General features: G+C 39.2%; 1 protein-coding gene, 1 long non-coding RNA gene and 1 pseudogene across 3 annotated transcripts; 1 reads left to right on the forward strand and 2 right to left on the reverse strand.

Moving 5' to 3' along the window:
* Positions 1-18,498: 18,498 nt before the first annotated feature.
* On the reverse strand, positions 18,499-43,584 carry lingo1a (leucine rich repeat and Ig domain containing 1a). The gene is made up of 2 exons (XM_027004029.2): positions 43,326-43,584; positions 18,499-22,521 (listed from the first exon to the last, which is right to left on the reverse strand). Exon 2 carries the CDS (start codon positions 22,507-22,509, stop codon positions 20,662-20,664), a length of 1,848 nt encoding a protein of 615 aa, XP_026859830.2. The 5' UTR covers positions 22,510-22,521; positions 43,326-43,584; the 3' UTR covers positions 18,499-20,661.
* Positions 43,585-52,254: 8,670 nt separating this feature from the next.
* Positions 52,255-107,900, reverse strand: LOC113573671. Of its 2 annotated transcripts, XR_003410227.2 has the most exons (4): positions 107,518-107,900; positions 64,936-65,077; positions 62,966-63,123; positions 61,032-61,547 (listed from the first exon to the last, which is right to left on the reverse strand). It is a non-coding gene; the product is annotated as an uncharacterized LOC113573671 (long non-coding RNA). The 2 variants fall into 2 exon arrangements; XR_003410228.2 differs by lacking the exons at positions 61,032-61,547; positions 62,966-63,123 and adding an exon at positions 52,255-52,370 and having other exon boundaries at positions 107,518-107,889.
* On the forward strand, positions 94,661-94,762 carry LOC113573677 (annotated as a pseudogene).
* Positions 107,901-144,179: the final 36,279 nt, after the last annotated feature.

Genomic DNA, 144,179 nt, shown 5'->3' on the forward strand with positions numbered 1-144,179 from the left:
ACACACATTGTATTTTGTTGAATTTCTATATGTTGCTCTGAGATTTTGGTTTTGGGGTACATAAACATATCATTCTTCTGACATAGACCATCAGAACAGTTGTTCTAAAAACGGCATCATTTATATGTGTTTATGTGTTTGTTTGTTTGCATATCGTCCTCAGGACACAGTTAGTAAGTCTTGACATCCATCCTTCCTAGACCTGCCTGACATATTCTGGTCCACTTTGTCTTCTTAGTGGCCTGAATTCTATGATTCCCTCATGGACCTGCCTAATATAATAGTTACCCACTGCTATGAACGGCATTCACATGCAAATTAGCAAACTAACCCTAACTGGATATCGCAGACTATAATTACTCTAATTGGACTACAATAATTTGCAGAGTTGCTGCATCTCTCTTTCTATCTGTTATGATTCATGTGTTTATGAACACTAGCTACTATCCAGTGTCACCTAGAGGAGGGATTTTTCAAACCCAGGCCAGTATCCCTTGGCCACAACACCACTCCCTGTTCCAGGGTGATTAACTTTAATTTATTTTCTTATTTATGTTTATGTATTTATTTCTTATCATTGAGTTTACAATCCATTCTTTGTGGTACAAACATAATATGTGATGAGCTACCGGTAGTAGTGAAGCTGTGAGCCCAGACAACCCCCCACCCTACCCACACAACTCACACAAATGAAGCACAAGAGGACAAACTGACACACCCACAATGTGTACAGCTCAGAGACAGGGCAAATAAGATGTACAACTCTGTACACACAGGCTACACAAACTGAACCATGTAACACGTATGTATGTAATGTGTATATATGTAAAGTGTATGTATGTAATGTGTACGCATGTAACGTGTATGTATTAGTTGTTTTCCTTTAAGCTTTTTTTTTGTGCACACTGTGTCCATAAAGTGGACAATTGTCCATTTTTGAATATGTATTTTGAATATTTTCAAATATGTAGAACATGAATTACGGTGTTTTATGTAGTCTGGCCCCCTCCAGGGTTTCTCTTTTAAGGGAGTCTGTCTTTGCCACTGCTGCCTTTGTTTTGTTCATTAGGGATTTAGACCAGCATTCTTGGAAAGCTGCTTTCACACAATATCTGTTATTAAAAGAGTTTAACTATATTAAATTAAACCATGTACACAACAAATATTTACAAGCCTAACATCCTTTAGTAGGAACGCTTTCTGTGCCACGATCCTTTTCCTAATAATGACAATTTTACATATAGCCTATTGGTTTATTCAAACAGATACTAACCACAGTAGTAGGTATGCTCCACTACTGAAGTCTAGGGTACATGAGTGATTGGGGCTTGTCTCTTACTAGGCTCCTTATATATTCAAAAGGGAGCAAGGAGCATCTTGATAACCTCTGGTCCCCTGTAAGCACTCTTTAAGACCAAGTGGGAACTGGGCTAACAGAGCTGCTAATGCAGACATATGTAATACATCTTTCAAGTGCATGTATTTAGACATCATTCTCACTTGCCTTTGCTACCATACACTCAAAAGATTCAATCAAAATGCTAATCAATACAACTACTGATATATTGAGTGATTCAGGTCACCCTCTTTATACAGGGAGTCTATTTACATATTAAGGCAGCTCTGCTGTGCATTCAGGGTCTGCTTGGTGGCCTGGCTGGCTGCTTGCTCTGCGTGTGGTATAGGTAACCAGGAGAGAAGACAAGCCTTATGTAATGGTAGGCCAAAAATTAATAGTGTAATAACAGCAAAAGGGTTAGTTAATGCTGAGGCATGTATTAATATATATATATATATATATATATATATATATATATATATATATATATATATATATATATATATATATATATATATATAATTTTTAAGCTGTTAGACTCGGAAGATATAAACTCCTGAAGTGGACTTCCCAGTAAGGGACAGAAAATTAGTTTTTGCTCACTTTTGTTTACTGTATTTTTTCATGCTTTGGTTGTTCTTTCCTCACACATGTTTTTGGTGATTGACAATTCTTATTTGTAGCATGTGAACCATGTTAATGTGAACCATGTTAATGTGAAAACTAGAGGAATTGCTCAACTGGAAATATATGCCTCAATTTGAAACCGAAGCTTACTTTAGCAATATCCTTCTAAAATGTGGAGAGCTTGCTGTTCACCTCTTAATTTAAACCTGCAGTGATTCCAACTTTTCAGGTTTTTTAAGGATTACTTTTCTTTCCCCCGGTTCATGCACAAAAAGATAAGCCTAATCTACATATGGCAGAATATCAGATGTTTCTCCAGTTTCTGTAGGGCCTTCATTTACAGGAAGAGAGCTGCTTTCAGCATTGTGATATATAATGTTTTAATGAAGCTGAATGGCAAGAGATTACAGTGATACCCTACACATAACTCAGTTCCATATATAACAGTGTGCATAATGAAGTGGCAGTGGTATTTATGGATGTCTGTTTCTGTGTGTGTTCTTTGTTTGTTTGTACATCAACATTGCCTGAATGCCTCAAAGCTCATCGTGCTTCTGCATTCCACATGGAGCTAATGAACAGCTGACCCAGGCTGGTGCGACACCCACCCTGGCCATTTATCTTCCCTTGTCCCAGGTCTTGGTCCGCTCTCTCCCTCTCCACTGCCCTCTCTTTGCTCTGCACGCAACCACATGTTCACTCTATTTCATGCATGTATACTCATGTGGCATGCATACATCTCTATTCAGAGAATTGAGAATATAACATGCATTAACATAAGGATTTCTTCCATGGACACAACAAAGCACTATTGGAAAAATTGGAAGTTGCACTGGACAGTAAAGGCTAAATGCGATAAATGAAAATGTAAATGTATCACACACACTTGCCCATTTAGAGATTCAAGAATGATGAAAAATGATCCTTGAAACTAACCAGCACTATATGTATAGGTGATACTGTGATGACTAAACACTGGTCCCTCTACTGAGTGGGAGAGGTCTGCTCCCTCTTGTTACTCAAGTCTTATTTATACAGTTTATTTATTTGATCATTTTCATTTGGCAAATTGTTTTGCGGAGTCTTGGAATGTTCATGCATCACACAGTGCTGATGCTGGGGACCAGTGAATAGCATCCCATCCATAGCAACATGTAAAGCAGTTTTAATGAGATTATTTTTATTTTATGCAAACAGATTAAGCCTTTCTAAAATTCAGTTCTCTTCATCTTACATCTTGGATATTTATTTTCTGTGCTTTTTATGACGGTAGAACACTGTACAAAGGTGCTGAGCAAATAAAATGATAGTTAGCAATGACAAAAATGGAGTGCCTCAGATGCAGAATCTGAAGGCTGTCTCACTTTAGGAGTAGGTTATCCAGCAGTGGTGCAGTGTAGCAGTAAAAAACATGATTAAAATATTTGTGTCTGTGTGTGTTTAGATGCCTGACCATATAGAGATTCACATATTCAAGGACTTGCTTTCATATGGTTTCACAAGGTGAGTTTTAAGTGCTGAGCAGTGTAAGCACAGATACACACCCTCCCATTAGGCAGCCAGCCATCCTCCGGCCCGGGATATTTAGAGATAATTATCATTATAAATATATCGTCCAATTTTGCTAATTATACAGAGGGGATTAAAGGGGAAAACAGGAGGTGTTAAACCTTGTGTATTTTTGACAGAATGTCCCTTTCTATTCATTCACCTGGACCCTGAAGTGAAATTTTGAATCTAGCAGAAAGAGAAAGGACCCAGCTTTATTAGAAATGATCCTAATTCCAGTATAACTGATGTTAACATGGTGTTATTGGCCCAAGGCTTTTGACTACATTTATCAGCTGTTAGCTCCATTAATGTAACGCAAAACCATGACTATGGTGTAACAAAGCAGAAATTTTATTCTCTCTTTAATATTAATAAATGGTCTACGAGGACACAAAGTCAGAAAAAATAAGATTCTCAGTACTTGATACTTCATTTCCAAAAGGGGAGAATATATCCATTCATACAGTCGAGAAAGCATTAAGTGAGTAATCCAAGCATGAAGGATACAACTTCCCTGACGCTTCTCTTTCACAGAAAAGGCAGAGGGAGCTGGGTTTTGTCCTCACTGTCAGCCCATGAAAGAGCTCTTCGAAGCCCGACAGAGATCACGACTATCCAGTCCTTACCCTCTGAGAGCATGGCACAGGCTCTGGACCTCAGCGGTAAACTGCAGCACAGCCTCAAGTTTAAAAACAAATAGAAATCAGGAAATTATAATAAACAATTCAAATCCAGTTTTTCAGTTTCCTCTTCAGGAAAAGAAGGGCTTGCAGTGGGCCTGTAACCCTGTAAGCCTGATATTGATATTGATATGCATGAAAACAATTTGCTATTATTGTTTGTTGTGCAGTTTTCTCGTGATTGCTGTTGTACAGTGAAGCCATGGTCAATTAACAACAGCAAAATAAACACCTAAGCAGAAGGTATACATTGAGTGTGTGTCTGTGTGTGTGTATGTGTGCGTGCATACCATCATGTGCAGTTAATTTGCTGGATGGTTTGTATTATCTGCTAGTTGTTGTATCTGGATGCACACAGTCTTGGTGAGAACAGTTTCCATGGAGACGATTAGAGCGTAAACTCTATATCTGGATCTAGTTTGAGGTATTACTGTAACGTACACACACCAAGACAGGGACACTAGAGACATATGCTTGTGATAGTGTGCACATTACAAGGAATTATGTGTATAAATATTTTTAAAGATGTTTGCTGTATTCAGCTAGGCTTGTAACAGTGCATTATTACATTGCAAGCCTGTTACTGTATATTCTAGTATTTGGCACATTTGAAAGGCACATTTAGCACAGGGGAGACAGCTGTCTATGCCACAGAGCACTGTGTACTAGGCCAGGAAGCCCACTGCTACAGAGGAAACCCTTTGCATGTGGCAGCCTGTAAACACTCAATAATCCTGTCTCCTCCATCGGTTGCACATGGTCCTGCAAATCCCTCTCCGTGTTTAAAAGAGTATCATCTCGAGTCTGTGTGTGTGACTATCTACCCATTCAGTTACTTTTGGGATCAAATGTCTGTGTGAGAAAGGAAGTTCCTCTAAGGCTCCAGCTCCATCTCATGTGTGGTCTTCTCTTTTTGACATTCAGATGAGCTGCAGAGGCATGCAGACCTCAGCTTCAGAGGCAGAAAGAGCATAATGATACAAATGAGATTCAAATCTGAATGATACTGTAAAACCTCAGCTGAAGAATGTGCACTCTCTCTCTCTCTCTCTCTCTCTCTCTCTCTCTCTCTCTCTCTCTCTCTCTCTCTCTCTCTCTCTCTCCTTCCCTCCCTTCCTGTCTCCCTAATTAAAAAGACAGAGGTCACTGTGGAAAATGGAGTAAAAAAGAAGGGTGCTGTTTACATTTTGTTGTGCTGTCTTTCCATCTCCTCCTTCATGTTCTATTAAATCAGAGAACACATGAGCTCTGTACTCTACGCCCCATGCAACACTTTCATTATCCTTTTATTACATTTCTCATACTTTTGTCTTAATACAAATTTATACAACTGAGGCAGGACTGACCCAACAAATTCTCTCATGTTCTCAATAGCTCTTCCAAGTGCACACATTCATGAGAACTGTTAGGATATTAAGATATTTAACTCTCGAAAAATAACATAAAGCAAAGCATCCTGCTCAGTTTTTCCAGTAGTGTCATTTATAAAAATGCAAGGATAAAAAGAATGCAAGAATGCAAGGGTAAAACTTTCAAGAGATCAGTAATTGAAAGCATCTGTAACATTAACAGTGAAATTATTATTATTAGTTGCATTTATATAGCACCTTTCTCAAACTCAAGGTTGTTGTTGTTGTTTTTTTTTTGTTTTTTGTTTTTTTTTACACATCCACACCTGATGAGAAGCAGCTGCCAATTTGTGCACAGCGTACACTCGAGCAGAAACCACAGCCCCCTGGGGGACTGCCCTGGGTGCAGGGGAAGGGGAGGAGGGTAAAACCAGGACAAAGCACCAACCATCACTGGACATACATGCACACATTATATACACTGCCTGGGCAAAAAAAAGGTCACCACCTGGATTTAACTAAGCAAATAGGTAAGAGCCTCCTATTGGATAATTACTGCATGGGTGATTATGTTTCAGCTGGAAACAAGTTATTTAACCCTAACTGATGCAGCAATGAGTAGCTTCTCATTTGTTAAACAACCATGTCGAAAGACACATCCTATGGTCGGGGAAAAGATGTTAATCTGTTTCAGAAGGGTCAAATTATTGGCATGCATCAAGCAGAGAAAACATCTAAGGAGATTGCTGAAACTACTAAAATTTGGTTAAGAACTGTCCAACGCATGATTAAAAACTGGAAGGACAATGGGGAAACATCATCTTCGAGGAACTTGGTTGGAAAAAAATCTTGAATGATCGTGATCGGCAATCACTTAAACGTGTGGTGAAATCAAATCATAGAAAAACAACAGTAGAACTCAGGGATATGTTTAATAGTGAAAGTAAGAGCATTTTCACATGCACAATGCGACAGGAACTCAAGGGATTGGGACTAAACAGCTGTGTAGCCTTAAGAAAACCACTTGTCAGTGAGGCTAACCGGCAAAAACGGCTTCAATTTGCTATGGAGCATAAAGAATCTGGAGCAATGGAAGAAGGTTATGTGGTCTGATGATTCCAGATTTACCCTGTTCCAGAGTGATGGGCACATCGAGGTAAGAAGAGAGGTGGCTGAAGTGATGCACCCATCATGCCTAGTGCCTAGGCATGCGGGGGCAATGCTATGATCTGGGGTTGCTGCAGTTGGTCTAGGTTTAGCAACGTTATGTGCCCAAAGAATGAGGTCAACTGACTACCTGTACCAATACTGAATGACCAGGTTATTCCATCAATGGATTTTTTCTTCCCTGATGGCATGGGCATATTCCAAGATGACAATGCCAGGATTAATCGGGCTCAATTTGTGAAAGAGTGGTTCAGGGAGCATAAGACATCATTTTCACACATGGATTGGCCACCACAGAGTCCAGACCTGAACCCCATTGAGAATCTTTGGGGTGTGCTGGAGAAGATTTTGTGCAGTGGTCCAAATCTCCCATCATCAATACAAGATCTTGGGGAAAAGTTAATGCAACTCTGGACAGAAATAAATGTCGTGACATTGCAGTAGCTTGTGGAAACAATGCCACAGCGAATGCATGCCATAATCAAAGCTAAAGGTGGTCCAAAAAAAAGGTGCGCCTTTTTTTTCTGGCCAGGCAGTGTATATATACACACACGACAATCAGCCTAACCTCCATGTTTTTGGACTGTGGAAGGAAACCCATGCAGAGACAACATGGAAACTCCACCCAGATAGAGACTTGAACCCAAGCCCCTACTGCTGAGAGACAAACAGGCTACCCACCAAGCCACCCATTAGGAATAGTTAGGAGTTAATAAAGCTGAGACAATGGTAGCAGCAATAAATTGTTGTTCATGTTCTGATATAAATATATGACATGGTTTGACATGATTTAAATCAAGTTTATAAAAATGTCTTTCCAGATTGAGGCAGTACATTACTAAAATGGCAGGAGGTCAAGGGGGAAGGAAGACAAGAAATTACATGTCATGACAGGTGACATTGCACACTGTCGGGCTTTGCAGTTCAGGATATGGCCCTGGACAGAGACTGTCAGTATTAACATCATGAAATGTTAAATGATCTAAATGAATATTAATCAAAGGCTAATTTGTCACTTTTTAAAAGTTCATGGGCATGGCCATGTGCAGAAATATGGCAAATCAGGCCTTGTGTAACAAGCAGAAAATTTGTAAATCAGTTATTATTTAGAGTAAATTCAGTAATAACCAGTTCACTGAATTGGTTCGGCAATATTGGAACCATGATCCTAGTGGAGGGACCCTTGACAGAACTGGAACCTCAGAAGGCTGGTAGATCTGGGAGCTCGCAGGACAGTGGGTCAAGGAAGGTTTGACTGCCTTCTCCAGAATTAGGTGTTGTGAGCTTCTTGCCCCATGCTGAAGCTTCATGGAGGAGCATCAGGGAGCAAGAGCAGCTGTCACTATGAAGCCATTGGTCCTGTGCAGGAGTGGGGTGAGGACTCATTATCTACAAGGGAGCTGGAGGCATACAGTCATCTCTACAAAAATAAAAAAATAATTCATGAATGTGTTACAGGGTTGAAGGAGGCACCACCAGAGAAGAGGTGTGAGCAGCAATGAGCAGAGAGACAGATTGCTGGGTGGTTGTTGCTGAATGCACCATGTAGCCAGTACACCCTATGTGGGAGGCAGTAGTCAGGTTTGGAGACAACCCCCCCCCCAAAAAAAAATTCCTTTGGTTGATTACCCAGTGGATTGACCGTCATATCTTTTAAATGTTCAGTAAAATGAAATTGAACCACACATTTTCTAGTGGCATTCTTAAACTGCACATACATAAGATAATGAATATATTCTAATCATTAGTATATGATTTCTCAAACAACTACAGAGTTTCGGTAGATTCCCTTGACTTCCACGGGTCTGCGATCCTCCTTTCATTGATTTGAAAGACACATGATAATTGGCATTTTTATAGAGAAAATAATCACCATAGAACAAAAAATGGGGGTTAGGGACCAGGCAAACATATGAACAAAGGGGCAATGAAGAATGGAATTGGGGAAAAAACCCTCAAACCTGAAACTGGAAAAAAGGCTCAGACTTGATGAATGCGGAAAACAAAATGACAAGACAAATTTGTGCAAAGACCGAGAACGCAGCTAGCAGTAAAACACAAACTAATGAGTGACTAATAAAATACAGCTGAAGAATATTAGAGCCTGAGTGCATAAAACTGGAGAAAGGGTAAAAACCAAAACAAAATAAAGAACACATGGCACAGGTACTGTGAACCATGACGCTAAAGGGATAACCCTGATAACTTCACATAAATGACTATTTTCACACTTTAAATTTCTGTGATGGAGCAAAAAATTTAAAACATTCATTACTAGTGTCAGAAAGGATAATTCCAATGTGATTATTAATTAAGTTTCATTTTTATATTATACTTACATTTATTCAAGAAAAAGATAGCTAACGGTGACTCCACATAAGTTTGTTCCCTTGGAGAACAGCTGTACAAGGCAGATCTGGATCAGTCGCACATTTGTTTTCTGCTTAAGAGAAATTTCAAAGAACGTTGAAAGGCTCACAGGTCCCACGCCTCCATAATTAGTGTTTGTGTTGAGCTGTTCATTCCTTGCCTGCAGAAATGCAGGACTCCTAAAGAGCTGTAAATTGCACCACAAGGATACTGTAAGTAAAAGGGACTGTTAAAGACCTGAATGAAACAGCTTAGTCAGGCAGTTTCATCAAGTCTTTCAGGAGAATATTTAAGGGAGACTCCAGTTAACTGGTGGAAAGGCAGTCATACCAAGCTTATGGATCTCATGGATGAGTAGACATTTAATCAAATTGATACTGTCTGCTAAGGCTGATATATGGTTTCTCCTTTAAAATGTAGGAGTGTAACATATTAAATTAAGCTATTCATTTTGTTTAATAATAACTAGGTTACAGTGTCAACCCCCCCCGAACAACGACAACAACCTGGCACCACAATATTGAGTTGTATCTTGTTTACCAAGATTCCTGTAAATGATTTATTGACAATGGTTCCACTTGGCTGTTTCATTTTGTTTATTTGTCTTTTTTGTTTTGTTTTCTTGAGTCTAAGTTCAAATATTAATTTATAAACTGAAAGTATGTGGTCTGTTCTAGTATATTCAACTAGTCTATTCAAAAGTGCCACATTTTTCAGAGCAACTATAAAACTATAAAGCTATATTTTAGAGCAGCCTGTAAAAATAAAAGTAAAGCAAAGTAATAAAACATCACAAGGATTCACATCTGTTTTTACAGTACCTTTGCAAGTCTGCCCCCTACCTCTATCCTCTGGCTGTTTAACAAACACAAATAAAAGGGGTAAGCATCTGACCCTGTCTTACTTGTCATATCAGAATACTGGGCTTGGTAGCTCCTGTGGCCATGAACATTTTTCAGTATATCCCTTGCTGAGTGCACTGCTTCAAATAATCTATAACTGTCCCAGTTCCAAACAAATAACCGGCTGACAGCCACAGACCTGTTGCGCTCACATCAATGTTAATAAAAACACTTAAAATTCACCTATATCAGCTATGTCAACATCAATCACCTCAGGTCCTTACAGTTTTCTTTGCACCTTCATACATCTTTTCCTTCTGGCCATTCATCCATCATTTTAGAATTACCTATGATAAACACTGTTCACCAGTGTGTTTGCATCCTGCCTCAACTCATTACATGTTAAAAGATCTGTGGGCAATGCCTTGAACTTGGGCTTTCACTGCCACCTCAAACATGTGGAGTCACACAGTGCAGCATGTAAGTAGTTGGACAGTGATGCAGTTTTTGATGTTTTTACTCTGATAATCTAAATAGCTACAGTATCCATTTATTGGATCTGTTTAGGCCTGAGGCGCTTTAATGCTGCACATGACCACACTGCCCATTCCCTTTAGACAAATTGATAAATTAGCCTTCATTAAAAATTAATTTACATCTTTTAACACTTTGCTATATTGATATTGATAGTCTCTTTCTGGGGGAACATCCTTGGGGGATAGAGCAACTTGATAGAGCAACATCACCTCTCATGTCACAATTTCTCTCATCCATCTTTTCCCTTGATGCCCTCCCATTGTAATCATATATCCCCTTGTTTGTTTGTTATTTTATATTAAACCATATCATGTCATATCTGCGATGCTGACAGGTAGTACAGACCTTAAGTGACAGTGTGAACAACATGAGTAATTTGTTTCCCCTTGTCACATGTATACTGAACTTGACACAGTTAAACAAGCTGACTTCACAATAGTGAAGTCCAAAATAAAATAAGGAATAAGTTAACAATACAAACATGCCCTTGCAAATGGCACCATGACTTTCTTGTGATGCAAAAAGCAGAATGTCTGTTATGGATGGTTCATGGAAGGTCCACTGTGTCTGTGAAACATGCTGGTATGGGCATGTGGGGTTGCTGTGTGTAATAGCAGCAGACACACCTGCTCCATTCCAGCAAATATCTACAAACCAAGTGGATAGGCACCTTTTTAGAACAATGTCCTGAAGCATATTATTAAAGGAAAAAAGAGAAGCAAAATGTGGATTTCTGCTTGTCCGCAGCGGTAGCCCATTACAGAGCACTGAGAAAGACATTAGCTGCAATGCTGCATATGTAGACCCATTTGACTTCAGAGCAAGATGTGTAATAAGACTGTCATAGAAATGTGCCTGTTATAACCATTAAAATCAGAAGCATCAGTCACTTGTGTGGTTTCTTGCACAGAGCTGTCTCCTGTATTCAGTTTCCTAAACAGCCAGTGTCATCACAACACCTCTTTAATCCATCAAAACGACACACTAGGAATATCATAAATACTGTACTTACACATTTCCTAAACATAGCTATTATAAGTATATGTACTATTACATTATACTACTCCCAAGACTATTACTTTATTCTGTAAGATTTATCTTAAATGACTGAAATATTGCATTTGCTTGCTGCATGTTCGTTGGTCTCTCTGTGTGTATCATCTCTTTCCTAACATTGTGACATCTATTTGTAAATGCCTCATCTCTTTACTCTTATTTCTTATGTTCTATGGTGAACAGCAGTGGATGTACAAAATCCACATATGTTACACATAATAGTGGGTAAAAGTGATTGTGCCTCTGACTCTCTTTCCCTCAGGGACTAATGAGGACACAAGACAGAGTCAGAAAAGGCCAGTAAATAAACAAACACAACACCGCCCTCCTCTCTCTCTCTCTCTCTCTCTCTCTCTCTCTCTCTCTCTCTCTCTCTCTCTCTCTCTCTCTCTCTCTCTCTCTCTCTCTCTCTCTCTCTCTCTCTCTCCCACTTATTGAGTCTGGCTGGTACAGTGGGCAACATTATTGTGCACAAAAACCAATGGACTGAGACTAGATAAGACTGAATGGATTGCCCTTTTTTTAAAATTTATTTATTTATTTATTTATTTATTTATTTATTTTTACTGTGGGCTATTTAACATTTGGGATTAGATGAATATAACAAACTAGAAACAACATTCAACCTTTTTGAACCATTGGCTAAAGGGGTACACTTGGGTGTCACAGGCTGTATGCTATGGAAACTGCGAAATTGTCACACTTATGTGTATGTGACTGGTCCAGATGTACAGCTGAAGCTTTTCAACTAAGCCAAGGTCAACTCACTTAATCAACATTGTTATTGGAAGGAGTGACATGGGAGGAATGACCTTTGTTATAGGACTATTGGAATATGGGAGTAATGACTCTATGAGACTATTGGAATAGAAGCATAGTGCCCATTAGGGATGATCTTTTTCCAGGTTTTGGAGTTACTTCTAAAGGACATGCCAGGGACTATCGTTAGATCTACACAGACTGCAAAGTGTAAAACTCCACATGGTGACTACAAAAGTTTTGTATATATGTTTGAAAGTACTGAATAACTTGTTATTGCATGGGTAGGTTGACACAGCATGGAGGGAGAAGTTTCATGTGGGCAGGCAAAACTCAGTTTGGAGAGGACTATACAATCTTCCACTAAACAAATGGTCTTGTGATCTCTTATGGAGAAATTTACATGGTGCTGTAGTTGTGAGTGCATTTGTATCAGTGATTAATTGAAATGTCAGTGATGTGTGTGTATTGTGGACTATGAAAATTTTTAGAATGACTGACTTAAGTCAGTCTTTGATTTATTCAGTATCTTGTTCCCAAAGTGTGTTGAGGATTCTATACATCAAAAAGTTTTATGTTTGGTATTGATTATAGTTGCAGAGAAAGTACAAAATGGCAGTTGCTTAATTTTCAGGCAAATCTAAGTGTAAGCAAACAGGAATATAGATCTGGTTATGAAATTTTTACCATTATAAACAGCTCTCATTTTAGATGTTTTATAAGAATATATATAATATACAAAAAGTATAAATTAAAGTTGTGATATAATGACATTCATTGTACTGCAGTGAACGGGAAGTTGAACATTGATTTTGGGATGGAAAATTATGTATGTGTGAAAAACAACAATGGTTTAATGGCTTTGTCAGTTGAATAAAGGCCCATATTAAAAATGTTTATTTGACTCAGACACACACAGACATTCATCTTTAATTGCCAGTCATGGAGAAAATGCATATTTACCTCAAGAATCTACTGATACTGATGTTTTCTTCACTATATTTAAAAAATTGAATAGTAGCAAAATCAGTGTGATTCAGAGTCTTTTGTAAATACAATAACTTGAAGGTACATAACATATGTCAAAAGGAAGAGCACAGGCAGCCCTCACCATGATGCTAATTAGGGCTTTTTCTGTGCTTGTAAAGTTTAATAATGAAATAATCATCATAAATGAGTTATTAAAATGGAGGGAACAAAGAAAATATTTTTAATTGACTTGAAACAGAGAGAGCGATAGGCATCAGAAAGATCTGAGCTCATGTCCATCAGTCTGGTGGTAACAACTGAAACCCAAAACAGTCATTTTCCATTCATCTGCCATTCATCTCCATTCATCTCATTACGTGAGACAGAGAGCGTTCTCCAGAGCCCATCTTTCTAATGCTCATAACAACAGAAGAGTTTTTCTCAGCCAGTAGCACTCGCTTTCACTCCTCTCTAAAGATCTGAGAGGCCACCAAGACTGAACGGTTCTCGAAGCCTTTCTGTGAGAAAATGTCCCTCTAAATACCTGATTCTCTTTTCTTGAAGAATCCCCCAGTGCTTATGGTTGTAATAACCAGCATGAAGGTGGTGTTGAGCCATTGTATTACTTTTCCACAGGACTTTGGCTGGAAAGGTTGCGAGATTGACTGATAATACTAACCTCAAATCTCAACCTTCTTCTCTTTGTCATGCCTGCAGTTCCAAATCACTCTTTAATACCTGTGAAACATTTCTCTACTGTATGTTTTGATGATTAGTGAAAAAGTGTTTTACTTATTCATTAACTTAGTTACTACATTTAAGTACAGTTGTAAATATTTAACTTAGGAAATGTGGACCAGACCATCTGTCTGATCTTTAATTTCACCACACTGTGTAAATAATACCTCCATCAGGCGCTGGCAAACAGACAGACTCAAAACTCCATACTAACAAACCCAGTGGGACTGTAAATAAATCAACATTGTGGCCAGTTTATATCAATCCTTCCACATGAAAAACTGAGATTGCTTGGTTAGTTACATGACTCTAGGGAGCACCTTACAACAAGTGTTTCAGTCTGACTGTGTCCAACTCAGTCAGAAACATATTTTACTGCTGGTATTTAGACCTCAAAAAGAATTTTATAATCACCGGTAGTTAATTTATATAATAAAACAAGTATTATATTCAAGTCACTGTCCTCAAGGTTCAATTAGTACAGATTTTTACCCCAGCTTCATCTAGGAGTCAGATGTGATGACACAGTGGCCAGTCAGTCACATTAAGTCATTAAGTGTTCAGTCAACCACCAATGATTACAAACTCAAGGACCAGAGAATGATAATTAAGGGCCAGACCTGACTACCTCTGCTGTAATTGATGGGTGAAAAAGGTGTTGGCTTCACTGCTAGCACTGGATTTTCAGAAATGGATGACCAAAGCAAGTGTCACATCACTCATACAATGGCCTGTGGACATGGAAAATATTTTGAGAAAGTGATAGATGTAGCAGGCAGGACGAGGCTGTTTCAGTGTGGCTGATTATAGATCACAGGTGGAATAAAGCACGACACTCCACAGCCATCCATACACAGCTCCGGCAACGTGGTATCCTTGAGTGCAGGGGCCTGCAGCCAAATAATTTACACAGCGCCAGTATCCACCAAGGTTAAACAGCTTCACTCTGAATTATTTCACACACACACACACACACACACACACACAATACTGGACCCTCCATAAAGTAACTGGAAGAAGGCATCAAGCTGGCCTTTTCTCAGTATTATCTGTAGCTACACTTACAGCATACAGGCGTGAGAGGCATGAAGAGGAGAGGAAAGAGATGGCTGTATTCACATTCTCCACTAAATGCATAATCTGCTGTTTAGATCCAGACTTGGACCCAGACTGAGCTGCAGCTCTCTTTCATGGGTCTTGTAATATTCCAGTGATGCTGAAAGAAAGGGAGCGAGACGCAAGTGCGAATAAGGAATTTCTTTATTGGGCATTGCAACAAAGAAGACATGACTGTGGTGATCTGGCTAGTATAACGATAGTAAGAGTAATCACTGGCAAAACAACTCTGAGCTCCAAGACGCGGCAGAGCAGCAGAGAGTCTCACTGTGCGACAGACGAGTAATGTGCAGCACTGGAGGAGAGTGCCTGTGGGATTTTAATAGGGGAAAGATACAAAGAAGGCAGAACAAGGCACAGGTGAATATGATCAGTGATCTGGTGATTGGGAGTGGTACAGGTGCGGGGTGTGTGTGTGTGTGTGTGTGTGTGTGTGTGTGTGTGTGTGTGTGTGTGTGTGTGTGTGTGTGTGTGTGTGTGTGTGTGTGTGTGTGTAGTAATGGGTATGTCCCTATGGTAGGGTGCCTGACAGACTGTGACAATTCCTTCCTTTAGATCACAAATCTCATGGTAAATATTTTTGCAAAAATATCACAAATAGCATCGCTGCAAATAATAAAAACAAAACATTACTTAGGATTGTTATGTAGCTGACGAAAAGAAAATTCTTGAAAAAGATGTTTAATCTATGAATAGGCCTATTTTCATGTCTTAACAGGAACCTTATAACAAATTCTAAAGTTACTTTTCAATTAATTTCTGTATTTATGTGAATAACTTTGTTATTTCTATAATTGTTCCCAGTGGATAATTCAGGCTCACTCTTCACAGGAGATAAATCCCCAGAGAACACAGCAGAAGTGCTTCTGGTCTTGGAGTAAAGGTTTAGACTCAGAATCCCTGCTTGGACAGCTCTTAGTCAAGAGACTTGGACAAAAGACCTAGAAACATCTTATCTTAAAAGATGGACCCAAGAACCTACCAGATACAAGTTTCCAAACTATTGTGCAGTTAATAAATAATTGAACCTTCAAACATTTTTGTTGTTTTGAAAATTAGATTTGAAGTTGAACAATGGCTATTTGTTTTATTAAGGTATTTACATACAAGTTACAAGTCTGAACACAAGCAGCAATTCTCCAGACAGGAAAATTAGACAGCGCTTTACTAAATAAAACTTAATTTTAAATAAAACGAATGTTCAGTATTTGTGGTTTCTATTCATTGATGACTTCCTGGAGTGTATGATCCATAGACATCACCCATGGGGATCTTTCATTGTGATTATCTACTTGGTCTAGAAATGCAACCATTATTACTTCTTGTCTGTTATGGGGGCTTTTGTCTTATTTGAAATCCATATCCAGAGTTTAGGTCAATTGACTGACTTGGCCAGGTGAAAATATTCTACCTTTCTGATTCTGAATACTCCATAGCTGCTCCAGCAGTAATGTTTTGTGTCATTGGCCTGTTGCAAAGTAAAATGCATTCCAGCTTTGAGACATTTTGGTGGATCTCTCCTCTTTCCTCCTACCGGAACTCTAGTTCAGATTCATCTTTGTCTCAACATCTATGGGATGCACTATATGTTGATATATTACTCAAACTATAACCTGGATCTTCCGTTGTTGGGGATTGCCAGTGCTTTGCATGTTTCAGTGAACTCTCTGAGGTTGTGTTGGTATAGGTTTATCTCTTTGGGGGAATTTTCTATCATATCTATGCCTTTATTGTGATTTAAAAAAAAATCCATAGTCATTTTTCTTCGTATCTGCACATATTCTTTGGTCATCCTTTTTTGTAATACCTGTGCCACTAATGTTTTTTTTCATACTGTCATTTTGAGCCTCATAAGTAAAGCTTCCAGCTCGATGTAAGTAAGATGTTTTTGGTCCTTACATTAAGAGACAGCAGCAACAGATGAAAGCTGCTACATTTAGAATCCACTGTATACCTTTTGTTAGTTCCACTGTACATGCAAAAACACAGCTGTCCAAGAATCATCAGAGTAAGCAGTTATTTATAATGTTGTCCATCTGTTGGCTTGCATAATTTTTCAGTCACCCTCTACTCTGTTTGTCACTGATCTGCTTCTGACCACTGGACCACTGCTGACCTGATATTATTTGAGTGGCAGACTATTGTCAACATAGCAGATACACTGTTCTAGTGGACAACTGTGTGTATTAGGTACAGTATTTATGTAGAGCTTACCTGTGTAAGTGTCACTGCTACATTGCTCTATCATGTAAAAATATCCAGCCAACAGCAAAAACTGATCACTGAGGAACAGATAGAAGACACATAAAAATGTGATTGGCAAAAGATGGATTATAGTTTCTAACTGTATACCTTTTATATTCTAATAAAGTAGATGGTGCATTTATATGAAAGCATTTTAGGGTAGAAATAAGTGTTTTATGCAGAACACTGGGTAGCTGCTGTTTTTACCACAAAAACAGAAATGAGAACCATAACCTTGCTTCTACCTTAAATGAAGGAATATTTCTAAGCATAGTCTGACCAGCGTTGACTGGTCATGAATTAGAATTTATCCTGAACTCACATGACTGGATGAGCTCAGGCAATGGCTGAGACATGGCTTTTTAGTCTGTCGTGACAAGGCATCTGGTGGGTGTGTGATTCTAACGCCTCTCTCTCACCCGCCTGTGAACGTTAAAGGTACTCAGTGCAACCATGGGAAAGCTCATAGTGTTTATCATCCCACAGGAAGCCATGTTGTATAACTGGACATTCCTTCCAGCACACAATATTTTAAATCAAACTCATGGTAGTAGCCAAATTAATAAACAAATGTAATTCTTTCTTTTAAAAAAATCTTCAAAATTGGAAATGGGATATAATTCTGTCAAAATTAATTTTCAATTGAGAGGATCTATGGTTTTTGATTCTAGCCACTAAAGAGACCTGTTAGTTTCTCTGGACTCAGTCCCTGAAGAGCATAATGTTCAGAATAATAAAGTTTCCAGAAGTTACTTTCACAAAGTATGGGGGGCTTATAGGGATCAGAGACAACCATAAATGCTTAATGAAAAAAGTAGCCAAACTGATTTCACATTCTGAGGGGAAAAGGTGTTTATACAGTTTCTTGTAAATCTCACTTCAGTGAATATGTTGAATTTAATCAGTTATCATATTATTAAGTGTATCTGTGTTAGACTGTCATATGAGTATTGGTCACTTAGAAAATTATGACATTTTACTTAAAATGTTATTGTATGACCGTTTAGCATGCTCCATATCTGTCTAAAAGTGATTTTCCTCTCAGTAATTAAAATTAGCTGAAAAGTTAAATCAAGATACACTTTTTTATATTTTATAAAAATCTCCATAGATTGTTTAATACAACATACCATATTTTCAACAATTCAACATCAAGAAAATTGTGTTAATATAAAAAGGAATCTGCATATTACTTTTATTGCACAGAACAAATTAAACATATTTTTCAGTGTGCTTGAACTTTTTTCCCCCAGTAAAACAGAAGGTCATGGAGTACGTTATTTGACATAGTCCTGGCATGAATGGAAATAAGAAAATTGATTTTTTCCCCCCCTTGGAACTGAGAGAGGCTGTGGGAGAAGCATATTTGCAGGTTTGGAGCTTTCACATAAAAAACTAATGTGTAGGAGGAAACATTAGGAGGAGAGCCTTGCTTCTGTGGCTGAGGGTGGAGCTACACTAAAAGCAGTTTGGTAGTCAGCAAACCATCTGGGCTTCCCCATGTCCTACACCCTGTCAGCACTATAGAACAATCAGTGCATACACTAACACTTGACTCAGCATTAGCCTTAATACAATGGCCTCTCTTTATCCACCCGAATTCCACAATGTCCCCGCACCCATAAACAAAGGACTTCAGTAAGGTAAAGATGTCACACAAATATACCATCCTGTAAAATCACAAGCACACAGTCATTTAACCACACTCTTCAACCACAATCATTAACCACACTCTTCAACCAGTTGTGTGACTTAACATTAACATAGTAAAGAACTTTTTTTACGAGTCAGATGAAATGAAATTGTTTAAAATTGTTGGGAATGTTTATTTGGATAGCGATAGAGGGAGATTTGAACATTATTCAAATAAAAACATTTTTTCACCATTTTGAGAATTATTAAAGGCAGCGTTTGAACATGTCAGGGTTGTCAAGCACGTTAACATTTCCCCCCCCCTATTTGTCTTTACATATGCATTAACTAACACAATTGCTACAAGGACAAGTCAATGTGTACAAAGGCATATTTTAACCTTTTAAAGAACTTGTAAAACATTTAATCCTATGGTTGATTGTTACATAAACATATAATGGCATTAACAAATCACACAATGCAGCTGCAGTTATTCTGTTTTTCACAATTCCACATTCTGATCACACTGAGATGATGTCACCTCTAAATCAAACATAGCATTGATAGACTCTACACCCTTAGGAATTAAGATCAGCCATAAACATCCAACATATTTGCTGGTTAATATATTAAGATTCTAAATCTCAAAGTTGCTGTTATAGTGAACTGTAATATAATAAGCACTACAGAACAATGTGGCTCTTTTGAATAGCTCTTTCCTGATCATAATATGCAGCAACTTATGATTTAGAATCAGCATGAAAGGTTTACTTTTTAGACCAGTTCCAGAAATGCAATGAGACAAACAATGATAATGCTGGAAAATGCTTTAGTTTGATGTATCCATAGCCAGAACTTCAGTGAAACCACTCACTGAAATAAAAAGTAAAAAGCACTACACTGTGTTTTGAGCCATTTGCTGTGTTTACACAAACCATGAGCATTAAAGGCTGCGTTTTTTCACTTGTTTTTTGTGGTTTTATCTGCACTGAATTTCAGAATGAAAATGAGAAAAGAGACTGTAACTACAATTTCAACAAAAGCCTAGTACAACACAATGGCTCTGTCTTGAAAAGTGCTGTTTATATGGTACTATCACTTAATTTAATGTGGCATTACTGTGTTTTACTTGGTTATCAAGAATATTCAAGGAGTATGTGGGGCCATGGATAAGTCAAATGTATGGCAAAAACACAGTATTTTTGATATAACATTGCACTAGTTAATGTGCTTATCAACCCTGAAATGTCTCCTGTTGCTGTTTGATAAAACTATTTAAGTTTAGATATTAAAAAGAAATTATACAAAAACATATAATGCAGGCAAAAGGACATCAAAGGAGGATGATGGTCTTTCTTTTGTATTTTGGAGATTGACACAAACATTGAGAAGGGTTGAGTCATTTATATATTTCCTTTTGCCCATAAAAATCCACTGTAACGTCAATGTCTTACAACAAAATTCTCTTTCAAAGAAATGGTCCCTGAAGGCCAAGAAAAAAATGCCACTTCTCCCCTCTTACTTTCAACATCAAACAAAAACAAAGAATGTATGTGCCACATATCCATTTTTAGGACAGGGAGGAATAAAACACGCACTTCCTCTGTGAGAAAGTCCCAGGATCCAAAAGTCAGTCACAGAGGGGTCCATATTTTTGTCACTGTTTTTCAGTGTCCCTGGCTCGGTTAAATCATTTTCATGTTAAACTTGCGAGGAGCTTCGCCAGTACCACTGCTTAGCCCTGCATCTGATTTCCGTGGCACATACTCAATCTCAATGTTGTGTTTGGTGTTACCTTTACCCCTGCTCCACAGAAACAGCAATACCAGACAGAACAGTACCACACCAAGGAAGGAGATGAATCCCATGGTGGTGGCAATTATAAGGGTCTTGATGTCAAAGGGAAAAGGGACGGTGGCTCTCGTCTCATTGGCTCCACTTTCACTGGGCTGGTTGGAGATGAAAGCGAACGTTTTGTTGGGCTGGTTAGGCCAGTCAGGGGAGTAGCTGTGAACGTGGAGATGAGCCAAAGTGGTGTCGTTTCCACCTGCATTGCTTGCGATGCACACGTAGGTCCCGTTGTCATGGATCTGAGCGTACCGCACCTCTAGAGTTCCATCAGGGAACACAGTAAGCCTTCCTATAGTTTTCATGGTAATGAAGTGTTTCTGTGGGGAAAGCCACATAATGACTGGAGCTGGATCTCCATCTGCCTGGCACACAAAGTTAACCGTAGTTCCTTCATCCACATACTTATGCTGTGCTTTGCGGTCCCGGATCCTTGACTTACGACATGTGAAATAATTCGGCTGTAAGATGTCAGGGAAGTCCTTGAACTCTTTGCCCTGGACGAATTCGGGCGAAGCACATGTGGGCTGCTGGCGGTTGAAGTTGAGTCTCCAGCGTCTGCGGAACACCCAGAGAAGCCTGCAGTCACATGCCAGAGGGTTATCATACAGCACAAGGGTCTCCAGATTTCCAACTGAATGGAATGCGGATTCCTCCAGAGTGGTCAGAGCATTACCGGACACATTCAAGATCTTCAGGTAATTAAGACCTCTGAAAGCATATGGTTCGATCATAGACAGCCTACCACCCACCAGGTGGAATTCTTGCAGTCTGAGCAGGTCATGGAGCTTGTTTCCCTCAATGATGGAGATCGGGTTGTAGGACATATTCAGAAATCGTAAGTAAACCAGATGTCGAAGGGCCACATAAGGGATTGAAGTCAGGTTTGCGCTGGTGATCGTCAGGGAGGTAAGATTCAGCCCATATAAGCAGTGGGTTGTCATGGTGTCGAGATAGGGCCAATTGGCGATCTCCAGAACTTTGAGACGGTACAGGCGTTTAAAGGAATAATCTCTGATACTGTTGATGTTTAGGTTGCGAAGACGCAAAGTGTTGAGGCTGTGCAAGTGGGTGAAAGCCTCCGTAGGAACGGAGGTCAGGTTGCACTTCTCTAGGGTCAGGTGTTCCAGGCTGTTGAGGCCGTGGAAAGCTCGGTGGGATATGAACACCAGGTCATTATCACCGACTTCCAGAGAGTGCAGGTTATACAGATCCTGGAACATGTAGTCCAGCAGGATGACAATCTTATTCTCACTGATGTCCAGCCGGGTGAGGTTACTGAGACCCGTGAACACACCCAGCTGGATGAGCTTCAGCTTGTTGCTGCGCAGTCCAAGAGTCCGTAAGCCATACAGGTTGTTAAAGGCTCCAGGCTCAATGGTGGAGATGGTGTTTTCGTTCAGCTCCAGCTCTTCCAAGTTGGGGAAGGCAGAGAACTCCTCTGGGTTGATGGTCTTGATGCGGTTCTTGCTGAGGTCCAGCATTCGGGTCTCAGACGGAATGCCCTCAGGGACAGACATCAGCTTTTTGCGGTGGCACATGACGGAGCGTTCCTGGGCATTGCACTCACAGCGAGACGGGCACCCTGTGGTCGAGCCAGACAACACAGTGCCCAGCATTAAAATGAGGATGGGCTGCCAGCACGCCACCAGGTAGCTGTGCCCACTTGCTTCTCCTGCCACCATCCTACCGGTTACCTGTGCAGACAGAGAGAGAGACAGAAAAAGAAAGACTACCAGTGAGGAGGATTTCATCTTAATCCAGACAAGAAACCTAAATAGCAAAATAACAAGATCTTTTTTATTGTTTATAAAAGCAGGCATTTATTACACATTATTTTTTAGAATATCCCAATATCCAGACAACAAAATGTCAGATGATGCAAGGTGCATGAAATAAATTCTAGACCCAGCTAAAATGTACAACTATGAACATTTGCTGCAAAATTAATGAAGGCTGAACAGACAGGAAGAAAAGGGGGGAGACCACTTGCAGCAGAAAGGTGTGTGTTCACTTGCATAATAGTGAGAGCTGACATATTTGGATTCTGTTTTGTGTCCCTGCTAAGCTTAACTTCAAACCTTCTGCAGGCGAAAGCTCCAGTTTGCAGATGGAGGAGAGATTGTGGCAAGAAAGAAAATATTGCATCACACCATTGTAGCATATTCATGACAGATCTAAAGCTGAGGTGTAGTCGACCTGCTGAGCAGAGGATTATGGGCTTTTACTAGTGTTGTATTGCGTTGTCAGTCTGGTGTCCTCGGCGTACACCATACTCCAGCTTTATCTCTAAAGCCAGAGCACTGCTCAGCATTAATCACTGCATGCACATTTGCCAATATGAAATGACGGCATTGTAGAATGGGACAGGTGCTAATGCCATTATCAGCATTTCTCAGAGAGTAATCCAATTTGTGCAGTGTCAGGCGACATGTATGGACTATGGATGCCATCTGCATCAGCTAAGTCCTGACAGAAGAAAGAGCAAAGTAGTGAAAAAGACAGAGACTGCATGAGGGAGAGTCGACTTGATTACAAAGTCAGAAAGTGCTAGTGGTGATACATATATCACTGTTAGCAGGAGAAAACTCTTACTACCATTGCTAGCTGGCCGTAGAGATACTTCATAGATAGAGGGACTAATCTCACCAATGTAGGGGATCATTTCACAACATGACCTGAATTGGGCTATTACTGGAATTAAGGTGATGGCATAAATTTTAATGATAATCATATTGTTTCAATGTTTGCAATGAAATTATTTATAAAGTGCTTTTTAAGCAATTTCAGTAATATTTTAACAATATCACGATTACAGAAAAAAGTGATATTTTTAGTCACTCACATAAAAACAGAGAAAGAGAATACAGTCCATCTGTTGCCATGCCCAGTATGTGCCATAATCCATGGTATTACAAATGGTTGGTTTCTGACCACAGGCCAGCTGTTAGCTGGATGTTTTGGGTGGCACACTAGCAGTGACATTAATGTATAAAAACTCAAGCACCATTTCTGTGCCTGATACATATATACTAGTGCAACATCCGCAACAATGCCACCACTGTCAGTGCTGAAATTGGTCTGCAGCCCAAATAATATATTGTCGGCAGTGGTGTTGGACCTGGTCAGAAACTGAGAAATGATTAAAAGGTTATAGGGTAGCTGACAAATTGTGCATAGCAAAAGATTGGGTATAGTAAAATACAGCTATAAGACAGGTCTTCCTAATAAATGCGATCCATATGTATTTTTTATTAGATGCAGTGTTTCTAATGAAGTGAGTTGTGAATGTATACACTTACTGTAGATACATAGCTTTCATAAATGTCCTTCAAATGTCTTTGCAATTTATTGAGCCTCATCCTGGGTCTCTAGACATGCACTTTGTTGTCATTGATGTCTAGTAATTGTGGTGACTATGTTCTAGGTTTAATGCTACTGACAGGTTAGAACAAGTAAGATTTCCTATGTACTTGTGTACAAAAAGCCAGTAAAGAACTTTAATATTAAACCGGACGCTCTTTCAGTGTCTGACTGCATTTACATAGAAATAGCTCTTGTCTTCCAGGCCAGAGGTGATGGATCCCTAATTCTGGAATAAACTTCATAACTAAACTGGTTTTCTGGAGTTCTTGAGTAGATTCATGCTAGATGATGGGGGCTAGGAGAGAGAAAGTGAATGTTATTGTGTCAGTGTTACTGAGTTCATGTAATGCAGGAGTGAATTTGCAGTTATTGTGCGCACAAAACAAAACTGAATTAAAATGTCAAGACTGCCAATTACATCTGCGTCCACGTTCATTGGTCTATAACAGCACTTCAGTTTGCATTTAGAAGCAATTTCATATTAGTCTTTTCTTTTAGAAAGTTAACTGATTTATTTCTTAAGCCCTAATCACAGAGCCTTTCAGGAGAATTAAAAAGCCCCCATTTATCAACTCTCTTTGTTTCTCTAACCAATACCTCCAATGTCATCTTCTTGTTCTCATCAAATGTGTGAGCAAGCAAGAAGGCACTGTCATGCTGCTCCTACCATTTACAGTGAGGGTGATCATATACAACTGCAGCAAGGCCCTCCTCAAAATCACAAAAAGCACAAAAAGAACAAAGACTTCATGTACACAAAGTGTATATTTTCATCACTTTTTTAACACTGCCACTAAGCTCTGGGAAAAGTGTTAATAACACTTTTAAAAAAGCTTAACACCACTACTGACAGGATACTAACAAAATATTACAATCTTATTTACAGTATAATTTGCTTATTAGTAATCTATGTGTGCCTTGATGTCCACATGTCCACAGCTGCTCCTGCCCTCTTCAGAGAGAGTGAGATGAGAGATGCTGTAGCCAAGGGCGATGGTAATTTGGCCCACAGACTGAGGCCATGCAACCTTTAACCATTGTCACTGAGACAGGGCTCCTGGACACAGCTTGCAAACAGCTTGCATCAAACACTGGCACCAAAAAAAGAAAATCAAAAGTGAATGGCAGTCTGGTGATGACATTTAGTCTTTAAAAAAAGTCCTCCAGAGCATGGGCTCAAATCAATCTGACTCTGGTTTCCCACCATATCAGAGATTCTGCGGCGAAGCATATTGTCTGTGGAATTCCAGAGGGAACAGATAAGCGTGCCGTGTATCCGAACGCACAAGTGACAGAGTTCAGCTGCTGGACAGCTGGGATGTGCTGTGAAATGCTATTCGGCTGCTCTAAGAGAGGAAAACACTGTTGCAGGACACTGCACTACTTGCCCTTCATCCTGCTTCTCTTCCACGTCTTTCTCAGTTTGCATTCCTTTGAAACTCTGTTTCATGATTGCATGCCATGTTCATATGCAGCCAGAGCAAGACAGACAAATTAATTTTAACACCCACCCACCATTATCTTCTTTTCATTTCATCACCCAGTGTTATTGCACTCTGCGCTTTCCTGTCTTTAGGAACCCAGCACTATTAGGAGCAGTGATCCATTCCCATGTCGGATTTGATTATAGAGAAGCAGCGACATTTCTTTGCGCATAGTGTGCCATATTAGGGCTGTTCATGCCCATGGATTTGATTTTAAGGATTTAGTAGTCTAATAAGCTTAAACAATTGTTTAGCCCCACCACCACAACCCACTCAATGATGTCCTCCTGTACTCCAGAGCTCAAAAAACACTAACTGTGCAAGTTCTTAAACCGAAGCACCAAAACAAAACAGAGCAGGAATGTCAAATGCTAGTCTCGATAAGCCTCAGCAGTGTAAAGTGTTTTCTCTACTTTACCACACCTGACTGAACTCAGGTAATTATCATTGAATTATCAGGCCCTTTATGTGTTGAGTCAGTTGTGTTTCAGCAGGAAGAGCATTACTCTGCATGGAATCAGAGCCCTGCAGAAAAGCTGTGCGACATCTGTAGTGTAGAGTCAGCTTGCAGCAGTGCCCAAAGACACTCATCCATAACAATTAGAGACAACAGGCTAGTAGGATTGTTTTAATATCCCAAAACATGTGTTAGTTATTCTTTAATGGCCACTTGTATAATAAAGCCCTTCAAGCATTGCTTATGCAGGAAAGGCACTGATGTTAATGTTGTGGGTATTGATGTTGTAGATTGTTGAGGTTGTTCTTATGCTTGTGGCCTGGTCATGCCCACGCTGCATGCTCAGGGCCTGTTGCAGCGGGTGTAAAAGGTGACCGTGGGTGTCATGATGACGGAGACCTGGCCTCAGCACACCTGGCACATGGGGTCTGATGTAAAGCAGTTTAAATTGTAGCTGATGCTGGACAGATGGGACCGACTCTTATCCTCATCCTGCTCTGTGCAACAAGGTGCAGGATTCCAACAGAGACCAGCTGCTTCCTATACATCTCTCTCTCTCTCTCTCTCTCTCTCTCTCTCTCTCTCTCTCTCTCTCTCTCTCTCTCTCACTCACATACACACACACACACACACACACACACACACACACACACACACACACACACACACACACACACACACAAGCCTGCTCCTAACAGATAAGACAGTACACTTCCAACTCAACCTGTTAACCCTTATTAAACACAGACACTCCTGAGCAAAGAGTAAATCTGTGAAAATACGATACATCAACCACCTAAGCTAGAGTGAAACTTGTTCTGACATGGTAAAATGAACAGGGGATTTATGGCTTTAACAGGATGTGTTTGCACTTGAGCAGACATGAAGAAATAGATGAATTAGGCTGGATAAAACCACTTGGAATGGAGCAGAGCTCTACAACATACACACTACCAAACACCCACACACACACACAAATACACACACACACACACCTCACATCTGATAGATTTTCTGCATTCTTTGAATGCTTCAAGTCTCCAACAGATTGGTTGCAGGATTACTATGCGCATTATTTTAAACATACACAAGAATCCACAAAGACTATACTTATAAAAGGTAACTTCACAAAATGAAGTCAGCATTGTTTTATTACAGTCCCAATGCTGCTGGAAGCAGGGGGCGAGTGGGCATTTGACCTAACAGTTCTGGGAGGATACCTCACCCCTTTTAAATTAAGATGAAACTTTTTTTTTGTTTTAATTGGAAATGAAAAAAACATAATTCTTCTTAATACCTTGTAACACTGACCTAAAGGCATTAACCGACAGTTAGTAGCAGAGCCAATCAAAATACAATTGAAATGGGGGGTGGGACATTCTCCAAAATGTGAAAGCAGCATGGTTGGACAATGAGTGACTTCACCAGCTCGCTTGTCCAGTAAAAAAAGCACGAGCTAATATACACTTGGCCGCCATTTGTATTATCACCTTATGTATATTTAATACATTTCTGCTGCATTTTTAAATGCTGCTGCCAAGCTAATATTAAGCTAATATTTAAAGTTCTTTACACATGCAATCTAGTAGTTACCTATTTGAGGAAGCACAAAGAAATGAGCAAAACAAACAATGCTGACATTGTTCGTAAAAAGGGTTGTTGAGACATGTTATTGCTTTATAGTATAAACTAAGCTGTTGGTAATGCTGAAAGTAAGGCTTAGCTTGGCAGTAAGTATTATAGAAAATGACCCAGATGGGTTTTTTGTCACTTATAGAAGTAAAGGATGAAAGAGGTGATAAAACAGTTCCAATCTACACAGAATTTATGTTTGTTAGCTAGCTTGCTAATGCCAGTACAGGCAAAAGTTTGTTTATTTATTTGTAGCACCAATAAGAACAGTATATTTTTTGAATAAAAAATATGTTTATTCATTTTAAATGTAGCCTTTTCAGTCAAAGTCTGATTAATGTATGTACTGTGAGGTTTTATAAATATGGCTATAAAAAAAGTTACATACAGCACATACTTTGGATATACTTGAACATACTTTGAATATTTGAATGTCTGGAAGTTAGGCACGTTATAGCATTATAGTACATGTGCTAAAAGTAAGTTTTAGTTAGTCAGTACTATAGACAATGAAGATGTTTTTGTCAAGCAGAGAAAAAAAAGATGAAGCTCTGATGATACCTGGACAGGTATCTTAGCCAATTTATTAAACTTCTGAAATTATGACAAACCATTATCAGAGGGGGAGGTCATTCCATGGTTCAAATCTGAATGGAATAGGATATAGTTAGGATGACTTAACATGGTGGATAAATTACAGGAACATTCACCCTCCAGTGAAAAAAGGCTTGTGTTGAGAAACCATGGAAAAAAAAGTTCCCCTTGTATTGTGTATGCATAGTATGCGGAAAATACTATTTGTCTATATTATTTGATCCAAGGACCACAAATTATTTATGCCTCATCATTTTATGTCAGATTTTACAAGTGGTTTTAATTCTGCTTTTGAGATAATACCATGCTCTCATCCCATTCAAGTAGATAGAATTGTGTAACCAGAAATAATTTTGGTATTATCAAGATAACTGCAGAGTGAACAACCTTGACTGTGTCTTTCATCCATGTTTTGAGTGGATTGGTGCTTTAAAATCAGAAATTAAATTTCAAAATAATTTCATGCAGTCACCAGGAATTTACTCTTAAATACAGCTACATAGACCAATAGTTCCAAACTACTGTCACCAGAAAATGAATTCAGTAACATAAATTTTGCTCCATCATTTTTGAAGGTGTGGGGTCTCAGCTCTGTCTCAGCTTACTCTAAAATCACTAAGAGATCTTTAATAGTCACTTTTTATATGGAATTATCTCGATATTACCACATAAATTGCACAGATGCAGCAAATACAATACACATGCCTCAGAAAAAGTAACTATTTCATTATAATGAAACAATTAACCAAAACCCTGACCTACACTGCTGTAAGATATTTATATTTTCTCAGTACAGTAACTGGAATGGTGTGTGTGTTGATAGTTATGGCTCTATCCCTCCACTTAGTCCCGAAAATTGAAGAGGACGATTCTGGACTGCAGGGAGAGTTTACAGTTTAAAGTAATAAAGGAAATCTGCTCTGACCAGTGAGAGCTAACATAACCCAAGTCCACTAAAGCCAAACTACGCTGAAACTTATGCAATGGTCCAAAATTTAGTTGGTCTCCTGACCCAAGGTCTAAATCCAGCTGGTGTCCTCACACAAAGACTAGCTCCAGATGCTGGTGTCCTGACCCAAAGTGTAGTTCCAGAAGCTGGTGTCTTCACCCAAAGTGTAGTTCCAGAAGCTGGTGTCCTAGCACATTCACACTTACATTTACGGCATTTAGCAGACACTCTTATCCAGGGCGACTTGTAAAAGTTCTTTTTTGACTCACAGAAAGAAATCCTAGCCAGTATAGTAGGTTAGAGTCCAATACACCAATTAACTAGAATACTGTAGAAATACAGGGATCAATTCTGATGCCTAGAAGTACAAAATACATAAGCTCTATCTTAGACAATGATAAGTGTAGTAAACAATAAATACTAGAGTTTGTTATTCATCACTTTCTGGCACAAAGTGTAGTTCCAGAAGCTGGTGTCCTGACCCAAAGTCTAGTTCCAGAAGCTGGTGTAAAGACCCAGAGTTATCCACACAATGATCCACTACAGCTAATTTCTCCCTAACCTATGACCATGACACATATCAGTCAATATGAGTCAATTGCATTTATCTGTTCTCCATACACACACACATGCACATGCATGCACACACCACTCTCCACACACATGGTCAAGGACTATTTAAAGCTTTGCATCTCTGCATCGTCTCCTTATCTTCCTTCTCTCTGAGTCCACAGCAGTGAAGATTTTGACCTTCAGTTTCCTCTCTCCTTCTCCCGGTGAACTGACATGAATGGTAAATTGGCCCATGCGGATGCAGCATGGCCAAGAAGAGTGAAGCATGAAGAGAATAATTGCCTCAAAGGTCATCCTGCTTTTACTTCTTGCAAGTGGCCTCTGCTCCACAGGCAGCCTGTGAATGCATGTAACACGCACCATTTGTGCTGGAGTGCGGAGGAATAACAAGGTCCTGCCAGTACCTTTCAAAGAGGCCCCACACATAAGCAGACGCCCTACACACCAACATGATTAGGTATCTGCAGTGGATGAGCATTATTATCTGTGTTTCTTGGTGCGATTGGACACCAAAACATGCCCTGCACTCACAAGCACATAAATAATGCAAAAGATTTACGCAAGTAAAAACCCAACAATCTGTGTCCATGATCCTCTAAGACAACAACTGAACATCTTAGACAGCAAACAACTATATTTTGATACTTTGATTCTGGGTGAATATGTATTGAGCATTCCTGGACTTGTTAAATGAGTCATGTTATGTGTGCTCTTCTGGCTGTGAAAAAAAAAAAACAAGATCCAAAAACCTACATCGTGCTCAGTATGTAACACTACATTCTGCAGTGTGGAACACTATCTTTTGAGTAATTCCAGCATTGTGTGTAGTATGTAATAATATATCCTGCAGGAAAATTTTATCATTTAAGTAACTCCAGCATCATATACAGTTTATAACACTATATTCTGCAGTGTGAAATGTTATCGCATGAGTTATACCAGCATAGTATACAGCAGGTAACAGTGTATTATTTTTACTGCTGTAAATGGCAAAGATGGGAAGAATATGTTAATAATAAGACTATTATTGGTATTACAGTCATTGCTGGGGTCTGATATGCAAAATACAAAAACATGCCCAAAAACATATCTACATGTTTCAATTACTTGCTTGACTGGTCAACATATTATTAATTTGCTGCAAATAAATATGTGACTCCACATTGAGGGACTCCACAGTGACTCCACATTGACCATGTCCAAATTGACCATGTCCTTATTATCTTGCAACACATGTCCTCAAAGGTTTATTTATGTATTATTCTTTTTTTTTTTTTTACATTACCTCCTTGAACACCACAGTATGGGATCATAGAAAGTTCCTTGTGTAATCATACCACAATCCAAAACAGTTGCATCTGTCTTACACAGATGAAGTGAATGCTGAATTTATTCACTGTCAAACAATTCACTGTTAATTCCCACCAAGCGAGCTTGAATATCAAAGCTGAATTAAATGGGAACATCACACAAGAAGCACACTGCAGAACTTCAGAAAGACTTTGGATGGTTTTGCACTGTTATGGGTGCCAACGGTAAGACTGTTCGCTCCTCAAGCTGCCAAAGTGAAGTCATCTCATTCTGCTGCTTCATTCATTGTCAAGTGAAACAGACAGAGTGGAACAACAGAATGTGGAGGTCATAGTGGAGCAGCAGGGGTTGAGACTCCTGTTATGTCATTCATGGCCTGGTCATTATGGGAGCCATTATTCACCCTGCATCCTTTATTCAACAACCAGCATACTTTATCTAAGCCAGCAATGAAATCAATTAACACTAAACTTCTCCAAACATTCAGCACATTTTCTTGACTTTTTGACTTCTCAGGGATTCAGGAAAATGCAATTCTCTTTGGATGGTTTTGGCTGAACATGCTGGTGTTTTGATTTCCGTCTGAAAGCAGTTGCCACCTTTGAAAGAGCAAATAAAATCTCCCATCAAAACAAGAAATTATGTTTATTTTCTTTATGTTTTGTGTGATTTATTAATTTTTTTGTCATTCCTTTTTTTTCCTAAAGTCTATGTATGTTTCGATATTTTACTGCCCAGTAAATGATCTTTCGTGAGAAGCAATGATCCATAATAAATCCACAAGTTCATACACTGTGGGTCTTCTACCCTCTTGTTAGCACCATTAGGAGGAGCTCCACACTGCAAAAACTCCTCCACTCTCTGCAGGCATCTACAAAACCAAATCACCATTCAGCAACGCTTATAGATGAATGTTCCCGGGTCATTAAGAGCTGGCTTCTAATCTGTGCAGTCTTAAATGGGTAAGTGTGCTTCTGGAGGAGGGAAACAGGTGTCACCACCCATAGTGTCTAAAGTCTCAGATCGGAACTACACCTCTCCACATTTTCTCTACCTTTCACCCTTCACTAGCCAAAGGCTTTTGTAAAACTTTTATAAAGACCATATCTAAACTTTTGCATTGTCTACACAATGGTGTCTACACAGGGGGAAATTCAAGGAAATCTTGTTGGTGTATATAAGATAATCATTTATTATTACTTTTGGATTGCGGGGAAAAAATAATAATTTTAACAAACATAAAAATAAATGAGTCATGTATAAATAGCACACTGAGCAAAAGCATATCATTACTGCAGAAAGAGCTTATCACATTGTGAACTATTAGATTAAATTCTTGCACTCTGCTTGGTAAATACACCCCTGCTCAGATTAAGTCCAAACCAAATTGTCTGTAAAATAGAGGAGATAAAATGCATGCAGATTGCTCTTTGTTCTACATCCTGTATGTTACTCTCTCTCTCTCTCTCTCTCTCTCTTTCTCTCTCTCTCTCTTTCTCTCTCTCTAAAATATTCTCTCTCTAAAGTGTTATCTGAATAATGAATAAAAAGGTGCTGTGCTGAGGGGTGGTAGTGAGTGAGTCACGAGGTGGGCTGGGCTGGAAGTCAGATCTCACACATACAAACACACTGTGATGAAGGCTGAAGGCAACGACCATACCATACCTTGGAACCAAGGTCCAACTGTTGGTACATGTGTGCCCTGACCACCGGACCAAAGAGCCTGCTCTCTGGCACAGATGCCAGAGCACCCATTTCACCTTCCTGAGTGACAGTCTTGTCACAGACACACACACAGACGCACACACCATTTGGGAAGGAGACACATCATCCTGTACATTCCCAAGCCGAGGAGCTTTGAGCTAACTGACTGTCTTTCTAACAATAAAATAAACAATAAAATAAACAATAAAATAAACAATAAAACTCAAAGGTTCCATTTAATAAAAAAAAAACCAAAACATTTTGCAAGTTAGTTGTGATTCATAGCTCAAAAATTCAGTTGCTCTTGGATGATATATAAACAGTGCCTCAGCAAAGTTACTTCTGTGTACTCATTTAAAATTTATCCTCCCAGACGCAGTGAGTTGAAAAGGAAAAAAAAAAATTTCATAAGTGCTCCATCTAAAAAAGGAAAGGGAGTTGAATGATAATATGAGCCCATAAAAGACCACATACTGGGATGGGAGAGAAAGATAGGCCACAATGAGGGAAAGAGACAGAGAGGCTATATTATGAATAAGAATAAGGTTTTTCTTCTGCAGTATCATCTGATAGAAAGCTATGGAAAATGCCTCTGGCTTCATCTCACCTTTCTGAGCTGATAGCTGATACAGAACTGTGGATTTCGTCTATAAACATATAGAGAGTTATCTGAATAAACAGATATACTGAGGCCTCTTTATTTCTTTTGGGCTCTTTGACTGAATGTCCTCTTTGTGTGTTCCCTTTGACCAAGCCAAGTGCAGTAGCAAAGAGTCATTGAGAGAGGCAGAGGAGTATATTTTAGATTCACGCTGTGATCTCACTCAGGGTCGGCGTCGGGATGCTTCGTGTGACAGCGTTCACTGAGAAATGGAGCAGGGCTTCGGCTTGGACTGCACCAACCCTTTAAAAGTGTGAGTATTATCCACATGAACTCAGTTGGAGTGGATTACTGACAGCGCTCTGAGCTGTTTCAGACAACTACATGTGTGGGAGGGTTGCAGATCTAAAAACAATGACATGGGAGCACCATGAGCAATCAAGAGGCCTTAATAGATAATGGTGAAGCACAGGGCCATAGATTAGGAAAGTACTGAAACATGCAGTATACTCTTATTGAGTGTGTCTGTGGAGAGGAGATGCTCTGTTCATTAGCATGAGAATAACTCTGGCTTTGCTCTGCCAGTGGCTAGTAATGTGCACTTTTAAAGCCAAGTGCATCATCAAACGGCACCCTACGTCATCCATCACTGTGGTCCATTCGTGTTTCCAAGTCTGGCTTCCACTTTTCCTTGCATCCGTCTCCTCCCTTCCTCCCAGGAGAGAGCCCGGCTGCGCTTCTTTCAGTGGCCAGTGCTGTCCAATTCAGCAGGGGGTCTTAAGTAGGCCAATAAACCGATCTGGAGAAGACTATTGACGGTGGCTGAAGTGAAGACGAGGCAGAAAGTGATGCGATATGCAAGGGTCTCGGGGTGCTGAGGGTGCACTTTCAGACAGCAGGACACTCTCCCCTCTGGTCTCCAGCAAGAGCCTGGTGGACGACCTTGTCCTGTGCCCTTCAGCTAAGTGGCTTAGGAGGGAATGCTGACCCCCCACTCTAGCAAAGACTACAAGGGGCAGGAAAACAACAGTAATGGGCCACAGTGCAGCGCTGATTTGCCGGGCCTTAAATGTGGGGCAGTTGCGAGCAATTTTTGGTGCAATTACTTGTCTATGTTGTCCTTGTGTTATCCCTCTCTTGCCTCAGAGACGCATCATCTAAAGAGTATCATGTAAAGAGCATTGGCCTGTGACAATCTGGCCCTCTCTGGCAGCCTCCACTCTGGCTTTGGCTCTGGAATCCAACATGGCTGCTCCCACAAGCATGACGTGGGCTAGGTGCCTTTAAGCACAGCCCGTGCACAGCTACATCCACTCTTCACTCCTCGGCACATTCACAACTAGCCAACAAATAGCTACAGCCACAGATGGAGGTAGTGGGAGTCCACTTCTCAGTAGGAGGCTGTCTCGTGTCTGGTGGAGGCCCAACCCAAAGAACCACCATCATGTGCGATGGCCTGCCACACATGGCCAGAGGAAGTCCCCTGGGAGGGGGACTCGTGGGAGGAGCTCAACCTTCTGCTCATGCTGATGGCCCCCATCACCTCACAGGGACTGTCCTGCTCCACACAGATGTAGGCTGGTGCTTTCCTCCTTATTAAGCTCCAATCACAAAAAAATAATACAAATTTTAAAATGGTTGGAAGAAGTGCAAAAGACCAAAGTGATTTATGTGACATTTGCATATCTGCCAAGGGCTCGGCCCAGGAGGGGATTATATTAGTAGGCATAATTAATTCTGCCATTTTTCTTGTGTGGTTGACACCAGATTCTCCCATTTATTGAGACCATTGCATGTTATCTTAAGTAAAAAATGAGATGCCTGAAAAGGAAGTGTCGGCTTATTCAGAAGTCCAAAAGTCATCACTTCACTGGAAATCACATACCCCTGTGCAGTGTCTCTACAGACTGGAGCAGCACACCATAGATGAATGCACACACTTGTTTAAAGCCATAGGTTTCTTCTCATTCAGAGCTTTATCGGTCTGAAGGCTTCAGGAGCACGCATTCCTGGGATGGGGCTCTGAACCCTGGACCCCAGCATCACCCCCTCTGCAATGTCTCACACAGCTTCTGAGGCACCCTTCAATGCCTGGTCCTTTTCTCTTTTAGTCAGAACTGGTGTTAGTACCTGTCTCTCATTGTCATTAGTACCTCACTCTAACTGGCATTAGTCCCTCAATCTCACTGGCATTTATACTTCACTCATTGTCATTTGATTAGTACTTCACTCTCACTGACATTAGTATCTCATTCTCAGTGGCATTAGTACCTCACTCTGTGGGATTAGTATATATTAATAAGTCTCTCTCCCTTCAGTACCACACAGTACCTATGACATCAGGGGTACACATATAAACTGCAAAGCCTCTGGAAACAGTAGCAAAGAATATGGCAGTACATTTGATTTAGAAGGCTAAATTCTGCATGTTCAATAAACATCCTGTACATTAATCATACTTATGTATAATGACATACACAGCTCCTCAAAAGTGAAAGACAACAAACAAACAAACAACACCCCTCCCCCCCAAAAAAAGTTAATCTAGCATTTATTTTAAAGTGCTTCTGTAACTTATCCAGCATCCATAGAAATCTAATAGAAGGCAATCTAAATCAGAATTACTGGGAATTGTCTAATTGAATTTCCACAGCCATATTGACAACTGCTGATGAAATAGTTGTCACAGTTATATGTTTAAAATCCCCTGCTCCGTATTTAGGAAAAGGCACGTAAGTGCCCTTGCTGCTCTTCTGAGTATTTCTGTAGCTCAGCAGGTGGAACAAGGTGTTAATGAGACTGCAGTTATAGGTTTGATTCCCAGGCAGTACATGCACTGTTGTGATAAAGATATGAAAGATGCTCTAGAGTAAGACAGCTGCCAAATATTGAGAATTTTTTTTTTTTTAATCTAGTTCTGTTTATCAGAACAATGAAAGTGCCAACAGAGTCACATAGAGGGGCTCTCTCTGTGAGCCAGTAGTCTCTTACCTTATGTTTCCTTCTCTAACACCATTCACAGCTCTACAGCTCAATAAGTAGCATTTTTAGTGCCAATGCCAAGATCATGACTCGTCTAGCTTACTCTGCCCTCTGCCTCTAGCTGCGATATAGGTTCTCTCTCTCTCTTACTCTCTGTTTTTCTTTCTCTTATCGAGGTTTTGTTAATGGAACAAGTCCATCATGTCTTTAACATTTCTGGTGAAGTTCCAACAGTCTCTGGTGAGCTCACACACACACACCTATGTGTGCACAAACATACACACATGGATGTACACACACCCTAACTCACAGCTCAATTTTCACCAGTGAGCCCCAGTGGAGCTGTATGTGCCAGCTCCCCCAGTGGAGCTCTGACATCTGTTAGGGTGTCATCATTGCATCTCTCTCCCTATTCGCCATGCCTGCTCCACTCTTTCTTCCAGGTTTTCCAAGACATCTCCTCCTGTCAAGCCTCACTCTGCCCGCCGGTAACCTGACCTTTTGCTTCCCCCCTACCCCCACCCCCATACCCCATCTAGAGTTACTCTGAGACACCGCTTTGCCCTCCCCATCCATCCATTAGGCATCGGTCCGTTAGCCTGCTATTCTAAGCGCACATGATTGATTTTTCCTTCCTAAAGGACACCTGCCAGGACTGGTGGGCAGGCTGAAGGCTACCCTGCCCAGGATTCGATAGAGGAACGCGTTGGACAGAGTGCTTAGGGGAAACACAGCCGCCACACAGAAGCTGTCACCCTTGCACGCGTGTATCCGTAGCACACAAACGACAGTGTGAGAGTTTGAGAGCGAGGCGGCAGAAAATGGAGCTCACTTCAGCAGGGAGTCACCCAGTGCTGTCCACAGAGTGAGCAGCGCTGCACTTGCAGCCTGCAGCAGAGTCTGCTCCGGGTTCAAGCTTGTGCTTGTGATCGTGTCTGGCTAATCCCGCAAACCCTGCCTGTGTGCTCAAGGCTCTAATTAGAGGCTAATGCATGAGCAGTCTCCCCGGGTCACTCAAAATTAGCAATAAGACTGTATTAAAAGCCTACTGTATTGTTCCTTAAAAAAAAGAGCGATAGAGAGCATAGAGAGCGAACGTCTGGGGTATGTCTGTTAAAAACCAGCTTTAAAGCAACACACACTGGTCTTCTCAATGGTGACAGAGCCTAATAAGCATTAAAACAGAGAGAATTAGTAGAGAAGCCCCAGTTTATGTGCCACAGTGGGACCCATCTCTGTGCTGTACACATGGAAGAGAAAAAGCTCAAATCCTTAATGTATTTTAATGCGATTAATGCTCATAATGGATGTTTTTTTAAATGGGCATCTAAACAGAGTTTCTCATAGAGAAGCCTGTGTGTGTGAAATGTGCTCAGTGTGCATGTCTACATTACGGACAGGTGTAGAGCAAAGGATCAAAGAACAGAGAGGCATTTGAAAAGGCCCATTAAAGCGCTCTGAAATAAAAGCAAAGTGCCTGCAGCCATTAGAGGGAGCCTGAGTATTATCTATAATTTCTTATCAGTCATTCAGGTCTCATTGACCAAGGCCTGAAGAAGAACTTGTGTGTGTGTGTGTGTGTGTGTGTGTGTGCGTGTGTGCGCGCGTGCGAGTGAGTGAGTGAGTGAGTGAGAGAGTGTGTGAGTGCTGTTAGCACTCTGAGGCCTTCTGTTTGACAGTGGACTAACAGGTCATAAGGCAGGTAAATGGGCATTTGGAGAGCTCTAGGGGGAAAAAAAACTGCCATCTTACATACACAAACATACACATAAACACACATACAGGAACACACAAGGAAGAGAGATGTTGGGCTATGACAACACCAAAGCACATGGATCTGTCACACAGCCTGCTTTCAGCTTCTTACATCTTCATCAAAAGACTGCACCTTCATCTCCAGCTGAGCACTGGAAGCATGAATGACCAAGTTACACTTTTATCCACTTCATACCCCCTCACATATACTGCAATCAGAATTTGATACATAATGAATACTGACGCTGTCAGGATGACGTATTTAGGATACGGCGTAAATCAACACGGCTGCTGTAGATAAATAAACAAATCCAATTAAGGAGCATGTTAGCAGGGCTATGCTTACCTCAGCTTCTCTTCCACACGCACACACACTGATCAGAGCTACCAGGCCCCCACCTTCAGCCTCATGCTGCCTGCTAAACCACCTGCAACTGTCTGTAATTTACAACCTCTCTGACCTACTGCGCATGCCTGTGCCCATCGCTCTGTCTCCATAGGATGGGTGTGGCCTTCTCGTTCTCCCAGCTATAGCTGCTGCAGCAGGACAACCATCGATCTGCTGCCCTGAGAAGAATACTGATCAATGCTCCCTATCTGACACATTCAACAGGATTCACCATCACACCCTTGACCCTAGACTCTGACTCTCTCTCTGTCTCTCTCTGCATTTGTGTTTCTGTGTGTGTGTGTGTGTGTGTGTGTGTGTGTGAGAGAGAGAGAGAGAGAGAGAGAGAGAGAGAGAGAGAGAGAGAGAGAGAGAGAGAGAGAGAGAGAGAGAGAGAGTGTTACAGGAATACCAGAATCTTCTTTGAAATGCCAGGTCTTCAGGAGTGAAATTATCTTGAATCTTTTACTTTAAGGCAAAGCCTTATCCTTTCAAATATGCAATATTTTCCTCTAAATGCTGCAGTTTATTACAGACAGAACTGAGCTTTGGAAATGGCAAGAGATCATACAGTTTCAACATTCGAACAGAAGCAGGTATACAAACACACACACATATATATGCACCCATACCATGAACAAAATTATGGGAAATATCACAGGGAACACATATCATCAAGCTCAACCATCTGGTGAGTTTGCCATTAAAAAAAAAAAATCTATTGTTCTTGGCCTCGTGGGCCACACTGTAGCAGGCGTGTGCTTTTGGATCAGAAAGGGTTTGGAAAGCTTCAGTCAGATGGGCCAGGTGCATTGTCTCATAACAATCCCACATGCAGGAAGCAATTAGCCATCCGTGTGTCTGCCTGCCAGAGTTCCGCTGGACCATGCTGCGCTCGATGCCGCCTCCAGCTTCAGGTCAGCACGACAACGGAACCCTCCACGCTGTCTGGCCCTTTCCCATGTCCATGCTGCAATCTGACATTTCAAACCCATTCAATCAAGCCTTTAATCTTAATTAACATTTACCACAACGGAGCTGGCTAGACTGCAGCTTTCCAGAAGAGCTCGGGTGGGCCACAGGGGACTGGCGGTCGGTTTCAGACCCTCACGCATCACTTAAGGCAGGCGTTTGGAAACCTCATCACTTTCCCCTGCATACAGCATGAAGTTCGGCATATTAGATCCCTTTTAGTCGCTGCTTCTATTTACTGTGTGATCCAAACATCAACAGCCTAAACTGATGAAAGTAAATTAATGGTGATTAAAGCTGGCTTTATGAACACACATATGCATTATGGCTTTATGAGCAAATGTATGCATTATGGCAAGACAAAAAGCTTGCAGAGGTCTTCTAGCATTTACACAATCAAGACATAATGTGCAAGGAGCCCTGTTTGGATTCTGCACTGGCAAAGCAACAATTTTAATAATTTAATTTGATCGTTCAAAGCCAGCCTGTTTCCTTCAACAGACAGCAATTTAAATTTCAGGCAACTAAGCAAAACTAATGGATAAAATAACAGTTATTCAGCAGGGCTCCTCTGGCGGGTGAAATGCATTTCATTTAAAGATTAGCGCTAAGCTGCCCTCTCTGCTCCCCCTCTCTCCACGAGAATGTCACTGTAAGTGATTTGGCTTTCAAGGGACACGAGTGAGTGGGAGTGACCTTTCGGAACAGGGGCGATACGACCGGACTGGAAATCAATGCAGATACAGATAAGGATCTCTGCATTAAGAGACCTTTTCATCAAGCTTAAAAAAATTAAGCATTTATGGCATGTCTGCAGCATGCTCCACAGCGCCCCCTTCCTGCGGTCTGAGTGATTTTATCTGTGTCAGTGCTGAGTGAAGGAGGCAGTTAGGTTGTAGGTATCTGGGGAGAGGAAGGGAGGTAAAACCCTCACAGTTTAGAGGGAATGCTCCCATCTCCCATCGGGCCAAGATTTGAGCTCTTGGGACATAAACAGAGGGGAGGTAATGGTGGAGTCCTGCAGAGCAGGCAAGAAACTCCACATCCTAAAATTAGGTTCCTCTCAGCAGCGAAGCGCTCTTGTACGTCAGGCCTCTTGGCTGCAGCGCTTGTCTGCTTTCAGATGCAGTGCAGGGGCGCCTGCTGTTGCTGTGATATAAAGAGGGCCACTGAGGATAAACTTAGCTATGAGGGCCATGAAGTTTCAGGTGGAGTTAAAAGACCTGCCCCCACCCCAACACAGTGGATTTCAGGGACAGGTTGTCTTTACCATATTTTTCCCTGCAGGCTACACAACAAAGGAGCCAGCGTTGATGTTTATAGAATACAGAATGTATTTACAGAATGTATCAGATGCAGCTTAAAAGCTATGCACAACTGTAATGGACCTACTGCATTACACTCGACACATGGGAACAATCTCATGAGAGGGGACACAGAGGATAAGGCTCTTTCTTTCTAAATATATCTTTCTCAGATATGCACATGTACACGCACGCGCGCGCGCACACACACACACACACAAATACACACACACACACACACACACACATGCACATACACAGACAGACATATTTGGCATTACTGTGCAGAACTGCATGCTACCTATGATCATAAGGTCTCAGACAAGACCACATATTGATCCAATGCTTTTCAAATTCTGGTAAGAGAAGAAAACAAGACACCTGCTTTGATTTTGTGTACTCTATCTATATTCTGCACCTGATTCACATGTAGGCAGGTAGCAACAATGATTTATCAGCCATAATCTCATAATTCATGACATCCTTTTAAATGTTCTATGTCTGGATAGAGATGTTCATGCATATCTACGTAATCAGTGTCAATCCATCATGCAGATTAAAGAATATTTCAGATGCCTACATTTTCTAATGTTCGAACAATGAAACCTTGCAATCTACATTGTAGAGCATGCACAATTAGGCCAGTAGGCTGCTTTGCTTCAGATACTGTTGTTTCCAAATTGCATAAAACCCAGTTGTGAAGGAACGTCCAGGTTGCCACGACCACCAAATGGAACAGGCATGTAGGGACCTCATGTAAGCACTCTCCACATACAGTTAACTCTCAGTTAAGCTGGCTCGTGGCATGTGAATCAATCTCCCTCTCTCTCTCTATCTCTGTTTCTTATATTACTATTCAACAATAACAATGTGATAGCCAACCCAGTAGGCTGTTATCTTACAATAGCCTATGCTTGCATTTCCTACCAGCATAGCATGTGGCAGAGTGTGTAGGTGTGACCTCTCTGTGTTTTTTAGTTTTCCACTGCCCATCTTCTCCTGATGCACTGTATCTTTCTGCAGTATAAACTTCAGCATTAGTCCAGTATTAAACTTTAAAAATAATAAAACCACCACATTGACTATGCAGATTCTATATATTTTTTTTTTTGGTATTGGATAGCATTTATACTTATGCTGAGAGTCCCTCTCCATTGATTATTGACTGGAACAGAATGTGACAGAACAGAAGATGATTTACAAACCAAGCAGGAAGCTAGCACTTCATTCACTGATGTCAGAAAGGCTTTTAGTAGTTACACGCAGTTACACAGTAATGTGTGTCTGTCTGTCTCTCTCTGTCTCTCCCTCACACACACACACACACACACACACACACACACACACACACACACACACACACACACACACACACAGAGACACACACACACACACACACACACACACACACACACACACACACACACACACACCCTATTTAATAAATCAAAAACATGTTTGATGTGAATGTAGCTTAATTCCTGCCGGTCTGAAAAAATAAGGGCAGGCTACAATATTGTACTCTAGGCATAGGGACAATTACAGAACATGAACACATGTCAGACTGATTTCACCCATCAAGGATTTGTCAAAACAAATTTAACAATGACACAACAGGCAGTGTGGTAATGATTTCTTGAACAAAGTACAGATCAACAATTTCACCATGTCTCCGTAAAGCAGTTTGAAGATGTCCACCATTACATTTCAATTTCGTGGCAAAGGACAATCTATGTTCATAATCAGCAGAACGTCAACAACAGTTGATAGCTGTCCGATTTACCTCACAAAAAAAGGACAAAGGACTCTTAGGACAGACTGACTGTCTAACAAGTGAAAAGGCATTATTTTCTTCGTCTGTTATCTGAACATACGTATATCCTACACAGAACTAGACAGATTCTGACAACACAGTAGACAGCTGCATATTTTAGTAATGTGAAACTAAAATGTTGTTTCACAACAATGTCCTTTTCTACACAGTTTGAGCCTAAAAATCTACATTCGATTATTCAACATTTAATTGCCGCCTAGCAATAACCATCCAATGACGCGTTTTGGTACGCGATTTCTAAACTTGCAGCATTCTGTATGGTGATCCGCTGCGGAACGATCTTTTATTAATTCCTCGCAGCAACCAGGACGGTGGGTGCTTCTGAAATATCGCGGTCGTAATAGACTGAAGAGAAATGCCTCTCATACATAAGGACGTTAAACACCCTTGATATTTAGAACATTCGATTTCACACTGCCCTGCGAACCCTATATCCCTATCGCCCCCAGCTACTTCATCGGCCATTTACCTGAATCGCTACACTATTAAAGGTTCTGATGCCGGTTTAACGACATGAACGACTTTAAAGTATCACATTTACTTCACCCGTGTATTTCCCGCCGCAGGCACGCTTCTGGAGTCTGTAGCTACTCACCTACTGCCGCTTGCAAGCATCCTCACGCATCTCATACAATGGCAACTCCCTGTGCAGTAGAGACCGTTCACACTATCTCAGGACCATCGCTGGACAGTGCATTTCAAAAAGAAAATAGTTTATTTGTCCTTATCTGTTTATACCGTGGAATTTACTATAAACGAAAAGTCTGTACTATCTGCAAAGTCATTGTTTCGTCAGTGGTTCTTGGTGGCAGGTATCCTTCGATTAGAGAAAGGTTTCTCACGCGCCTGCTAGCGCTAGATCGAAAAAGGGGTGGATGGGTGCGCGCGCGCGCGCGCGAGAGAGAGAGAGAGAGAGAGAGAGAGAGACTGATTCCCACGCCATGTAATAGCATTCAGTCAGACAGCTGTATGTTTAGCGGTCTTAAACTTAAAACTGCAATAAATATAATAAAAATAAATAAACAAAACACAAATTTGTGGCAGACGCTACGAAAACTATTTTAAATGTGTAAATGCGAAAAGGGGCACTGTGCGAACTGCAGACCCAGGATCGGCCGCCAGCTTTTCACCCGCAAAACTAAGCAGATGAACGGAACGAATTAAAAAAGGACATTTATAAATAAAAGTACAGTCGTTTTTGTTTGTGTATGTGTGTGTGTGTGTGTGTGTGTGTGTGTGTGTGTGTGTGTGTGAGAGAGAGAGAGAGAGAGAGTGAGTGAGTGAGTGAGAGAGAGAGAGAGAGAGAGAATTAGTTTATAGAACGAGAGATGTAATTTATCCCGTGATTAAAAAATATTAGCCTAGTACAATTGGTCAAACAGAAAACACTTTTTGGTATGTTTTTTTTTCTTCTAAACAACAACAAACAGGAAAAACTATTCGTTTGTGTTTCAGTCTTCATCATAACTGAAAAAGGTGAAGAGCTTCTCTTCCCTGACATTATTCTGAACTTGGCAAGAGTAAGGAGCCTGTATGGCATAAGTTTCGGTTAGGCCGGCAGTACGCCGTCTGAAGGCCTGGTGGCACTGTTGGACTCAAATAAAGAGAATCCTTTTTAGAAAAGGAAAAGAATCCTTTTTAAAATCACTCGCAGAAACCTCTCAAGCATCTGCTCAAGAGACCTCTGTGGAAAACAGCAGCAGTATGCCGCATAAACAGGGAGACCTCAAATAAAAAAGCAGATGTCTGTTCTGACAGAGGTCAACCAGTCTTCCATGCACACACACATTTGCATTTCATCTACTGGGTGCACACAGATAGGGATTTTCACTCCTTATAGGTGTAAATCAGATTAAGGGCTCATCCAGGAAATTGTGCCGACAGACATGTCTGGATCAAAGCGATGCTTCAACCTCGTGTGCATTAACAGATGAGGTGATTATGGATTACCACAGACTCTTAACCCATATTAGCAATATGTCTATATATATATATATATATATATATATATATATATATATATATATATATATATATATATATATATATATATATATAAAACAGTTGATACGTTCTCTGCTGTGGTAATATGCTTCAACTTTCTCTACAATCCAGCTTTGTCTACAATATATTGACTGAACTTAATTGCACAGTCAATAGCCCTCAGCCATACTGACCAGAGAAAGAGAGAGGGACAGAGACAGAGAGAAAGAGAAAGAGAGCGAAATCACAGTGAAAGCTCTAGGGAGGGCAGATGGCCAGCATGATCTTTGTACGGAGCTGGTTCCAGGGCTTTGACACCTCATTTAACTGTTTTTCTTTATTTCATTTTCAGCCAGCAGTAGGTACCACAAGGAGCAAACTGTCTGAGACAATTGAAAGTCCTCTGATTAGAATTAATCAGCTAAGCACAATGGAGGACAGGCCACACAATAGAACACCAACTCAGCCAAAAGAAAATATAGTATGATTAAAAAAAAAACAATACCAACTCAGCCAAGATATAATATAGACAAATAAAAGCACACAACACCAACTCAGCCATTAGACAATATAGAATTAAAAACAAAACAAAACACAGCATCCTTAATGTTGATATATAAGTCAGACGTTACTGCACACATTTTAAACAAAAATTTTTGTTTACTTGGATTATGAAGGTCAAGTAATTTACACATTAACAGTATGTAGGCTACAGCTTTCCTTCTCAATACAACCAACAGCTCTTAGTAACACCTATAGACAGTTCAGAGTTACCTGTACAGTGTGACTCGGAGCACAACACTTGACTGAAAATTAGACCTTCTGGGGGAATAATTAGATCTGCCTTGTGAGAGGAGAGCAAAGGAGGGGGAAGGAGAAGATAAGAGAGAAAAGGAGAGGTTAGACACTTAAAGATAATTCTTTAAAAAAGTTCTTAATCAATTTAAGTGTTCTTAATGTGTTTTACTAGGTCCTGGTTGCAGTGTTTGTCTTACGAGTGGGTTATCTGAATTCTTTGCCAGTCTGAGGAGCCATGTTAAAGGTCACAGCAACACAAAGTGGATCCCTGAAGGCGTGTTACAAGCTATGGAGATCTTACAGTGGAATTCACCCTTCATATCTCCAGACTGTGATGAAATGATTCCTTTAGTACCACATAAAACCTTGACTGTTTTTATAGAATTTGTATGAAAAAAAAGCAGATATGAAAAAAGCTCCCCTGGGACAAGCTAAAGAACCACAGAATGGTTCAACTTAGTGCTTTTACTTTGAAGAGTGTAGCATGTAGCTCAGAAGCATTCAGACAGATGATTATTTTGCTGTCCCACTCTGACTGCTTTTTGTTGACATGTTTACCTGCACTCCAGATTCTTCCTCTCCCTCTCTTTCTATTGCTGTTTCCATTTCTCCGTCTCTCTCTTTCACTGCTGCTCAGTCTTTCTTTCTCTCTCTCTCTTTTCCCTGCTGGAGTGGCTGTCTAATGTGTTCTTTCTGTGAGCTTCCATCACCTTCACCTCCGAGCCTCCAAACTGCCAGACAGTTCTCTCCCTGCCAGGCTCAAATAATGCCCAGCATGCGGCTATTTCCTTCCTCCACAAGACCGCAATTTATCGTGTCTCACTACCCATCACCTTTTTGTAGAGACAATAGCCTGATGATGCCAGCAGCTGCTATAAAAGATGTTTCCGGCCAATCTCAACATGGCACTCATCTAATCTGGAGCCAATCAAATCTCATCCCTTCATTTCTCAGGCACACCCAGGGGAGCTTGGGTGACACTCACATTAAGCTCTGTGGCAGGGATCACTCATTCAGAGGCTTTTAGAGGTTTTCAGAAAAATGCTAATTCATAAACACAGCCTCAAAGTCACCCAAGATTATGGGCATTTTCTAAAGAAAACTGCAATACTATGTCTCTGCCCATAAATAGAAGTCAGGTCACGTGGCATGACAATAACTGAGAACACTATATGTAAGAATAATAGTCTGCTATGAGTGGCTGTATCTGATAATAATCACAATAAAATTATTTTCATGAATACTGTTTGCAGATATTTGGAAGCTGCTGGCTGTGCTGTGCTGTCTGAACCATTCGTTTTAGTGAACATTGGACATGTAGAAGACCACAGTAGGCTGGCTGGTGTGAAACTGAAAGGAGGTGTTACATGCACCATCATACTCACTCCAAATCCCATTTCCAATGCTTTGAAATGCTGAATACAAAAGTGGGGTGAGTGGGTGGGCTGGGGGTCTCTCAAAGCATGCCACTATAAAATCTCTGTTTGCATGGATTTCTGAATACTTGCAAAGCAGAGCTCTTGTAAACGCTTCTCTGGAAATTTGGCATAGAGTATTGAACATACAGCACACACTGAACTCCTAGAGAGACGCACGTGCATTCAGTGATCTCTGTCCAGACTGCTCACCAGCAGAACACTGTGAACTCAGCCCTCACCACATACACACACATACGCATGGTTCATGTCATGTTTAATAATGCTGGTTTTGTGGTTAGAATCAGGAAACAGAAAATTGGTGTAAATGTTACATCTACCCATATAAAAAAGTATTAAGGAACTTAACATTTGGTCTAAACAATCCAATTTTCTATTTTCTATTTTGTCTTGAGAAAATAACAGCATGCTGAAAACCATATTCCCAGTGGTCAGAATGATCAGCATGTGTTCTCTGACCTGTCAGTGCCCCTCCTCCCCACCCTGTGAACCTCCAGAGATCAGCACTTCTGCTGTGAGAGATTTTTTCTTTTCTTTTTCTTTTTTATGTTTTGTAGTTTGTTACCTGTACTAAAATGTGTAAATGTTTTGGAAGAACACAAAACAGTTGTTCCAATTTTTCCTATTCCTGGACTCTGCAAACACATAGTCTGATACCCCATAGATACCAGTATAAGCCTCTGTACCACAGTTTCACCACTCACATTCAATGAGAACACAAATACTATCACATGCAAAACATCCTGTTTTTACAACACACACACACACACACACACACACACACACACACACACACACACACACACACACACACCATTTTGTTCGACAGTCCTCACTTGCCTTCATTATCTTCTGCTTTTGCTATTGGTCATCCCTGTTAGGTTCTGTAACCACTTCATCATGAGGGTAATCAATAAAGACAAATCATTATTTTGGTCATTTTGGGTCATTTTATTTCATAAGACACTGCAGCATATGTCTCCATTTGTTGGAAGGGCAGGCCATTGATATGTTCTGAAGAGACAGCAGCCTATGGTTTACCCACCCAGAGCTCTCTCTGCCACACAGATCTTTTAAATTAAGATGTCAGTTGGTGGAGAAGGCTGTTATTTCATTAACAGTGGCAGTTCACTTCATTTCTCTGACCCAACACACTTTCCTCTATTCACTGCAACTGGCTTGTCCTCAAGGCTCATACCAAATATTGCAAATCACAAGAATCATTGCCTTCCATTCTCTGCTGATCTTCATGCCAAAGTCAAAGTAAGAAAACTGATGCAGCTTCATTCTCAACATGTCAGTTATGTGGTTTCAAAGTGAATACAAAGTAGGTTAACCTATTTTATATTGTGTGATATATTTTAGTGTGTTATGTATCCTTGTTTGTTTGTTTTCATGTTGCTGTTTGATACCTAAAACTGTAATTCTGCATCTGCTCAGGTTGTCTGGCACTTCTGGTCTGTACATGGGCATTTCTAATGACTGCTTTTAAATAGTGACGTTTCCAATTAAAGAACCCAATCATCTATAGATTGCCACTTGTCTGCTTTACCCTGTGGCCACTGAAGGACTATGGATTGTGTCTTGTGCGGGTGTGTGGGCCTATTAAGATCGGCTATCACAGTTGATTCTCATGCTACCATACCATGCTCTAGGACACCAGACCCTGCATCAGCCTTATAAATATTTTTTTATAGATTGAGGTTCATGTCTCAGTGGGAAAGCCACCTTCTGGAAGCTTGACTGTATGACACACTTTACAACCAATGCTAAACCAATGCTAATTAAATACTATAATCAGCTGGAAGGTCGATCATTTTTGCCAACATCCATCCAATAAATAATTAATGAGATACATTCTTTATCTTATGTTAAGGCAAAAAAATTAGATTTGAGTCATTTTGGCCTATGTGGTACTGACATCCGATACATATCCGATATGCGGCAATGCGACAGTCTGAACAGCTGGATCAGAATTCATTTGACTTTTATATGAACTCAACATTAGTCACAATTTTGCCCTGGCAGGAAAACAAAATAGACAACAGCTGCATCCAGATGTTCCTCTCCAGTGAAGTAGCTGCTATGACTCCACTGAGAGCCATCATTAAAATATTGCCCCCCTTTTGCCTTCTTGCCCTCATTATAATGTGTTGCTGAATTCACAGCTGGCCCCATTAGCATGAGCATTCGATTAGCGGTTGCTATGGTTGGCTAAAGTTACAAGATGAACATATCACGTGAAGTACTGGTCCACTGCACATGCGGGTCAGTCCAGGTGCAAGTGAGTCCAGGTGCAGTCCAGGTAAGATAAGATCTGTTCAGTCTAATGTCAGATACAGGCCACATTTAAAAGACATTGTGAACAAGCAAACAAAAAAAATCTAATTTAGACAGTACATTAAATTTGGGCCACCTTTACATGAGAGTGAATGTAGTGAATGTAGTGAATGTAGATCTGAAGATGATATCTCTCTTCACTGATTTGCTTTGTTATACTGTTTTCAGAGTCAATGTTAGACTCTATGTCAAACTGGTGTAAATTCTTAAAATAGAAATGAAAGGATTTTCATGTTAAAATAGCATTAAGTGATTGTGGTAAATCGATTCTTTAGTAAGACTCTTTTCAAAAGTCCCATTCCCAGACATTTGGAAAATCTATAAAAAAGCTATGAAAATAGAGGGCACAGCAATTGCTATAATGAATGCAATTTGGGAGAGTACACCTGTAATGAAATATTGATATTTAAATTAATGAAGTTTTCCATTTTGTTATCTGAAGTGCAACACTAAACCTAGATCAGTTTGCATTAATATGTATTAACAGTAATACTCCTCTGAAGACCAAAATACTTCATTGACGTCCATGAAAAACACACACATCATAAGAAATCAACAATATCAAATGAATAGCTACAATGTAATGGTGGTGCCTGTCCATTGTGTAGTTGCAAAATTGTTAACACATGATGCTACAAATCTCCTCTAATAACCTCAAAAGGTTTTGTTCAAACCAAGGAAAAACAAACAATCTTCCCAAAATCCACTAGCAGTCCTGTTCTGTGGGGTGTGGGAGTGAACAGGTTGTTGCTCGAGGATATCATACACTGAGCTTCCTGTAGACAGCTCAGGTGAGCAGTGAAAGCACCGGCAGCTCTTTCTGAACCCTGGAGGCAGGTGGTCACGCCAGGAACGCAGCGAGAGAGAGAGTGAGAGCAACTTGCTAGAGGGCAGGTGCAGTGTGTGTGAACCAGATACAATCACAAGATTGTTTGCACCTGCACCCAGAAGATGTGAAACAGCGTGAAACAGTGTGAGCTGTATCTCAAACTTTACTACTAGGACTGGCCTCCTAGATGAAGCAAAAGAAGCTTACCACTCTTGACAAGTGTTGCGAGCATCCTGCCCCACCCACATTATTTAGTTACCTATTTATTTGATTATTTTTGTATTGAAAGGCAAAAGCCTTTTCAAAAGTCTTAATTAAACTTTTTTTTTTTTTTCTCTAAACATGTATCAGTACATTGGGAACATTGGGAATGTACATGTATCAGTACATTGGGAACATTGGGAATGTACATGTATCAGTACATTGGGAACATTGGGAATGTACATGTATCAGTACATTGGGAACATTGGGAATGTACATGTATCAGTACATTGGGAAGTGCCAGGTGGTTACAACACTGTCCCATATAAAGAATTTTTATTTCTTCAATTGATGGCATCACATAAAAATGCAGTTCAGTCTGACCAGTTATATGATGATATTTGGCAGGAGTATCAAGGACATAATGGTACTTTACACTGACTTAAAATAGCATTACAATCACGATGATGATTATAATGATGACAATGATAATAATGAGACCGTGATGATCATACATCGCACTACAATACTTTTCATTGAAAGATAAATAGTGAAAGTGAAAGGTGTGGGTCAACTTGGTGGAATTTATTACTGGGCTCTGGCAAATATCAAAAAAGCAAACTTTCATAGCCCTAAAATGTGTGTCTGCAGAATATATGGCTATATTTTTGGAAGACATTTTCAAGTGTGCTTTAGCAAGGATTGGCTTAACCTAGTCAATGCTGACATTTATCAGCGTGGTGCAGCTACTGTGAGAGTCCTAGACACCGACAGGAATTCTGAGCTAAACAAGAGCCAGGATAGAACTCACACTAATGAATCTGCATAATGATTAATCAGTGAAACACCTCTGTAGGGATTGTAAAAACAAACGTGTTCCCAGCCATAGTATCTCCCAGATCATACTCCACTATCTCTGTATTGAAAAACAATCCCTCAACGTCTCTGTTAGAAGAAGTGAAAAACAAATCTGCTGTTTGAGTGATTTCTAATCAGTGTTATTTTTCTTCACTCATCAGTGAACACTTTAGAATCCTTTATTAAAACATGTTAGAACAACTTAGGTGCACAGTTAGTCTGTTGCCCATACGTTACGCTGCATGGTTCAGGTACACTACCCTCTAGTCCCTCATCCTCAGTGGTCAGGAATAGAGGCTGTTGGTTGAACATTTTTGGATGGGCCACTCTCAAACCAGCTGTGACAACGAGGGGTAAGTAAAAATCACTCCTCACTGCTGAGCCTGATTATCCTGCACCAGCGCAACACCCACAGCCATGCCACTACCTGGAAGACCTGTGTAAAAAAAATAAAAAATGGCCCAAGTGATGGGGCATGGGTCAGTCATCTGAAGAATAAATGGTTACAACTATCCCATTGAAATAGCTATAGAGCCACCAACTTGTCAGACAGAGAGGACAGAGAGAGGACAGAAAGAGTGAGCAAGGCAGAGACAGAAACAGATACACATCATTGGTCTTGGTGTCATTGATGCCATTAGAGGTTCAGAGCCCATCAGCTCCTGCCCAGCCCAGCTAGGCTGCCCACCCTGCTCTGGGCTTGTCCCATTTTGCTCGCCCTACTGTGACCAATCGCCCTGGCTGGACACATAGCGGATGTAATTGGCAGAATCTATAACAGCTCTGCTTGCTGTCACACTCTCACACTCCATCACATTCTGAGCGCCTCGCACTCCATAGCATGATGGAGGAGTTTGCCTGCTCATCAGTCACTCAGCGCCATACTACTTATAATGGATTACACACATGCACCCATGCACCTTCACGCAAGCACGCAAGCACGCAAGCGCATACACACACACACACACACACACACACACACACACACACACACACACACACACACAGACCCGAACCAGTTTTCAAGATATTGTTTATAATATGTTTATTAGATAGCATAGAAATACAGAGTTGGCATATCCAATTAATGAATTTGTTAAAAAGAAGCAGCATCATCTCTGAGGATATACTGTAGCTTAGCTGATGGTCCTCTCTTCTGCTAATGATTTAAGATCTGATCTGTGAAGGATTAAGTCTGGAGAGAAAGGTAGAAGATACATTGATTTACTTCCAGAGAATTCCTGGAAAATGTCACCCTTTATAAGACAAACATCTATTGAAAATATCCCAAATCCCACAAAAAAGACATATGTAGTGCAATGGCTTCAAAATAATTAATCTATCAGACCTATTATTGCCATAAAGCATCACTATGACACTAAAAGCATAAAATTAGAGGCCCTTTGGAAACTCACATAATCTACATTCAGTTATTATAGTTAATTAATTAGAGTTGTCTGTTATCATTTCTGTTATCATCAGAAGAAATTGCCAACACTACTGCACAGCTAATTTGAAGAAGCATACAGCAAAGACACTCGATGGCAGCAGTGAGCAGAAACATGCTGTGAATTTGCAAAAAGAGCATCAGTGCAACATTCCTTTTGCCATTCAAAGCCCTCCCTCCCCCATTGATCTCTCTTTGTATGGCATTGACCTTGAAAAATGTCATGCTCATTGCCTGTCTGCTCTCCTCTCTCCTACAGGAGCATTCTTTCTCCTCCCCATACCCCCCCCCCCCCCCCAACCTGTCAAACCACAGTAAGCAGGAGGAATAACCAGGCTGGGGAGCCATCTTGCTTGTATGTATGTGCTGTGAGTGTGTGTATTTGTGTGTGTGTGTGTGTGTGTGTGTATGAGTTATTCTTTAATATCACGTGCAAAGTAGTGAACCACAGAGGCACAAATAACATTGGCTGAAAGAGGAATGCAGAGAAATAGCTTTTTAAAGAGTATAGCAAACAGGGTGGATGCTCAGAATCACTCTTGGCAGCATGTTACAAGGATGCCAAAGTTATTTCTTGGCCCCTTGACAAGGCCACACATTACAACGCACATATCATATTGCCATGAGAAAGAACACACTGCTGGATCTTCTAGATACCTTTAGCACAAATACCTTAAACAAATATGATCTCTATGTCGTTCCGATTCCATAAAGCTGTTTTGCACACCAAGCAGTGCTGAATAGTAAGATGCAAAATTATGCTACAAATCTTTTAGAATTGACACTTTGAAGACATTCAGAAAGCATACATTTTAAGGATGTTACTACACCCTAACTGCTTTACTGGGTCACAGCCCCTCAACTTGACTTCCTCAGCCTGCAACACACCTGATTGAGAAAGTGTCTCCATGCATAAAATGATAATAGAAACCCTCACAATCTCAGTTTCAGTGGTTAAACTAGCAAAATAGGCAACCCATTTATCTGTGTTGTGTAGCTTCTATGCATCCTCATTTAGCAGACCAAAGCTAACAACAGTGCCATATAATTAGAGAAGCACAGTGCTTCTGGAGAGCAAATCCCACTGAGAGCCTTACGCAATCCATGCAGGATTAAAACATCATAATGGCATTTTAGAAATGTAATGATGTCCTTTTGCCCCTTTGAGGGTGTGAGCCTACCTCAATACAACAAGCTACAACAATATGAAGCTTTATTCTTCCTCTGCTGACACATCACTAGAGAGTGGCCTTGTCAGAAAGCAATTTTATTTGTTATGATCAATTATTACAGTGCTTTGTTTATTTATTTAATTATTTATTTTTGTTTGTTTATTCTGAAAAATAATTCCATTAAGACAATTAACTAACTTGGTGGACAAATGGATATTCACTTATAGTAAAAGGAAAATAAGTTAGCATACTTTTTAAAGTAAAAGGTAAGAAGTGTTTATGTATAACAACAAATAATATATTAATTTATATTGACATACAAGTGTGGTATTAAACACAAGTGTCAACCAATCTTAAAATTGTAATCTGTTCCATAATTTGGGTGCTGCCACTGAAAAAACTTGATTGCCTTCTCAACTGAAAGCAGTGAATAGGTCAAAGAAATGGATTAGAAGACCTTAAAACTCTAGAAGTGTAATTCCAAAGTAGGTCAAAAATATACCTTGGAGCCATGCTGTGAAGAGATTTAAATACAAACAATAAAACCTTAAACAGTATTCTGTACCTAACTTGTAACCAGTCTTTTTTTGGCACCAGTCATAAGCCTAGCTACAGTTAATGGTATGTCATTAGTTACCCTAATAAAAGTGTAATAAGTTACCTTAATATGTTACCTTGATAACTTACCTTAATCTTAAGAATCTGTACTGTGATGTGTTCTAAAACTGAACTAAACCTTTTTTTCCTAAAAATGAGGAAAGCTGAACAAAGATTACTTTTTTATGAAAAGACATTGGTCTAAAACTATTGAGGCTGAACAATTGCCTGTTTGAAATAATCATTTAATAGGCAGATGTTTATTATGGATAAAATAATAGCACCCACAGTATGCAACACGTCTTTAAGAAAAGGCATAGGAACTACACCTAAGTAACTAAGTAAAAAAAATCAAAGAGTCTCAGGATTTGCTTCCAGAATGGCAGTAACAACAGGCTTCATAACAGTTGTAATTGTGTTCAAAAAACTGTGAAGGTGTAGAATTTCCTAAATGATGTCACAGAGTTTGCTCTAGCTTTCTTTACAGATTGCTGATATGCAGCCAAATATTCTTTAAATTTCTGGTAATACATTTCCAAATTATCCTTCCATTTATGTTCCAGGAAGGCAGGCAGACTCATTAAGCCATCGCTGAGGTCTAACTTTGGGTCTTTTGACAATGAGGAGGCAACATAGTTCAAAATGTCAGTGCAAATAGATTTAAAGAAATCAGCTCATCTATGACATTGCGGAAGGTTCTCAATTGTCCAAAACAGAGGAACTTTGAAGGCTTTGAACTGACTAGCAATATCTGGCTTATTGGTGCATGAAAAGCAAAGAGGCTGACTAGGTTTTCAAGATAGGCATGAGATAATGACATTGAAGAAAACAGGATGACGATGGGACAGGCAATCATTTGCTATTCCCACATCACAGACCGAAAGGCCGGTAACGCTATATAATACAGCATATGGTTTACAGTGTAACTTCCTATTATTTACTGTGTTATTTCTCAGAACTTGTGTAACTTACCTTTATAAATTAGAACACTATAAAATACTTACTGTGACGTTCGGAGGCTTAAGCAGGATGTGGGGACGAGGCACATTGAAACAGACATTTATTCATACACTTAACACTTAGACGTAGGACGCGGGCTATGGTTTCAAACACTGATAACATCCACGATAAGACAAGAGACTTTTATACATGCGCGACAATGACACACAACAAGGATCAGGTGTGAAATACGAGAGTGCGTGGCAAAACAGATGAACACACATAGACGTTTTTGGTGGGGGTGGGGGGTGTAACGTAACATGGCAACCCCACCCCACCCCAACGGCACAACAACTTATCGGGCTGCGGCCCTGAGACCAATGCCAAATGGCGAGGCAAGAGGACCGGTCTACCTGCCATGGGCCAGCACGGGCAGGACAGCGGGGGGAAGGACAGGGACCAGGACGATGACAGACACAAGGACGCACACACTAACAGGGACGGGCCCAGACACAAAGGGGGACGAAGCAATTGGTACATTCAACGTAATCGGGAGAAACACGGTGATGGGGACAGGCACATGAACAGCACCACACATATTAAACAGTCCAGAGAAGGGGAAAGGAACCCCAACCAGTCCTCCAGTCATCGGCTGGGTCAGAGACCGACCTGCCTGGGGGGGATTGTCCTTCACTGGCTTGGGTAGCAGCAGCTGTCCTGGTTTTGGTGCATGCACGTTGGGAAATGCACCAGCTGTGTTGCCGGGTTCCGATGTAGGCACTGGTGATGCTGCCTTTTTGCCTCCACGAGGCTTAGGCTAGGCGCATGCACTCTGAGGCTCTTCGCCTTAGCTGGAGGAGTGTCCTCCTCTGACGACGATGCCTCCCTGCTAGCTACCTGGGGCAGCTTGCTTGCTCTGGGGCGGTGTGCTGTGGGCAGAGCCTTAGGTGGAGCCTTAGGTGCTGGGAGCCTTTAGTGTTGCTAAATCCCTATGAGGGTCCTCTTCCACCTCCATTGGAGTGTCCTCCTCACGATCGGACCCCATGTCTGACCACAGACTGATGTCGCTACATTCCCCTTTCTCTCCATAATCAGCATAGCCCACATAATCTTCCAGTCAGGGGTCGTAGGACCCAGCGGAGTCCACATCCGAGTGCCGGTTCTCATAGTCTGGCTGGTCTCTGTAGGAGAGCAGAGTCCGACACCAGACCATATACAGGGCCCCCCCAAAATCATTCAGCGGGTTCCTCCCTTCTTGTGGATTCCTGGAGCGAGGCCAGTATGAGGGAAGGTCTCTCTGTGGGATAGTAGTTACGTACGACTCCCCTTCTTCGGCACCTGGACCATGCTCACCTGGACCTGCACCTGGAGTCAGGAGGGTGCCCAAGAACATGGGGGGGGGGGGGGGCTTCGCTGCATGGGCTGTGGGAGGGTGTTGACTTCCCTTCTTTCCCTTCTTCTTTTTGCTTTTCCCTTGGTCGGTCGGTGCTTCTATTACGTTTGGAGGCTTAAGCAGGATGCAGGGATGAGGCACGTTGAAACAGACATTTATTCATAACCTTAACACTTAACACTTAGATGTAGTACGCAGGCTATGGTTTCAAACAACTTTTATACACGCGCGACAATGACAAACAACAAGGATCAGGTGTGAAACATGAAAGGGCGTGGCAATACATATCATATGAACGTACACATTGAAGATGTTTGGGGGGGAGGGGCTGTACCGTGACAATTACTGCTTCCTGCTGGTACATAATGTAAGAACATCACAATAAAAGAAGACAAAGAACAAGACAGTAACAATCCTGAACTTTCTGACATCTTCCGCATAATGTCCAGCAAACTTTTATGGAACATTCTTGTATGAAGTGCAATAAAAATAAATACTTTTGCCCTTTCCTCATGGCAGTTGTAACAATCATTTTTTAGGCATGCGAAAGGGATGTATTATGCTTATGTCTTCTACTTTGTTGTATGATTTTTAATAAGTACTTGTTGCTCTATACTTTTATTATTTATTTGCGCCAGCATGCCTGTATGTGCAGTACTGAAGCGGGTCATAATGGGCTGGCTGAAGCAGAAAGAAAACCAATTATAGCTAGTGGGTGGAACTGGAGATGACTACTATTGGGACAAAACTGTGGTAAAAATAAATAAATAAAGAAGACACTATCCAAAATAAACAATAAGACTAAGTCAGGGGTGTTTGTTGGTGTAAGATCCAGTGGAAGAATACTGTGTAAGTGAATTCCTCTATTTCAAACATATGAACTTGCTGAGAAGAGGATAACCAGATGGTTGGAATGTGTTGCAGATATGCAGAATTTGCTGTGAAAGCCAAGGTGGACGTAATGAGGAGCAGGCTACACCAAAATCGACGCACTGTAAATCTCCTGAGACAACTGCACCTGCATATATATATATATATATATATATATATATATATATATATATATATATATATATATATATATACACACACACCCACACACAGCCAAATAAAAAAAAAAACTTTGCTAACTGTAAACTTGCTAAATTGCTAACCAGAAGCCTATGATTAGAAGTAGTTGAGACTACCTTCCCAAAACAACCATAAGAACTGGCTAACTGAGAAAGTGGAAAATCTACTCACAAAAACTCTCTGGGCACAGCACTCAGTGTGTAGAATTGATAGTGATGGCTTGTGCTAAGCTTGAGACATAGAATCTAAACAAGTAAATAAAATAGTTCGAGGGAGACATGAGTTTACTAATCCAGTTCCTAAATTTTATTTAATCAAATTATCTGAGTTATCATGGATTAAGTTGGTCAGGAACAGAGAACAATGGAAACCTGGGCAAACAAACACTCTTTGAGAACCACAGCAGGTAGTCATGCTTGAGTTCACTAAACCAGGAAGAGGCATATTTCAAACACTAAGCTAAGAGTTTATATGAGAGGGGATGAGAAGTCATAATAAAGATTGACGGAATCAGAAACAGAATTCGAAAGAATAAGAACAAAACTTTAGGAGCATACACTGAGCTGCCTTAGTGTGTTTTTTGAACAAACAGATAATGTGGCTGTGTCTTCTATTCTCTGGCCTGCTGAAGAGGTGTGATGCATGGACATGGCTCTCTGGGACATCTATACTATACACCTCTGGAGCTGGGCAACCCTCGTGCTGAACTCAGCTAAGGCTGCTGGCTCTGCAAGCTCTGCTCTCCGAATACATGCATATTCAAGATAATCTCAAAGCCTGCACCAGCTCTCCAGTTCCCCTACTGTGGGCCCACCCCCTCCTCTCTCCTCTCTTCTACAAGCCTCAGAGACGTCTGTACTCTGCAGTCCTTCACACCACCTACTTAAGTGTCCTCTCTGGAAGGAACAGCTGACCTTGACTCTGCACGAAGGCTGGGATTACAGCAAATCTTTTTCAAACATACATTCTGCTTCTCAAAATCCAATTTTAACACTTTTTAAAAATATATATATTTAGATTTTTTTGTAAAATGCCTTTTGAATTTTAAAAATACCCAAAATAAATAAACAAACAGTATTGTTATTAATATTATTGATAATAATAAAAAGAAGAAGAAAAAGAGAAGGGGGCCCTTTGGTCTCTCCCTCCCATTGTTATTTCCGGTTCTTAAGCTTGATATTGTGGTAACCAGGTTCTGCAGCCTTCCTGTCTCTTCACTCACCACTTACGAAAAGCACTCAGGAAGGACAGAAGCAGGAGAGTGTTTTCTGGTTGAGGTTTCCAACTATCATGTTCAATCATTTATAAATGCTTGTGATATGCCATTTAGGGTGGTTTCATTTTTTGCACCAACTTTAGATACCATATTTCACTGGAATGCAAAACTGTTAATAATGAAAGAAGACTGAAGAAACAGAGGTTTGCAGCCCCTATTTATATGTGTTTTAAAAAAAAAAACTATATTCACAAAAAGGTCTTGCACAGTTGTCTTTAATTTTACCCTACCGATTGGTTTTTATATGAGCTATTCATCCTTAATATTACCTATTCACCCTCAATATTAGCTCACTATTCTCACTATTACCTAATATTGGGTATTGTTATTATCACTCATTTTGATACACTGAATCAGACTGCATTGTTCAGATATTTTTTCTCAGCTGATTAAGCACAATTTTCAAATGACTTTACCTTCATTACTTTACTTTCTAGTGGAAGCTAAAGAAACAGCAAGGGAAAACAAAAGGAGTATATACACTGAATGGCCACTTTATTAGAGACACCTGCCTTTCATGATTGGAGCTTGCCTGTATGAAAATTAGACTCTTGACCCTGAAGTGAAGCATACAATCAGGTGAGCAAGTTTGCTGTGGATGAGTTTCAATGTGAATCCATATCACAATGGGAAAATCAAGAAATGTGAGTAACTTTAAACAAGGCATGGTCATCAGCGCTAGACTATCCTGGACCACTAATTCAAACATCATGCAATAGTGTCAAGACTTTACTCAGAATGGTTTGATTGTAGAAAAACATCCAGTGAAAGGGGATCCTGTGGGAGTAAATAACTCAGAGGAGGATGGCAAGAATCATTCTGACAAGTAGGCAATACACAGTCAATAAACTGTAGCCCAATAAAATACTGGTGCTCCAACTAACGTGTCTGAATGCACAACTCGCCAATCCATAGCACGGATGGGTTATAACAGCAGTTAACCAGTTAGAATGTCATTTCTGTCTAAAGGAAACAGAAAGGCAAGATTCCAGTTGGGAAAACAGTGCAAAAATTGGATCACTGAGCAATAGAAAAACAATGCCTGTTCAGATGAATCCAGAAAGGTGCAAGCTGCATAAATTGATGATCCCTTTCTAACAGATGTCAACAGTTCAAGCTGCTGGAGGTAGAGTAATGGTGTAGGGAATGTTTCCTTGGCACACCTGTGGATGGATGTTTGGATAATATGGTTTACCTAAGCATTGTTCCAACCAAGTTCATCCTTTCATGGCAGCTGTTTACCCTATGGCAGAAGGACACTTTCAGCAGGATAATGCACCATGCCAAAAGGGTCATATAATCATAGATTTTAGTTTATGAATATGACAGTGAGTTTCCTTGCTTTCCGGGCCTTCACAGTCCCAAATCTTAATCCTATAGGGCATCTCTGGGGGGAGGTCAAATGGGCTGTTTAGAGTTGCAAGTTAGTACCTTCATCTAATTTGTGGTAAATGCAAGAAGCTATCCTGTTCACAAGGGCCAAGATTTCTGCAGAACAATTTCAACACCTAGTGAAATGCCATGTGAATTGCAGTGGTTCAAAGGCCAAAGGAGGTCCAACATGGAACTAGATTGTTGTTTCTAATAAAGTGGCCATTCAGTATGTGTGTGTGTGTGTGTCTGTGTGTGTGTGTGTGTGTGTGTGTGTGTGTGTGTGTGTGTGTGTGTGTGTGTGTGTGCGTGTGTGTATGTGTGTGTGTGTGTGTGTTATATATCTACAGAGATGACAAATACTAATTGACTTCACAAATATTCTCCATTTAAAGTGAATAAAGCCAAGTGAACAAAGTGAATGAAGCCAAAATGTATGCATTTGAGAAAATCTGACATTCAATTTTTTTCCTGGAAAATAACTGGAAAAAACACAGAAGATTAAATGTAGGGGAACAGTTAAGTGGAAGGATGCAAAGGGAGACATTCTCTTCTTTCTTATTTTTTTGGAGTTTATATATGTACTTTCAATGCAACAAATGAATCACATTAACCGTTCATTTTCTCACATCATCACACAGAATTCTAATAAAAGCACATTTATGCAAATGTATAAGTTTCTGTTTCCAATAATACATAGTAATAATAGTGATACACTAAGCGTGCCTTGGATTGTACTGTTCTTCTGTAGAATTTCATTTTTTCAGATGTAGATATTCTTAACCTTATTGTATAAGTCCTCAATTCAAAATAGTTTGGCCAGCAGTTGTAAACTATCAGACATGTTGGATACATAATGATTAGTATTGCTGCAATGTCAAACAAACTGACAACAAGGGTAATTTCTCAAATATTAGCGCAAGCAATTACAAGTACTGTTAAATTTAGCTGAAAGCTGTAGCTCATGCACTATCAGGTGTCAAACACATTTAATTCACAGGCATGATGGGTGTGGGTGGAGCCAGTGGGACACTCCCTTCATTGCTGGTACGCCTCCCTGCTATTTGGGAAGTCACATGCTTCTGGTTTCGTGGTGAGGAAATACACTATAAAATGTGAAAGGATGTTTATTTTTTTTGGTAGTATGTGCGCAAAAAAATAAAATAAAATAAAATTAATTTACCTTTAAAATGTTTTTCTAATGAATAGTTAGAACAGCTCCTTTTATGCCATGTTTACTATTGTTGGTAAGCATCAAAACCCACTCTGAATTCAAATGAAAATTTGAAGTCTTAAACATACATAGTTTGCGAATTTCTTCATACTCATGCTCAAAATAATTTCGGAATTAGTGTTTAACATATAACTGTGACTACACTTTCAGTATATCCTATTATACTGCTGACTAGTATTGCTATCAACAAAATGCAACATTAAATGGAAATATGGTGACATTGACAAGAAATTGAGGAAAAACAAAATGAAATCAATCCAAGAAGGTATAAGGTCAATCGGAGGCAATAAGAATAACATTCTGCTTATTTTCTCACAGAAATAACTTAAGTTATACATTTTACTTTGAAATGCTTCTGAGAAAATAAAGAATTAGAAGAATTAGAAGGAGGGACTTGCATGCAAGGTGTCATGAACATTCCAAGTTCTTCTAATGATCTAACTATGGTCTGTTACTCTTGTCCTGGATTGCTTGAAGGCCTGCAGCACATTTAAAACATTTCACTGCTCCAACACACCTGATAATACTCCTCATTATGAGTTGCATCAGATTAATTTAAGCAGAATAATCACTAAACCGAGCTAGACTCCCAGGAACAGAGTTGGGTCCTTTAATCTAACTGATCAAATAAATTAGACTGTAATAAAAAAGGAAGTTTCTCTTTTACCATCAGTTGAAGAGGTGTATAACTACTCCACTTGCTTGTGTCCTAAATGGCCTTTCTCCATTGGTCAAAAAAAGTGTTCTGCACATCATTTTAAAAAATGGCATGCCAAATTTAGGCTTGAAGCCTGTGATTAGTTTATATAATGATGAGGGTTATCATGACTGACAGCACAATATTTCAGTAATGCTGACATCACCCTTTTTTTTATGGTTTATCTCACTGTGTGACAGACTGTTCAAAGCTTGGCTGATGCACAAGTGCTTCACAATAGCTAAGTGGGAAAAAAAAACACTGTCTGATGGCAAAGCAAGGTGTGAATATGAAAACAAATAAGTGTGCTGTTCTGTACACTTTTAACCGACACATTAAAAGAGTTTTCAGGATTGTTTCATATGCAGTTTACTTTTTTAGTAAGGATTAATATCTAATATCTTAAAAGGTGGCTTTGATCATTGAACCAATAAGCATTATTTTCTCTAGAACTGGTTTCTGCAGATAGTGAAAAGCATAGCTGTAACAAAAAAAAAAATCCTCAGTAGGGTTTCATACTCTTTCTGAATACATACATTAGTATAGGACAGTAAAAGTCCGCTAACACACCAATTTGGTCTTGTGTACTTTACCTAAAGAGCCATGTGATTGCTGCAGCGCAGAGAAACATGCAGCAACAGGCAGCCTGTGCAGGGCCATGGCCGTAGACAAGCCAAGCTCAGCAGGTCACTGGGGGAGGCTGTCAAAGAAAGGCCTTTGCTCTGGGGGTCTGCTGACAGCTATGGGATGCCTGTGGAGCATCAGAGAAATTCCGATTCACTGTGACAGGTCACTGGAAGTCACAGGAGATTAAATTAGTATCGTCATTTCAACCGAGGAGGGGAAATACTCTTTGCCCTTGATCCATGCTAGTGAAGCAGAGACTGGCCATTTTTCTGATTTTTATTCTGATGTTATATGCTACTTGAATGTGTTTGACCAGCGGAGCAAGAGGGACATGAAACAGTCAGATATGACTCTTTTCTAGAGTGGGGATGCCTATGCACACAGGCTAAGGATTTGACGGAATGAGCACAGGTCATGATCTGAAAGCAAACGAGATTCTCCCAGCTTGTCAGGATCTTTTAAATGCCTGCACTATATGATGACTTTATACAAATTAGGGGATCCTATATTTATATTACAGTTTTATTAATTACATAAAATTAAATGAAGATTTAAGCATTAAAAAATAATTTACAATAATGATAGGAATTTAGTGACTGCCCTTGATATGTACTGTATTGTACATATAAGTTATGAAGTGCGTGAGGCATTGTGGTTCAAACAGGAAGTTGCAATAGATCTCCAAATAGTACACAGAACATGGGAACCTTTGCAGACTTTTTGCAGGTTTTTATTCAGTCATGCATTCTCAGTGGTTAACCAGATAATTAAAAAAAGAACACCTTCAACAAATGGCACACGCACACAGTTCACTATCAGTTTGGGTCATTAGCCTGTTTTCAGGGATGAGCTACATGATCTCTTCAGGCTGTAAACATGCAGCTCTTCTATAGAGACATACATGCTGTGGCAGAAGTACCATGTCTTAAGCCATGCAGAATGCTGTCCATCAGTTTTACTGCACCCGTTTCCTCATCGAGCAGTGAGGAGGAGTGATGGGCAGTGGCCTCGGTTAGCCCTGACGGCAAGAAGGAAAACAACCCGGGCCTGGGAAAGCAGCCGACGCGCTCCGACTATGTTCAGAATCACAAACTTATACAGGCCTCATATTTATTTATAGTGGACAGATCGCCTATGCTGTGACCCAGTCCTTGTTTCTACCCAAAATGGGAGATCCTAGTATCACATTTTATAGGCTTTAAAAACTATTACAAGCATATTGCAGAATTTTTTTTTATTATTCCATATAATAAAGAGGCATAGTATTAGTGAAACTGGATGGAGGAAGGTGGTGCTGATGTTTTCAGAATACTCATGTGGGCGGTGACATATTATAGAGATTGGCTGGTTAACCTCTGGTGCTGCAGCGATTAAAGAGGTTGTTTCACACACCTACAGAGTTTGCAATCTATCAGACATACTGGAGTCCTTCATCATGGTTAACTACTATACATATAATTGCATATTAATCAAATAATTTAAAGAGGAAGCTGTACCCATATGTTTCCTCTGAGTTACAATATACTATACAGACCAGTAATTTTTAGAGTTAAATAGTCATTTGATTGCAACAACAACAAACAAGCAAATAAATGCTCCACTGGTTCTACAGGGATTGCCTTGTGTATTCTTATATATGTCCTATATTTTCATCTTGTTTCAACAAGGCTGACTACATAATCTGATCTAGTATATTCAATAATGCCTCCCATTTTTCAGCAATGTGCTGTACCTCATAACACAGTCTATCAGTGTCTGCACAGAGCATAATAATTTGCCATGTAAAAAAACATGATATGAGATTAGCTGAAGCAAATCTCACCTTTGTCATGTAACTGCAACCTCGAACTTTAAAATGCTTTGTGCAAGCTGTCAAGGGCTCTGGATATCCAACACTCCAAATAATGCTTTAGACAAGACGAACAGCAATACTCACAGACAGTGACTGCTGGTCTGCAGTAGAGGATGCAGGTTCGTTTACACAGTGCAGACCAGGTGAGAGAGAATATTTTGCTTCTGGGTCCACATGCCCTCTTCTTCCTCCGTCCACAGTACCCTATCGACCAGCTAGCCTTTTCCTGCCACACAAGAAGATATGACTGTACCAGTGGATAGCTTTGTTTTTCCCATACCAACCTGTGGCCCACTTATAAATCACACCTGACATATTTGGTGCACATTTTGCCTTCCATAACAGTCATAACGGAACAGCAAAAACTCACATTGAGTTATACAAGATAAAACAGTATGGCAGTAAGTTAAATGTAGAGATCTTCATAGAAGTGCTATTTTGAGACTCTTCCTTAACACCACATTAATCCCCATCACTGCTATTGCTCATAGTGTCTTAAATGTGTTTAAAAGTTTAAATGTGTGTATTTACTATACATCCACACTATAATCAAGATACACTGAGCCACTTAAGAACCATTAAAATGCAAAATAAAGTTTTATAAGTAATACTTTATAAGTAACATCTGAAATCTGTTATATATATATATATATATATATATATATATATATATATATATATATATATATATATATATATATATATATATATATATAATTCGTAAACATTTATACATATTTATTATAAATGTGTAGCAGTTCTAGAACACTCAAAAGCTCTGAATGATTTCAGGAAAAATCAGTTCAGTAGAAACCTACAGTTGCAGATGTGCCTGTGCTGTGTATAAATTTGAATTGCTCATTTATTTAATATATTTTATAGAAATGTAGATATTAATGTTAAAACTCTATATCTGATAATTAAATATTCAAAGAATCTTCCTGTTGAATCCACAGTCATCTGTGAGTGTAGTGGGGTAAGTTTTTTCCCTTATGCTGTCATGAAATTCTGCAGCAGTGTGAGGGCTAGATGAAGTGTCCAAAGGAGGTGAGCAAGTCAGCAGGTCAGTGACAGTCACGTCAGGGAGCTGTTCTTTACCAAAAGACTCACTGAGTCAGGTTGTCGCGCCAGTCCATGTGTCAGCATGAAGCATCCTTGAGTCAGGCAGACCATCATCCAAGGCATTCAAAACATTCCTGTCTGGAAATGACACCCTCATTGCCGGTCTGTTCTTGAATGCAGAGTTAGGCACAACTGTTGATTTTCTTCTCCAAGTCCATTCCTGAGACTCCTTCTACACTAATAGTCCCTCAGTCATTAGACTGGACTAGCAGGAAGTGGCATGATATTAGGTACTGTTAAACTACTTTCAGTGATCATATTGCACAATCTTTGATAATAAATGTGTGATATTTAATGTGTGATATTGTGATATTTAAATATTTCCCATTTCAATATAAAGATGATGTTCCTTATAATCAACAATCATCCTTTTTCATGCTCACCTTTACTACCTAGAAGAACTTGATCTCCACTGTCCACAGGCACACCCATAGGAATTTTGTTGTAAAAGTTTTGCTTTTTAGCTGATATATGTGCAGGTTTTATGCATTCTAATGGATCTTGAATGGCAATGTATATTCATCATAATTGAACATCTGATCATCCCAGATCATCCCAAAGCACAAATTCAAATATCATGTCAACAGATAGTCAAGGGGTCCTGCCAAATATCAGCTGAAATGGGGCATAATCAGTTGTGCATTGTGAAAGTATAGAAAACGTAAAAGTGTAATATGTGTGGCCATCTGTTCCGGGCTTTTGGTGGTTTTTGGACCAGGTTTCGCAAAGTCTGATTGAATCTTTCAGTGCTCCTGAGGTCCATTGAGTCATATAGGGCTGTGTGTAACCTTTCACCCTCAACATCTTGGAGAATCAGAATGCAATCAACATTAGCACCCTGATCTGAATACAGCCCCTCTGTGAAATCAAAATACAAAATAAGTTATGTCTTCTTTGCAATAGTTTTCCCTGTATCAGTTTGGTGAAAAAAAAGCTTGGTCAATCATGGTCTTCTTCAGACCAAGATCAGACCAAACATTTATGCAGATTAGTTCAAGTTGTAATGATGTGTGGAATGCTATCTTGCTTCTTCTTCAGGTTCAAAACACTTTCTAAAGATACACCTCCTACAGCATCATACTTCTTCACATCCTTCTCTAATACAAGTTAGAAGAACCAGTCATCTCATCAGGTGGATTTCTGTCTCTGTTGCGACTGTTGTCCAGTTTCATCATGTCTCCCTAATGGATCGCAGGAGCAACATACTCAAGATTCTTCTTTTTAGAGACAACCTCTTTAGAGATTTGATTCAGCCCAACACCCATTTTATCTGGTGTTTTGTCATAGTGTCAGGGGATATTTAGAATATCCATTGATTCATGTTCAAACCCTCCTTGAGAGTTTGCTTATGTTCAACAAAGTAAAGAACTTGGCTCAGGCATCTGCCAGCATGCAGCATTTCCATAAAGCTTGAATATGTAGTGGCTGAGATAACTGCATTGTCTGTGTTAGCTGTGTCTGGGAAGCAGAAAATCATGAGACCAGATGTAGGAGTGTCTTGACTTGCTATGTGATAAGCAAGCAGTGCTAATATGCAGAAGCTGGACATGACCCTATAACAACAGTACATCCTTCAGTGATAGCATTCAAAGGAGGCTCTGCCCCAGAGCTCAGACCTAAATAATGTATGTCAGTGGGTTGTTATTGATCCATGCTGCAAACAGATGACCTCTCAGCCAGAGATTGAACTTATTACATTCCACCCACTTGAGTGGTAAAATTTGTAGCCTGTTAGTGACTTTCTAGCAAAATCAATGCCTTCTCTTTGAGACACGTGAGAGTGCAGTTCAAAAACCACTGTTGGCTCCACAGATTCCAGGTCTAGTAAAATCTGGGTGTGCCAAGGTGATACTCCTTCCAAAGGACTGAAAGTCCCATTTCACTCTAGGCTTCAGTTTATAGAACTGAAGCCATGGGAGTAAAGACATTAGCTAGTTTCCAGTTGCATCTTAGTGTAACTGCCATGGTTAAAGAGGTTAATAACTTTCACTAAGCCTTCTCTCTGCATAATGGTGTCACATCCCCCCAACCAGCATGGTTCAAGACACAATGTATGCTTCATTGGGTTCAACTATAATTGTACTACCACAGAGAGATACTCTGACCATGCAACCACGCAACTTGTGACCATGCCCACTAAATGTTCATGCATTAAGTGTTAAATAATATTAATGCCCTGGATAAGATCATGGCTTTGCTGCTCAATAATGAGAGTGTGATAGAAAAACAGCATCATATATTATAACTGTCTTATGCTCACACTAGTCCCTCCTTCATGTGTGACCATCTAGTTTTCCTGCTGTTAGAGTGCAGTGCTGTTTGTAAGATAGCCTTCTGAGTCACTGGACAAGTTGAAACTCTGTGACCTTGAGCATTACAGTTAAAGCACCGCCGATTATTGTGACAGCAGGAGACAGTATCGTGGTTTGTATCTCTACCGACATGGCACAGTGTGCCTGGCCTGGTATGATCATCCTCTCTACAGCTGCACTGTGAAAAATGAGACTGCCACATCTATGCCAATATGTGCTGCAATAGCTTGATTGTATGATTCAGAGAATGGTATTCGTCTGCTCTCACTGCATTCCAGTCCTCTGGTGGCTTACACTTGAAAGTCAGAGCTGGTTGCTGGTTCAGGGTCAGGGCAATAACTGTCATTTCTCAAGTCCTTTCTTAAGTCATTCAGCCATATAAACAGCTTTTTAAAATCTAATCCAGAAATTAATTGTTGGATCTGCAGTGCTTTGCAGTGCTGTTTAAGAATATAATGATGGGTTTGGGACCATGAGTAAGGTCAGCTAATGGCATACTTTTCAAACCTTAACCACATGTGCATCAATACTTCAATACCTACTCAATTCTTCTTCATCTTGTGCCATTATTTCCTTTTTTCTCAGATTCACCCTCATGGATTATCATCTCCTTCTTTCTTAAATATACTCTCATGGATTACTCCCACTCCTGCACTGAGAACTACTCAGTTCCATTCCCTCTGAACACCGGTGATTCACTGATATCAGACTCAACAATTTCTAAATGTGTATGTGTCTGGTTTGATGTCAGTCATGCTAGCCCTTAGTTTACCCTGAATAGTATCACTAAGAAATCAATGCTTGAGGTGATGGACATTATTTTCTCCAGTACTGCTTCCTCTCTGCTAAACATGTCACTGATTAGATCAATGGGCTCACTGGGACTTAAAGAATCTTTAGTAAAGCTGAGTTATGGATTGAGCTTGTATTGGTATGGATTTAAAATGATCGTGCCTAGTAAAGCCACCAACACGCCATCTACCTGAATCCATCAACATCTGTTGTTGAAAGTGCTATAAATATTTGCACCTCAATCAATCTGTTCTGTCATATAATGTATTGCCTGGTATTTTTATTAAAGTCAGAGTCTAAGTCAACTTTATTTTTATTCCTTTTCACCACTGAAATGTTGAGTGTGGAAGGAAGTAGTTACTCCAGATTATGATACTACATTTGGCAGGAAATAGCAGCAAACAACTGTGCAAACAGGTCAACCATGATAATACAATAAATACCGGCAACAGTGCAACCAGTCAAAAAATACAATAAATATGCATTATAAACTGTACACAACACTATTATTAATCTATATAAATCTCTACACAGATTAAACAATCACTTTGCACAGGACAGAACAGTATACAGTATGGTAGGCAGTTAGTATCATGATGGGTGGATTGCTATTTTACATGTATTATACAGTGCATATTTATGAATTCTGATATATTTTAACAGCTCCAACATTGTCAGAGGAGCAGACAGTGTTTACTAATTAAAGTAAGCAAAGTTTATTCTCAAGGGTAAAGTAACTGAGTGCAAGAGGTAGAACATTTAGATACGAGAGCAGAACTGAGGTAGCAGTTCAATTTGAGTGTGCAAGTGTCTGTTTGGCAGATAAGGAGTTGACTGCCTGTGAGGGAGTCAAGCTGCCTGTGAGAAGAAACTGCTCCTAAGTCTAAAGGACTTGGCTCGTATGCTCTGTCCTGACTGGAACCTTGTAAACAGACCATTTGAGAGGTTAGAGAGATGCTTCCTGATGCCGCAGGTCTTTCTGATTCCCTACTCAGTGTAAATGGCATGAAAACTTGATTGAATTGAAGCATAAACTGAACACTATAAACAGCATTCTAATGTAAATGACTTTATTGTCCAAGTGAGATATAGCCAGGTGGAAGGCAGAGGTTATGGCATTCTTTAGGGAACCTCCTTGTCCACTTTACATGAGTTGCAGTAACATACATCACCTGGTCACTAGTTAGAGATGTGATCCTCACTGCTGCTTTGGTGTTGGATGCTTCACAACGGGCATAGAAGGTGACTGTATGTAAGGGAGGCATCGCTGGTGCCCATGGGGTGAGTTTTCTTCCTGTATTCAGTGCGAGTTTGAGCATGTGGTTTTCTTGAAATTTTATTCCAAAGCAGGCCTTGGCTTTCTTGGCACTGATGGTTAGTCTGTTCTTGGCTGCACTGAGTGCTACTCTGTCACCTGATCAGAAATGTATTATCACATGTCTTGAGCAGGAAACACACCTGCATTTAGTCACAGCTGCTTGTTTGGTTTTATAGTCATGTAGACAAACTTATAGGATATCCTAGTCACCAGATAAGTGCTGCGCTAAAAGGTTTGGAACATTAAAGCTCATGTGTACTATGCATTTTTTCTCTTTTGGTCACCACTTCCATATATGGTATTATATGCATTTCAGAAAAACTGACCAGAGCCATAAGTTTGGCTTATTCTTAGATGTCTGTATGGTCCCCAAAAGAAGCAGAATCCTTATCATGCTTTAGGGCAGCTGAAACAGCCCTGCAGAGTAAAAACCGCTCCATATGGCCACACTTCAATGGTTTTTATAACTGACTTTTTTATTTCAGCAATGGTTGGTATATGGGGATCAGCAGTACAAAAGTATCATATAATATCATATGCATATGTTCACATTTAAAGATTTATTCCAGTGATATCTATATCAGTTAAAAGACAACTGCATCCCAAAATATTCTGAGTTAGATTCATACAAGGAAGAGGAAAGAGGGGAGTCGGTGTAATAAGGACAATGGGACGTCCCAACAGGGAAGAGGAAGCAACCAAATATGGCCATGTCAATTAGAATAACAATACTATCTGTGCAAACAGATTATAAATTCTCTTTAAACAGTTAAAGTCTCTTAATTTTTTATTGAAAATTTGCAGCAATGACCTTGCAGCCTTATTTTAATCATGACCTTCAGCCACCTCTTAGCTATGGCCTACAGTCTCAAGACAACCAAATTATACAGTTTCAACACAACAACATCCTACAGTCCCAACATGACATTATACAGTCTCAAAATAACCACATCCTATAGTTTCAACATGAGTACATTATACAGTTTCATCTCAACCACATCTTTCAGTCTCAACTACACTCTACAGCCTTATTTCAACTACAGCCTACACTGTCATGTTGTCCACATCCCACTATGTAAACCTTTATGTTTCTTCTCAACCATGGCTCACACCCTGGATATTTATTTCAACTATACCATATAGCCTCATGTCAACCATGTTCCTGCGATACTAGTCTACCTACACCTACATACATCAACAAAATTGCAGTTTGCAGTTTGATAAATAGTTATCAGAAGTGCTAATCCCTCCCCAATTGTTCATCATTACTGGTGTAATGTGCAGTGTCAGACAGCCTTCCCTCAGCTAGTCTGTGTGAGATAATACAGACATCTCCTCAGTTTGAGCATTGGAAGTATACCTTCTGCCTGATTAACCCAGAAATGGAGCCAATAGCCTATAAGCTTGAATACTCCAGGGAACAGCTGCTGCCCTACAGGCTCTGTGAAAACTACAAGTGCATTCATCACATAAAAAAAGTTACTTCTTACCCTCAAAAATGTAATGAGGCAAAAAAATTATTATAATTAAACTGAGCATAATTTGGTTGTGTTTTACATTCGTTTTATGCATTTTTATTAATTTATAAGGACCAGATACAAATATGATTATACCATATTTTAATAAATTAACATATAATGAAAATATTGCTTTGGACTATGAAACCTAGTGGTTTGGAGGCTGCTAAGATCATGCTGGCATGCTGAATTGTACTGTCAGTACTTTTAGTATCAAGACCACTGAACAGCAGTAAGTTGCTCCTTCTGAAAACAATGAGGTTGCGATTGGGATTTCTAGCATGTCAACGTTCTGACCTTGACCACAATGCAGAATTACAAAGACAATCTTGCAGTGACTATTTCAGCATGTGATTTCAAATCCAATTAAAGATCTATGGTATGAATTGAAGAGAGCAGTCTAAAAGCACTGACCTACACAATTATTAGGCAAGCCATATTATCATTTTTATGCATATTTTCCAACTCCAAGCTATATAAACTTGAATGCTTATTGGATTTAAGCATATCAAGTGATGTGTATTTCTGTAATGAGGGAGGGTGTGGCCTAAGGAGAACAACACCCTATATCAAGGTGTGCATAATTATTAAGCAGCTTCTTTTCCTTAGGCAAAATGGGCCAAAAAAGAGATTTAACTGACTCTGAAAAGTCAAACATTGTAAAAAATATTTCAGAGGGATGCAGCACTCTTAAAATTGCTAAGATATTGGGGCATGGTCACAGAAGCATCAAATATTTTATATTCAACAGGGTCGCAAGAAACATGTTGAGGAAAAAAGATGCAAATTAACTGCCAAAGATTTGAGCAGAATCAAACATGAAGCAACCAGGAACCCATTGTCCACCAGTGCTGTCTTATTCCCAAACTGCAACCTACCTGGAGTGCCCAGAAGTACAAAGTGTTCAGTACTCAAAAACATGGCCAAGGTAAGGTAGGCTGAAATTTGACCACCACTGAACAAGACACAAGATGAATCTTCAAGACTGGGCCAAGAAATATCTGAAGACAGATTTTTCAAAGGGTTTATAGACTGATGAGGTGAGAGATGCTCTTGACGGACCATATGGATGGGCCATTGGCTGGAACAGTTACGGGCACAGCACTCCACCAACACATGCACCAGCAAGGTGGAAGTGGGGTACTGCTATGAGCTAGTATTATTAAAGATAAGCTAGATGGACTCCAAATCATCTTCTAAACTTACTGCCAGTTTTTAGAATACACTTTCTTTAAGCAGTGGTACAAGGAAAAAGTCCTGATTTTTATGCAGGACAATGCTCCAATTCATGCATTGAAGTACTCCACTGCATGGCTAGCCAGTAAAGGCCTTAAAGATGAAAGAATAATGACATGGCCCCCTTCCTGACCTCACCTAAACCCTATTGAGAACTTGTGGGCCTCTTAAATGGGAGATTTATGGTGAAGGAAAACAGTACAGCTCTCTGAGCAGTGTCTGGGAGGCTGTGGTTGCTGCTGCACGAAAAGTTGATCATCAACAGATTAAGAGACTGACAGACTCTATGAATGGAAAGCTTATGACTGTTATTGAAAAGGGGTGGCTATATTGGTCCATTTTTTTTTGTCAGAAATGTTTATTTGTAAATTGAGTTGTTTGTTTATTATTCTCACTTTAACATGAAAATAACAAGTGAGATGGGAACATTTCCATGTTTCATTTAGTTGCATTATTCTGAACATTAATAGTTGCCCAATAAATTATGCACACACATTCTCTTAAGAAAGCCAAAACCTCAATTTTACTTTCTTAAATGTTCAGGTCTGAGAATTATTAACATTTTGGATTGACCGAGAGCACTGTAGTTGTTCAATAATGAAATGAATCCTCAAAAATACAACTTGCCTAATATTTGTGCACACAGTATATTGACTTCATGACTTTTGCATGTAAAGGTTATCCAAAGGCCTCTATTAAGTTAAAAACAGTTTTTATATTACATTTTAAGAAGTGTACAACAAATCGCAGACTAGAAATTAACCACTTTTTTACTCTTAAAATTCACCTTCATGAAAATTGATTTAGAGAGTGTAGTGCTACACTAAGAAATAGCAACAAATGCAGAATTGTACACTTGGAATTTTATTGATCTTCAGAAATACAATGTGCCCCAACAAAGTCATTCTACTCTTCTCTCAGCATTTAGCCTAAGTTTATTTCATTCACCATCTGCATAGTCCTTGTGTCCTTGTGAGTTTGATGTAGATGTAAGTGGTCTAACTCAGCAAGATCAAAGTGGCAATTACAAGCCCTCCTATGTTAACTTGCTTTTGTATGGCTCTAGAGTCACACTGCTAGGCATCTGAAAAGCAATTAAAAGTACTAAATATGATATTAAGTTATGGCAAAACCTGATAACAAGTAATGTTTAAGTTTGTTATTTGCAGAGTTGATAAGTAGTATAATGAACACTATTTTAGAAATAATTGAAATCACTGTCATCATTAAGAATTTACACTTTGAAAAGGTGTTAATTACTATTTAGACAATTGCCTGATGTAGTAAAAATATTTGTCAAGTTTCCATTATATGCTGCATGTAATATCACTAACAGTTTAAACCTAAATTTGGGTCAAGATTGGGTCACAAATGTGTAAAAATGTGCACTTTATGCTTGTTTACAATGACTGTATCATACTATATGTCAGTCAAAAAGCCTGGAAGATCTGGAACTAAATTGATTGATCCAGGGCAATATTCAGGCTTTCCGCAGCAAATAAGATCCTGTTAAAATTGTGCAGAGAAATTAATTGCCTGACTTTCGAGTGGCTGCTAGCATTTTGTGGTAGGGCTGGATATGAGAATGACTCCATTCACCTCCCATGGCTACAGCCATCTATCAATCTGGGTGTAATTACTCCTGGGGTGCCATCAGAGTGATGGTCCGTCTGCTGGCCCTCCCCTTTGAAAGTGTGTGTAATAATGGCCAGACCTGCTACTGTGTGGGGTGGAGGGGGGAGTCAGGGAGGACTGGGATGGATAGCTGAGCCTGGGTGGAAGTGTGTAGGTTGTGCTCAGATCCAGCTGTCTCAGGAGGGGCACTCTTTTGAAGACAAAGGGAGACCTGCTTTTGCTGGAACTGGATAGGGCAAATGAGAATTTGGGAAGCAGTGATGAATATCACCTGGTCTTAGACATATTTAACAAGGGACAAATGCCACCAGTCTTCTGGAAACGCACAGAGCTATGTCCAGCATACAAACAAACACAGACCCTCAGGGTGGATATCAAGGTTAAGAACTGATAAGAACCAGAAACTGAATTACAGGATTAAACACACTGAAACATTCGCAAACTTCCTCATGTGTGGAGGCCTGAATTGTTTCTCCAGAGCAGCAGCCATCACTTCGAGGAGACTCTGCACTATACAGCTGGTGCCTGTGACAAGATTAGGCTATCTCATTTTGCACATGGATGACTGGCTCCTTGGGCCTCTGGTATCATCACTGACCCACTTCCTCACTCAATCCAGCAATGGAAAACATGTCTATTCTCAACTGGATTACTTTCCCCTGAGCCACCTGCCTGCAAAGAGCCATATTCAGGTCATACCATCTAACATAGTAGCACAGGAACAAGACATGTCCTACACAATTATCAGCAAACAGCGTAATCTTACATTTCTGACTAAAACCTTCGGAGCTCCCCCACTTTGTTTAAAGCTTCCATTCAATATTTTCCAATAATAAACACAAGATAATAAATTGTGCTCAACACCATCCAAACAACTTCTGTATGAAAAATGCAACCACTGGTTTCCCACAGTACACTTTCAGCTTTATCAGGTGTACTCTCTCGTTTGCCCAAATCCACCCGAGGTGACCTTGTTGAATGCTTGTGCCTTTGTGCCACAAAGCTGGGCACAATCTTGCTGTTTGAAAGAGTCTTTCTGATGCTCTTCCACCAGCCTCTGAAAGGCTAGGGCTTCTCATCCATTTCCACCTCAACAACTCACAGGCAACACTTCAAAAGAACTGAAAGAAAGACTAAGCAATCTGTTACCACTTGTTATAACCTTGTTATAAAATGTCAAACAAACAGTCTGAGTACTTATGAATTATGAAACTGATACACACTCTGAAATATCATGTACAACAGTGAAATCTACATAGCAAGCATGCCAACTGATTTGTTACAAAATTGCAATAAATTACACTGCAGAGGACAACATGACAAATGTTTCCTGAAAATGTGCTCAGTGATTTTAAAGTCCCACATGGTAAGTGGCAGATGAAGCCAGTAATCTCCAGGAGAGCTAAACCCTATGCTGTCATCCACCTGAGAATCATACCACCACTTTCCCTAGCCAAAAACCCAGTAATCCATTTCCAAAATTCTTCATCACCATGGATTTTTGTGTGTGTATGTGCGTGTGTGTGTGTGTGTGTGTGTGTGTGTGTGTGTGTGTGTGTGAGAGAGAGAGACAGAGAGAGAGGGAGAGAGGCTACTAACAAAATACTTGACAAATGTCTAAATAGGTACGGAATTTGAAAATCCTATGAACATTATGAACAAGCTGAAGTCGTTGGCAAATTTACCAAATCTCCACATATCTTACAAAGCATGTGGTTATCAGTCTTTATCTTTAATACAAATCTTTTTAAAATACTAAATAGACATACAATACCCATATGGGGATTCCCATTTTAAACTTTATTTGCCCACCACTGATTTAGGTCCGAAAAATTAGAATAGTGTGTATCATAAAACTAGCATATTTGTTTAAATCCCCTTTGGTCTGAGTATCAAAACTGGGGAGCAGTCATTTTGCTTCGACTCATGCGCATTGATTATGTGAGCAATGCATTATAAATTAAGTTAAATAATAATAAGTTAATTTCTTTAAAAAAAAAATTTTCTGATAGTTTGAATCTTCAGTTATATATTAACTGTCAGCAAACACTGACATTTAATATCCAGATAATAGTCTGGACTTCTACATACCAACTCTGGCCCATTTTGTAATTTAATCTAAACAGTTTACTGCCATCATGCCCAACTTATTGTTCATAGTGAAGTGTTAGGGCAGTGCTTTCCAGGAACAACAGAATTAGCATAGTCTGTTTATTCTTTCTAGGTTATTTAATAATGAGTTTGTGTATGTGTGCATGGAGTGTCTATGTGTGTATGGCTGTCAGAGCTTAATTATTTGAATTCTAAATTATTTTAAGGAATAATTAAGGTGATCATCCTTCCCTGCTCTTAGTAGTGGTTTGGGATTTAGAATAATTGCCTATTTCTTTTAAAAGCCACAAAATAAATCATAGAAATGGCAGGTGATAATCAGCAAAGAGACAGTCAAGGTGGAAGGAGCCCTGGGGCTATGAGCTCTAGCTGTGGATAACTCTCTATGCAGATGGAAAGCAGCATCTACTTTAATTAAACCACCATTACATAATACTAATTTTTTATAGCATACATACATATTTTATAAGAATGGGCAATATATGTAACCCTGTGCTTCTTGTCTTTTACTGAAAGACAAGATATAAATGACTTTATGTGACATTTATGGACTTGCCTAATGCATATAACTTTCCTGCTCTTGTAATTATTTCACTGTACTGCTTTCAATATACATTTCTTTCTCATTTTAGATTAAAACATAATTCCAAATATATCCAACAATGTAAAATGTAGAATATAAAAGCAATCCCCAAATATAACAGTGATGATTAATACACGGGCAATTAGTCAGTGAATAAATGTGTGTGCATGTCTGTGTGTCTGTATATATATATCTCCCACTTGCCATCCTTTTTTCCTTCAATCTTGGGTCCTGTACCAGAGTCTTGGCTGTTCCCATGACTACACTCTTCTGGACTAAGATCTCAGATGTTGTTCTTGGGACTTGCTATAGCCATTCTCCTGGTTTGGGGGTCATAGCCCCTAGTGCTCCTAATATCATGGGAACCACTATTGGCTTTACTGTCCACATATTTTCTAGCGCTTCTTTCAGCCCTTGGTATTTTTTTGAGCTTTTTGTGTTCCTTGGTCCTGATATTGCACTCACTTGGGCTTGATACATATATTACTATGTCCCTCTTATGTTCTTTATCCATCACTACTATGTCTGGTTGGTTAGCCATTGCCATTTTGTCAGTTGGATCTGGACGTCCTATAGGATCTTAGCTCAGACATTCTCCACCAATTTTAGTGGCGTGTCAGACTTTGACCTCGGAACATCCAGCCTGTACTTTTCACAGATGTTTCTGTATAATATGCTAGCCACTTGGTTATAGTGTTCATTACTTGGGCAGTCTTCCAGGTGTACTCCTGGATTGTTAATGTTTCATCCTGGATAGTGGCACTGGTGCTCACTAATATCTCTGCCCCCCTCCTTCTTCTTAGTGTAGTCTCAGAGTGGTGGATTTGGGTTGAAAACTTCCATGCATTGTTTGTTGAGCAGTTTCTTTATCTTGATGTCAGTGGTTTCTATCTCCTCCTTTGGCCAGCTGATTATGCCAGCAGTGTATCTGATGACTAGTAGAGCATAGGTGTTGAATTTTGTTCTTCCCATTCACCTGACTTCTCAGGTCCTGCCTCACTCGTTGTAGATATTTGGCTGTGGCTACTTCATGAGTATAATATTATTATTGCTAGGTCACTGAATTCCTTATTTGGTTGTCATGTTCTGCCTCTGTTGATTGTGCCTCCTGCTTTCCCATTGGCTGCCTGGATGCCAAGATGTTAGCTGTTCTTTTCCTATAGGTTACCTGGATACCCTGCTGAAGGCAAATGGAAACCTTAACAAAGATGAGGAAAGCGTTTTAGGAAATTAGACCCCAGATATAAATATGAATGGATATGAATTACATTTTGGTTGTGGTATCTTTGTTCTTCTGTTCTTACCTCTCTTCATCCAGGGTTTTTGTAGCTTGGTAATGTTTTGTTAGCCACCTCACTCTTTATATAATTCTTAGCAAAATACAGGTAATTAGTAACGTTCTGGTAATTATTAAAAATAACTTGCTAATAAGTGATGTTTATGGGTAAACTTGCATGCTGTTGTAATCCAATTTCTTAACTGTCTCACAGTTTTACTCATAACCAAACTGATCTATTTTCTCACTTGATCTATAACTACCACTTACCCCAAAAGGAGAGGAAAGCCCATGCATGCACATTCAATGCACGTTAGAAAAAGTAACTGTACAAATATTCAGTCAGAGGGCGGGTGCAACCACTTGTACCTATTATTTAGTCTACGTAACGTAGGTAGGTTGTTGTTTACTTCTTGTGCAGCTGTTATATTTATGTTTGGGAATAGTTCAACTTGTGTGGGGTTTTGTTCTTTACTCTTTGTTGGCAATGTCTATGTTCTCTTTCTCACCCGTACAGTGTGTAACAGAGCAAAATGAGCTGACCATTCTGGAAGGGGTTGTAACAAAGAAGAAAACAGAACAGACAACACTAAGCATAACGACTTAATTAGGCATTCACATAAGAGCTGCCTAATTAACAGTGAATCAAGCATTTAATATGCCACTGGTTTATGGGTAATAAACTATGAAAATATGTCTTAATATATAGAACATTAAACTGCTAAAAAGTATTTCTGTGAAAGAAAACAACATTATTAAAACAGCTAAGTCTTAAGTAATATAGAATATGGGATAATCTATAAACTATGTCGGTCTGGCTGAGCTCTTGTCACGGAACGCTCGCCTCACGGAACGCTCGCCTCCCGCGAGTCACGTGGTTTCCCACTTACAGTGGGAGGATACTCGTTTGTGGTCACGCCTGCAAACACCTGCACCTCGTCCTGTCTGTATATTTAAACCCTCGTCATAGTGTATGGGATCGTTGGTTGTTGTTGATGTAATGTATTAATGTCAAGGTTAATGGTCTTTATTGTTAACTGTTACATGTTATTGTTCTTCGTGTGTCATAGTAGTGAGCGCCGTTATCGTTCTGTGTAAATAAATGTTCGTCCACGTCCCTCGGGCCACCGGCGTTACAGATGTAGCCCATCGTCAGGGATGTTTTTAAATTCATGCTCGAGCTACTCGAGCTTGGCCTTTCGAAATATGTTTCCTCTAAAACGGATTCTCACCTGAATCATTAACATTAGTCGAATGTTAGAATTTTATCGGCCGTGATTAAGTGAAACATCGGCTTAAAATGGGGAAAAAAAGGGTATTTGAATGTCTGTTTGAAAACGTTTTTCCAGTAATGTTAAGAGGCAAGTAGAAATGGTCATCAGTAAATCGACAGGTTTATGCCACAGTGAACAGGGAGAGCTATTATATCAATAAATTTGGCTAATGGCTAATGCAGACATCATTATATTAACAGGATTATCGGTTCACGTTTTTACGTTCCCCAACAGTAAAAAGTATTTTCTTCTGCCGCGTTAAACTACCTATCTAATTTTGGTTGCTTTACTTGTACTTTAGGAGCCTGAAACGTGTGAAATCTCCTCATCCACCTTTTTTATCCTGCTATTGTAAGAATGCACGTAAGTCAAGGTCATCCATCTTCTGCCTTCATGTTTAGTGAGGTGGGCGATCTAATTGTGCATTTACATGATCAGATGCCTCCTCTTCGGCTAGCAAGCACGTGGGTTTGAACAATCCGGTCCCCTGCGTCATCCATATGAAATTTTAAAGTTTGACCGAGTTTCATAACATTAAACTAACCAACAAGTGAACAGAATCTAGGTTAACCTTTCAAATAAAATTGTTGAGCATTAAAAACCTTCAGGAGACCCAATCTGCAACTCTTCTCCAGTCACTGTTGTGTTGATCCCAGTAACTAATTTGGCAAGAATGGATCAGAAAGATCAGGGAATCCTGATGCTGCAGTAATGATGCTTTCCCTCCATATCACACAGGAGTGTTTTAAAACCAAACGAATGTTTCAGGAATAGCGTTGTTGACACTAAGCTTGCAAACAGCAGCTATTTTCTAGTGTTCCTAGGATTCACTTACATAAATTTCAGCTGGGCTCAACATTTTGCAGCTATGCATGCCCGCAACTTGATGTGCTAGACTCCTCATGTAGTGTGTGTGTGTGGTCTAGTCTGATGGAACCAACGCTTCCCATTGAAAGTGAATGGGATCCGTTGCATGGTGTTACCAGTGTTACGATGCCTTTAGAGGAGGAGACTGGGCCTGGATGATACTGTAGCATAACTTTAGTGTCAGTAGTGCTAAAGTGCACTGTTTTTAATAAATCTGAGATATGGGGGGGGGGGAATTGTTAAGCCCCAAACACCCCTGGTTGGGTTATTACAACAGATGACTACTGAATTATAAAGTAAAAATGTTTACTTTCTTCCTATAACTAGTGAAGGCCAGCCCATATTCAAATACAGCTTTCAGTGATAAATGTGTGAGCGATCACTCATTAATTTCCAAAAGTGTGTAAATTAAACTATAAGGACCATTATCCTATATTACTTTTTCTGAAGAATCCTATGCACCGTCTGTAATAAAATGTGGCAGGCTTTGTGTAAGTTCCATGTTCAGCACAAACCCAGCTAAACATCACCCAAGGAGTAACCACATTTTTTGCTGGCTTTTGTTTGAGAGAAGTACCATAGCTAGACTAGAAAAACACTTCTTAATATCCCCGTTTAGCACCAAGAACTGACTGAAATGTAATACCAACATCTCCATGCATATTACATATAAGTTGTGTAGATATTGTCTTTTTTTGCCATTAACTTGACATAATGCACATTTTTTTATAACAAGGCAGTTGACTTATGATGACTTGTGTGCCCAAATATAAGAAATCTACAACATGTATTGGCAAATTAGGGATGGCATTAATCCGGGTGTGTGCATTGTGTGTTTGTACATGGAAACTCAGCCATTTGTCAATCATGGCTATATCACTGACACAGCAGCATTCAGTGAGTCAGCTGCTCCAAGTAGAGTGACATAAAAGAAGTAAATGAAGCACGCCACTTTGTTGCCTGGAGATGGGATATTGATATCCCGTGTAGTGAAGATGTAATTCCACACAGAAAACGATTTATGTATCCTTTATCTACCTCAGGCTTGTATGAAGCCTGTTGCTAATTTAAAACATCCCTCAGGAGCAGGCTATCAGCATCTCTCACCTTCCCTGTGTACTGTATCATCTTGCAATCTAAAATCCTCTGGTCTGTGCACATGCATGTAATGTGTCCCAATAAATCTGCTTGTGGAGCAGTCTTGACTCCAGCCACATGAGAACAGGGATTGAGCTGTGTCTGCTGATCAGGGCTAATCAGAGGCCTAATCTCGTCCAAGATAGGACAGACACATTGTCACACTGAAGCATGAGCACATCTCCACTTTTAGCCCCTGGGTGTGAGCATTCTCAGCTGGTTAGGGATGGATTTATATGAGGCTGGATGGTCTCCTCACAGAGCACAGCAACCCCCATTCCCTGCTTGCTACCTAGACTGACTGCGCATAAAGAGAGCAGCTCCACATTCTCATTATACATTAGACACAAACTCCTTGTGATTTATGGGGAGGCTGGCAACCAGCACCAAATTTATTGTGAATTACCGGATGCATAATGCTTTGTGCAAATCAGATTCAGGAACTTTAAGATAATGTGTGAGAACTATGCAGAGCTGGGACAAAAGGAAAAGAAAACCTATGAAAGTGCTCTGCAGCAGCAGATGGTCCGAGTTGGACATTAGACTTTCTGCATAAATCTAAAGAATAAAAGTGCTGGCTGAGGGAGTTTAGGCTAACTCATAAGCAGAAAAGACAAGGTTTAGCAGAATGGCACTTTTCTTTAGCTTCTAGATTAATAGAGGGAGCAGATAGAATGTGACAGCTCATTGTGCTTGGCCAGGGATGAAGATATAGAATCGCAAGCAGAGTAGACCATTTCAAACCTATGTATCATATGGCTTTTTGATCTTTCCCCTTTTGGGGGTTTACAATGGCAACATTCCACAAGTAATTGCACAGTGACACATTTATGTTGTTTGGCCCTGTAAACAAGCACACTGAAATCAAAATGAAATAATGAGTGTCTTATGTGCACAACAATACTTCAATTACTGGCAAAAGATCAGGTTATGGCAAGAGTTCAGATGAAGTGTTTGCATGAATAGCAATACCACAATTATGTGAAAACCCCTGTTTACAAGGCATCAGTGAAATAATTGGGTTTCTTTTCACAGACTCAAGCAGATGCATTTGTTACATAGCCACATATATGCACTGTTACTTTGTCAGATGTTCCTATTTAAATAAAATTCTAACATTTTTGTAAAGCTATTCACATGCTCAGATTACTAAAATTGTTAAGCATTAATGTCATCTGGTTTTATTAATTGAAATTAGGACCTTATCCAAATTGAACAAATCTGGTGTTTACATGATGGGTTAGATGGAAAAAGATGTAAACACACTTAAAGCTGCAGTTGGTAGGATTAAAAAGAAAGCGGCCTTATCTTAAAAATGTGAACAAGTACCACTTCCAGGCCCATCTCCCTCCCTCTCCACTGTGCTTCAGCTCCGCCTCCAAAGTCCCTCCCTGCAGAGTAGGCTGCTGTTCATGTTGAGACATTTCAACATTGCTGGCCAACAAACAGAAATAAATCTTTTAGACATGAAATGTAATCTACGGTAATGTCTATTTGGAAAAAGAAGAAAGAACTAGCACACACATTTCAGTTCTTATATGTTTGTTTGATAACACAATCTCTCATGAATAGTGCTAAATAAGCTGTAACCCAGTTATGAGAACATTTAGCTGAGAGCAAAGGCACACATCAATATCAGGAAAAAATGACAAACTAATATGACTGCCTGGGCACCTCACAAAGAGATTTTCAGCAAATTTCAAATAAAACAACTCTAAACAGGAACCTTAGCACCTGAAACAAGCTAATGCTAGTCTGATTTTTAAAAAAAAATTAAATCAAAAATAAATCAGGCAGGGGTAATTAGCTAGATTGTTGAGCAGAAATGTGGCGAACTCTGCATCGGTTCTGAATCCTTTCAGGTCCCATAGCTATTTCCACCTCTGAAATGTTGCTCTGATGTTTATTGTTGTTTTATCTTAGGTTCAGTCTAATTGTTTCTTTTTCGCTTGTTTTTCTTCATTTGTAATCTTCTGTATACTTCATTTTGTAATGTAAGCTGTTGTTGGCAAAGGAGGGATAGGAAGTTTTTTCACTGATGGTGGTTGTTTATCCGCCATTGCTTTTGCAAAGCTCCTGGAGCCACTCACTGATTGCGCTAGACTGAAGGAGATGCACAAGCAATAATTGACACTCCGTCAGACACTCTGATAGGTTGTTTTGATTTGGGCACAGTGGATTCTTGCAAATGGAATTAGGAGGAGAAAGTGGATCCAGAAGAACTGGATTTTTTCATAGACTATCTATCTCATGTACTACTGTCAGGGCACATTGACAGTTTTACCAAATTTGATAAAGTTGTTTCATATGGGTTACCTACTGCTGCTTTAATAACTGAGGTACAATAGCTCAGCTTTAACATGAGGGTATTGACATCCATATTGGGTGAACAATATAGAAATCCCAGCCCTTTTTATATACCTGTCTGTAATTTTCAGGGGCTCTATGTAAGGGGAAATCTAGTTGTTTACTTGTTTCTTGGGCATTTGTGAATTGTTGCATTGTCATTCATTCAATGAACTATCAAACTGTCTAATATATGAGAAACTGCTATAAATTTGGTATGGTTAAAAAGCAAGAGCTCAGAGACAACAGTTGTGTCATTATCATGAATATGAGTTAATATACAACTGCACTGTGATGACCACTCCACACTGAAAAATCATGAGCCCTGTCCACGCCATTGGGTCAATGCAGTCATATAATCTGTGATCTGGAATAAAAGATAAAGGTATTGCCATGGAGGTATCCCGTGAGGAGAGTGTCAGGGCTTTGATCCTTGCCATCTGAATGACCTTATCAATGATCAACCCCTGATGACCAACCAAAAGAGCCCCCAGTCAGAGGATCAGAGCTCGGACCAGCTGTCACTCACAGTGAGTGATAAGAGCTGTCACTTAAGTTGAGGGGCACAACGAAGTCAGTCATTTTAATTATTGTGGTGGTCTGACGTCCATAAAATGACATCTTCATTTATCTTACTTAAGAGTTGCCATGTAAAAGACTGGAGATTGTGTTACTCTCTGATGATGTAGTATGCTCTGATATTCTTCTATGAGCAAGTTAGTTTCACAAAAAAAGGTGCTGAAAACATGTCTGTTTACAGTGTAACATTTCAGAAATAGAACTGTTAACGGTATGGAAGAGCTGGGAATAATTGCTATCCGCCTACTACAAGCAGATAACCTGCAAGTCTGATTCAGTCTCTTGAACCTGCCATGGCTCTCCTGATATCTGCAGTGAAACCCTAGGGCACTCTGCCAATAGAGAAATGCCAGACTTAAGGAGGAAGTGTATGTTCTGTGGGTGGACGCTGTATTTGCTGCCTTGGATAAACACTCATGCTTAATCACTACAGTTACTTAGTGGGGAAAAAAAAAAAAACTGCCTCAGGACTGTTCAGTTCAATAAAACTCACTAAATTACCCACAACATTAGGGCAAGAAAAAGATAGAGGGAGAGAAACAGAGGGAGAGAGAGACACAGCGAGGGAAAGAAAATGAGAGCGACTTGACATAGAAGAATGCTTTTCCCTCAGCTTGATTCCGGTATGCTTGAAGAGACCACAATTATTTTGTTTCAGCCAGAATGGAAGTGGCCTTTTTTCAGTCTAGTAATAAAAGGCCATGCTGTGCTGATTGGTAAGTGTGAGGGAAACTGTTTACATCTTCAGGGGACTTCTTGTGCCCCAGTGGGTACTCAGATGGACCTTATTAAACAGTGTGCTTGATTCTGCTTCATCTGTAGGTGAGATGGAAACTTTGTAACCTATTCACATGTTACTGGGCAGTGGAATACAAAAACAAAACAAAACAAAAAAACATGCAAACATGGAAGAGTCTCATGCTGTGGCTTTTCAAAGTGGAGAAAAACGAAAGGAAGGCACAGCTGGGGAACACTTTATGCTCACCTGAATGTCCTTCAGAGAACAGCAGGCCGCTCCACAGGAATGGTCTGGGGAAAGTGATTGCGGATTCTGCCCAGAATCAGGGCCTTCATTCATCATAACTAGAAGTGCTGCAGCACTGGAGTTTCCACTGTTTTTTGTACTCAACTAGTCAGTACAAGATCAGGAATAAGGAGCTTTTCAGCACACCTGAACAAGACAGTGCAGGGCTTTTGCATGACTCAGAGACCATTATTCAGTACCAGTACTTGAATCCAAATAAACATTGGAGCAGTCAAGAATTTCTTGATGTTTGGTTTCACATAAGGGTGACATTTCATAAGCTACACTATAAGAAAGGCATAATCTACAGCACATTATCATTACAGGTAGTAAAATGTTAATTGCAAATAGAGTTTTATATTCTTTCAGAGTTAACCAATGACAGCAATTTTTAATCTATCATATTAAAATTACCCACTGACATTTTACACAGACAACAGCAACAGCAACCTTCTTGCATCACCAGTGTCACCGCTAAGGCAGGCAGTTGAGTGCTCATTTCTATGCTACATTACCATAAAGGAAGACTTATATTCCCACGCACCCACATTCATGTATACACATACACTATAAATGAACCGATTGCAAACTAGAGCCATACAACAACTGGCCATCCTGCAGGGAGATTAAGACAGAAAGAGAGATTTAATAGGATTTTTATTGTTTTCTATTTGTTTTCCTCCATATAATAATAATAAATTAGCAACAAATGCAATGACAGTCTTGTTCAATATATGAACAAGAAAGGTGTTTTGCACCACTTCACAGACTTGGCCCATAAAAAGAAATTGATTTAAGTCTGTTGTGGCTTTAGATTTATGCGAGTCTTCCTCACTGATTGCCTGAGTGTTTTCACCTTTCCCATCTTCCTACTTTTCTATTTAAAACATTTCAGACTGAAGCTTACTTATCAGATGCATGCTTAACACTCACTCAGGAAAGATAAAGACAGAAAAGGCTTAACTTATCATTTTTATCCTATAAGTGGAGAGGCAGTGACTTTAGTACAATATCTAGAGGCTTGACAGCCATTACTAGCCAGAACCAACACAACTGATATTTTTTTTTACCTGCCATCTTAAGCATATCAGCTTCTCCATCCTCTCCATGTTCCTCAGACACAAATCTGATTTGCCTCCATCCTTCACTTTAAAATTGAGATCCACTTTAGTACAATAGCAAGCCTTTACAATAAATTTATACATAGGTTAAGAAGATGTTATGTCTACTAACTTGATATTAAAATGGTGTAACTCTGGTAACAAATCTTGCACTTTGAGCTAAAGATCCCTGCTCCAGTGATTATTGGCAAGGCACATAATCCCCAGGGCAGGGCATCAAGCCTACCTGTCTTAGCCTACCATGACAGGCCCAAATGAATAGCTACTGCACAACAAAATCCTGTGTGCTTAAATAATTCTTACTCTTATTTATTTCCAGTTGGAGTTCAATACTGGAAATTTTGTAGGTAATTGAAGAGCTATTTGAAAACAAATAAAAACTATAATTCCATCCTCGCTGCTTTCCTTAGCCCCCAATTTATCTATTTATGATTTATCTATTTATCTAATTCTGATTAGCCAAATGAACATTTTGCAAATAATTAAGCACTACACATTCAAACCCTACTGATATAGCAGACCACAGAGTCTGTGGTCCAGTCAAGGGAATTTAATTTTCTCAACAGAAAAAAATGGCCATCAGTAAACATATCTGCCTGCAAAATCAGACTTGTATACCTTCCCATAAAATAAGCCTGACCTGCTGCCCAAGCCGTCTGTCAGCTGTCTGAACATTGTGCTCAAATCTTGAGTGAGCGTGGGCACATGTTTAGAAGTGGCAGAACACAGACTGCTTCTTTTCAGTGTTGGAAGTACGCATTCCATTAGAGTAACAACGTTTTTTTCAGAGGCTTGACATAACTGCAACAATGACATACAGTGTCATTAGTGTTATTTATTTAAGACAGAATTAACCCTTTTTTTTTCTTGGCTTTTGCATCTAGTCATAAAGCAAGAACATCATCTTCACAGTGTAATGGTGTATTCAGACCTCAAAACCTCCAAAGCCTATTGGTACATGCCACTCCTAATTTACTAACTTGCATTTCATGTGAAGCCTATGGTGCTGTCAGATGAAGTGGCTCTAGTGACTCTTCTGGCTGACAGAGGAGACAGCCTGTCACTGCTTTTGGTTTGATGTGCACCACATGTTGCGTGGGGTAGTTACAAGATGGAGAGGAGTGGCAAACCTGTTATCAATGCCCTTTCCGTTCACAGTCCCACATCTCTGCGTCTCTCGCAATTGAAAAGATGCTGATACACTTTTCTATCCATTTTGTTACCATTTAAAACAAAGATGAGCAGGCAGACCACATGCCAGTGTTATTTCAGGCATTCCCAGCAGGTATGGAGGTCAAATAAGTGTACATCAGACGCCACCACTACTGATTCTCCACAGTCAAATAAGTGGATCATTGGTAGTGGGGGAAGGTAACATGATTAGCTGTCCATACTTTCTCTAATGTATTTGGAGGTAAGGGTTGAGTTCACAGCGTGGGGAGTGGGGGACATATTTAAAAATGTATACTTATACTGGAAAGGGGCCTTGGTGGAGAATACACATAGCATCTTTTTAACAATAAAATGTTAATTTGTTCACAGCTTAGTTAACACTAGTACTGATTCACAGATTCTATCTATCTATCTATCTATCTATCTATCCATCTATCTATCTATCTATCTATCTATCTATCTATCTATCTATCTATCTATCTATCTATCTATCTATCTATCTATCTATCTATCTATCTATCTATCTATCTATCTATCTATGATTCAGTCACTAGACTGAGATATTACAAATTCTGGATACTAAATTAAATGTTACAAAATGCAGATTTATTAGGATCAGAAGCACTTTAATCTGATAGTGACTGGATCTGCCAAACTAGGAAATTTGTCAATGAATGCACTATGGCTATCTGGTAGGCCCTTTTAACTGATTTTAATCTAAGATGTGAATGCAGGAGAGGTATCTGAGAACTACTCGATTACGACTGTTCCGATACGGAAAATTTCCTTTTAACCATCAGGTGTAAATGAGCTAAAAGAAGCAATCTATATCATGCACCTCTGCTCCACATACTCAGTCCCTTACATTAATTTACTGTCAAACAGCAATCCAGTTATCCCAGAGTGAGTTAGCTCTGAGCACATTTAGATGCAGTTTGAAGAGAGGTTCAGAGGATTGCAAATGTCACGCATCAGCACTGTGCATCTTGCCCATTTCCCAGTCTCCAGACTCCTCTCTCTGCTCACTCACACTGCTGCTGCCTTCCGCTGGCAGCTAGCAAAACATAGAGAACATCAATGACAGAGCGGGAGAAGGAGACCATGAGAGAGGAAGATAGGAGAGGCACAGAACAGCTTCATTCACTCTCTCTCCTTCTATCTATATCTGTATCTCTCTCTCCTCCTCTCCCCCTGGATCTCTCTGTCTCTCTCTCTCCCTCTCTCTCCAGGGAGATCAAGTAGGGAGGAAAAGGGAATATGTTTAGAAGGTTTTACAAATTCTTCCCATAAATAATGTGTACATAATGTTTAGAGATGTATACACAGTCATAATCAGTTGGTGTCCCAGCATCCGCTTATAGTTCAAAACCTGGACAACATCATGTGTTTACATCAGTATGCAACATCCTGTGCAGCAATGGATATATTTTGGGCACATATACATACACATAGATAAATGTGTGCTTATTAGTAATAGATCTTCATCACAATAGTGTTTTGTATTGAATTTTACTTTTTTTCTTTAACACACATCTCAGGCAAGCACAAACTAATAACCTGTTTCAATGGATTACTAAACTGCACTCAAAAGTGAACATATTCATATCAAATTGTCTTACAAGAGTCTCATCAACTTCACACAGCATGGAATGAATAATTTTACCATATTCTAAGTAATTAGGTTCTTTATATGCAAATCCATTCTTCTCTAAGAGTCCATCTCTGGCAAGATCAGAGATTACACACACACACACACACACACACACACACACACATACACTCACAGTGTTTGGGAGGAGCTGGGGCATGTCATCTGGGGACCTAATCACCTTGCATCTGTTACTCTAGTGATACGAATCACTCTTGTTGCATGGTAACAATTTTCACCTTTAGATTTAGTACATATTTAAAGCCCATCACAAGTAAAACAACTACAATATTTATACAGGAATAATTATGACCTTTAAGACCTTCCTGCTGACACCAAAAGCAGAACTATATTTATGTTGTGCAGATGTATGGTCCTTTTGCCTCAACTGTGCAGCTCTAGCAGAGCTGTTTGTCTATGACCAATGTCTGAAGTCCTAGAGAAAAAAAATCCTGATAGACCTGAGTGCAATTTAGAAAGGATTTGTGCAGTATGTGTCAAGTAAATTATTTTGAGCCACTTTATCACTTAAGCCCATACAAACCCTCACTGGAATAGTGTACTGATAGTCCTATAAAGAAAGACTTAATATTGGACTAGCTGTACATTATTGCTTAATTACACTGCAACTTAGCATCACATTTGGGATTCCATTGGCAGATTTCTTGTTCATTCAGAACACAAGAACACTGAGAAGAACTAATCATGGTTTTATATTATTTACATTTACCTAGTTTACCCAATGTTTTTGGATTTGGTTTTGGATTGACAATTGCCTCTGTTTATTCAAATATATATCCTAGATAAAATAGCAAGATAATGCTATATTTAAATAGTGTACCGTATATTGATTCAATGGATTTTTTATTGTTAAAAACAGCAAAAACTTAAATAAACAAATAAATAAAATCAGCATATGCATCCAGTAAGATTGTTTCAGGTTTAGCATTGCTAATTGGAAAACAAAATAACAAAGGTATTAATCCTACTCAGAACAATTATCAGTGATTGAATATGAATTCCTTCCAAATTGGATTGTTTTGTACCGTTATGTGACAACACTGTTTTCTTCTTTTGCCCTTCAATTCTCAATTTAAAATAGCCTTGACAAAAATAACTACCCTCATCTATCATTCATTCTCTGGACCCCAGAATGAAGTGGGAGAACTGGAGGAGGCTCTAAATTAGGCCCTGAGGCAGGGGAACCCACACACTTCAAACTTAATGTGCGTTCTCCTGGTACAACCACCAGTCCTCAGGAATGGTGGTCATTTACATAAGGCTATATATAAAAATAGGTTCTCATAGTCAAGTCTAAAATTGCATTAAAAGTTTCCTCAAAACTGGTTAAAGAGAATGGAAGGAAATTGTGGTGAATAATTTTTTGAATCACAATATTTTTTAATAACTGCCAACACCATAATTTTCCTGTTTTTTTTGTTTTGTTGGTTTTTTTTTTTTTGTTTTTCTGGAAGAATGAACATAGCCAAATGAAAACCTTTATACATTATTTATAAATAGATAATAAAGAAAATAAAGAAATAAATTGTTCACTTTATTAGGTAGACCTTGTTAGTACTGGGTTGGATCTTTTGCCTTCAGAACTACCTTAATTCTTCATGGCATAAATTCAACAACATGCTGGATACGTTCCTCAGAGATTTTGTTCTATGATATCAGGGTTGCTGCAGATTTGTGAGTGCATATCCATGAGGCAAATCTCCTGTTCCATCACATCCCAAAGGTGCTCAATTGGATTGAGTACAGTGAACTCATTGTCATGTTCAAGAATCAAGTTTGATATGATTTGGAACATTGTGAGTTATCCTCCTGAAAGTAACCATCACAAGATGGGTATACAGTGGTCATAAAGAGTGGACATGGTCAACAACAATACTCAGGTAGGCTGTGAATTTAAACAAAGCTGAATTGCTATTAAAGGGCCCAAGTAGTGCCTGGAATATACTCCCCACACCATTACACCACTTCTACTAGTCTGAACCATTGAGACAAGGCAGGACTGATTGATGTCTTTATGTTGTTTACATCAAATTCTGACCCAACCATTCAAATATGTGGCCAAAATTGAGACTCATCAGTGCAGACAATGTTATTCAAATGTTCTATTGTCCAATTTTGGTAAGCTGATGCCAATTGTAGCCTCAGTTGCATGTTCTTAGCTGTCAGGAGTGGCACCCAGTATGCTCTTCTGCTGCTGTAGCCCATCTGCTTCAATGATTGATGTGTTGTACATTCAGAAATGCTCTTCTGCATATTCCAGTCGTAACAAGTTTCAACTTTATCAGAACCAGTCTGTCCAATCTCCTCTGTCCTCTGGCATCAACAATTCATTTTGAACCAGAGAACTACTGCTCACTGAAAATGTTCTCTTTTTTGGACCATTCTCTGTAAACCCTAGAGATGGTTGGGCATGAAGGTCCCAGTAGATCAGCAGTTTATTAAATACTCAGACCAAAACACATCTAGCACCATTAACCATGACACATTCATGCTAAGTTCTTTAAATCAACTTTCTTCCCCACTCTGATGAGCATCAGCAAGTCATCTTAACCATGTTTATATGCCTAAATACACTGAGTTGCTGCCATGTGATTGGTTGATTAGATATTTGCGTTAACAAGCAGATTAATAGGTATGCCTAATAAAGTGGCCAATGAGTGTAGATAAATTCATAGGACAAACACTTGATACACTTGATTTGAGTTAAAATGCAACTGCCGAGATGCTTTCAATACTTTTCTGCATGATTTTATGTGAAGAAAGCATCAAGGAATTTGAGGAACCTTCAAATTAATCACACTGAAACTTCCCAATGTCAAAGCTTCCAATGATACTTGGTGTTTTTAAAGTATCATAAGTTAAATATAAGAACAACATGTATAAGGAAACAAACAAAAAAATTGGAACACTTGCTAATTGGTGCCTCTCATAGCTGATTACAAGTGCTATTTATAAGCTCATATTTTATGAACAACAAAACTTTATGAAACAAAAATATTTTGTGGTTTTTGGTCATTTGCTTACTTTTTTGGGTTTAAGTATATATTAGGTATAAACAGTCTAGGATATGTTTAATTATATGTTGTTATACAATGTGGAATTTGTACCACCTAGAATTCAGTTAAAGATAGTATTTCACTTCTTTCTTTGCATAAGTTTCATAATGCAAACAACATGATTTTCCACAGACCACAGAGGAATGTCTACTCTCTGGATACCAGCAAAAACATCTTCAGTAATGCCAGACACTGAGAATGCAATGTTCTTTTCTCAGCAGAAGAGATTCTAAAAAGATGTAAAACCAGCAGATACAGTAGCACTACTGAAATCACACTCTCTTCTCATGCATGAACATCAGTGTGACTGAAAGTCCACTGAAATGTTTCTAAAGATCTTCTCCTCATGTTTTTAGCAAGATCCTCAACTTCAGGTTTACGCGTGTATGTGTATGTCCGTGTGTGTGCGTACTTCCTGGAGCCTTTTTATTAGTAAATTTAGAGACTTCAGAGCCAACAGATTGTCCTTCATCTTCTTCTCTTGTTGCCATGGAAACAGGGCAGGCTCAGGAAGGGAACATAGGAAAGGAATTTATATTTCCCAGCCTGAGGATCTGTGACTGATCTTAGTGTTTCAAATATCATAGTAAACCTGAGTTATCACAGTGATGCACATGGCAAGTCAGGAACACATGACATCACAGAACATAGGCTCTAGAAAATGAGGCACAACATTAGATCCTATAACCTGTCAACTTGTAGGCCAGGGAGAACCCATCACTTTCATATGCAACTTTGTTCTCTAAACAAATGTTTCATGAGTATTCCGCTATTGATAATCCTGATATTAAATTGTTTTACTGCCTTCCTCTATGGTTAAGACCAACTAAGCAACTAAGCAAAGGTTCTTCATTGTTCTCTAATATATTTGTATTTTTACATATTTACATTTACATTCATTGTTTACACCACAAAACAGATGCTCTCTGTTTGTGTGGTCCTTCAGCACAACCACCATTCAGAGAGTTGTGGTCATATATTAATATTTTGGGTACATCTGCAAACATTTTTGTAAGGGACAGTCAGCTTTCTGTGTTGAGTAGCCATTAGATGCATCACGTATGCATTGTAAATCACTTAAGAACCCATGTTGAAACTCAAAATTATAACGGTCATAAATACAATGTCCAAAATACATAGATTATTAGTACAATTAGTGCTTTCAGTACACCTTTGGTTTATATTTCTCTTGCACATCTTCTAGGAGATGGCACATGAGTTGTAGTTGTTTAGTTGTGAGGCAAGGCAGGATGCAGAGATGAGCCATGCTCACACAGACACAATCATTTATTCAACATATAACAAAACAAAACAGGGCAGCTGAGAAGCAGCATGCATGGGTCAAACACCAACAAAGACTAAAACAGGACCTTAAATACACACATTAACAAGAGAGATAACAAGAGACAGATGTGACATGGGATGGATGTGGCAAAGAAGACAAACACACACACACACACACACACACACACACACACACACAACACAAAAAAGACGTCGAACGAACATAGGGAGGTGTCTAGGAGGAGGGGGGCGTGCCATGACATTAGTCACTTTGTTGTTACTCTACAGTATTAAGGCTATAGAGTGATGTCAGGTTAGTGTTCAACAACAGTTTCTCTTTAATTTTGCTTTACATAACTTGCATATATTTGTTTATGGGGCTTCTCTGCCTTTTGGCTAAGATAAAATGTAGTATCAGTTCTTATCATTTTGATGAGAATTTCAATACCACATCTTGATTTTATTTACGGGATTTTATTGCATGGTTTTTAATTGCTTTTATCTTTGTGTTTTAGACCCAGCTTATCCAGACCAGAAGCAGCAGCCCCTGGAGCACCCAAAAGATTTCGATGGCGTGGACGGGTTGGAGGACCTGCGGAGGATCTCTGTTCTGGACTTGGCGGTTGGAGGGGGGCGGATGGCGGACGGTGGACCCTGGGGCCCTGAGCTGACCAGTGGGGCCTCAGCGGAGGCTCCAGACCCCGAGGCGGGACCTGGTTTGGGTGCAGGCGGTGGCCTACTCAATATGGCCAGGTTCGGCAGGGGAGGTTCTTTTTGGTGCTCTGGGGCTGACACCGGGGGACCTCAACTGTGCCCAGTGGAATGGGCCCCTGGGGTTTTACGACGTAAAAATCCTCCACGGAGATTTACCGTCGGGTTCTGGAGCAGAGCGTGCAACTCCATCTCCACCCCGTGGGCAAGTATTATGTAGTGGAACCTCTGTGGGTTGGGAACTGGTGTATAGTGATCACCCACATGTTTAATCCCCATGTGCCCATGGATCTTATCCGTAGGTTCCTCCAACAGTTTGGTGTGGTGTATCCAGGGGAGAGGATGGTCCGTAAAAAGCTGGGAGTGTGGAATGGGCGCCACCAATTCCAAATGACTTTTAAAGAGGATGGTTGGGGGGGGGTTGGTACACCCCCCAGGCCTCTTTATCCTTGGAAATAACCGGGGGTATCTATTTTATAGGGACCAGTCTGTCTTTTGTAGGAGCTGCAAGGGCCACAGAAATAAGACAGAGGACTGCCTGAAAATGACTTGTTTGAACTGTCTGGACCGAGGGTACATGGACCAGGACTGCAAGAGACCCCAGAGGTGCTGGCAGTGCTGTAGCGAGGGACATCTAGCCTGCTCCACTCGAGGACCTATGCGACCGTGGTGGTTAGGGGCAGGAGCGGAGGAGCCATGGCCCCCCGAGGTGGTCTCCAGGAGTCGTGGGCTGGATGGGGGGACAGGGTCGGCGAGCTGGTAGGAGAAGGCAGCAACTCCAGGAGAGGAAGAGACGATGGAGATGACCACCTCCACTATACAGTCTTCCCCCTAGAGTAGCGGGTCATCGGAATCCGGGCAGTCCCAAGTAGCAGAAGAAGTGGCTCAGAAGCAGGTGTGGAATGGCTGGAGGACCCCCAGGGATTATCAGCATGTGGCCAAGGTGAGGAGAGCCAGCTGGACGGAGAAGGCAGCGCCCAGAAGCCCCCCTCCCCTCCCCTCCCCTCCCCTTCCCTTCCCTATCCCCAAGCTGGATAGCACGGGCAGTTTTCCATCATCCTCTCCCCTGGTCATAGACTTGGACTCTTCCGAAGACAATGGGGGAGAGGTGCCCAGGAAGCCCTGGTGAAGGACCGAAGTATATTTGAATGACCTGGGCTTCAGGGGGTTAGTTGGCCTGGGGAATAAATGGGAGGAGGGTTCTTGTTTTAGTGATCTTAATTGATTTTATGGTTGTATTTTTTCCATGCTTTAATTCTGCAGCTATTTGAATTGTTAAGTGTTTTTTTAGCCAATTTGGGGGTGGGGGGTGTTTTAGTGTTTTAATATTTTATTATAAATGATTTATGATTTAAGTGTTTGAATGTTTTTTGTTGTGTGAAATGAATGGAATAAAGATTATTTTTGAGGAAAAAAAAACTGTTTATGGGGGGGTTAAATGATCCGCAATTAAAAAATATAACAACACAGACTAAGACCAATTTTCTATTAAAATCATTTTAGCTGTAAAATGAAAACCACAATAAAGCCATACTTAATGTTACCATGATGCAACAGCTTCACTGACATGGTGAATAGTTATTTCCTGTTCATACAAAGATTTTTTCGACTTTGGGATATTTTATTTGCTTATTGAGCATTTAATAAACCTTTTTTACGAACAGCATTATAGAGAACATTATTATTTGCTACTGATTATTTATGCAACAGTTATATATATATATATATATATATATATATATATATATATATATATATATATTTATAATCTGTAACGGTGAGCGGTAAGGAGGCGGACACGTGCGGAGAAGAGCGAGATTTATTCAGGACAAATCCAGAATGAGAGTCGGTGTAACGGTCCAGGGTCGTATTACCAACACGGAGAGTACGGGGATACATGATGAACAAACAAAAACGCACGAAGGCAAACGGGAAGCAGGGTAAAACAAAAGACGCTAGGAAAACTCGGGGCTAAGAAACACAAAGGCACGGAGTACAAACTCAACACAATGATTAAAATATACACGTATGCATTGAGTCAACAAACAAACACAATGAACAGCTAAAACTAAAGGAACAAGGCAGCGTTTAAATACAATCAACTAAACGACGGACAGGTGTGGAAAATCAAACGAGGGCGGAGAAAACGAAACTATGGAACGGAGCTAAAAAACACAAGACAGGGAAAACATGGAACACGGAAACTGGGAGGGACTGATCATAACAATATCTAATAATAATGATTATAAATACGTCTGTGCGTATTTAAACCCACGTCAGGGTGTGCAGCGTTGTTGGTCATTGTTGATGTAACGTGTTAATGTAAGTTTAATGGTCTTTTCGTCATTGTTAAACGTTTGCGTGTTCATCGTGTTTGTTTAATGTACACCATTATATGTTCATGTTCTGCCTTTGTAATACGTGTGAGTGCTGTTATCGATTTGTGTAAATAAATGTTCGTCCACGTCTGTGCGTCCTGCCCCTCGCCCTCGCACTCGGGCCACCCCGCGTCACAGTTTGGAGGTTTTGTAAATTAGGAGTTTTTCATTAGGAATCTGTACTAAAGTGACAGTCAGTTCAGTTCCAGAGTTGTATATTTATTTAGTGGCCATTATTAAATATTCTTCAATGTGTTTAACAATACCATTGTTCCTCTGCATGCATTGTTTTTTCTATGAGGACTACATAAGACATTACTTTTCCAGTAGTTCATGCTTGGTTTACTGGAATGGCAAGTGTGATCAATGGAGCATACAGGGGAAGTGCAGTTCTCTTTAGTGTACTTGATGGCATTGCTTACCCTATTCAAGTATATCATCACATTTTAACAGACTGATAGCGGAATACTAGAGGGAATAGAATAATACAACAACCTCCTTAAACACTCACTTGTCTTGCCAAACACTTTCTGGTCTTGTCTCCTCACATCAAGTGAAAATCATCTCAGCACAACCGCAAACTATCATCAGGGAAACCATGCATCCACTTTCAAAAGGTTCTTTTGCAGAATGTGGAAATAAGCCTTGGGGTCAATACAGTGCCCACTCTTGTTTGGTATCCTCCTGTTATATAAAAGTAAAAACTAACATTAATCATATCTACCTGTTCCATGTCACCGCCCACTCTTAAAGCCACAGCACACATTTCATAAGTTTAAACCATCTACAAACATCAATGCAATGTCTCCCTGGAAACCATGTTTATGTTTTCTGCTGAGGTGAAAGGGCCCCTTTTCCCCACTTGTGTCAATCCCGCTTACATGTAGATTCAAGAGTCCACAGAGCAGACAACTGAAGAAATGAATTTGTTAATGAAGTAGTGACAGACATGATAATTGAGAGCTATTATTATCTCTAGTGAAGAAACACTTCTTTGTAAGATGGTAGAAATTACTATCTCAAATATGTTTTCTGTTGCATCACTCTGTCTTGACACCCACTGATGCCCCTAGAGAGTGTGACTAAGTCATCACTACACACATACGCAATCCCTCCCCTCCTCTCTCCTGCTCTCTCTCTCTCTCTCTCTCTCTCTCTTTCTCTCTAAGCCCCTGAGTGGTGGTTCTTTCAGAATTAATAATTGACGCCCTGGTCCAGTTTGCCATCCCTCTTTAATTAAGAGCAAGAGGAGCTCTGTTTATGATCTGCAGAAAGAGCAAAGTCATCCTGTGGGAAGGCATTACAGACATCACAAATGCTATTATAAAAAGTAAATATACCATTGTGTGAGTTTAGTAGATAAAATGGCTCATGCCCTGAACACTTGCTTGTTACCTTTCCCCACATTTCCCTATAGTCGTCAATTCCCAAGCAGAGTTTTGAATGACAGAGTTGGAGGCTGCCACTTGGGAGGGTGCTTCCTCCAGGGCACATGCAGTCAATCACATTTTTTTTTTCAAGATGCTACTCACACAGCACTGTAGTATAGCTGTAAATGCCTGGCAAAAAAGTGCTAATATGTGACCAAAAAGGAATTCACAAGTGGCTAATATCTCTTTGATTGATAGGGAGCTATATCTGATAAAAACCCTGTCAAAGGACAATGACCAATATTAGCCTCTTGGCAAAAGCTGGCAACACTGTTAGAGTAACTGCTATTATTGTTCAAATTTTCTATTTCAGTATGTGTGAGTCATGGCTACTCAATCATTAGGCTTCCTCCTGCAGTATTTACTAATGTTCCCTTTGGGACAATTGCAGCAGAAAAGGCAGGTTCAATCCCTTATTCCCTGATTCCCAAGGAATAAATTGTGATGACATTGTAATGACATTGCCAGAGCTGTTCAGTCACTCAGCTTCTTTTGCCTGATAATCAGATAAATTTTAATTACCTTCGAGAGATAGTATTGAGGCCTGTTGTGCGTCCTCACAAACACACACCACGAGCAACTTCACATAAGGTCTTAATTACTAACAGAGGATAATATAACAAACCAAGATCACCTTGAGGATTCCATTAATTCAGTATGGTGCCAACAATCCCCTCCAAAGCTGTCTGAGACTCTTTGTTGTTGAGTAAAAAAGGTTCTTTCATTTCCATATTGACACAGTGGGGTACTATATACAGTATTCTTAATTTGTTTTGCTTGGATGTATAATATCATTAATTATTTTTTGTCTTATTAGATGTTGCTTTCTATATTTCAGCTGTTTAACACAATAGCCACTAATGACCTGATATAGCAGTACTTTCCACTTTGCTTAATTATGTCTGGGTAATTTTTTATCCAATTACCTAGTGAGTCTCTTATGCTTGGCTTTATTAGTGTGTGGAAAAGAAAACAAAGACTTTTGTTCATTACAGAAAACCTGACCCCAGGGCACATGTGTTCAGGCATACCTGAGCCTAACAGCAGCCTTGACTGGGAGATGGAACAGGGCATGACTAATTAGCTTTCCCAAACACACACATGTTTAATAGTGCCTAAAGTTTGCTGTCATTCAGTCAGATGGCAGCACAAAACATTTAGTGGAATTAATTAATTAATTAATTATGTCAATAGTACATGTCATCTATGATAGTAAATCAATTAACAGATATGAGTGTCTCTTGGGTGGAACTTGTTCTACAAGGACTTTTTGGGCACTTACTTAATATTAGAAAAACTGAGTTAAAACAGTCTTTTAAACCTGACTAACAATTTAGTTATTAATTCAGAGAGCTTTATTCAAAGGTTATTGCATACTGCTGTCACCTTTTACCTTTACACTGTTCAATAGGTTGAAATTATTACACACACAAGCCTGCAAATAATTGCAATTTTTTTTTTTATACAGTGTCTACTCATATAGCTGTACAATTAAGTATGCATTGTCAAGTTGATAATTAATGTCCACCTATGTGCTATTGCAATTTCTCTGCAGTTTTGTTTGTGGGCCCATTGTTGTGAGGTGAGAAATAATCTCTAATTCTAAAACAAAAGATATATATTCCCGTTCATATTCTGAATGGGGATGTGTAATGATTGTAAGTCACTTATGCACTTTCTTTATATTAAAAGGAAGCATTGGTTAAAAGAAACACAATTACCAAGACATACATATAAATACATTATAATTATATTAAGCTCACACAGATAGTGAGATAAAATCTAAATTAAAACAGAGGTTTGCTTACATTAAGCTATTTCACTCTTTCATATGAGTATTTTACAAGACCATTAGTGAAGTGCTGTTATGATTAATTTTACCACTATTTAATTAATATTAAATGGCAATACTAATTAGAAAATTGCTCTTGTGATGTAATCTCAGGGCTGATTAATAGTATGGGATCTGTGCTATTTTCTCAGGGAGTGGAGTTTGTTGAGACATAGATCACACCATTTGAGCACTGATTTCTCTCTCCACGGACAGCTCCCACTCAGCAGAAATAAAAGTTACTGAGGAATGGTCTTCCTTCTTCACACGCACACACACACACACACACACACACACACACACACACACACACACACACACACACACAGATAGATATACACAAACACAGACACATACACAGAAGTTGTAGACAATTTGCCTGTTAGTAGTCCACTACAGGGATTTAATTACTTATAGTGGGACGGGATGAGGGCCCCCCCCACAGGTTCATCATATGAGCACAGGTACATGTTGGGGAACACTGCCTTAACAGCCTGAAACACTGTACACTGAAAATAAGTAAGTGAGCAGTCACAAATATATTTAGGAAATAAGTTTAACTCTACTAAAGAGAAGGAAAAACCTTTATACACCAATCAGCGTAGGTCCACTTCATGTCCATGAAACAGCTATGACCTGTGGAGGCATGGACACCACAAAACCTTTGAGGGTGCTATGCCGTATCTGGCAGATGTTAGCAAAAGATCCTTTAAGTCCTGTATGTTCTGAGGTGGAGCCTCATTGAATCAGACATATTTTTCCAGCACATGCCATAAATGCTCAGTTGGACTGCAATCTGGACAATTTGGAAGCCAAGTCTCTCAAACTATTTCTTAACAATTTTTTTTTCAGTGTGGCAATGTGCATTGTCTTGCTAAAAGAGGCCCCCACCATTAGGCGATACCATTGCTGTGAAGGGGTGTACTTAGTCTGCTTCAATGTTTAGGTAGGTGGTACATGGAAAAGTAACATGTTCTAACTGGTCTATGGCTACAAAGCAAGCATTGACATTGTGTTTTTGGACATAACCAGCATGAATGTTTTCAGCAATTTTTTCTACGGTAGCTCTTCTGTGGAATAATTCCAGACAAGCTATCTTACTTTCCCCACACACATCAATGAGACTTGGGCCAATCAACCTATCACTGGTTCACTGGTTATCCTTCCTTGAACTACTTTTGGTATATAGTATCTGCTGCATACTAACAACACCCCAAAAGACCAAGTGTATTGTAGATGCTCTGGCCCAATCATCTAGATATCACTATTTGGCTTTTGTCACATAGATCTTGTCCATTTTAATGTGATCAACCCAGGGATTACATCTGAAGACCAGAGATTACACCCCAAGAGCAATTTTCTAATTAGTATTACCATTCAATATTATTTAAATAGTGGTAAAATTAATCATTGTCCATTTTCCTGCTTCCAACACATCAACTGCAAGAAGTGACCATTCATTTGCTGCCTAATATATCCCACCCCTTGACAGGTACCACTGTAATGAGATAATCAATGTTTACTTTACCTGTCAGTGGATTTAATGTTGTACTTTATCGGCAAGTTGACAACATGTGGTTAAATTATAGTACAAATTTAAGTTTTAACAATGACAGGAATACACTGTCGACTGAGAAAGAACGCTTTTTGTCTGTCACTATGATGAAGTCTGAAGGTCTCCAGTGTTGTCCAGTCCAGTGGAGACCTAAAAGACTTCACATAAAATGATAGAGGCCAGTTGCTCCACTCAGAGTAAATTAATGACTAGAATCCAGCCATTTTTATTCTTAAATGATATGCCGGGGGATGAGGGAAGATAGCTCTCAAATGAAAAAAGTGACAAGGTATCAGACAAAAGGGATTATTTCTCAGCTTTATGATGCTTTATGTTTAGGTACAGGAGAACCTGGGTACAATACTTGCAATCCCCACATCTAAGTCTCACCCAGTCAGAGTGAATTACCACATCCAACTCTAACACAATCAGAGTGAAGCTAAAATAATGACAGACAAATGAAGACACGTAATCAGTATGTGCTGTGGATGTTCAGAGACTAGTGATCTACAACACAAAGACAAGGCAAGCTGTCCCTTTTCACATCAGCAGTCTTTAAGGATAGAAATGGAAACATCCTGTTTACATAAATGGGCAAATGAACAAATGGAGCAATTCCTGCTCTGAATAATGCATGCTGCAATAAAGAGTACAAGAACCTTTACAATTATGAAGCAACCAGAGGAGAATATGACTTCTAATGGAGTTATCAATGTTATGCAAACATTGATATTCTATAGAATCACAGAACATGAACAGTAACTATAAAGCTTGAATGGGCACAGACCCTATGTGTTTATATCTCATTCACAATATCGCAATCCTGTTGATTGGGAATCACAGGGAAGTTTCTAGACACACACACACACACACACACACAACACACACACACACACACACACACACACACACACACACACACACAAGCTTCAGAGATCATAAACAAGTTATTCACTTCTATGGCACACATGTTCTTCCTTCCTAATATTCACTATGATATACAAATATATCTCCAAAATACATTTGGGTGACTGTAGACAGAAGGCTCTTATATCAAATATAAAAAGGAGCCATGAGTAACCAACGTCTCCAGAATTAGAAACGAAGCTATTATTCCACTCCAGTTTCACAGTCACCCAACTTATTGTCTTCCCCAATTCACCCTTAAATTAATGTCAGAAACTGGATTAAACTTGTGACCATGTAGCTCCAATGAAACCAGTTTGGCTTTCATCTAAATTGCTTGTTTTTTTCTCTATGGCCATTAAGGTACAGAAATAGAAATGATGAATTTAATTCCTCGAAGGTTAAACTATACAGGCAAAAAGCTGTGATTCGATTCTTATTTTTAATTTTAATGGGTTTTTTTGTTGTTTTTGTTTTTGTTTTGTTTTTTTTGCAGTAAAAATAATGATAACCAGTGAAGGCTCAATGAATTAAGCCTGACTAGAACTGCCGACACCTTTTCACAAAAACCTGTTATGAAAAAAACTGTTGTTGAATAACCTGAAAGGTTTTTTCATAACAGGTTTTATATTTAGATGTTAAAGCAACTTTTTCCAAGTTCACAAATTCAAGTTCCAGAATTAGGTTTCTAGGAATTAGATCAATTATGCATTTTTAAAATTATTCACATGAAGCAATACATTATTTCCTCCTTCTTGTTTTAGCAAAAGCCAACTAGTTATGCACATGCCTTATAAGCTCTGTCTGCTATTACACAGCAAGTACAGGCTGTACACAATACCTTTTTAATGTGACCTATATCCAACAGTCTAAACTGTCTGATCAGTTAGTCTGAACAAATCACATTCCTAAACTGACCTGTATGCACAAAAGAATGCTCTTCATGCTCTTCTAGGAGGTAAACAATAAAAAAAACAGTAACAACCACCAGTCGTAAGTTAATGCCCATGTTAATCTGCAGTGAATGCCTGCTGCAAATTCAGAAACCATATACTATTTCCCTTAAAGTCCAGATTTCTTAAAATATTAGAATATTTATTTTATAATAGATAGTCAAAAAGGACAAGTGCAGTTGACATGGCTTTGAAAGCTTGTTTGAAAGCATATGAACCCTATACATCCAAATACATTAAAAAAAGCTTTCAATTATTTCACTATCACCCTACCTTAATTTATTCTCTGCTTCTCCAACCTAGCCACCACGCTACCATTTCTCTCTCTCTCTCTCTCTCTCTCTCTCTCTCTCTCTCTCTCTCTCTCTCTCTCTCTCTCTCACACACACACACACACACACTCACATATATACACCTCTGATAATCCCATCTGACCTTTGTAAATCGTGAAAGAAAACGTTAGTGAGTAAAGTGGGATTTAATGATTTAATGCAGCAAGAGGTCACATGTTCGTTTCTCTACTTACATATGTGGAATTAATCACTGTAAGTAAGCATGCAGCCATGCGGAAATAGTTCAGGCCATCAGTGCTGTACTTTTTCCTCCACAGATGTCTTGTTTACACTCAAGAAAATAAATTTTATATTGCTGAACACGTATTTCCTAGTACCTGCTCTTTCATCCATAACCATAGTCCCAGTTCCTCTCAGTACTACACAGATTTGTGTGGTTGCTAACACAGGTGACAAAAAAGCATTGCATGCAGTGTTTAAGCTATATATTAAATAGGTCTCCATATAACAGAGAGACTGACACAGGGTTACAGAATATATCTTCGCTATAAAGATATAACATCAAATAGCCATCACATCTAGTTCTTATATTTATTTTGGGTTAATATTGATGACAGGACAGATTTATAAACTTTGGTAAAGCAAATAATTGCTTAACATACTGAATCTCATCTGTCACACAGCAGTGGCTATGTCAGGAGTAGTGGCCTGCATTTTGTTTGACAGCTAGCAGCAGGTGTCTTTAGCTCCATTAGCAATGATTAGCTCATTCAACATCACTGGCTCAAAGATGCTAATATCCTCCTTTCGACAGGCCTCAACAAAGTGATTAAAATCAATCACTAGCGAAGAGCATTAATATCAGGTCAAAGTGAAGCGGCTCATCTCACACAATCAGCGAACTCGTGAATTTCTTTCATTAGTCTGAATTAGATAGTCCACAGTGTGCTTTATGGTTTAATTTAACAGTTTAATGTTGTTTATGGCATCTCTCCAAACCTTTGCTCAGAGCAGTGTGGGCTGTCTGAGTGAAACACTGGATCATCCAGTGGTTATCATGCTTGAGCACTTTACAGACTTGCTTTCTCTTACAGAGAGAAAGGAATTCCTTACCAGCACTCAGACAGATCAATATTGCCTGGATTGTTTTCTCTGATCTTTTCTCCTTTCACCTTGCTGAATGCTTAACTTGTACAGCAATTTTGTTTGTTAGACAAGTGCAATATGCATGAGATATCATTATTATTGATTATCTCCAGTGATGTTTCAGTATCCAAGTGGGACACATTCAGAGTTTAAAATAGGAAAATACTTTTAAGGCTATTTATGGCTTTTAAAATTATCATTTCATATTGCACAGATGAACAGTTGGTAATCATAAAAAATGGAGGAGGGTACTAAGGGAATGAGTTTGCGACCTCATATAATCATGAATGTAGCTAGACATATTTGCTTGATTTTGCCTGGATTATAAACAGTTAATGACACCTAATTGACAATTACTAATCAGAAAATCTATTCTCAGGGTTCAGATTTTAGGGTTCTGTTGTTATACTACAACCAAATTTCACTACAAAGTACACATCAACAAAGCACAGTCAGATACTTAGATACTTAAAGGGGTTAAAGGAGTAATTATTATCAGTATTAAGATTCATTCAATGAATCTTTATGAAATGGGTTAGATGCCACTTTCAGAGTGAAGACAAACACATGGGACCATTTTTGTGAGCAAAACTTTTACTGATCAGCTTCTTTCTTTCATTTTCATTAACAAATAAGACTTGGTATGATTTAATAAGGCATGATTTACATTCTAATAGTTTTATCCAATTTGATGTTCCAGTCATACAGTCCAAATTTGGCAAGATGGATTTTATTTACAATACTCCTTCAGCTTGGAATTAATTTTGGTATAAAAGTAAAATAGTTAGGTTTATAAATATTAATTAGCAAATACTGCAGATAATTAGCAGCATCTTTCACTGGGTAAAACACAAAATAAATGGCATTTTAAATCTGTCTAAAAATGGTATAAAATGCTTCATGTAAAAATTGTTTGAATTAAAATGCACACATACTATTTTGTCCATCCCATTTTGTGAGCCACTATGAACCTGTAGAGATGAAGAATGGATGAAGGAGCAGGACTGGAACCCTGCCCATGGCTGCTAGTCTGATTTAGCCTTTATTATTTTTCCTGCCCAGAGTGACTATTTGTGGTTTCTTCTGTGAAATAAGAAATGTGATAAATATTGATGTTCTGTACAATAAAAGCAGCTGAGATTGTTATTTGTGTAGCAGCTAGTCTATAAGTCTTTTTTTAATGTATGTTAACTGATCTATAGTTTCCAAACTACTGTAAGATAAACCCTGTAAGGTGATCTAAAATCTATTACCATGGCTTGTGTTTCCTTTCTCTTTCTTCCCCCTTACCCACCTCTGCTTATGTGAGCAAGCAAGACACTACTGTAACTCAGGCATCCAAATAGTTTTCAAATGTGCAGATGACTTCAACCTGTCTTGCAAGTTGCAATTGCTAAAGTACTAAATAAAGCAAATTTTCCATTGTTGACAGTAAATTATTTATATTCAGCATCATATTTTGTTTGTGCATGTTAAAGAGTGGGGTGCTACATCATCAAACCATCAAGCTTCTGTGTGTGTGTGTGTGTGTGTGTGTGTGTGTGTGTGTGTGTGTGTGTGTGTGTGTGAGAGAGAGAGAGTACACTCCAGAAGTGATAAAAGCATCTCTATTAGACTCCTTCCACCTGTCCAGAGTTGTCTGGCATGGAAAGGAAAGTGGACATCTGGCACTTCCAGGGTCTCAGGGGGGCCTTCAAAGCATTTAGCTCAGAACAAATTACAAAGGGTTAGGACATATATTCCCTGCCAGCCCCTCACATGTACAAATGTATTGGTTCACTTACTGCTATTTGCTAACAGAAAACACATGAGATGCACACATTGACAACATCCTCTGTAAAAAGCTTGTACAATGAAAAGTCACATAAGAAATAGCATATCGAATTCTGATTAGTATGACACTGGGATTATGCTTGACAAGTCATCCTGTCTTGCATCTCAACCAGAATGCAGATTTTTTTTTTGCTTAAACAGGCATTGAATTTACCCACCCACTGGCTGTCAGAACAATCCAATGAAAAAGGTCTTACCAGATCAGTAACTAATGCAGAGTTCTTTGCATTAGTCTGGTTCTGTATCCAGAGCACTAGTTATTAAATCCAGCACAGGGCAATAAGGCAGCAAATGCCATCAGAGAGAATCTGCCAGTACATCACTAGACCCTTCACAGGAGACAAAACCAGCCAGAATTGTTGATAAATAGATCGCGGGAGACAGTCAAGTGAGCTGGCCGTTATCCATCCGTTGGGTGCAGGCATGCAGGAACACAGACAAGCTCTGAACGTGCGAACTCACACACACAGACTATGTACCATCAGCACAGAGAGAGTGAGAGAGAGAGAGGGAGCAAGAGTATGAAAGAGAGAGGGGAAAGAGAGAGAGGAGAAGAGAGGGAAATGGGGGCATCAGGACATTGCAAGGTGGAAGGAGGAGCTGCAGTCGGAAGAGATGGAGAGGGTGGGAGGGAGAAAGAGAAGAAGGGAGGGGTGGCTTGGAGAGTGAAGGAGGAAGAGAGAGGCAGAGAGCTGAACTGCACTCAGAATTGCAAGAATCGCAACTAATGAAATCCAATCCTCATATTTTCATCGGAGCCAGAGCTTGGCAGCGAAAGTTGGCTGTCAAAACATAGGATTGAATTTGGTCTCAGGTCCTCTGTGTTTTTTAATCCGTCTTCACTTTTTTCAGCACTAACCAAACTGAAGAGCTTTTTCTCCTGTCATTTTTAATCAGCCAGACCAGTGAATGAATGACCAGTGAATGAGCATCTGATGGTTTATGGTACAGTTTAATTGTTCATATTTCTATTAAAATGAAACACATGTGACATGGTCAAGGGGTGTGCGAATCAGGGAATGAGCTGCTAGAGAAGAAGTGAACACAGTTTATTAAACAGAAAACAAAGAGGCAAAGCCAAGAAAATACCAAATGAAATTGAAAGAAAGCAGGAAACATGTCAACATTAGCTGCTGCTGTGTAGTGTTAGTCTTCTGTCAGACTAATGCAAAGCTTCTGAGATGGAGAAACAAACAGGTGGCAGGTGATGGGAATTAAACTAATAAATGGGTTATTAGTATCTGCAAAGTGATTAGGCATATGATTGGTGGATATGTGGGAGCTGTTCTGGCTAGGTGCTGACTGGGGAGTCACAGAAAATTTAAGGTGATACCAAAAATAATGGCAAAAGCTCTTAACTGATTTTTACATTAACAGGACGACATAAATAATAATAAATATTTACCTTCACAGCATATAATGGGTGCCCTTATCCAGAGTGACTTACAGGAGTGTTGCTTTATTGTCTTTTAGAAAATGTATTCAATACAAAAAGGCTAAAGCCCTATCTGAAACAGGCATCTATACAGCTTCAAAAATATGCAGAGTACAAGTACAGATTTATTTATTTATTGTCAAGTGCAGGAATTAGTGCTCATATAAGTACTTGCTGAGGAGGTGGGTATTTAGTCAACATTAACTGCCTGCTTTAAAATATTTTCTTGATGAAAATATTTGTGTGCTGACCCTAAGTGTGTTTGGCAACACCTTATCGCCAACATGCTCGATCAGTTCTAGTAAGCAGATTGAAAGTGAAGGCTTGCCAGATGTATTTTTCTTACCTCCCAGAAGTGTATGGCGTGTCTCATTTCAAACAATGCAGCATGTAAAACATCATTAAAACTAACAGGGGTGCCCTTGCATGAAAAATATGTGTGCAGGTTAACTAATCGCAAAGTCTTTTCAATGCAAACATTTGTCAAGGTCAACAAATCTGTATGTCCACATCAGCAGAAACAAGTAAGAGGAGATTTTTCAGCCTTAATGGCCACAGAGATATAGAACAGTGGAGAGAGGCACTGGAGGAATCTGAACTTCCCTGACAGGAAACAGAGCATGAACACTGTACAGGGGACACTAGAAAAACATTTAGGAATGGGCAAGCAAAAATGTATACCCTTGTTAAGACCTCTGTTCTGGACACTTTTTAATCTCTCAAGATCGAACTGTGGCATTCTAATTTGCCTTTCTAATGGAATGGGTGGATATTCACCAGGAAACATATGGCTGGGCGCTGAAGAACTGTGATTAGCCAATTTGACCATGCGACTGAAATGTCTGTTTCAATGGCATTCCCTCAACCACAGCATAATGTCAGGAGTCTATACCATCTGTGTTTGAGGATGGACTGGACCATGAAACTGTTACTACAAACTGCTTGTTATTCAGTATCATTAAATAATTGCTTGCACTCAAACCAGTAAACAATACACTGCACTGAAATTGTTTTTCAAGATAGTAGAATAGTAGAACACCACTGGAACAACCTCCCACATTTTTTTCATTTCTTCTTTTAGTTCCTGATATTATTCCAATTTCTAATATATTTCCATAATACATTCTTTGAATGCTTCCAAAAACTGCAACATATATTAGCACTGTTGTTTCTGCATCTTATCTACTCTCACGATGTCTGGATGGTTTGCCACTACTTGCTTACTGTATATATATTACTGCACATAATGTTAAAAGCACTGAGAGATGAAGTGAATAATACTGATTATCTCATAGCAATGGCAGCTGTCAAGTGGTGGGATATATTAAGCTACAAGTAAACAGTCAGTTCTTGAAGTTGTTTTGGAAGCAGGAAAATTGGTCAAACAAAAGGATCTGAACATCTTTGACAAAGGCCAAATTGTAATGGCTGGATGACTGACTGGGTCACAGCATCTCCCAAATGGCAGGAGGTATTTCTGGCATACAGTGGTTTGTATCTAAAAAAAAAGTGGTCCAATAAAGCACAACTAGTGAACTGGCAACAGGGTCATGGGAGCCAAAGGCTCATTGATGCCCATGGGGAGTGAAAGCTAGCCCATATGATCACACAGAAGATCTACCACAGATTGTTGAACAGGTTAATGCTGGATATGATAGAAAGGTGTCAGAACAGACAGTGGGAAAAGTGGTTAATATTTATAGGCTTTACCTATTAGGATTCTATGTAGGAAGGTTTTCTTTTAACCAACATATCCTTTGTGAACCATGAACAATCCATGATTAACTTGCATCTGACCCACATTGGAAAAACAGAAGTAACACATAAGAATCTGTTCTTGCAGGTCCTTGCCACACAGTCCTCTAGCTGATTCATTCAAGAGGATAAGCCAACTCTGAAGGCCAAAGTTATCTGGGGAGGAAGTGTGGGAGAGGCCAGTGCCTAGGAATGCATAAGCAAAAGAGGTGCTATTTATGTTTATAATTACTGAATTACAAACAATGCAAGTATAATAAGTGTATATTTTTCCCAGTTCAGATCTATGCAGTTTTCAACACACATTGGTCAAGGACATCTGGGATTTTCATGTGAAGAGATAAACACATATTATATCTTGGGCACAGGTGTGTGTAAGGTTTTGCCAGAGGAAGTCCAACAATTGAGCTATATATTGAACAAACTCTAGAAGTTTCGAGAATCTTCCTGACCATAAGTTATAGGTTGGGATAGTATATAGGTACATGCACTGTTCATTTTTAGACAAGCTTGGTGGTGACTTTGAGTTTTAGTCTCCTCCAGGTTTTGCTCTGCTGTTAAAGGTGACCTTCATTTCTGAAAAGTTCTTGTTCCTCTTGAAATTAAGTAGTGGAATTCCATCCATTCCATTCCGGTAGATATTTCACAGTGCATCACAGGTTGCTGTGTATGGGGCTGCATAGCGGCAGACCAGTCAGTGTGCCCATACTCATCCCTGTCCACCATACAGCACCTACATTAGGCATGTGAGCATCAGAACTGCACCATGGACCATGGAAGAAAGTAGCCTGGTCTGATGAATATTATGGCTGATCAGTGTGTGGATTTATACATATAAATTGTCTCCGAAGACAATTCCAGGTGTAATGGAATTTTGCAGTGTTGTACTTTTGTAAAAGAAGTAGAGATGTTCAAAATCGTTTCCAGAGAAACAGGATGTTTGGGACAGAGGTTCCTCATCAGCTGTGCACGCAAAGTGCAATATATATATACAACATATATATTTATATAACATTGTTAATATTATATATATATATATATATATATATATATATATATATATATATATATATATATATATATATATATATATATATGATGTATACATATGTTCACCAGCCACTTTATTAGGGACACTTTGCTAGTACCAAGTTAGACCCCCTTTTGCCATCACAACTGCCTTAATTCTTTATGGCATAGATGTGCTGGATCCTTCCTCAGAGATTTTCTTCCATAATGACATGATAGCATCACGCAGTTACTGCAAACCAACATTTACACCCACATTGCAAATCTCTTGTTCTACCACATTCCAAATGTGCTTTATTGGATTTAGATCTGGTGCCATTTGAGAACAACGAACTGTCATGTCCAAGAAACCAGTTTGACAGTATTGATATGAATGCTCATTTGGTATTAAGGGGCCCACCGTGTGCCTAGAAAATATTCCCCACACCATTAAACCACCATCAGCTTGATCTGTAGTCTCAGTTGCATATTCTTAGCTGACAGGAGTGGCACCCAATGTGGTCTTTTGCTGCTGTAGCCCATCTACTTCAAGGTTCAAAATGTTGTGCACTCAGAGATGCTCTTCTGCATACCTCAGTTATAAAAAGTGGTTGTTTGAGTAATTGTTGAGTTACTGCCTTTCTATTGGCTTAAACCAGTCTCAGTTTGAACTTCAGCAGGTCATCTTGACCATGTCTAGCTATCAACATTACCATCTTCACACCCAGCAAAATGTCGTGTGTTATTACAAATTGTTATTGCATCATTTTAGTATCATTACAATTTCTAAAAGTGTTAAAACATTGTTATTATAAAGTGTATTACATTAATATTCCACTATCATTACAATATATTATTACATTGTAATTACACCTTGTAATTACATTGTTATTACAAAGTGTAATTACAACATGTTACATGTTATTACAACTTGTTAATTACAATATTAATAACCTTTGTAATTACAATGTGCTATTACATTATTATTACAATGCATTATATTAATATATATTAATCTATATTAATCTCTTATTACAATGGGTTATTACACTGTAATACGATTTTTAGTTGATGCAATGCTCACTTTTCACTTGCACACATGAAGCTTGATATTTTAATATTACATGAGGGTTGATACAAAGTCACATTTTATCTCAGCCCCTCTTAGATTTGATGAAAGTGTGACAGACCACACTTGTACACAATAAACAATTGTACAAAATGTCATTTTAGACATTTATTACAAATTTCTATATTACTTTGTTCATATATTTCACTACTTTTGTGCACCAAACTCTTACTAAACTGCCAAACACCAAAACAGTTGGTTCACATGAGTAAATTAATGTTTTCACATGATATATGATACATTTCTAAAATTGGAAAATGGACCTCAAATTTTCATATATATATATATATATATATATATATATATATATATATATATATATATATATATATATATATATAATATATATATATGCTAACCATCAAAATGGTAAACCAAAGGCGTGTTCAGAAAGTGTGATATGTTAAATGTCTTTTCACATCATCTGTATACTTGTATACTTGTAGCATACTTGGTTATGGAATACTTCATACATCATTCATTAATTGTGCTGATGAAAGTGTTTATGTATCTTTCTTCCTCCAGGAAGAACTGGATTAAGCCACATTCCAAAGCATGGTGGGAACACATTATTAACATCTGGACTGACAGAGAATGTCTGTTGAACTTCAGGATGAGAAAAGATACATTTATGCATTGTGTGATTTATTTTGGCCCTACTATTTTATTTGTGGTTTTGCCTTTTGTTTTAATTCATACTTTTTATAATGGTTTTAGTTTCTTGGAAAACTACCTGGCAAGCTATCTCACTGAACAAAATGTTTTAAAAGCTAGCTAGTTTGTCAAAATTACACTAAAGCAATTCACATCAAACTTTAATTTGAGTTGATTATTAAAATATTGTTGTCATGTCACATTAAAATAAATAATGTGAACACTGTCTTGAAATTAGCTAAAAGAGAAATAATAGTTCATTATTAAATATCTCATCTTAAAAGACTGAATATGCATGATAAATTTAAAAATGTTTCATGTATGGTTAGCTATTCAATTAGCTAGCTTATACTAAATATCAAATATTTTGCTAAGTTGTTAAGATATTTTTGTGATGAAGAAGTGCTTTATACCAGAATGTGGTTGATGGAAATTAAGGAACATGTTTACTGTACAACTGTAATTTTGTAACTTTTGCTCTTGTGTTACGTGTTGACATTCTTACTGACATTTGCCTAACAAACAAATTGCGTTAAAGTTTTTGTTGAGCAAGCACCAATAAACCAATAAACCCAACACCAATAAACCAATATAACCCAACATCAATAAATCCAACACTAATAAACTTTTCAGAATATATTCATAATGTATATAAAGCAGAGAGTTAGCATAGAATAAGGCATAAAGAATGAGGAATGAGAGTTAATAGCCATTTGTAAAAACATGCTAGCCAAACAAGCTCTACTGCAAAAAATAAAATAAATAAAATAAATAATAATAATACTAATAAAAATGAAACATTTAAATATTAAACAATTAAACATGTTTAACTCATGTTCATTATTTTAAAGTATTTGTAGCATTAAAAGACAAGCACCCCACAAAGATAGCAGACACATTCCTAATATACTCATTAGACTAAAAAGACAAAACTGGACTAAACAAATGTACATAAAGTGGTTGATGGAAATTAAGGAACCTGTTTACTGTTTGTGTGATCATGGATCACGGATCACTCGCTAATGTAAAAGATGAGATCTTTTATCGTGTTTACTCCCAGCATTAAGCAAGAGGAGGTGTGCGCTAACAAATATGGCTGGGATTTGGGTGAATGTTGTCCTACAGTCTCTACAGCGCATGCTACTGTGCAAGCACAAACAAGATGGTAGCTCCCTTTTCAGCCACCTTGGTGGCTTCAAATATGTATAATGGAAGTCAACAGAGATGTAATGCCCATTTATATATACAATCTATGAGTGGAGTACAACTGTACCTTTGTGACTTTTGCTCTTGCGTTACGTATTGATAAGATGAAGTACATCTTACTGACATTCACCTAACAAACTAATCGCATTAAAGTTTTTGTTGAGCAAGTAACACCAATAACCTTCTAGAAAATCACATGTAGCTAATAGATTACCTTTGTGTTAGCTAGTGCTAGACAGGCAAAGAAACACATAAGTTAGCATAATTATTTTTATATACATTTCCCTTTCTGCAGTTTAGTGACAGACAGTTGGTATTGGTTCCCTTTTCAGTAAAGGTTTTATTGCTAATCTTGTGTTTTACTTGATTCCGTTTGGAAAGGCAGTCAGACACAGAGTGGTTAGCACACAGGTTTTCCCAACTGTAGCTGGAACAATGCCATAAAAACTTTATCCATTCAGCTCATGTGTCCTCTGACACGAGCAAACAAGAGAGTGGTCTCTGTGCTTCACTTTTAGTGTCAGTTTAGTTTCAGTGGGTCCAGCACTTGCGAGAGAAAAACATTGCCGTACCGTTACAAAGGTACTACTTAAGCTCTTGTTGAAGATAGGGGACAATTTAAAAAAAAAAGTTTTCAGAATATATTCATAACGTACGTAAAGCAGAGAAGAAGTATAGAATAAGTGTCACGGTACAGCCCCTCCCCCCCTTGTGTGTGTGTCTGTGTGTGTGTCTGTGTGCGTCTGTATTGCCACGCCCTCTTGTGTTGTGCACCTGATCCTTGTTGCGTGTAATTGTGATGAGTGTATATAAGTCTCGTGTCATATCGTCGAAGTTGTCGGTGTATGACCCACGTACTGTGTTTGTGTGTGCGTTGAGTCGTGCTTGATATTAAAACGTATGTTCTGTTTAACGTGCCTCGTCCCTGCATCCTCCTTAACCCGTTAAATGTCACAATAAGGGATAGAGAATGAGGAATGAGACTTAATGCCATTTGTCAAAACATGCTAGCCAAATAAGCTCTACTGCAAAATAAATAAATAAAAAGTAAACATTTAAACATTAAACAATTAAACATTTTTAACTCATGTTAATGATTTAAATGTTAAAGTATTTGTAGCGTTAAAAGACATACACTGCAAACACAGAAAAACAGAACACTAATGGGTAAATGGGAAGAGGTTAACAAAAAGACAAGCACACCACAAAGATAGCAAACACATTCCTTATATACTCATTAGACTAAAAAGACAAAACTGGACTAAACAAATGTACACAAACAAATCTAAATTTCTACCAACTACTTTAAATATTTACATTAATCCATATCAAGTCTGTGGAGAGGTGCATCCACAGACTTGGCCCATCCCTAGATCCAGTGGTGGATGCCACAATATCATTAAATAATTGAGCATTCATAACTCAAAACTTGTTAAAACAAACAATAGCTCACACAAAATGCCTTCACATGGGTCATTTATAGTGGGAGGATGGAAGGTGAAAGACTGTGGGCTGTGAAGTTATGAAAGTGCTCAATAAAGATATGGTTATTTTGGAATTGATTTCTTGAGTGTGTGTATGCCTGTAATGTAATTTCTTTCTACAAGGATATGATAGGCCACAGCTGGCAGAACATGTACCTTATCGATTTCATTTGATACAGTATTTACATGAATACAGTCTGTTGGTGTGACGAGCTTGAATGGTGTGGTATAAAACTGAAGATGTGGGTCTGGATGGAAGGAAATGCATGCTCCTGCTATTCCCCTGGAAAACGTGTGCTCTGCGTGCCAATTGAGAGAGAGAGTGAGAGCAGAAGAGAGAGAGAATTGCTCTGAGCAAATCGTATAAAGCGATGAATGATTTAACACCACCTCCAGCAAACCCTGATCTTTTTGTCCATTGACTCAGGATTCTGGGCTTTATTGGTATCGAGGCTTTCTGTGTCCTAATTTAGAATTTGCTGCTGTTTCCCTGGGTAATATAAGAGAGTTCGTGAGAGGGCTATAGAGCTGTATGTTTGCCACACTCAGCAGCGAAACCTCTGAAAGCCATGCGACTCTTTCAATTCTCTGGAGAACCTGGTCAGGCTGAAAAGCACACCTGGCCAACCTGGCTGAGACAAGCTCCAGAATGGACGTGAAATGGATACGAATGGGCATTTGATTGTTTTAACCCCTCTGCGGATAGCTCTTGCATAAGCAGATGAAATCATTTTCTGGTGATCCATTTCTCTCTGAGGAGTTGTGCAGGAAGTTAAGCCCTGGATAACAGAAGCTGATGGACAGTTGGGAGGGCAGAGTCTCATAGGGACAGGGGAGCAGAGGCTTTTAGCCTTAAAGTAAACATCAATCCCTCAGCAATCTTCACTATCCTTTCTCCCATGGCACCACAGCAAATTTCTAGTAAGAATGTTCATCGCTTTTTTCACTGAGGCCACACTGCTGTTGCCACACTGAACTTGATGGGGCATGACTACCTGTTATAACAGGACATTGACAGCTTGCCACTCAACAGGTCTGCTTTCATCAAAATAGCCACTTACCTAAACAAAGACCTCCTTTGTGATTAACAATCATCTCTCACATCTAAGAGCTGTAGTGTATTTGTAATGATGTGATGTTTTATGGCATAATTTATCACACTGGTTGACAGTGGGTGTGCTGGTCTCCTCTTCTGTATTGGCATTCTGGCCCCCTGCATCTCTCACTGACCTCTGCTTTAATAATTGACAGTATGCCTGTCTTTATCAAGTTGCAAATATTTATATAGCTCTCATTATGCCAGAACTTATGCTAATCATTATCCAGGGGCTGATTATCCATCAGTTTTGACACAGGACACAAATGAGCACCTAACACAAATGGGATAAGATAGCTCCTCTTAACTGACTCAACTTCTACAAAAGTATAAAGTTGAATTATTTATATTGTTAAAACATTCATACATACAATACCTACATATATCAAAATGTATGTTTTAGCCAACAATGAAGTTTGATCTTTTTTCCATATAAAAATGTAAGTACTTTAAATATTTTTAACAGATCGTCTATATTGTTTAGAGGTTCCTTATCTGCTGATGTTGGATGAAGTACTCTCAGTTTGGAGCACTATCTGCATTTTCAAATTTTACCTAAATCATTTATAATTGCAAAATTTCTTTACTCATTATTACAAGAAAAATCCATCCAATATTTGAATTTGTATGGTCTTACCTTGCAGAGAAAGTAGCTCAAATGCAAGCAAATCAGTAGATTTGCTCTTGCATATGCAGTTTGAATGTTTTCTAGAGGAAACCTACAATGCCTTGCATAAGCATTCACCATGAAGGTTCACTGTGAAGGTTCTCAGGGTACCTAGTGCCATGTGCTCTTTGTTTTTGTTTTGTTCCTTGCCTCTGCCCTCACCCTGTGTTGTTTTTCCCCACCCTTTATCATCCTCAGTTTTCTCTTGTTTCTTCCCCATTTATGTGTATATAAAAGCCTTGTGTTCTCTCAGCCTTGTTGTTGATTATCGAACATGTTATGTGAAAGTGTGTTATGTTCTAGTGACTGTGTTTAATGTGCCTTGGAAGTTTGTTTCTTGCATCTTTATTTTCACCCTCATTAATTATAAGAGTTTCAGTTTCTGCTTTGTTTTGTCATCCCAATAAACCCTGGCATGTGCCTACATCCTGCTTCAGTGTTTCACCTCTGCAATGTCACATTCACATTTTGTAATGTTACAACTAGGAATAAACACTAACTGGCTTGTTTACCATTTGACTAACACATTCCTCAACAACTTTAACATGCTTTTTATTGTGAAACACAGGCTAATTAAACAAAAATTAGACTGTTCATTGCACAAGTATTCAACCCCTACCCAGAACAATACTTCCTCCCATGACCTTTTGCTGCAATTACAGCTGCAAGTCTTTTAGAATGTGTATATAAACTTTACACATCTGGATCCTGATATATATGTACATTCTTCCTGGCAAAATTGCTCAAGGTTTCACAGATTGGTTGGAGACTGTTGAAGAGCAATTTTTACATCTCACCACAGATTATCTTTCGAACTGAGGTTTGGGATTTGACTTGGCCACTCTAATAAATTGAGGTTCTTGCTTTTGAACCACTCCTTTGTAGCTTATTGGAAGATGAAGTGCTGTCCTAGTCTCAGGTCTCATTCAGACTAGCGCAGGTTTTCTTAAAGGATTGCCCTGTATTTGGCTCCATCCATCTTGCCTTCAACTCTGACCAGGATCCTAATCCCTAGAGATGAAAAACATCCTCCATGGCATGATACTGCCATCACTGTGGGAATAGTGTTCTCCAGTTGATGTGCAGTATTTGTTTGCTTTGCAACAAGGTCTCATCAGGCCTGAGTACCTATTTCTAGAAATTTGCAGAGTCTCCAACATGCTTTTTGGCAAACTCAAAATGTGAGTTCAAATGGATTTTTTCAAAAACATCCAGCTTTGTGGAATGTCTGGGAAATAGATGCTCTGTGCACAGATTTTCCCATCTCAAATGTAGATCTCTCCGGCTTCTTTAGAGTGACCTTCTGCATATTGTTGCTTCTCTAATCATTACCCTCCTTAATTGGTATACTGACAACTGATGGACAGCCCTGTCTAGGCAGGTTTGTGGTTGTGCCACATTCTTTCCATGTTTTAATAATGGACTTAGCAGTGTTTCATTCAGTGTTCAAGTTTTGGGATATTTTTTTATAACCACACACTGATCAATACTTTTCTGTAAACTTGTACCAGGAGTTGTTTCAATAGCTTCTGGGTCTTCTTGACATTTGTGTAGGTATGCTCTCAATCTCAAGTACCTTTATGGAGAAGGTGTGTTTATATTGAGTTGCACACAGGTGAACTGTACAATCAATTAGGGGACTTCTGATGGCAATTAGTTGGACCAGACCTAGGTGTTTTCAGAGTAATGGTAGTGAATACTTTTTTATGTGTGAATAATTTTACAAACTATATTGACTTCCCTACACTTCAAATTAAGAGCGATTTTATGTAGATTCATAATACATCATTCCAATTAAATTAATTTCAATTCCAGGTCATAACACAACAAAATGTAAAAAGGTTCATGGGTGGGAAAATACTTATACAAGGCACTGTAAGAATAAGAATGATGGACATTTCACTATAGGTCAAGAATAATTTATATGTGTGCACAGTTGTCAGGAATAATTTATTAGAAATGGAATGTAGTTCCATCTGGTCTTATTTATTACCTTTATCCACATTAACTATGAGACATTACTTACACAATGCCATTCCCTTGCAGCATGTGTTGCTATGCCACAACCCTTACCCAGCAGAAAGGATCTGCTGTATTTCCTTTGAGAGTGCTTTTTTTTATTGAATCACTGAAATGGAAGAGAGCCAGAGCACACTGTGCGGCCAAAATAATAATATGTGACAGAGAAGCTTCTCTGAAAGCCACACTCTGCCTGTCTGTACCTTAAATGAAAGGGATTCCTAAGCCTCTTCTGATCTCAGAAATATGAGACTTTTTACCTGCCGTTTTATAGTTTCATAGCATATGACTGCAGAGATTTAATGATGGATGCATGCTTTATCAAAGCCAGAGCTTGAGATACAAGCTTGTTTGATAATATAGTGCCCATTGTTAATCATAATAACCAGAGTGCCTGAGACTTTGGTATGTGGAACACAAGCACAATAAATCCATATAAAAATGTACGCTTAGCAGAGTGGTGAGGTGTTTTGGTTGGAGAGTGTTGCTGGCTGATGGAGGCTTTATTTGACAGTGGCAGGAGAGGCTCTCCATGCTGAGAGGGCTTCTGGGCACATGAAAAGTTTGGCCCACACACACTCTCTTGCTCGCCCACATACCAAAAGAGCATCTCTATTCACGCCCGCAGACCTTGGACAGTCCAACAAGGCCTGGCAGCTGAAAGGGTAAACACGTTCTGCTTTGAGACTGTACAACACAGTACTATTTCCAGTGCCACCCTAGCCAAGATTGCCAAACATGGCCTTCACATCCCTCTACCCCACTTTCACAACCATGCCGTTATACTTCCATATGGAATATGGAAGGATACTTTTTCATCATAGTTCTCCCAACATCATATATGATTTGTGTATAAACATTATGATGTCTATTTATTGTTATTTATAATTCTTGTATATCTTTTACATATTTTTACTTATAATGATTAAACAGATTTTGCCTATCCTAGCAGAGAGCAGATAACTATTCTTGGTCAATGAGATGACCACTTGGGTCTTCTGTAAGTTTCACCCATAGATTTGAGGCAGCAACAATAATGCAGCAATGGTATTCAGGTAGGCTGATGTGTTTTTGCTGGATAATTAGGTCACACCAATAAATGTTTGGAGTTTCGGCTCAGACTTAACCCAAATACGTTTGGTGTCCGTGCTGCTGCTTAAAATGTCAGCCAGTGTGACAAGTGATCCGGCTGAAATTAATTACCTATCAGACAGAGAACACAATACATGCTAAATGCTCCCCTTCTCCCCAAATGACTCCGAAGTGGAGTAACCTCTTTACACATCCAGACTTGTGTGATGGGCAAAGAAATGTAAATGCAGTAATCCATCTTTGAATGAATGGGCTGAGGGCCTTGTGCCTTCTATCAGTGTTTAGAGTTCTGCATGCTAGAACTATGCATGCTAGAAGTCAGTCGCATAAAGAAGCAATGCTTTTTTATTTTGACTTTTAGCAGGGTATAAGAGTTGGATTTGGCACACCAGGATTCTAAAAGATTGTCATCTTTTATGGTCAATCAGAATATCACAATAACATAATAGACACGGGGGGTACTGAGCTCCAGTATTTGTGGATTTACCATACTACAGAATTAAGTTCCAAGGACTGGAGTTGAGCAATCGTAATGTAAACAAAATTGATTTCACAAATGCATGGTTGTGGCTTTAATTCGTTTGAATGGCTTCATTGTTCTAAGTGAATTCAAAAATGAGGCTGTGGAAATTTTTTGTTACTAACCCCTTCAGGGAGCCATTTTGAACTACAGGGCAGATTTTGTTATTTCAATTATTTCAGTATTTTACAATGGCAATAGACTGGAGGTATAAAATATGGGTTTATCATCAGAGCAGCAGATGCCTCTATCAGTGGTAAGACCAGTTGAGTGTGGCTCTCATGGTCATAACATTTGTGTTACTGCACTGTTGCATCAGTCCACTTGGGTCATGTATCTATAAATCATGCTGAATGTCCAGCATCAGAAAAAAAACAACAAAAAATTTTTTAGACGCACTTAGTACGGGCCTCTTGGGCTCAGTAAAAGCATGATGACTGTAAACGGCACGGGTGCTAAAGTGAGGGCTACAACACTTCCCACCTTCTTCAGAACACACAAGAACACTGTTTCATGCTTTGACTGGGAGTCAGATTGTCCCATGGAAAAGGATAAAATTGGACCACTGAGCCAATGAAGCTCTTAATAGCCCTGTCAGTCATGTGGTTGGTTGATAGTTGATTGATTGACTGATTGATTGAGTGAAATGTAAAATAGAGAGAAATAGGCTAAACTGCATTAGTGAGAAAAGTAATTCTAATAACTGGGGAAATAAATAAGTATATTTGCACTAGTAAATTTATCTTTCAAATTGTTCTATTTATGCTTTGTTTGAGAAAAAACTTGCGTGTGAGTATATAGCTACAGACACCTCTTTCTATGGATGCAGTTAGCAGAAATTTGTCCTTTAACTGTATAGGCTATATACTGTATAGTTATTACCAGAACACATGAGTTTTCAACAGGATATATGTGTTCTGAATAATATATCAGTGTTCTGAAGAATAATTTCCCTTATCTCAAAAAGGCCATGTGTTTTCCCTTGAATTAGGTGTCTAGTTCTCCATTGAATCAAGGGGTGGGAGGCTGAAATGGTTATAAAGTAAATTTTAAACTAAATTTGTAATAATTTCCTGGCCAACTGTAATTTAAGAATCATTCACCAAGATTGAAAGTGTGCTGTACACACCCAGTGATCTACAAATTATATATGTCATGCAGTTCCAGGAAGCATTGATTTAAAGATTAGTGATGTATCACTATCAGACTATCGAGACTATCAAATCCTACCAGAAGATTGAAATAATGTCTGTTAGGAAATACGATGTCACTGCATAAATGGTATATTAGAGTTTCTAAAAAAGTAATTTTGCTTTATTGTTCTGAGCCCTGTGGAAGCTTGTGCCATATCTTACCTTATACATTTCTCAAAAGGGCCACCATCATCATTTTAAAACACATGAAAGGTGCAGAATATATGCTTTCTGAGAAAAATATTGAATTCTCTTTTAGGGGGCTCTGGATAGCAGTGAACTGCACTGGATGAATTAATTGAACAGTTTCTATAGTTTCCTTCATTTTTTAACAGTCTTAAAAATGGAGGAAAATGTGTTAAGTACTCTGTAATGAAAAAAAAGCAGGTATTCAAGTAAAAGTGGTACTTTTTCAATACATCTGTTACTAAAGTAATATGTCTAAGTGTATTTTCCACTGCTGTCCACTGATAATGTTTACCACAGCTAAGAAGGATAAAGTATGCTTACTCTGTAACATTATAGAACAAATTTCAGAGAACATTTTGCTAAATATGCTAAATACACATATGAATAATGTCTGTATTATATAAAGTTTGTAAACAAAAATGAAATTATGGCTTAAAAATTGTTAAATCTCTAGTGGCATACATTTTTGAATGCAATTCAGCAGCAATAAAGAAAATTAAAAATGTTTTGCTGTAGATTTTCATTTGTAATCACTGTCCAATACTTCACAGATGACAGTTCAACAATAGTCAGTCATAGACAGATTCCATTTGCACTGGTACTATTTGTCCATCTTGACAAATTCTTGGTGAAGCCTTTCATGATGTTCATGAATAATGGCCCCAAGGTTGGTTGAGAAAAAGTTTAATATATAGAAGCCCAAGTTTAAAGTATAGAAGCAGAAGTAATATCTTCCGTGGATCAAAAGTTCTCAGTGAATCTTCTACTGAAGCATCATCTCTATATGGTGCCTCTTAGCTGAAGGATTAAATCTAGAACAAGATCTTCTTTAGCGCCACCAGTGGTTAATGTTCAACATTCTTCTGCCCTGAACCCTAATTTCTAGTGAACAGTCCTGTCTGACATAATGTGAATTTGTTGCTCAATTATCCCACTCACATGGCATCAACAGTACTTGGTGTAGCCAAGCTGCAGACCTAGTAGAATTACAAATACTTTAAAATCACAAAATATATTCCAGTTGTACCCTGAGTACTGAATGTGGCTTAGCAGAAGCTATATGTTCTCATATGTTCCTTTCATATAAGTGGCATGTTCAACAGGTATGGAAGGACAGATATTGCCCATGAGACAACTTCAAACTTAAGCTTAATGAATAAATAAACATTCAAAACTCTTTGCATGGAAACAAGCCAAAGCCTGATAGTCACATCCAAATATCAAACAATCCACTGATATCGTTGCAAAAAGTTAGACTGCCAACTTGGCTAAAAAAATGTTCATATCTTCATGACATATCTGGTGAGAACAGATTACAGCCTTGTAGCCTTGATCCAGATAGTTCTGCCCAACCCTTCGATAAAATCAGATCTCCGACCAGATCGTTTAACTCTGCTTGAGATATTAAATGAGGACTGCTGGATGTTGCTGGTTCAAAATATGGATAAGCAGCAGCTTCCATCTCAATCCACTCACCCATCATTGTCTCCTCGTCCTTTAGTGTCCACACCTCTAGCAGCTGAGTAACTGGAAGACATTCATCTTGTGGCACTGGTCTCTTTGATGAGGCAATGTTTAAATACTCAATAAACTTCTTGTTCATTGAAGAAAATCCTGACACACTTATCATACAGAAGTAACAACCAGTTACATGATCTTTTTTCTCCCTCTATGTCATTGGGATGGTGAACGGCAGTTCGCACACCCTTCAGACAAGCTTGAAGACTGGCAGTGCATGTTGCGTAGCATATGTGAGGAACCCAGGACAACATTTTTAAATCCAAAGTATAACTCATATGCCTTCTTAATGAGCGCAGTCGTCCTCCTTTTCTGTGATTTCAGTGTGTATCCAGCACATGTAACAAAATGTCAAGGCTATTGTGATACCGGCATGACGAAACACAACCATTTCACTGCTAATGAAACATTCATTAACACAGTCGTTACAATGAAAGACTGTTACTCTTTGCTGTTGTTAGGTATATAAGGCTGTGTTGTCATGGAAACAAGTCAGTCTTGAACCCACGCTTTGGCATGCCTGAGTGAGCTGAAGCAAGGTGCTGCATCATCAGACATGACCGTCTTGCTGTATTATAACAAAGCGAGACTTTGATATCTTACATTTGCTATGGCTGTGAAATAATTATATTTTGTTTTTACCTAAAAAGATCATAAGTGACTGTCACACAAGAAAATTTGAGCACGTTTGATAAGTGCAATACCTGTTTTAAAAACATTCACAATAATTATAGCAAAATTGGCCATTCTCAAAACCTTGAAATAATTTCTGTGATAAACATCTGGTGTATAAAAATTATATAGGACACAAAATTTGTAATGTTTATAGTGATGATGGCAGGTTTACCATAGAATAGAACGTCAAAAATAATTAACATTTAGCATTAAAACTATGCTCTAAACTCTGTATGAGCCTGCTTATTGCCTTTCTCAATATCCATAACATCAGCGGTCAAAACCTAAATGTCACTCTCACTCTGGACCATTCTGGCTGCATAGTATTTCTAGCTGTGCTCACTGACAATGTACTACTGTTTAATTTCGGCCACAAAAACAAACAAGCAAACCCCCCCCCCCCCCCCCAAAAAAAAGCACCCACACATATACTTTTCTGTTTTCTTCTTAAAAGAAATATAATAATGGTGTCTTAAAGAAGTCTTATGCCAAGTATTCTATATTTATAAAGACTTCTTGGAAAAGTTATAATAGATAAACATATTAAAAAATAGAAGGAAAAACAGAGTTGAACTCACTGACACTCTCATTTTCACACATGCACACACTCACACACACACACACACACACACACACACACACACACACACACACACACACACACACACACACAGACAGACACTTTTTCTTGTTAAGTAAAAAAGACGAAAGTGCCCTACAAGACTTGTTACCTGATAGCTTAGATGTTGCATGTAATGTGACATCGTGGCATGGTCTAAATAAATCAGTCATGGTGCAATAAATCAGTCATGCAGATCACAACCTAGGGTTGGTTCTAAAGTGCAATGGTTGTGTCTTACTGATGTAATTCACCATGACTCATTTCAACTACAGTAAAATCATCAGCACACACACACACACACACACGGTCCAGCAAAGTGAAATGAAAGCATGAGAAAACACATCTTCAGGGTAAGTACAGTTATTTTATTTCGCTTCATACAATATAGTATTGGGGCATACTTAAAATATCAAACAAACAAAAATACTGTAATATTATATAACAAAACACAAGCTAGAGGTTTGCCATTTGCTTTTTGCTCTGCATGATATAGCATTTCCTTGATATTGAGATACATGTGCTCATCAACATTGCAAAGAATATTTTCCCTGCCAATGCAGCATGGGAAAAATCCGATTACACACTTTCATGTGATTTTTGAGTTAACAAAATCTGTTTTGAAAAAAAAATCCATTAGGAATGGAGATTGGTGTGTGAGCAATGAGAAAGTGTTGACATGCTGTACAAAAATGTTTGCTGTTTTGATCATATTATGCATTTGAAATTAACAGCATGCCCTGATGGCTTGACTAATGCAGTTTAACATTTGAGGAAATCTATATTTAGTATTTTTAAAAGTAAATACTTCAAAATTTTGGTCATTTACATTTTACTGAAATTAACAAAATCATATAAAATAGTCAATATTCTCATGTTTTATGCTATATCTATCAGAGTTTTGAGCCTTTTCTGGCTTCATAACAGTAACCAAGAAGAGCAGACTAGTCCAGACACTACTTCCAGAGTAGTTATACATAAAACATAAAGCACAGGGGCAATCACAAAACACATTTTCCTGTGCAAGAATATGGTGTGAGAAAAATAATGCAGTTATGTAAGCATTTACAGTGAAACACTTCAATCCTTTAGTGCAAGATGTGTGAGACCATCAGCATTAATAACAGTTTGGCATTTTTCAGCTGAAATTGGGATTTCTAGGGTAAGGGTAATGGTGCTGCTTAAGCAGAGATATGACTCTGAGCCTTAAAGGAATATTTCTACAACAAATCTCATTCCCACAGCTGCCCCCGGCCCCCTTCCTGATTTGGACCCGCCAAAATATGCTTGGTGTCCAAATTTTTGCTTCTTTAGTTTTAAAATGGTGATCCACTGCTCTGGTATCTAACAGCCTTATGTCCACCAATTAGCACTGTGCAGCACTTGTTTCAAACCTTGTTGGGATAGTCTTCAGTAGACTTGTTTATTTTGCTTCTAAAACCGCATGACATACTGTTATCTATAAAAATGGACAAAAGTGTGGACAAAATTCTGATTGTGCTGTTGTGTTGTCTTTGTGATAGATTTCAAGCTTTTATTCTCCCCAGCCAAGAGTATCTAAGATAGTGCCATGGAATGCTGAACATTCCAGGGCACTGACACTGACAGCAGCAGTTGCTGTGGCGACAGCTGGTAGAGGACGCTTCCTGAAGCCTATTATCATTTTGACAGTTTTAGCTGTATTGAGGTCCTGATTGTCACTGACGCACCACATGGAGAGGCGGTCTACTTCCTTTTCTGTACATGCTCTCATCACTGTGTCTGAATAAGCCTGTAAGGGTGGCGACATTGTTAGCTTAAGTAATTTAACCAATGAGTCTCTGGGATCTGGTATACAGAGATCAGTGGAATGGAAAGAGCACTGTTATGTTTGAAAGGCTGATAGGTAGGGACCACCTAAAATATTCTGGTTCCCATTAGAAAGAAAAATGTAGATCCATTTCCAGATAAACTGATTTGCCTTCAGTTGTAAAGGCCATTAAGGCCCAGGTGCTTCAAGATGAAATGTAGGCACAAATTCACCGCATCATCCACTGGTCTGCAGACCCTGTATGCAAACTGCAAGGGAGCATGGTGAGGAGCAGTGATAGAAGAACAAGGTGTCAGATGTCTCCATTATCTCTGATACACATGCACTCAATGCACTCACACTCCTGTTGAAGAATCCCTGCCATAATTGGCCTCCCACTGGATGAACAGCAGTGGAGACACGTGATATTCTTCACACATCCTTAGGTAAGAAATCGGGAGTCCCTAACACAGCAAGCCATTATGCTGCTGTCTTGGACAGCTCTTTCTGTTAAATACTGCTTAATGTTATGTAATACAACCCATCTCATCACCCCAAATTGAGAAAAGAGGTCACATATGACAGGATGCATTTTGTCACATAGTCCATGATATGCAAAAAAATGCCCTTGAGGGTAGAGTTTCAGATCAATTGCACAAGTCAATTAGAATGTGAGAGTACTGTTTGCCCATAACTTATATGATGGAAGTTTAGGTTTTGCTTTTAAGTGAGGTGGGAGGTCTGTGTTAATAAAATGACACACATTTAAAGGTGTGTAAAATATGGAATTATAATTAGGAGATTTTCTGAGGTGTAGTTAAGAAGATGGTTAGTGTAATGTTTGCACACCCACAGAAGAGGATCCAATTGCTAGAGGTGTTATATTAGCAAACAAACTAATTTGTAGAGTCAGACAGGTAAGCATAGTCGGGACAGTCTGGGGTTGAAACATGGGGTAGTGTCCAGGAGGTGTCCAAGGGTCAGGCAGGAGATGAGGTCTAGAAAGCAGGCAGGAGTCAATAACCAGGAAAACACACAGGATAAGGAAATGCTCAGTACACCACATAGATTAAGCAATACTTTGCGATGTGTACACGGAGAGGGAAGCTTATAAAGGGGGGTTGGTAATGAGGGAAATGGGAATCAGGTGTGTGCTAGAATTCTGGTGAGTCAGATTGGAGGGGTGTGCGAGTGGGCGTGGCTGTGCGGGGTCTGAGGGTTGTTCCTGGGGTTCGTAACAGTTAGGTTAGCTGCTCCTGTAGCTCACCTGGTAGAGCAAGGTGCTAATAACCTTTGGTGAGTTCCCAGGGAGTCCGCTTCTGTCATAGTGGATAAATGCATCTGCCAGATGCTGTAAATGTTAAATATTATGAGAGTGATAAGATTAGCCAAAGATCTACATTTAATTTTGCATTTAATTTAGTATTTTTCCCCAATAGAGCATCACTGCATAGGCCTACTCTTATTTTTGATGCTAGCATTGTTTTCTCAAACTTTCTGTGTATTTGGCCATCCAACTTATAGTGCTGATAAGACATCACTCTAGCCAACAAGACATTACTCTAGCCAAAACACTTTTGAGTTGTACATTTCTTTCCATTCTCTGATTTGACTTAATAAACCTTGACAGATCTATTTTGTTACAGACATGCTCTGTATTCATGAGGTGCCATACATTGGGAAATGTGTTGCCCTGTGCAGGTGTCTTTCTATTACTGATCATGTAGGCTGTGGTCTAAATTAACTGAAGACTTCATTTAGTGAATGGTGTTGAACTTGAGGCCCATGTAACTCAATTTCTATTTGTAAATGTACCATCAATTTTAAATGACAGTAATAACTGCTTTACTGCTGCCTGGGCCTCAGTCTATGTCCCTGCATGTCTACAGTGTTGTTTTCTAGAGTCTTGGTAGTTTTACCAAGACAAAGCCCAGGACACTTTACCTAGCTTGCTCAGCCAAAATGCAAAGTAATGTGTTTATATTCACTTCACTAAATTTCAAATTGGAATGCTTGGTTTTGTGGTTCCAAGCTCCCAGATTCACTTTTTACAGCTGGTCTATCCCTGTTTCTTCCTGACCCCTGCTGCTTCCCTGCCTTCCAGATCAGCTACTTTGCCTCTCTGCTCAGTTCTCTGTCCACCTGAAGGGGTTCCATGCTGGCTGTCTCCTCACCACTGGCTCTACAGTGCCGTAACTTCCAGAGACAGTCTTCTGCTAAAACATTTCTAAAATAAACAAACACAGTTAGTTGCACTTCTAGAACTATAGATAACACAATAATAGCACTCATGCCAGAGTAGTATAGTGATTAAAGGCAGATTTGTGGACTTTTTCCCCTTTAATTCATTACATTTCCCAAAGAAGGCTATAATATGATGATTCATGGTATAGTGTTGAAGAACTTCAGAACCAGATGCTTTTGTTATATGCCTTAGAACTCTTACAGTAGTAAAAATTAAAGCCTAGACTAGGCCATGACATATTCTCCCTTTTCTAATGACTGAAAATTAGTTTCTTAGCACCAATCCCTTGACCAGTGCTTCTAAGAGCTGGCTTTGTTGTCTTTGGGCTGCCCTGCTGATTTATGCTCATGCAGTGACCTGCAACTCTCATTAGCACAACTGTACAGAGGTCAGCACACTTCTCTCTGAGCCCTAGCAGCAGAAGGAGACACAGGCCTTGCACCTGCAGCACAGGCTAATCAAATTGCCACCGCAATCAGCAGTGCTAAATGTCAGCCCTCATTACCAGCATGTCAGGGGGATCAGTTAGCGCAACTTCACTTTGTTCTCATAACCCTCAGCCTCTCCCCACTCCTGTTTTCACTCCACGTGCAGGATTTGTTCCAGCATGTGCTCTGAGAACAGGGCTGGCCTTATTACCAGGGAATAAAGTGATGCTTATGACTAACAGAGAGCACAAAGAAAGCGATGTGCACCATTATGGATGTTCCAGGGCAGCAGACACTATTGTCTCCTCACTGTAATCCTTTCTGTGGCCTGGCACAGAGGGTGTGATTTGCAAAGAGCACAAGAGCACATCTGTAATATATTAAACACATTTAGCAAAATCCTAAATGTGATTGACTCCATTAGTGTTGATTTGTATAGTAACTACAGTGAAGAAAGTAGGAACCATTATAATCTGTTAGACCTTCAAATACATATGCCTCTGACTGCTTCATGTAAAGGGGGAAATCAGTTTTTCTTAACAACTCTAATGACCTCTACTGAAGATCAAGTTAGATATAATGGTGAGTTCCATGAATATGAAAATCACAATCTAAATTGCAGTACTTTTGTATAGTGAAGTACAGTGCCCCCCTTCTAAAAACTATTCCACTGACATATTATATGTTTGTTTACACTATATTGTCTTATAAGTAATTCTTACTCATTATAATTTTATATTGAAATAAATTTCAAATTATACTGTTATAAAATGTCATAATATCTTGTACTGTGTTATACTGTACATCATCTCATTTTTTTATGTTAACAAATTCACACAGTAGTCATTTGGACATCTTTCTCTGATTTAAGTTTGTATTCTCCAAACTTGAATCGATATTATCCAAAGCACTCGACCATATGTAACATAGCCCACTAAGACTTCAGTCACTGCTGCATTGAACACATGAACATTGCTCAATTAAATTTAAATCATAAATCTATCTGACAGACACAGCACATCACAGTTAAGATTTTTCCAGGATGATCTGAAAATCACAGAAGCATTTAACATTAAAGATTTTGTGGGACATGTTGGTATGGATAAAAAATCAAGATGATGTTTGTATTTGCACTCATATCCTGAACCAAAATCTCAGTAACAGTTTCAAACAGCGTGGATTTCAAAATTGTGACCAAAAAATATTTTTTTGTCAGCCAGGGCAAGAGTTTGTAGCCTCGCCACTTGGGCTTCTTAAGACAGTATTGCTTTACTGGTTCTTTGCCTTAAATGGAATGATTTGAGCATCAACACAAAGCATTATTCATTGGTATGCTTAAGAAGGAGTTCTGGACAGCGGAGGATTTACTTTGAGCAGCTTGTCATAACCTAGCTGGCCCCCAGAGCGACCTCCTCATAATTGTGGAGAAAACTTGACTGTTTCTCAGCAGTGCAAAGACATCACAGATGTCACGCAATGTTTTTTTTTCTTCTTCTCCAGAACACGCACTTCTGTGGCAGGCAAACACAGACATGTAAAATGCTGTGCTGAGCAGCAGCTCTTTTTCCTCACTGGACATAGTGGCCCGCTGGGGTTTATCTGAATACTGCATAAATTATTTGGCTCTAACGTATTTTAAATCTCTGTCTGAGATAATTGGCTTATAAACAGCTGTTACTTGAGACAGGATGGCATTCTACTTGGGCAGTGCAGAGATTGTTTTCTTCCTTTGACACATCCTTTTTTCTTTCCCCTGTTGTGGAGGTGCTGTTCACCCTTCCTTGTTTAATAGAGTACAAAAGAAACATTATAAAATAATTTTATGAAAATGAGATTAAAACAATGAAAAACTGTTCCTTACTTGACAAAGACTGAGTGAGTCATTTTCACATACAGCTGGAATATGCAGGATATTAAGAAATATCATAGATCTGAAGAAATCTTATGAAGATACATTAAAAAGAGAAAGATTGAGAGGAGTTAAAATATAAGATGACTTCATCCAAACATGTACTGCTTATTTGGTGAGTGATTCTTGGTTATGGCTATAGCCCACCTGTGAAAAAAAATCTAATCAGAACGTCATTTTTTTATGTTCACAAAATGATAGAGGGGATGGTATGTTGCCATAATGACCACATCATCCATTCCATGGTAATAATATTTGATAGCTGTGACACAGAGCATCTTGGCCCCAGACCAGGAGCTGCAGGAATCCTTGTTAAATTTCTAGAACATTAGAGATTGTGAGGTAGGTCCAGTGGGTTCTCATTTATAATGTGCACTTGCCAGAGTATTGCTGAACACTGACCAGCATGGCAATACATTCCAGCATGGCTGCTTTGAAAAAGATATTGCTATGATAAAGGTGGAAAAATAAAAACATATGTGGAACAAACCACTTGGCAAATGTTATCTGTATTGGTTATCTGTACTGGTGAGTAAGTGAAGAGATTTTCTTCTTGTTACCTTAGTTGTTTTCTATTTTTTAAAGTTTTCAGTGGTCTTGCTCATCTGTGCATGTGGCTGAATCAAACATTTGGACTTTCCTTTATATGAACATGTGCAAACTTACTGAGTACTCCAAACTAGGCAAGCTTTGCACACATTTGGAATTCATCATGTAAAGTACAACACAAAATTCCTGGGTACCTAAAAAACTGTGTTTAAACTGTGATTGAGCTTCGTCTGTTGAATTTGGCTCTTTTTTTTTTTCTTTTTTTTCCCCCCTCCAAGTCATCCCACAGCTTAATTAAGTTGAGTACTGTCCATTTTATAGCTGCACTGGTCTAAGTCTTAATTGACTTTCACTATATTTGAAGTCATTACCATGCTGCAAAATGGTTTGTACTTACTCAAAAGGGCACCGTTGGAAGTAGAATGCCAATCAGGATAGATTTGCCTATACTTTCAATTTAAAAACACCAATAAATCTTGTTATTACCTATATTGTATTCATGTTATTTTATAGTGATCTTTTATTGTAGTGGCATTTATTTAGGTTTGATATGGTGCTTAACATGCAAATAAATAGCTTATGAAATCTTGGGTGCCTATGACTTTTGCAGAATACCATTTAACCCCATAAGCTTCAAGGTGAGTCTGAAAATTATTATTTGATTAGACCTTTGTTTATTGGTTCCCTTAGTCATAATCAGTTTGATAGCTTTTTTTTTTTCTGATTTACATAAACGAGCTTATTAAATGTTTGTCTAGATTTTTACATGTACAGCACTTTACACTCCATTTAAAAATATATGAAAAGTGGAACATGAATTAACTGCTACATACATAATTCTGTTTCATATGAGGGTATTAAGAAAAAGCTTTTGCTGGGTGTGTGTGAGGATCCTGAGAGTGTGTCCAGGCCTGCCAGTGGAGGCGGGGTTCATTAGTATAATTACTGAATCATGTCAATCAGAGTCTGTGAGTGTATTCAGGCCCTCTTGTGAGACTGGAAGTTGTGTCTGTGAGTGTATTTAGATGTGCCTGTGAGGCCCTCCTCTCCTGTGAGACTTGGCTTCAAAACCCCACACTCTGCTGTCCTGTACAAAACCCTAGCTGTTTTTACCCACTTAAGGAAACTGTCAATTAGATCTTGTCTTTTGAGACAACAGTGCTTGTTTGCTTGGGTGGTACTGTATATCTTTGGAGACATCACCAATGCAGGTACACTTTGGATCGCAATGAGCTCATGTTTACAGGTTAAAATTTAGGGAAAAAGAAAACATATCACTGAAGTGAAAATATTTTTCATTTAACATTTGCATAACAATTCCCTGCCCTTTTTGTGACATTTAATATTGGCCATGAATTTCTAATCAGGCCTTATAATGAGAGACAGGGGCAATGACAGAAGTGCACTACCCTGCAGGCACTGCAGCATTCAGCACTATTTCCTGAGATAAGTCTCCTGCTCTCTACACAAAGGTTACCCAAAGAAAATGCCATCTAGCATCACCTGCAGATAAGACTTTATGAGCCATGTACTCTCTGTTTAAATGAATGCACTAGCAGTAGTTATACTGGCTCAATGAATAGTGCCACAAATGTGTTTATGGAAGCTTTTATGTTGCATAAAGACAAGGGAGATTAAAATTGTTTTCCTTACCTTTTACTATCATTCTTTGAACATATTGCTGCTTTAGCTTTCATTAGTATGTAGCCTATTTACCAACTGGTTTTGATAAGCAAGTGATTTAAGTGCACGAAGTTTGTGCAAAGGTCAGGCAACAGATGAGCAGTGTACCAATGAGACATACAACAGAGCAGCAGGGTACCAATGAGATGTACAGCAGGTGAACAGTGTACCAATGACACGTTCAATAGATGAGCAGTGTACCAATGAGACATACAACAGATGAACAGTGTACCAATGAGACATATAACAGATGAGCACTGTACCAATGAGACATAAAATAGTTTTTGTGTGGCACTAGGATTGCAATGGCACACTGTAACATGCGTCGCTGCTGTTTTGTCCCTGAGACTCTAAAATATTTTCCATTTCAGAATCTTTGTTTAAATTTTCAAGGGCCAGTATATCTAAGACATGCAACTAAGATGTTAGAAGATGTAGGTCACAGCAGTTTACTTAATACAAGCCAATTCCTCCCCACATTCATTCACACATTCCTTGTGTTCCCTGTTGTGCAGTTGCCATTCCATTCTGACTAGATCACTCTATATCCAAAGCTTTGAGAGTCTTACTGTAAGTGAATTTAATTTTATTTTGCTGGATGAGAGTTTTATTCTCTTGATGCAAAAAAGGACTTAAACCTTCCATTAGTGCTATTGCTCAAAATCATCTTTATAATTAACATATAATTATCAGATTCTGCATGACTTTACTCATGAATAAATAATAGTTATCCCAGGTGACACTTTACACTCACACTCAGAAGCAGAAAAAAGGTTTTGAAACTGTATCTTTTTTTGCTTTGTTTGTGTGTTTACAAGGTTCAAAAGCTAAGGAAAAACTGAAGATATATTTAGATTTTAAGCATAAATGGATGTGGCTGTGGACATCGGTGCACAGAGATGGCATGTGTGCTTCCATGGAACCACTTCAACTTAACAGTGCCCAGTTCTGTATGTGATGGCCACCAAATTGTCTAGGGCTTTCCTAATGCAGTCATTATATGTTGAGCACATCACTGAATGCCACGCAAATGCCATCAAATCAGCATGCAGCACATGGATAATCTGTTCTTTTCCATCCCTTTCCACAGTCACACACACAGCACAAAGCCCATGACATGTCACCTTGCACTCCTCCATCGCCCACTGTAACAACTATATTTATTTGGTGCCTGCCCCAGGGCAGCACACTTGCCAGTTGGAAAGTTGAGATGTGGCAACATCTGAGAGTCTGTATGTGCACAGTGCACACCAGCTCTGTGCATGCTCACACAGCTACTTAAAGTTAAATTCAGGAAGTACTCACATTCACTTACATACTCACTTACTCCAGGCAGGCTGTGATTTTCTTCTGAGTCTGTTTACCCTGAGCTTGCAACAGTTGTCTATGTGGGCAGCATTCTTACCATAATAAAACCTTATCAAAACTTATCACACCAAAAATCTGGAACTGTCAAAACACAATAGATGGTAGAGCATGATATAATACAGGTAATACAAAAGGAGTGTGTACAACATGTTGTCAAACACCGACAAAGCACAACCAGCCTATCAGGCCATGGCCCCCAGACCAATGCCAAACGGCAAGGCCAGGGGACTGAGCAACAGGGACCAAGATAATGACAAACACAGGGATGGGCACATTGATGGGAAGGGGAACAAACACAAAGGGAGACAAAGGGACTGGCACTGTTATGGTGATGTAGATGGGGACGGTAACAGGAACAGGTATGTGGAAAATTGGGCCAGATAAAGAATTGATAAGTCCAGGGAAGCTTGAAGTAATGTAAGCCTTTAGGTACTTGGGCACTGATGATGTGACCTCTTTGAAAGTAACATGGAGGAGCTTGTGGGCTCTAGAGTGGCATGCTCTGCGTGGTGCATTAGGCACCATGGGCTCATCGCCTTCAGAGTCCCCTGATGTGGGATCCTCGTGAAGGGCTTCCTCCATGACAAGCAGCAGAGATTGGATATTTTGGCATTTACATTGTGTAATGCTGTCTAAAGTGAAGCTTCACTTGCATTCAAGTGAAGGGTGTATTAGTGGTTAATTAATTAACTAATTAACTATTAATGTTCTTATAAATTGATCAGAGGGGTTAGCCTGGGCAGATATTTCATTTCACTGTTCACAATACACCGAAAAACTTCTTAAAACCCATTTCTGAAGGGAATATCAAAGGTTCCAAAAATACTTTGCTGTCCGAATCCAACTTTATATGCCATTCCGTAACAATTTCAGCCAGTGGATGTGTCTTCACGCTTCTCTTGTTCAGATATTTGTTTTGTTTTGGCACTCAGAATCCAGCATATCCAGGCACTAACCTCCTTTCATTTGCTGTTTCTGAAGCAAGTTAGATTTTACGGGGTTGAATTGCTATCCTGGCGCCAAACCCTCCTCCTTCTTCCTCCGGGATTAGGACCAGCATCAGCGGTGTTATACAGAATAAGTTCATCTTAAATGTTATATTATAGAAATATTGCTGTTACCATCTACAAAAGAGTATTTTGGTATGAGAATCAAGTATCATACACAACTATCATTTGTGACAAACCAAACCATGTGCAGTTGTAATTATACACAGGATAAGATGTCAAACACCCTGTGCCAAACCATTAGAGTTTCATATAGGGCTCAGCCCACTCACTTCATAATAGAACATCACAAGCTCTTCACAGGGGTCATAGTATAGGCATCTCCCATTTTCTGTGTTCTGCTGAATTAAGCTCATGACACATTGGTGGAACAGTGAGTTATGATGATTTTAATTGATCTCCTGCTTCAGTAGACATGCAGTAGGAGAAGCAGCTGCCCATACCAGTATGGCAGCAGCATTGACACACAAGATTCACCTGCAAGGTAATAGAGTGAACAAAATGTCTGGTTACAATTGTAGTTACAATTGTTTAATTCTACTGACGGGCAAGAAACAAAGAAATCTGTCTAACACATACTTTGTTTAAAGTTAACCTTTACAAAGTAGCTACTTACTAGAGGTCAGCCACTATATCCTAGACTGTTCCACAGACTAATCTGTGTGGGAGTTCAGGGATGGTAGGCAGTGGACCAAATCACTGTGAGGCATATGTGAGACCAAATCAATGTGAGGCATATTTGAGACCAAGTCACTGTGAGGCATATGTGAGACCAAATCACTGTAAGGCATATGTGAGACCAAATCACTGTAAGGCATATGTGAGACCAAATCACTAATATCTGAAACCAAATGACTAATTTTAATATCTTACTGCTACAAGGTAAAGAATTATTTAGGTTTGCCCTATATGTGTTGGAATAATAATGTGAAAGAGGATGTGTTTGTAAACCAGCTCACTATAACACACTCTGAATGCTGGCCCCTCTGAATTCTGTTGAGTGAAAGACTTTATAGGGTTATATTAACCAGTGATTTTTGCTGCTTAGTTTGAGTGGTGCTATATGGAAAATAACAAACTTCTCCACTAGGAGAGATGGAAATGTCCTAACATAACGTGAAACAGCTAACACCTGAGTCTCAAAGAATCTGATAACTTACTTCAAGCTCAATTTTACTGCAGTTTGAAGCTTAAACAATATTTGTCACATACAATGCTCTTATGTGAATTTATCCACCTTACTAAGCCACTGTTTGGTTCACTCTGAGCTGAGCACACATTTGCCTGATATTTGCCAAATCAGGTGTTGTTTTCCATAGAGTACAGTGGAAATGGCTGAAGAGTACCCACATGATGTGCAATGGTAGCTAAAAATGATCATGAGAAATTTTGGAGTCAAGGGTTTTTGGCTCCTTCACTTGCCAAGCTTTCCTGCAGTTGGCTGACTACAAATATTTAAGCATCATTTTCCTTTGTCCTGTCAAAGACTTGGGTTGTTAGGCATTGCAAAGTCTAGGGTGTTTCCATAATTTTAAAATTTAGTGGACTTCCACTATATGGTAGCTACATTAGCTTCATCGCTCCAATGCAAAATTTACAGAAGAAAATGCAGTACACCAAACATGTTTTGAGTAATCAACTGTATTTGCTGCCTGGGAAATCTGTAAAACTGATTTTAGCACAGACAAATTTCTTTAAGGGAATAAGACAGGAGAAGCATAATAAGCTTAATTTTATGCCGTGCTGTTCCTCGCTGCAGGGTATTAACTATCACCTTTACCCTTCAGCTTTTAAATAATTTAATGAAATTAATTATAAGCATCATCAGTCAAACAAATCCACAGATCCTGCAAAGCCACAGCTAGTCAAGAGGAGAATTGAGCCCACTTTATCAGGGATTAATGTCCTATAATTTGCATGGATGACTGACAGTAAAATCATATGAAACCTGATAATTAGAGTTGGGACAGGGGATTAATATTGCAAAACTAACTGTGTAGTGTGTGGTAGACAAACCTGAGAATAGTTACAAGATTTTACATAGCTCAGGTCCAGTGAGGTGAATCATGTTTAGGTTTTGCGCAGTTTCAGACGCACACTGGCACAACTTTTCCTCTAGCACATGCTGCTGGCAGTGTGATGGACAAACAGCTCAGGCTGACTCACCAGATAAGTTCAGGTGGCTACATTGCTCACCCTGCAGTCTACAGTAGGGCCACATAGCCACCACAATGTTGGGTTCAGAACTACTTTGTAATGGAAATTGGGATGTGAATAGGATTTGAAGGTGGAATGACTGTGCTGTCTCCTTTGTGGACAGCTGTGTGCTGTGGTTCTGGATTAGCAGAGATACCTGTCATTTCAGCACAGGCAAATCCAATAACCAGCCCCAATCCTACCTGATGTCCTGTCTGAATCAGCTTCTGTCGGAGAGGCACAGTGAATAACAGTAGATTACAGTGGTGGCAAGTCTGGATATGAAACCTGTCTGTATCTGTTCTTGCTCAGCCTTCATCTGTCCTTAAAATAATTATGGTCTCAGAGACTGGTCACAGGAAACCTCTGATGTTAAAAAAATATGATCTGAATCTAAAAAAAAATAAAATAAAAAATAGGCTTAGCATCTATACTATGAGCTGTGTCAGTCATTGTGCATAATCCAGTCAGTGGGTAATTACGTTGTAAAATGAGGTTTGCCCCATTAAGGGGTCCTCTGAAGGCATGTTTGCTTTTTACAGCCTCTAGCTCTGCACTGGGCACATGAAAATTGTGTTTTATTTAATTTAATCAGGATGCTGTCTCTCCACTGTGTAGTTCCTTGTCTGGAATACCTACAGGGGACATTTACAATTATAACTGGAACAAGCCACTCCACATGTGGTCCCAAGCAACATGAGGACTTCTTTTCTTAGGATTCTACTTGGAATTATTATATGGTGCATTTGGCACATGAGTTAGAAATACAGCAGGTATTACTGCAAAGTCTTTTACAGCATCTTGTTTGCTTGGCATGTTTACTTATACTATATCAGAACACTCACAAAAGGAGATCAAACAGCCAATGTGTGTGAGATTACCTTTCTGAGTGCAGTAGCAATATTTTGAAGCATGCTTTTTCAAATATTTCCTGTTTTAATTAACCTGCAAGACTATCACTATCTTTAGTAACTGTTGCTCAATAAATATGTTTGCATCTATGATGTAATAATGACATCATAAGAGTGATCAGCTTTATTTTAGTAGGTTCCAGAAACATACCCCTTCTCTGAGACGTATGCTTCTGTAACAGCTCACTTTGGCACAAAATATGTTCTGTCAACAGTGCTCAGCAATGGCAAGAGACAGAAATCCCTGGATGAATGACAAACACCCTGGATGACTGAATTGCATTTGTTTGCTGACCTATTTTTCTAGCATTTTTCTCGTGGTGGAGATCTCCCATTGCTTCATTCTATAAGCTGAAACAGAGATGAATTTAATGATTCCTCCTCTCACCATTCTGAAGATATTTAAATTACAAGTGTACTGAGGAGGTGATTTGATTGGTTGGACTGCACTCTTCACACTTGAGTCAGGTCAGCAGCTATATCTTATCTGTGGATGTATCTTTTAATAACATATTATAATAAAGTGATTGCAACCATGTAAACTCCCCTAATCCATCCTCTAGCCGCCTCCTCCAGCACTTAAGATCATTGACATCCCCACTGTCACTCCTAATAGACTTAGACAGTAGATACACATATGACAGTAGTTTTGCAGTGCCGGAGAAGATTGATACCTCACTATACCATAGGTCACACTTAAAAGAATTTAGTAAATCTCACAGTTGTTGTTGGTTCAATGGTAGGAAATTGTTTTTAACATGATGCCATCTTGATTATTAATAAAAGATATATTAGTTTGATTTTTGAACATAGTACTGACAGCCATGTAGATGACCCTCATCTTTACAGTAATATTAAATTTCACATGTCCAGCTACATAATAAATATTATGATATTACTATTTTTTCTGTTGTGCTAATTTTTGTTTTTTCTCTGCATATCTAGTTTAAAAATTGGTTAATGAAGAAGACTGACCTTAGCTCTGTCACCTCACAGTAGGTGACACAGCTTTCTTGGGCTAGGCACTGAAACCCAATTATTACACTCAGACTGCTTGATGTTTAATCTTATCTGAAATAGACCAACATGTTTAGCACTGAATGCTTGATAAGGATGAATTCACCATTATCTGCCACTCCACCTATACACACACACTTACACACACTTTAATAAGATAGCAGTGATTAATTAGAACTATCAATGTGTAATTGATTTTGATTGCTCATTTCCCGTGGAGAGGCAGCAAATCAGGAGTATGGAAGAGTGAAAGGTGGAAAGCAATGACTGAATGTGATTAATCTGTTGATTGGTTTCTGCGAGTGTGTCCTCACAGTTAATCTCGCTGGATTTTATCATGTGTAGTGGGAAGAAATGCCCTAAAGGGATCAGAAAATACCTCTCACTTTTCCACACACTGCAATCCTGGATCAATCTTGTATGGGCTCGTTACTAATAGCCTAACGCAAGGTGACTATTTTTTTGCGTCCTGATAGCCAATAATCAGAGAACTCACTGATAGTTTGACTATGGCACTTCCTCATAAATCTCAGGGGCACTGATCCCATGGCCTTTCAACAAACTTATTTTCTTCCCAGTGAGCATGCCAATAACCACTGCCTGCTCTGTGTGCACGTCACTTCAAGTATCAAATGAATATCTCTGCCAGCTGTCTTGCTCATTGCCATGTATTGGGTAAAGAAGCAGAAATGACAACTCATCAAGCTTTATGGTGGAAGATAACCAAAGGGGACCTCACTAGGCACTTAGCTTAAACGCCCTAGGGGAAATGAATGATTTATTGTGGAGGTGAAGCTCAGCTCTGCTGTACCATCTCCAGGTGCCCCTGTCCCTCAGAGCGGGGTCAACACAGGGCAAAAGGGAAGCCAGATGACAGTGCCCAGAGGGAGCTTCTGTGGTCAAACAGAGTGTAACAAACAGACTGTATATGTGGGTGTTGTGGGTGGGTGCGTGTATGAGGGAGGCCAATAGAACAGAGAGGCTACTCGCTACTCTTTGAGGAGTAAATTTTGTGTTGCTTTGGAGTATAGTCTTCTGTCTACCGTCCCTCTTTGGCAAAGTCAAAAGAAATAAAAACCTGAGAAAATCAAAGCCTGACATAAATGATTGCTGTAACATATCTTGTCCTTCACATAAGGCAAGATTTTCTGAGCCTCATTCCTATACCTCACCTCGTATAATGTTGCAGTTGTGCAAAAATAGACATTGCCAGCTAATCTAGCTATTAATACAGAAATGGACTGCTAAGGACATAATAATCTTGTTGCCACCATGCTGCCATATTTGTATGCCCAATGATTAATAATAATAAGGGTAACAACTGCAATGAAAACATGCAGAGGTGTTGTTTTACTACATGCAACCAGTAATTTATCTTGAATATTAATATATTTTCCATTAAAATATTAAATGTTAACATTATTAATTTTATCTAGTGCTTGTTGGCAATATCCCTTAGGTTAACTAACTAGCTAGCAAAGTAACAATAGCCATCTAGGACAAGCTTCCATTGTCTGTCTGTCTGTTTATCAGCTCTGATTAGTATGCTTACTACATATGCAAAATCAAAATTATCCAAAAATATAGCCTTTGTAGTATGTGTAGAATAGGCCTTTAAATTAGCAAAAACTTAACAAGCACATTCATAATATATATTTTCATAAATTGTCTAATTTAAACAACCGCCTATAGACTGTTATGTTACATCTCTTGGTCAGTTTGCACAGAAAGGCGACCTATCTTGTCTTCCTCCCTAAAGGAAACAATATAAAAATATATCAGTCTTGGTATACCAATATGGTGGATTGACCACTTCCAGTAGCCTCACTTTTCCATGATAGTTCGTTATTGCATCAGCTATCCAATTCCATACTATAGATCAGTGGCTTTGCCCCTTTAAGTGGTGAGCGTATAACTTCTGGCCAGTCATATCACCTCTGGCTCAGTAGGGGCCTGTCTGCTCAGAAGAGCGAGATGACAGTCTGCTGTGGCTTAATTCTTTCTGCAGTGCTGGATCACTGGCTGTCCCTGTCAGACAGGCTCTGTGGGGAGTGCCATCAAATCTATATTTAGAGACAGTCACATTATATATTCATGGATTATTCACAATCCAAACTCTCCCAGGAGAGCTGGAACTTTACGATTCAATTTGCTTCTCTCTTTTATTCTCCAGTAGGAGTGGAGAGGAACATATTATTCCAGCGGTGGTACATTAACTGTACATTACATACGTTTAACCACAACGTGAAACCAACAGTCAAGAGATAAAAACACTCAGAACTCATCTTTATCTCAGATATCTACAAATCTGTCATGGGTGTAGAATGTGCATGGGGGAAAAGGAAGTGAATGCAGGCATCCAACTGAACAGTTTAATGAAAGTAACAAAACAAAACCAAACATAAAAGTGCACTAACAGGAACAAAAGAAAGCCATCATAACTACAATGACCAACATCAGTCATAGAAACAAAAATGACATAATGGAACACAGGTGGTGTGGAGAATGAGGCAGATGAACCATCTGAGTGGGGCGTGGCAATAAACCAAAACAAAGAACATTTGCAACTGAAGACTGAACCTAAACAAAAAGCCTTGTGAAACACCACTTATAAGAGGCTGCAGGCGACATGGGCACCGTCACAAAATTCTTGATAATCACCTTTCATAATACACTGAGTGTATTAGAAAAGAAATAATGTGATCAGTTATTGTAGTACAAGGTGAACTTAATATTATCTGTCTTACTAACCTTGTTTAACAGTGCCTCAGTAATTTTACTGTTACACCTCTCCGTCAACTCCACCAGGGGAGGTTTTCACACAGGTATTAAAATGAGGTCGTTATTTACTGAAATGGGAGGAAAGGTGTTACGATTACTGTTTTAACTGCTTTATGCAAGGGGAAGAATGCAATTTCAGCTTTTTAAAAAATGATTCTTATCTGTGCATATCCAAATATTGTTTTTGTAATTACTGTGATATGATCTGATAAACTCAGAGAAGTGTGTCATTGACCTTTTGCTTCAGTTGTATTTTATTGTTACTCAGATGTAATGTATATCACCTGTAAATCATTATGCTGTCTGAAGGTTATTATATGATGAAGTTTGCTCAAGACCTAAACCTGCAAAGCACAAATGCAAAGCACAACCTCAGCCATAGGCAGTGATACAAATATACATTGCACTTCATGGTGTGATGGTATACAGAAAACTCATATTGCCTGTGCAGAGATCAGATTGTCTCTGCAGAGATCATATTAGCTGTGCAGGGATTGGATTTAAAGTTTTTAAGTTAGCTATATAAGCTGTAGACCTATTCAACCGATTTGCCCAGTTGACACAACACCAAAATCTGAGCCTGATCCAAACTGTTGTGAACAGCATCTAGCATATATCCAAGACAAGGCTGAGTGATTCCCTTACTGGTGAGACAGTTGAATAATAGGTTTGCAGGCTTTGGAGGAATAATGTTGGGCTGTGGGTGGCATGCAGTGT

This window comes from Electrophorus electricus, chromosome 2 (genome assembly GCF_013358815.1).
Source record: "Electrophorus electricus isolate fEleEle1 chromosome 2, fEleEle1.pri, whole genome shotgun sequence".
NCBI classification, from domain to species: domain Eukaryota; kingdom Metazoa; phylum Chordata; class Actinopteri; order Gymnotiformes; family Gymnotidae; genus Electrophorus; species Electrophorus electricus.

What these genes read in the sequence shown, in the direction of transcription:
- lingo1a (XM_027004029.2), bottom strand. Translation starts at nt 22,509, where the DNA reads ATGGTGGCAGGAGAAGCAAGTGGGCACAGCTACCTGGTGGCGTGCTGG.